Consider the following 144,179-nt stretch of genomic DNA (forward strand, 5'->3'; position numbering starts at 1 on the left):
AGATTTTCTTGTCGACGAGCAATTTTCTGAGCGCCGTCGCCAAGTATGCATGTCTCATCGATGAGGGTTTATCGAGAGAGGTTCTCATATATCTGAATTTTGTCGATAAGCTCTTGGTTTCGTTCACGAGCGGTGTTCTTAGGCTCGTCGATGAGTCCAGATGTCTCATCAATGAGGCCACGTGGCAAGTTGCCTATAAATAGGCAATAATCAGATTTTCAGCAAAGAAATTCATTTTTCCTTATGTTCATCTCTCTAAGAATGGTTCCTCTGCCTTCTCTCTTTGAATTCGGCCCGAATTTAGTCTGATTTGACGATCAGAAGCTACTACGAAACTCCTGGGAAGATTCTTTACAACATAGGCGGAGCAGAATTTTGATTTGAGAGGTTTGGGAAACATCCCAAAACCAGGGTAAGTGAGATAATTTAAGGTTTTATTATTATTTTGAGATATTTGGAACATAGGAAGTATTATATGGGTATTTTTCTGAGATTTGAGAAAGTTGGGATTTTTGGAATACAGGGTCTCGTTTTGTTTGGTTTAGGCAGAAAACTCGTGGAGCATGTAAGGGGAAATATTTTATAACAACAATTTTATTAATTTTTAACTGACTAATTTTGGGTATAAATCCTACATTTTTAGGTATAATTTTCTGAACTATGCTGGTATTAAAAAAACTATTTAAATATATATATATATATATATATATATATATTGGGAAAAACTGTGTGGCATGAAAATAACTTTGACAATCAAATGGTTGTGAATACTGCAGAATAATGTTTTATTGTGTGACTGTGAATGTTGTTTGGGCTGCGAATTCTATTTGATTGAAAATATTGGTTGGTTGTGGATACTGTTTGATTGTATATACTATGACAAATGTGTGGATGTGTTGAGTGGTTGGATTTACTTTTGATTTGTGTTGTGATTCATGTAAATTGCGATATAGCGTTCACAGTGGTATAAGGAGGTTGTTATATCATACCTGATATTACCGTCATATAACGTTGGCAGTGGTATGAGAGGTTGTTGGAATTGGTGTGATCCCAAAAGGGGCTGAATTGGGTTTTAAAACATTTTTCATTAATTTAAAACATTTCTTTGATTCACCACAGTTCATATCTTATTCAACATATATACGTGTATGTAAATCGAGTTTAACAATAAAAGCAAACATACACGTGTGCAGTATCTTATTTAAATTAAATGTGTGCATGAGAATAATTTTGACATTAAATAAACATTCATACACATGTTTAAATTAAAGTATAGGAATTTAAATAAGATAGAGAGAACGACACCATATTTGTTATCGAGATTCAGCCAAACCAGCCTACATCGCCGCCTTGGGCATACCCCCCCAAGGATTCCACTATACCTACTCACCTAACCGGGCAGAGCAAAAGCCTTTTACATCCTCTCCTTATAGGGCGAGGAAAACCCCAGCTCAATTATTAGGCTAAGCCGAGCTAGTCTTACTTACAGGGCTGAGACTCCTCAGTTCAATTCCAGGCTGAACCGAACCGGTCTCATTTACGGGGCTGAGACTCCCCAGTTCAATTAAAGGGCTGAACCTAACCGTTACAATGAAACCATTTTTGTACATGAAAATGCTTCTGAAAAATACGAGCAGATATGTGCACAATAAGCTCAATAAAATATGCACTCTCTTATGATGTGATTTATGCTCAGTAGAGTAAGGGTGCTTTACTAAATTTGAACCCTAATAAAAAAAATTTCTCCAAAAAGATATTTCAATAATAATATAGGAGAACCTAGGGTTTTGCTCTTTCAATGATTTTTGCACAGATAGAATGTATATGAAAAATGAGTATTATGTTCTCCAATCAAAGATTTATGCAAGTTAGAAATACATGGAGAATCTAGGAGTTAAGCTCAATAAAATATTTGTACAATAAATAACTTCTTCCAAAATATATTTATCAAGGAAATAATCTGGGAGAAAACCAAAGTTACACTCTCAAAACAATTTTCAAAGAATAAAGAATAAGTGAGAGTAGGCAAATAAATACCCAAATATAAATATGCTCTCTTCAAGAGTAATTTTGAAATGAAAGAGTGGAAGAGAGTTAGAGAGCTTTTTATAAATATTTTGGCCCCAAAAGAAGAAATTTTCACAATAGAAATGATTTGGGGAACTTTGATTAACCAAAGATTAGAGAGAAATTTAGAGTTAATCAAAGTTACTAATTTGGAGTAATGAGGGGGTATTTATAGAGTTCGTGAAAAATATGACTGTTGGAGACATGTTCGGTATTTTGGAAAAGTTTAATTAAGTTTTAATGACGTTTTAAACACTTAAAAAATATTCCAACCCAAGAGCATCGGTCAACCAGAACAAGTTTGGTCCACCGAAGTTCTTGATGTTCAGTCGATCGGGCAAGAAATGAACTGAGGTCTCGGTCGATCGGGCAAGGGTCTCAAAGGCAATTTTTCTGAATTAGCGCAGTTCGGTCGATCGGGAATATTTGAACTACTAACTTTGGTCAACCAGGTAGTTGGGATATCTCCCCAGGACCCTTGGTCGACTAGAGCATTGGAATACATTTTGGGCTCGGTCGACTAGGTGGTCAAAAGTTGAATTGGATGGAGTTCAGTCAACTGGGAGATATATACTTAGTTGGGCTTGGTCGACCAGACTGTGGTCAAACTATTGACCTTGTCTGGGTTGAATCGACCAAGGCATTTTTTACTTAAAAGTTCGGTCAACCGAATGTGCACATTTTGTGCATTTCGGTCCTGTTAAAGCCACCAATCACCCTATTCAAATGACCAACATATATATGTGCATTAGTGAGTGTCCTAGAGTCATTTCTAGATTCTTTTGAGGACACCAAAAAAATCCGGTGTCGGTGGAACGAAGTTTTTGTAAACTTCGTTTGGCCTCGCTTTTAACCCTAAAGCTATTCCAAAAACTTTGTATGATTTTAGTCTTTTCAGAAAAAGGTTTTTTGGTGAGATGTGCTAATCCCTAGGGTCTATCTACGGTCGTTCTGAGCATTCAAACACATCATGCAAATGCATGCATTATTACAAACCAAAGATATAAAATTAAATGCAAATACAAATTAAAATTAACGTCTTCATCCTTTACTCTTCCGTCTTCATGGAATACGCCAAAAAAATATGATTTTGTGTTCCTTCAGGCTTCCATGTCCTTTACCTCATGTGTGTGCTGAATCATGAACCTGTTCAAAAACACTAAATGCACACATGAGATACTTGTACTTTGTCAGCATCAAAATAAGGATCAGGCTCAAAAAGTCAACAAAGGCTGTTATGTAGGCATTTATATTGGGGGTAAACATTGGCAGTGGTATGAGGAGTTTGTTTACATATTTACCATGAACAAAGTGTTTGTGTTGTAATCTGGGTGGTTGATTAGTCCTGTGTGAACCAGTCCAGTGTGGACATGTTTGTTGTATGTATGATAGTCCTACGTTAACCAGTCCTATGTGTAAATGTGTTTTCCATATGGATGGAAGTCCCGTGTGGGCATCGTATTATGTGTGTGTTTATGGAACATGTGTGGGTGTGATTGAAGACTGTTCGGATTATCCTATGTGGATAAATTGTGGTAGCCATATATGCATGGAACTTTTTGAAATAATTGCCATTGGTCGAGTGTAACTTTAATTACTTAAGTATTTATGGTAAAGTTAAATTTTCCATTTAAGGGCTTGCTGAGGAAGGCGAGTACTCTAGTAATTATTTATGGATACCAGAGTAGAGGGATGCCACTTGTATGGGTGGGTGACCTTCCTTATTCTCAGAGATTTTACCTGGATACATAACCCGAGGGCTTACAGAGAAAGGTGAGTGCCTTGGTGTTAGCACAAGAGTAGAGGGAATCTACTTGTATGGGCGGGTAGACTTCCCTATTCTCAAGAATTATCAGTAAGAATAATTTTGTATGTGGGCATGTGATTGGGTGACAGAGAAATTGACAATGGTGTGATTATGAAACCGTTATCTTGGCTGCTATTGGTGGTGAAATGCAATTGTATGGATATTTTAATTATATATTAAACACTTCATGTCACACCCCAAACCCAGAAATAGGACCCGGGGTGAAAATGTAATCTAACATGTCCCTGTATCCGATAAAACATCCAAAGATACAGTACAAATGATGAGGGTCCGACCCCGTGGGGTTCCCAAGCACCCTAAACACATCCAAACACAATCATATACGCAGCAGAAAAAGATCATTCTATATATACATATGCAGTACCATACCAGAGTCTATACAAGATCAGAATACGGCTATATCACGAATGTACAAACAGGTGCCCAAATAAATCTCAAAATGGCAACCCACCAAATATACTATCCTAGCACTTATCCAAGCACTAACCGCAGTATACCGGCCACTACGCTCCCTACACCAGGATGCTAGTTCCGATTACTCGAAGGATCTGTAAAAATGTACGTACAGCAGGGGTGAGACACCTCTCAGTAAGGAAGAACACAGGTTATATCGATGTGTGGCATTTGAGTGTTATCATGATGCAACACACACGCAGTTAAATGCAATCTAGTACTAGTCTACACAGTGCATACACACACACATTCACATACACATGATCAGCAAACCCGGTGTCGTCACACCCATCAGCCTGAAGCCAGCCCGTGACATACGGCGTTGGCCCGTAGCCAACCTGTGAACATGGCGCCACCAGCACATGGCTAGTCCCTGACTCCCATGACATCGTACCAACGCAAACTGGTGGATCCACACCCTTCGACCTGATCTGCCGGTATAGGCTCATGCCCTCAGATATAGAGCCAAACACTCTTGCCTACATGACAGGCGATAAACACACGCCCTCGGATATAGAGCCGGACACTCTCAGTACCTGGAACAATTTCGGAACCGCATTCCTACTAGAATTTCAACATATCACACACACATGCATGCTCATATAACTAAACAAACCACACCCATTTGGTAATCTAAATCATGGTTTTCCAAAAAAATACAATTTAAACAAGTCAAGGCACAGCCATTCCATTAACACAGTATAAATCACCATATACACTCTTGGTTTTCAACAAAACCAGGGATGCAGCCCGTCACCCCCTTTTTCCCAAAAATGTAATAATGAAAAACTCATAGTTTTCCCCATTAGATCCCCCCAAATGAGTAGCCAAAACACACACAGGACCGTGAACCACAGTTCCACTGAGTCCAATTTCAAAAATAACCAATATAAACATAGTTCCCCTTACCTTTTCCCCGAATAGCTAATCCCGAACTCTAAGGTCCCTAAACAGCGAACCGAGTTCTAAAACCTACAAATCACAGTACAGAATATGCTCATAAGACAGTTTCCTAAAAAACTACTAGAACAGAAATGAAATCTGAGCCTTACCTCGATTTTACGCCGAACCCAAAAATCTCCGAAATGGGATTCCAATCCGTAGAACTTGTAGAGAATCCTTCCACGATCCTCATGGTAACTTCAGATTCACGATTCCAGCGACGATCGGCAAAGAAATCTAGAGAGAGAGAGAAAGTAGGGAGAGTTCTAGAGAGAGAGAGAGAGAGATATTTGAAGTTTCTTAGTCAGTGAGTAAAGGAAATTTCTATTTATAGCCCTTTGACCCGGGCGAATTCGTTGACGAAATGGTGCCTTCGTTGATGAGGCCCTATAGTCTTCTCATTGACGAGACGAGGGATTCGTCGATGAACCTTGATATTCCTGGTTTTTCGAAACTCCTCGGCTTCCCCTCGTTGACGAGTCTCTGAATTTCGTCGACGTGATGGACAAAGACTTCGTTGACGAAATCTGGCTTCATCGACGAGGCCTGATCTTTTACCAAAATGCCCCTCTCTTTAAATATTTAAAAACCATTATCAAGAGTCGGGTTCTTAGAATCTCCCCTCCTTATAAAAATTTTGTCCTCGAAATTGTACTCTCTCATACACGAATCATTTATACAATCGAACACATATATACCAATCTAAAGAAAAACTGGTGACCACATACACATACATATCTTCACTTATGGAGGAGAAATACTGTGGTTACATATACAACTGTCTCAGGAGTTCACAATAGACACACTCCCGATGACTAACCACTTATCCCAACCCATAGTAGGATCATGTACAAGTGCTCAAAACAATTGTGGATACTTCTGGTGTATTTCCGTTTCCAGTTCCCAAGAAGCTTCCTCAACCTCGTGGTTCCGCCACAATACCTTCACTAACGGCATCTCTTTGGTACGAAGCTTCTGAACTTTACGGTACAGAACCTGAACAAGTATCTCCTCATACGCTATAGTATCCCCAATTTCCAACTCATCATAACTGATAACATGTGATGGATCCATTATGTACCTTCTCAACATGGATACTTGAAACACATCGTGGACCCTCGAGAGTACTAGAGGTAATGCAGTCCTATAGGCTACCAGACCCATTCGAACAAGTACCTCGAATGGTCCAATATACCTCGAACTCAACTTGCCCTTCCTTCTGAATCTCATCACCCCTTTCATCGGAGCAATACACAAGAATACCTTACCTCCCACTTCAAACTCTAAATCACGGCGGCGAACATCTGCATAACTCTTCTGCCAACTCTGAGCTGATCTAATCCTCTCCCGAATCAAACCCACCTTCTCAGACACCTGCTACACGAGTTCAATTCCTAACACCTGACGTTCACCAACCTCTTGCCAACACAAAGGAGATCGACACCTCCGACCATACAAAGCCTCGAACGGTACCATCCCAATACTAGATTGGAAGCTGTTATTATAAGCAAACTCTACAAGTGGCATAAACTGTATCCAGCTCCCATCGAAGTCTAACACACACGCTCGCAACATATCCTCCAATATCTATATCGTCCTCTCCGACTGTCCATCAGTCTGAGGGTGGAATGCTATACTGAAAGTAAGTTTCATCCCCAATGCCTCCTGCAAGCTCATTTAGAATCGAGAAATAAACGTCAAATCCCGATCTGATACTATGGACACCGATATCCCATGCATTCTCACAATCTCGTGCACGTACAACTCCGCCGGCCTACTTAAAGGATAGCTAACTTCCATCGGTATGAAATGAACAGATTTCGTCAATTTATCCACGATCACCCAAATAGCATTCTGCCCGTGAAGTACTGGCAGCAATCCAGTCACAAAATCTATAGAAATATGCTCCCATTTCCACACCGGAATAGGCAAAGGCTGCAATGGCCCTGCCGGCCTCTAATGTTCAGCTTTCACCTGCTAACACGTCAGACACTACTCCACGAACTGAGCAATCTGCCTCTTCATACCAGACCACCAAAAGGTCTCGCGCAGGTACTGATACATCTTTGTACTACCAGGATGTACCGTATACAAAGAACGATTTGCCTCCTCTAGAATCGTCTTTCTGATCTCAGCATAATTCGGAACACACAACCTGGTCCCAAACCTTAGCACACCTCCCTCAAAGATGTTAAACTCTGTAACCAGTCCCTGCTGTACCTTTTCCATAACCTCTGCCAACTCTGCATCACTAGCCTGCGCGGCTTTTATACGCTCAAATAGGGTCCGTTGGACCACCAAACCAGCAAGATAATCCTGATGATCACCAACCACCAACTCTATACCTGAGCTCTCCAAATCTCGTCTAATATGACACTGAGTTACAACTACAGATACAACCGTAGGCCCTAACTTCCAACTCAACGCATCAGCTACCACATTAGCCTTCCCCGGGTGATAACTGATTGTGCAGTCGTAGTCCTTGATCAACTCTAGCCACCGCCTCTGTCTAATATTCAACTCTTTCTGCATGAAGAAATACCTGAGGCTCTTATGGTCTATGAAGATCTCACACTGCACACCATATAGATAGTGTCGTCAAATCTTTAGTGCATATACAACAGCAGTCAACTCCAAATCATGCGTAGGGTAGTTCTTCTCATATTCCTTCAGTTGCCGAGAAGCATAAGCTACTACCTTACCCTACTGCATAAGCACACATCCCAGGCCTTTCAAAGACACGTCGCTATAAATCACAAACTCACCATCCCCTAAAGGAATGGTCAACACTAGAGCAGTAACCAGCCGGTGCTTCAATTCTTGAAAGCACTGCTCGCAATCACTGGTCCACTCAAACTGTACTCCCTTCCTGGTCAATCGTGTCAAAGGTCCAAACAGTTTAGAGAAACCCTCTACGAACCAACGATAGTAATCTGCCAATCCTAGAAAAATCCGAACCTCCTGCACATTCTTCGGCCTTACCCAGTCAACCACAACTTCAATCTTACTAGGATCAACTGATATACCATCCCTAGTAACCACATGGCCTAAGAATGCAATCTGACTCAACCATAATTCACACTTCTTTAGTTTAGCATACAGCTTCTTCCCTCGCAAAATCTGTAACACTAACCTCAAATGTTCCACGTGTTCTTCTGTACTCCTCGAGTATACCATAATGTCGTTAATGAATACCTCTACAAATCGATCTAGGTACTCATGGAAAACCCTGTTCATTAGATCCATGAACATCGTCAGAGTATTCGTCAACCCAAAAGGCATGACCAAAAACTCGTAGTGGCCATATCTGGTTCTGAAAGCCATCTTGGCTACATCCTCCACTCTAACCCTTACCTAATGATGCCCTAACCACAAGTCAATCCCCAAAAACTGGTCAAAGAGATCATCTATACGAGGTAAAGGATAGCGATTCTTCACAGTCACCTTGTTAATCTCATGGTAATCAATGCACATCCGCATTGACCCGTCCTTCTTCTTCACAAACAATACTAGAGCTCCCCAGGGCGAAACACTAGGTCGAATGAATCCCCTGCCCAGTAATTCCCATAACTGCTCCTTCCACTCCCGAAGTTCTGCTGGAGCCATCTGGTATGGAGCTTTAAAGATCGGTGCCTTACCAGGTAGCAGCTCCATCGCAAACTCCACCTCACAATCCGGAGGTAAACCGGGTAAATGATTTGGAAACACATCCGAAAACTCACTGACTACCCAAATATCCTTGAGTCTCAACCCATCCCGCGACGGTTACTTCATACAAGCTAGGTACTCCTGACATTCGTCCAAAAGTAGCCTCCTCGCCTGTAGTACTGACAGAATCTGTGGCGCTGAATGCACACACGATCCCACGAATTCGTACTCCTATTCCTCAAGAGATCTGAAAACTACCACCTTCCTACGACAGTCAATCATAGCATAATTGGAGAACAACCAATTCATCCCCAGAATGACATCAAACCCCAACATGTCATATACAACAAGATTTACCGGTAGCAGGTTTCTTTGAATTTCCACTAGGCAATCTACCAACATCTTCCTATAGAAAGATACACTCCCAAATGGCGTAGTAACAAATAACACCTCATTCATCTCTCGAGTCTCAACCCCACACCGTCCCACAAAACTCACAGATACAAAAGAATGGGTTGCACCCGAATCAAATAAAATAGAAGCCTTATTTGAAAGCAATAATAAGGTACCTGTCACCACATTCCCTGCATGCTCAGCGTCCACTGGAGTAAGAGAGTATACTCTGGCTGGAGATGTATTCGTCTGAGTGGTTCCCCAAGGTATCTGATTACTCCCCTAGTTCCCACTGAATGTAGGCACATCTAGCTTCGATGCACGACAATCACGAAACATATGACCTAGCTGGCCATAGTTGTAGCAGTTACCCCCAAATGACCGGCACTCACCCTCGTGCCATCTGTGGCATCTGGTACAATGTCCACTAGTCTGGCTCCCCCAAGAATCTTGGCGCTCAGCATTCTAACGATAACCCAAGCCCTTGCTCCTCTTCTTCCACTATCCCTGATAAGATTCTATCTGAGAACCAGAAGGTAACGTCCTCTTCCTCGATTCCTGATCCACCTCGTCCTCTCGAATACCGGTCTCAATCACCCTGGATTTATCCACCAACACCGAGAACTCGCGGATCTGAAGCATACCCACCAGTCTGTGGATATCCTTCCTCAGGAACTTCTCGAACCTCCGAGTCTTCTCATACTCGCTCAAGATCAAACATGGTGCAAAGAGGGACAACTCCATGTAACGAGTCGCATACCCATGCACTTTCAAACTCCCCTGAGTCAGAGCAGAAAACTTATCTGCCTTCGCATCACGTACAGAAGTCGAAAAGTATCTGTCAAAGAACACCTCCTTAAAAAGGCTCCACGTCATTTCCTCTGAACCAGCTCTCTGCTTCTCCAGTAGAATCACCGCAGTCCACCATCAACCCGCTTCCCCAGACAACTGGAAAGTAGCATAGAGGACTCGCTGCCTATCCATGCAGTGTAGGACTTCCAGAACCCTCTCAGTCTTCTCCATCCAGTCCTCTCCTGTCGTTGGGTCAGGTCCTCCAAAGAACGTCGAAGGATGCATGTGCGTGAACCTATCAATGGTGCACCCTGTTACAGTAGGAAAGCACTCGCGTCTCTTCACACTCCGCTCGATCTCCCGTAATACCTGCCTCGTAAAATCTCGAGGCACAGAAGGAGACTCATCACTCGTAGTCTCCTCGGAGCCACTTCCTAAGTCATTATCCTTGGGCTCCATTCTACAGCACAATAGGAATCTATCAGTATCCCTATGACAAATACAGTTGACACCATGATCTACACTAATCGTGTCAACTACTCCCTGCCAGGTCTAGGCCTGTCCTATTACACCAACACGAAAGTCATCAATGATCTACCCTACTTTTACTAGAATCGTCATCCTAGGAAAAACATAGAATACTGTTAACAAATCCCGATCTAACAACTGAACAACCTTCAACCAACTCTGCCCATATCCAATATCCTATACTCCGGTATATACTCACAGCTAAGCCTAACCAAGTCTAGAAGATCTAGTAACCTGGTTAGCTCGGATACCAAGCTGTCACGCCCTGAACCCGGAAATAGGACCCGGGGTGAAAATGTAATCTAACCTATCTCTGTATCTGATAAAACATCCAAAGATACAGTACAAAGGATGAGGGTCCGACCCCGTGGGGTTCCTAGACACCCTAAACACATCCAAACACAATCATATACGTAGCGAAAAAAGGTCATTCTATATATACATATGCAGTACCATACCAGAGTCTATATAAGAGCAGAACACAGCTCTATCACGAACGTACAAACAGGTGCCCAAATACATCTCAAAATGGCAACCCACAAAAAATACAGTCCTAGTACTTACCCAAGCGCTAACCGCAGTACACCGGCCACTATGCTCCCTACACCAGGACGCTAATTCTGGTTACTCGAAGGACCAGTAAAAATGTACGTACAGTAGGGGTAAGACACCTCTCAGTAAGGAAGAACACATGTTATATTGGTGTGTGGCATTTGAGTGTTATCATGATGCAACATACACGCAGTTAAATGCAATCCAGTACTAGTAGACACAGTGCATACACGCACACATTCACATACACATAAGCAGCAATCCCGGTGTCATCACACCCATCGGGCAGAAGCAGACCCGCGACATACTGCGTTGGCCCGTAGCTTACCCACGAACATAGCGCCACCGGCACATGGCTAGTCCCCAACTCCCATGGCATCATACCGGCGCTAACTAGTGGATCCACATCCTTCAGCCTGATCTACCGGTATAGGCTCACGCCCTCAGATATAGAGTCGGACACTCTCAGTACCTGGAACAATTTCGGAACCACTTTCCTCCTAGCATTTCAACATATCTCACACACATGCATGCTCATATAACCAAACAAACCACACCCATTTGGTAATCTAAATCATGGTTTTCGAAACAAATACAGTTTAAACAAGTCAAGGCACGACCATCCCATTAACACAGTATAAATCACCATATACGCTCGATTTTCAACAAAACCAGGGATGCAGCTCGTCACCCCCTTTTTCCCAAAACTATAATAATGAAAAACCCATAGTTTTTCCAGTTAGAGCCCCCCAAATGAGTAGCCAAAACACACACGGGACCATGAACCACAGTTCCACTGAGTCCGATTTCAAAAATGACCAATATAAACATAGTTCCCCTTACCTTTTCCTCGAATAGCCAATACCAAACTCTAAAGTCCCTAAACAGCGAACCGAGTTCTAAAACCTACAAATCACAGTACAGAATATGCTCACAAGACAGTTTCCTAAAAAACTACTGGAACGAAAATGAAATCCGAGCCTTACCTCGATTTTATGCCGAACCCGAAAATCTCTGAAACGGGATTCCAATCCATATAATTTGTAGAGAATCCTTCCACAATCCTCATGGTAACTTCAGATTCACGATTCTAGCGACGATCGGTGAAGAAATCTAGAGAGAGAGAGAGAGTAGGGAGAGATCTAAAGAGAGAGAGATATTTGAAGTTTCTTAGTGAGGAAGTAAAGGAAATTTCTATTTATAGCCCTTTGACCCGGGCGAATTCATCGACGAAATGGTGCCTTTGTTGATGAGACCCTATAGTCTTCTCATTGACGAGACGAGGGATTTGTTAACGAACCCTGATATTCCCGATTTTTCGAAACTCCTCAGCTTTCCCTTATCGACGAGTCTTTGAATTTCGTTGATGAGATGGACAAAGACTTCGTCGATGAAATCTGACTTCATCGACGAGGCCTGATCTTTTACCAAAATGCCCCTCTCTTTAAATATTTAAAAACCATTATCAAGAGTTGGGTTCTTACACTTTAGCCTCACATTGTTGTAAATTATTTCTTCCTTATTAAGAGGTGTCTCACCCCGTCGATTTATTAATCTTTTTCGGTCTTCCAGGTGATCAAGCTTAGAAAGCTCCAAGGCAGGATAGTTTTGTGAGTAAATAAAACGAACTGATATGTATAGTTTTATTTTTAATTATTCTAGTCATGTAATATGGAGAATTTGGTTGTACTTTTTGGGTTTGCTTATGTGAATTTAGAACTCTAGTATTATGTTTGAGGTTATTTAATTATTTCCACTTCGTGAATGGTATCAGAGACGCGTGTTGATCTTATAACACTTTGGGCCCCACATTGCAGGTTCGAGGCATTACAGTTTTGAAGTCCATAAGAAAATCGTCGACTGTTTTGTCTAGCAGTGTTTAATAAAGGAAATCCCGCAACCTCATTTTTTTTAAATAACTCTCTCTCTCTCTCTCTCTCTCTCTCTAAAGAAACCTACGAAACCCTCTCCCTTTTCTCTTCGATTTCTCTCCAATTTAAGTTCGATTCGAAGATCAAACGCTACCATGGGGTTCTGGGAGCGACCCTAAGCAAGTTAGTGGGAATAGATTTTCGATTTAGACATTCTAAACACCACTCCAAAGTTGAGGTAAGGGGGATGATTTGTTAGTTGTTTTACAGTTTAACTAGTTATTTGAAGTTTATGGGCCTTTAAAATGTGAATGTGAATAATATTCTAGGATTGAGTTTATTGAATTGGGGAAAAATGATTTCAGGGTTTTGAACTTTGAACCCCAGGGGCATCAATTTAGGATCTTCACAGGAACTCTTATAGTAAGCAGGTAAGAGGAATAAATTATAAAAAATATTTTTGGGAAATTAACTAGTTAATTAAAGTATGTAAAATTGAAAATATGGATATTTTCCCTATGATTATCAGACTAAATTTGTGTGGCATGAGGAATATGAAATAGCACTTTTATATTGCGAATGTGATGAAATGAGATATATATATATATATATATATATGTGTGTGTGTGTGTGTGTGTGTGTGTGTAGAAATGATGTTATGAGATATAAGAATATGTTTTTATACGAATGTGCCAATATGAGGCAAATTGATACGTTTTATACAGAAATAAAGATATGAGAAACACAGATAGGTTTTATTGAGAAATGATAATATATGTGATATACAAATATTTTTTTCAAAGAAATGATGAACTATGATATAAATATATGTTTTTACAGAGATATGATAAAATGTGAGATACCGATATTTTTATTGAAATAATGATATACGTGATATGCACAAAGATGTTTTATATAGAAATGTTGAATTGAGATACATACAAATATGAGATGAAATGAATACAGATATGATGGAAATGATATAGAAATGATGAGAATAATATTGATATTATGAGATATACAGATGTAATGAAATGTGAATACAGAAATGTGGAAATGAGAACCCTGATGGACCATAGTATACGGAGCACGGTACTGTTGCAAGTATTTATGATTAGTGCAACCACACATCTGGTACAGAGTGTGGCAAGACAATCGATTGGGCCTGAGAAGGGTTGTGTTACCCCTGGGGTCTAGACCAAGATTGGGTAGGCCAATCGTACTACAGACGCGTTCCTCATTTTGATCTAACTGCGTAGGCCAACCGCGGTTAGGTTCAGCCTTTGAGCCGCACAACCCAGTCATGTGGGGTGAATACATGATGATGTGATGTGAATATCCTCAGGATGGTTACTCATTACAGACATGATAATTATATGACAGATATGATGAACAACAATAAGCTACAGATGCGGCGTGTATTATATACTAGTGGATGCTCATGAGGTAGAAAACGTTTATGAAAAGTGAAAAGTGAAATGAACAGCTATGGGTTACAGACGCATTGTACTATATGTTGGTGGATACCCATGGGCTAGAATATGATTATGAATATAAGAAATGAATGAGTATGTATATGATATGAAAAATGAAAGAGTATAAATATGGTATGAGATATGAAAGCTTATGTATATGATTATGAAAATGATATGAAAGTTAACGAAACTATGTTTATATATGTATCATTATGAGTACAAATATGTATGTTTTTTCCAGTGGATATAATTATTTAAATGAATGTGTTATGATATAACCCAACTCTTGTTGCCACACATGAAAAATTTATTTCATCTTACTGAGAAGTGTCTCACCCAGAATTTAAACATTTAAGGAAATGAGGACAAATGAGGAGAGAAAGCTCCGACGTAGAGCAGGTTTTGTTACCCTAGTAGTCAGGGTAAGTGTTTTTGAGTTAGGGATGTCTTTGGTATGAGTTTCAGAGTATTTTGTTGATTTTTGGGGATGTATATGTATGTGTGTAGAGATTATAGCACTTTGGTATTGTATTTTGAGATCTAGACAGTTTATGTATTCTGTTGCATGGTTTGTGTGTATTGATGGTCAGATACCCGGTATTCCATTTCGGGTCAGCTATATTGATATATGGTATCAGGGATATGTGATAAATGATGGAATGTTATTGAAAAGCAAGGTGTAGTCCCAAGAGGAGAGTGAATTGAATTTTAAAATTTTCTTTTAATTCTTTTTAAGAATCCCTAAACTTCTTTTATTTCTTTTAACCAATTCTTAATTTGTTTGTTTAATTTCTCAATCACACAAGAACTTAGCTTCTTTTATACAATCAAAATAACACAACTATGTAAACATCCAAGTAACCAAACCAATCATCCACAAACAACCAAACCAAGATAAAAATATGCAGTAGTTTGAGTAATGTAAGAACTTTAAGAATAGAGCATTATGGAGTAGGTCATTTTGGACGAAACCTAAATTTGTTGATTTGGTCTTTGGAGTCAGCACTGCTGTAACTCTCTTAAAAGTCTTTGATCAAGAAATTCTAACGGTCAACGGTAAAGAAAAAAAATTGTGTAGAAGCAAGGAGTTTTCCTTGGGTTCATCGCTCACCAAGGTTGAACTGGGTTTTCACGTTTACCCTCAGACATGCAGGCTATGTTTGATTGGAAGGAAAATTAGGTGGAAAGAAAATAGTGCAAGGCACGAAAAGGAAAGTGAAGCCTGCCTTTACTTTCTTCTTGTCTAGATGACATACACCACGTTATGTAAACAAAAGAGAAATACTAAGAGTAATAAAATATTTTATTAAATGTAATTCTTGAAAAGTAAATAATTACTTGTACAGCTGAGGATATTTTAGTACTACTGAGGGAATATTTTGTTTGTGAAAAGGAAAGAAAGGAAAAAAAAAAAAAAATACCTCATTTTCTTTTATGTTTTCTTTCTCTATGAAAATCTATCAAAACTAAGAATTTATTTTAGTATGATTAAAAAATTTTAAAATCAAATATTAATGATGTATAAAATAAAAATTTTATTCATAAATTTAATATGTTTTTTATTTCTATCTTACTTTTCTTGATAACTAAATTTGGAAATATTGATTTCTTGATATTTTTCTTTTTCTAATATTTTCTGAGTTCTAAATGAAACCTAAATGTTAACTAAACACTACATTTTCCTCCTTCAATTAATTTCTTCCCTAAGAGTCAATTTGGATTAAGAATTTTGCTTGAAGAAATGAAAAGAGAGTAAAATAAGAAGGAAATTTATTTTCCACTATATTTTCTTTCTATATCAAATATCATTAAAAATTAAATTTTTTTTATTATGATTAAAAAAATTTTAAAAATAAAATCTTAAGAATGTGTAAAATTAAATTTTTTTTTCCATTAATTTGTTAAACATTTTATTTTCTTTCTCATTTTCCTTAATAACCAAACATGAATAATCAAAATCCTTCTTCTTTTCCTTCCCTTTTCTTAATATTTTTCAAATTCCAAATACACCATGTTTAAAACTTTGAAAATATTAGGTAAAATATATATATATATATATATATATTAAGGAATTCACATTTTCATGATTGGTTATCAAGAAAGTAAAAAATAAAATAAAATATATATACTAAATGCATGAACAAAATTTTGATTTTACACGTCATTAATATTTGATTTTTCTTAATTTTTGTCCATACTAAAAAAAAAAAAAAAACTATCATTTTATGTAGTATTTAATATAAAAAACAAATACAATGAAAAATGAGTTTCCTCCTTATTTTCTTTTCCTTTCTTTTCCTAAGCAAAATTCTTCATTCAAACACACCATACTTCAGTAGTAGAAATTAGTTAAATGAATGAAATGAAAGCAAAATGTAACAAAAGGAGGACAGAGTCATCATTATTGTAATTAAACTAATGGCAATTTTTTGTTCCTGCATTTCTTCCAGGTTTAATAATGTTTTTAAACAATGTATGCAGTCTACAACATTTTAGGGTAAAAGAAATAAAACAATATATTCCTGACAATACGAAGTGCAGATGAAGGAATGTCCTCAGCAATACACAACATAGAGGGTTTTGCACACTGGCAGTAGAAAAGCGACTGCGATGACTGGTTCATGTTGCTTTCAAAGGATCGTAGAATGATAAAGGCCTCTTCTTGCACTTTGCAGTTACTTCCTGAAAATGTGAAAGTAGATTTTTCATGTTAAAAAATACACTTCCGCTGTATTTGGGAGTATGGACTTCAGACCTTGAATGTGAATTTGAATGGATTTGCATAAATTTCAATACAATTTTATATTATATCTTATCCAAATCCAAAATTTATCTAAATATTGTGTTCAATAATTTTCAGAACATGGTTAGGTGTGGCAATTGAAGATCTCATCAATCCAATGTCAAGTTCCTTTCTTAAAATTTCATTCAATTCAAAGTACTATAATATGTATGTACTCCACAATTCCAAGATGTACCTCCCTGTGGGCATCTTTTCACATCCCCCATAATTTTATTCCACGTTATTGTTGGAAATTAAAAAATTAATTAATTAATTGATTAAACTTGATGTCTACTCATTGTGTTTGGTTAAGAATATGAAAGGCCTTTTGAATTGGGAGATGTATGGGGATGCATGTAACTATAAATAGGCTACAATAAATGTGTTAAGTTAGCAATTATGATGGATACATGTACTAGGCTCTAAGTGAAGTCTACAAATAGCCATGTACTCAACTCATTTACATCAAGTGGAATCAAAAATCAAAATATTACATCCTTTATTACATGAAATTGGTACCAATTTTAGTGGGATCACACCAAATGCATGGAGATCGTATATGGATCTTGAAATCATGATTTTATGTAGATAATTAGCGGAGGACCCAACGGTTAACTTGGACACATAGTGGAAGGAGCTATGGTAAACTTGGATTCAATTACGAAGACGTGGACTTACATTGAATGTCATTGTGATGTTGTGATGGATTTGAACAAGTACCATGCTTGGGCTGCTAATGTATCTTCAACCTATGGATGGTTACTCATGCATAAGAATGAGTGGCAAAAAGATTATATCTCTAGAGAACACTAGGTGAGTGTCCTACCATCCCTAACGTCCTTTTGAGCAACAAGCGACCACTTGAGGAGTGCTCAAGGGAAGAGTCTTGACATCCTCAAGGGCTGTTTTAGGCTTTCGTGTGGTACTGGAAGTCTTATGGACACAGAATTAGATTGCGCATCACTCATGACCTAGAGGTTAAGACATGCACCTTGTCATTTATACAGATTATCGAGGGATGCTAATTCTTTGTATGTCTGTCTTGAGCAATATTGGGTGCCACTACCCCTAGCTCCAGCTTATGGGTGGGTAGTGGTAGGTGTACTTACACAAGGATTCGAGAATAAAAGTAACTAGTGGTGCTTGTGGATTGAGAGTTATAAGACCTTTATGTTCAAGTCATGGTTCCTTAATGAAAATTTTAGTTGCAACTAGGGTCGTTATGCCAACAAACTATCAAGAGTGTTTCTATATATTTGAACGAGCATGACTGGACAAGACTTGATAGTCTTTTCAAGCATGAGAAAGGGTTGGAGTTTCTTTTGTGTTTGTTGCGCAGATAACTTCAAGTGTAACTTGGCCAAAGGCAGATATTTTAGAGTTGCCAAGAAAGCCTAAGCGCAAAATTTGGAAAGTCGGAGGGCAATGTAATCACAGTCAGCCACAAAAAATTGGACTTAGGGTTGGAATGTCAGAGGAAAATCGATGTATGATCAGGGGGCTAACTCTTACTTATAAGGATTAGGTATGCATTAAGAAATTTTGAGATGTGAATTTTGCTTTGGGGTTGAACAATGGAACAAGTCTTGATGTCATACCTAGTGCAAAAGCCGTATTTACCAAAGAGAAAAGCATGTTAAGAAAATAGATGAAACCTTCGACATAAAAGTCCTTTGGGAGAGAGGGGAATTCAGAATGTACTTTTGTGCAAATGAAGAGAATTGGTAGCAAACTTCCAAGTTACAGTATCCAGTAATCACGACTGGAATGGAATTTTGTAAATGAAGTTTTCTTTGGTCTTGGTTGACTTCAGCATTTCTGGTTTACATAAGGAAGGTGTTGGTGTTGATGGACCAAAGGGTTGGTCTCCTACTCAATTTGCAAGGGCATTTTGAGGTACTGAGGGAGGATGAAATATGGATGCATATTAAGGATTGGTGAGCCAGAGTGGGTGGGAAGAGTGCTTTCTTTCGCCGCAACTTGTTGTATTAAGGATTGTCAGTAGAAAATGAGTTGAATCAATGCTCTTGGATGTTGCAGCTTCACTGGAGAAATGGAGACCAATATATTGGTATCAGAAAGAAGCAGAATGTCAGCTCAGGTCTTGGTTTGAAGATTACTTTGTGTTCAGGAATGTCTTCAATGATAGTCTTCTAATGAGAATTGAGTTCAGGTCTACATCAAAAACAGTGATGGTACTATGAAGAGATGGTTTAGCAAGCCCTGTTGTTTTAAGGCTTTTGCTTTGTACTTGGGGTTTAATCAACAAGGATGATGATAAAATGGAGAAGGTGAACATGTCACAATCCTAAGTTGTTGTATCCATGACACATGCTTGATGGCTCATTGGGCAGCCTCGGAAGGGCACGACGATCATGTCAGACAGGTTGTGGAAGGAACTATGGCAAACTTGGATTTGATTATGAAGATGTTAAATGTACCTTTAATGTCATCATGATGTCATGGTGGATTTAAACAACAATCAAGGTGACAATTTCAGGCTAATAATGTAAAATTCTTCAACCCATATATGGTCACTCATGCGTAAGCGAACGAAAAGATTACATCTCTAGGGGGAGCACAAGGTGACTTTCCTATCACCCTCAATGTCCTTTTGGGCACTAAGTGAGCACCCCAAGGAGCGCTCACAGGTGGGCTCTTTGACATCCTCAAGAGGTGTCTTGAGCTTCCATGTGGGATTGGAAGCTCCATGCAGAAGCCATTGGAGAATGAGGTTGTACTTCACCCTTGACCTATAGGTAGAGACATGAACCCATATCTGCCCTTGGGTATACTCTTGGGCAGTGTTGTCTTACACCTATACTATTGATTGATTTTGATCCGTTATGTCTATCTTGAGTAGTATATGGTGTCACTTTCCTTCACAACTTATGGGTGATTAGTGGTAGCTGCACTTTAAGGATGGTGCTATTAGGATGGGAGTAACCCTCAATGCTTTTGGATCATGAGTTTGAACACCCTCTTTGAGTCATGGTTCCTTGGTGCCAATCTTAGTTAAGACAAGAATTGTCATGAGACTTGACCATTGGATTGAATCTAGGAGTGTTTCCATGCATTTGGATAAGTACGATTGAATGAGACTTGGAGTAGTCTTGTCGCTACATGAGTGTGACTCCACCATATGTTGGGTAGATCAAGGCAAAGGTGATTCTTGTGGCCTATGGAGGCTGCTGGCCCGTCACACCATGCTACTTCCATTTAGGAACCATGTTATCCTAGGATGGAATATTGGGACCTTATATGATTAAACATAAAGAAATTGTGTCCATGATGAGGCTATCCAACAAGGAACAAAACTTGGCGAGAAAAGTATTGTGCTGTTGTGCTAGCTTTAAAACAAAGAAAGCAATTGGACATTAATTTTAATATAAAACAAAGCAAAGCAAAAAAGGAATATAGGAGAAATTGGAATATGAAACTCATAAGGTTAATCAACACATGTAAAATAAGTTGATGCTTTTAATTTGCATATCATCCTCCTAAAACCTTTTTTTAAAAACCTATTTTCTAGTGTTCAGGGGGTTAGACCCAAGGTCTTAAATTTCGATTTCGACTCACATTTTGAAGCTCCAAAAGTACAGAAATTTTGATGGAAATTTCGATTTCAATGTCAATTTCGATTTCAATAATAAAGCATGGAATTCTTTGTGAAACTTTAGAAATGGTTAACAAACATAATAATATAAGTTTTAGAACTAATATATTACAAATTAAATACATCTATGTTTTGTATGAGGTGGAAAAGTTGTAAAATAGTATGTGTATCAAATATATTTGTAAGATGATGTACATTAAACATATTCAATTAATACAAATGAAATTCATAAATCATTTAAATATTATTTATTATACAAATAATGATAATTTAGACATGAATGGTTAAATAAAATGTTACAGTAAGTTTATTTTTTCATATAATTTCAAAAGCATTTGTAATAATCTTTTGTTTTGATAAAATAAATAAAATAAATTAAGATAGAAATTTCACTTCACTCTTAAATTTTTCATTTGAATTCTGACGAAATTTCATCGTATAGTTAAAATTTTGACAAGTTTCGCTAAAATTTTGAGATTTCAATAAATTTCGGATGATTCGTTGAGTTTTCGATGGAAATTATGCAAGATGGAAATCGACTGCCATTTCGATTTCGAGGGTGATAGAAATTTCAACAATTTCGTGGAAATTTAAGACCATGGTTAGACCTGAGTAATACCTCTATTGCAAAAGCCATGCGCAATATTGAAGCTTCACTCCACGGGCGGCCAATTAGTTGCAAACCTATTGGAAGTCCTTGTTTATCATATCCAACCTAAACAAGGAACATGTTAATAAAAAGGGCCAATTAAAAAAAATAATAATAATAATAATAAAACACGGGGATGGTCAATAAGTAGAATAATTTTTTAAAAAATATTAGAATGGCCATTAAGTATTCAACCCATCTCTATCTCTTATCTTTATTTATAGAGAAATTAAAGGGCAAAAGGAATAATAAGCAATTAAGATTTGTATGGGATAGTAAATAACAAGCTAGGTAATAAGAATTGTTTACTAAAAAAATTCATGATTTATCACACTGTGGGGATATAGAATTTAACTTCCAGGTCACCGCTAGTGGAGTTTTCACGATAGAATCATATCTTGTAGACAATAAAGATAAACTATAAATTACAGTCTTTCTTGTACTAGGATTTGTATGATCTAATGAGCATAAGCTGGTTGCCTCCAGTCATAGATATTTGGTACAAGTTTAGATACTCTTCCAACTATCAAGTTGGGATTATAAATCACAAAGAAAAAACTGTTTTTTGAGTATATTTTACTGGAAGGAAATTTATAACGTCCAGTCCCTAGCATTAATTATAACAATAATAATAGTAGTAATAATAACAATAATGTATTAGTTATATTAATAACTAATAATCATAATCAGTTGATCACCGGAGCACTAAAACAAAAAATAATATCATAGCTAGTTTATCTTTTAATCTTAAACTATTTCAATAATATTGTCAAGAACACACTGAGGGGATTTGCGACAACAAATCATATATAGAAAATGAAGTGAACAAGTGGGACTTTTTAGAAAAAATGGGAAATTCTTTGGGCTTAGGTTATCTGCAATACCACGCAGCACTAAACAGATTCAAACATCAGCAACCAGATATAATCATGTGAAATCTTATGTAGTTCACTTAAGAAAAAAGATAGAAATTACCCACAGGGACAGTCATGGCAGGGAGTCCAAGAAGATTTGCTGCTCGTATGAATTTCATGAGATAGCCTGAGACAAAATAATGTTAGCATAAATAGTCTGGAGACAAAAAAGGTATATATAAAGCTAATAAGCTTCACCAAGTACAGCTATAGGGGACTAATCTTGCTTGACAAATAGAATGGACAAAGTTCTACAGCTAAATATACAACTAAAATCAACCCTTTAATTCCAGATGAAGTTAACCCCATGTAAGGGATGAGTTACATAGGATCATCTACAAGTAGGCACCATAAGTCTTTTAACTTTATGCTCCCTTTACACTTGATGGCATGCAGAATTGCATAATGGGTTGACGATCTCCTGGAATCCATGCACTGAGCACTTTCTATAACACTCGCTCATCAACCAAAATGTGAACATCAAGTAGAAGCTCTGTTGCTTTTGACAATGAATGAGTTTACATATAGAAATGACAATTGGACATTAGGAAGTTGGGGGTGGCGATGAGGTACAAACTTGTTGCAGTAAGCCAAATGCTCCCTTAGTTTATGATGCAATTCCTTGCCTGAGTTTAGAAGAACAAGGTTTAGAAGCAATGAGTTTTTTGAACAATTCAAATGCTCTTACTTCAAAGAAGGTGCAAGAATCCTGGCATATAAAATGTTTTATTCACAATAATAGTCAGCAATCAGAAAAATTATATCTTAACCAACGAACTTCAGAAATACTAAACTATCGGATAAAAACTTTCATGTATTCTAAAAACAAACGTTAGTCTAACTTTGTTAAAATATCCATGATATTAATTAAGATTGAGGATTGCAAAATTTAGGTTTGGTAAAATCTTAAGAGCATCTTTGGCTGTTCTATTTTACTTCTAAGAAAAATTTTTAAAGCTCCCAAAGCCTTATATTGACTCTGGTGGTGGCTTGAGCGAGAATGTATCAATCATTTGGGGTATTAAAAGATATGCGAGATCAAACCACTGCATTTTTCTATATCTAGATTGATAATTGTTTTCATATTTTTTGAATGTATAAAATGAAAAAATTGTAGAGAAAATTAATCGCTTATTTATGAGAAAAAAAAAAAGCCATAGCCTTTTCTTCCAGATATCTTTGGTTGCAAAATTTGTAGCTTTATAAAGGGTAAATGTAAGGCTCAAACCAATCATTGGACATTTTGGAAAGCCTGTGTGCATATCATAGTTGTATAATCGAGATTTGAATCATGAATCAAAGTTCCAATTTTGGGAAGTAAGGATTGAGAATCGAACCGAATCATAAGATTTAGGACAATTTTCCAAATCAACTCTAAATGGCATGCATATACAGATATAGAAACAAGAAGCAAAATAGTGAAGAACTTCTAAATTTTGACAATAGAAAATAACATTTTGTAAGCAGAAGCTATGAATCTCTTCTACATTAATTTGTTCATATGTACATCCCAATATATAATACGATTACCTATTCTAAATAAGGAAACAATCCCCTTACTGAATAATATCAAATCCCCCATATTTACCCACTTTCCTAATTTGTGTATTATTTACAATGATACTTGGGATTGGGATTTTAACACTCCCCCTCAAGTTGGATCATAAATATTAATCTTCTCCAACTTGCTAATAAGATCATCAAAGCTTTGTCGTCCCAACCCTTTAGTGAAAATATCTGCAGTTTGTTCCTTGGTAGGTACATAAGTCATACAGATAATTTCTTCTTCAATTTTCTCTTTGATGAAGTGTTTGTCTACTTCCACATGTTTAGTCCTGTCGTATTGAACTGGATTAAGAGAGATGCTGATAGCTGCCTTATTGTCACTATAGAGTTTGATAGGAAAGTTTACCGGGACCTGTAATTCTTCCAAGAGTTTTCGTAACCACAATCCTTCACATATCCCTTGAACGACTACCCTGAATTAAGCTTCAGTACTACTTCGAGCCACCACATTCTGTTTTTTGCTTCTCCAAGTTACCAGATTTCCCCAGACGAATGTACAATAACCTGTGGTGGACCTTCTATCTTCCACTGATCCTGCCCAATCTGCATTTGTAAAGATCTCTACTTCCTTACTTTCACATTTCTTAAAGAAGAGTCCTCTTCCCGAGGATCCCTTGAGATATCTAAGGATCTTGTACACGACATCTAAGTGGGCTTCTTTTGGTGAATGCATGTGTTGACTTACTACACTGACTGCAAATGCAATATCTGGTCTAGTATGTGATAGGTAGATTAGCTTGCCAACCAATCTCTAATACCTCTCCTTTTCTACTGGTTTTCCACAGTCTTCAACCCTCTTTATTGCTTCCATCGGGGTTTCGCTGGGTTTGCATCCCAGCATGCCAGTTTCAATTAGGAGGTCAGTAACATATTTTCGCTGAGAAACACTAATTCCTTTTTTCGTTCTCACCACTTCCATGCCCAAAAAATACCGCATCTGTCCCAAGTCTTTAACTTCAAATTCAGCAGCTAGAACTTTCTTCAATCTCTACATCTCTACAGTATCATCACCAGTAAGGATTATATCATCAACATACACTATTAGAATTGTTCTCTTACCTCTTTCAGACTGTTGGAAGAACAATGTATGGTCTGACTGCCCTTGTCAATAACCTTGATTCTTAAGTACTTTTGTGAATCTGTTGAACCATGCTCTAGGAGATTGTTTGAGGCCATACAAGGATTTCTTGAGTTTACACACTCTATTTTCTTCACCTGTTTCACTGAATCCTAGTGGTATAGTCATGTATACTTCCTCTTCTAATTCTCCATTTAAAAAAGCATTTTAAATATCAAGTTGTTGTAGTGGCCAATCTAAATTGGTTGCCAAGGGCAAGAGAACCCAAACTGTATTTAAGTTTACTACTGGTGCAAATGTTTCCGTATAGTCAATGTCGTAAGTCTATTTAAAACCTTTTCCACCAAGTCTGGCTTTATATCTTTCAACTGTTCCATCAAATTTATATTTCACTGTGAAGACCCATTTACAACCCACTGGCTTCTTCCCTTTCAGTAGATTTGTCAACTCCCAAGTTCCATTTTTTTCTAGTGCTTGCATTTCTTCTATGACTGCCTCTCTCCATTTAAGTATTTCTAGAGCTTCCTGAATGTTCTTTGACATTTTCATCCTGTCAAGGTTAGAGACAAACGCACGATATCCTGTGGACAAGCTTTTATAAGACATGTATTTAGACCAAGGGTATTAAGTACAAGACCTAGTTTGTTTTCTGATTGCAATAGGTAAATTGATATCATCAGGTACAGGATTATCAGAAGAAGACTCAATTACCAGATCGGGATTAGGCATGGGCTTATGGTTATTCGGAGCCATCACCGGTTCCAACGCTCTTGGTGCCTCAAGTATGAGATTCTCCCTATCCTTTATTTTCGGCTTTCTTGAGTAAACAAGTATGTCTGCATTGTTTTGCTCTCCTGTATCTCCCCCTGAGGTTAAGTGTTCTGTTGTGTTCGGCAGGTCAGAAAGTAATACAATGGAAGACTCGATAGATGGGTCAAGGAATGAAGCAACAGGAGGGAATGATGGGATAGGAGGCTAAATAGGTGGTCTAGATGACGCAGATTCAGTAGTAAAGAGGTCAAAGAACCAATCTTCACTCCATTTCTCCCCCTGAAGAGAGGGTTGTGGAAAATAAGGAGTGGTTTCAAAGAAAGTGACCTCAAGACTAACAAACAGTCATTTTGAGACTGGATCATAGCATTTGTAGCCTTTCTGGGTAGGCGAATAACCAAGGAAGACACATTTAATGGCACGCAGATCCAATTTATCGCGATGGTATGCATGAACATGAACAAAAGCAGTACAACCAAAGATTTTCAGCGGGAGACTGGAGGGGAGTCGAGAAGTAGGAAAGTGTTCATGGAATTTCTGAAGAGGGGTGACGAAGGAAAGTGCTCGACTCGGCATTCGATTAATGAGGCATCGCCCCAAAAATAATGTTTCATATTGGTAGTAAACATTAATGCCCGAGCTACTTCAAGTATATGCCTATTTTTTCGTTCAGCAACCCCATTTTGTGGAGGGGTATCCACACAAGAACTCTGATGAACAATCCCATTTTCCTGAAGATAAGATCCCATAATAGTATTAAAATATTCCATACCATTATCAGTACATAAAATTTGAATATGAGTTTGGAACTGCGTATGAACCATGGAATGAAAACTAATAAAAATGGAGCGGACTTCAGTTTTTTTTTTCAGTAAGTAGACCCAACAAAGACGAGTATGGTCATCAATAAAGGTAACGGACCATTTTGTATTGGTGCGATTAAGGGAACGTAAGGGACCCCATACATCACTGTGAAACATAGTAAACGGGTGAGATGGTTCATATATGGATGGTAGGAAAGAAGTACGATGATGTTTTGCAAGCTCACACACTTCACATTGAAACTCAGAAGACATTTTATTTGAACAAATAGAAAGAAACAAACGTTTTAAATATTGGAAATTGGGATGACCCATCCTTGAATGTCATAACAAAAGTTCACTATTTTTAGAAGTAGATGCAGAATCGCAAATTGCAGTATTACATAGTTCACTCAAGCTTACCTCCTCAAAGTAGTAGAGTCCCTCATACGCTTTAGCAGTGCCAATCGTCTTCCCCTATGATAGGTCCTGAAAAACACAATGAGAGGAAACAAATTTAGCAGAACAATTTGAGTCTTTTGTTAATTGACTGATGGATAACAAGTTGCAAGATAACTTGGGAACATATAGGACAGATTGTAAAGTTATAAAATCAGATATGCGAATACTTCCTTTTCCAACAACTGGTGAGAGAGAGCCATTTGCAATTTTTACCCTCAAATTCAACATATGGTGAGTAGAATGAAAAACATTGTTAAGACCCAGTTATATGATCAAATGCACCCGAATCAATTATCCATGGAGATTTGTAACAAGATGTAGTATTTAAAGCTAACATATAATTACCTCGGTGAGCCAAGGAACCAGAGGAAGACTAACCCGATGTTTGAATTGCCGAAATCATTTTATACAGCTGATCCAACTGTTCAGGACTGAATGCACTACTTGAAGAGGTATTGGTGTTTTCTCCTTGTAATCTTTCAGTTGACCTGTCAGTATTGGCCTGGTACCCACGATTTTTTTGGTATTGTCTCGGCTTCCAATCTATCGGTTTTCCATGAATCTCCTAGCAGGAATTTTTTAAATGACCTATTTTTCGGCAATGTTCGCACCATAATTTACCTTTTTGTGGTCGTTGACTAGGTCCCCCTGGGCTTTTTGATACAAGGGCCGAAATATTCGACCCAGCGTGCCTATCTAATTTTTGGGCAAATACGGGTACGGGGAGGTCCAGCCCAACACGATCATTTTGGGGGCTCAACATCACACGCCTCCTGTTCTCCTCCCTCCTAACCTCTGCGAAGACCTCTCGGGTTGAAGGAAGAGGTCGCCAGCCAAGGATCCGTCCCCTCACGTCGTCAAGCTCTCGGTTCAGGCCGGCAAGGAACTCGAAGACCCTTTCGTTTTCGAGCCTCCTTCGGTATCGTGTACTGTCGCTGGAGCACTCCCACTCCTCGTCGATGCTCGGGTCGAGCTCCTTCCAGAGATGGGTCATCTCCATGAAATACTCAGTAACGCCTCTCTCACCTTGCCTCATCTGCCACAATCGGGTCTTGATTTCAAAGATTTGCGAGTAACTCTCAACATCAGAGTATGTCTCACGTACAACTTCCCAGACATCCTTCGCCATTGGCAAGAACAAGTAGACTTTTCTGATTGACGGTTGCATCGAGTTGACGAGCCAAGCTGTGACCATGGAGTTTTCGGACCTCCATTTTTGCAAGGCTACAACGTCAGTAAGGTCTAGTTTTCTCCATTCACCGTTAAGATAACCTAGCTTCCCTTTTCCCTCAATCACCAATTTTAATGATTGAGCCCACTCACGGAAATTTTTTCCGTTTAATTTTTCCAATGAGAGTGGAAAGGCTATGTTATCTAGCCCATTCGAACCCCCAACAGATGTGGCCTCTGAGTCACCGTTGATATTTGCAAAAGAGGTAGACCCTCTGCTATTGATGGTGCTGCTGGCCATAGGTTAGCTAAGGTTGAGAAACCCTAACTCTGATACCATGTAAGCAGAAGAAGTTATGAATCTCTTCTACATTAATTTGTTCATATGTACATCCCAATATATAATGCGATTACCTATTCTAAACAAGGAAACAATTCCCTTACTGAATAATATCAAATCCCCCACATTTACCCACTTTCCTAATTTGTGTATTATTTACAATGATACTTGAAATTGGGATTTTAACACATTTCATGAGTATGCTTCCCCTAAACAATGTAAAGTGACGAAATAAGTCAAGAAATATTAATTTTAAAAAATGAATTGTATGCTGCTTAAGAGAAGGCATCAAGATAAAAATAATAAAAACCTAAACTTTTGGCATCTATCAACAATTAAAAAATGATAATATTTCATGCATATCTTTCGTTCAATTAAAAAAATAAAAACAATAAAAAAAAAGTCAATACATAAGAACTTTCCAATCCAAAGTCCGAGCTGTCTTTTCAATCAGGGACACCAAATCATAGAAAACACTGCTCAACCACAAAGTTTTCACCTCCTTATCTCTCCAAAAATCCTAAATGAAGTAATGTTATGTTTGAGAACATGGATTTTGGACCTTGGATTTGAATAGATTTGAACAAACTTCAATACAATTTTACATTACATCTTATCCAAATCCAACACAAATTCAAATCCAAGGCTTATCCAAACATAGGGTAAAAAACAATCTAAAGAATCTGAATACAGCCACTGCCTTCCAAACAAACTGAAACATCAATTCCACATAGTCCAAGCAGTAGAGCATTCCAGAAAAAACAAAAAGAGAATGAGTTCGACCCTTTTATGGCCTTCCAACTTGCAACAGATTGTTGGTCTTAGCTCTTTTAGTGACTGCCAAATAGAAAAAGGCCTTCGCCCCTAAAAGGAACCTTAGCTTTCCAAATCTAATTCACTAGCACTTTGTTTGGATCAGATGATTTAGAGAAAAAAGAAAAAAAAATTTAACTCTCCCCCAAAATGACTCGTTTGGGTGGCAATTTATAAAAGAAATGAATAGAAATGGAGGGAACCTCTCATAACCCCTTCTGAATCTCCCCAAAAGTGGAAGATTTGGAAAGAAACAGACCCCCCAAGTATAAAATCAAAAGGTAAAAACAACAAAATGAAAGGTGAGACAAAGCACTCTCCTTTCTCTTCATCTCTCTCACTAACCAAACAAAAAAGAGAGAGAGAGCTCTAATATTTCTTTTATTTTCTCATCATTAGAAGAAACCATTATCATTTCTTTTCTTTTCTCTTTTTTCTTTCCTGGCTATCCAAACATGGTGTAAGGGAAAACAAGCACAATATTGTGTAATATGAGAAATGAAAGATTTGCAGGAATTCCAAAACTCTCCAAAGTCCAAATCCAGCAAACAGTGATGTGTTTTCATTGGTGCATACTGTTAGCCATGCTAATAGTGAAAATTTGATAATGACACACTGATACTGTGAAAAATCAAAATTATGATGTGCAAGCAAAGTCTTGGAATACAGTTCCGATCAGCAAGAGAAGAATACACTTTTTTTTTCTGTGTATAAAACAAAGAATGCTATTAGAGAACGAAAGAAGATGCAACAAAAGAGGAAAGCAAAACAAAGAGAATAAGATGTCCTCCCTTTACAAAATAGAGACAGCTACAGGATCAAAGAAAAACAAAAGCAAGACATCTCAATGAAGCAAAGAAAACAAATCCCACCGTACGTCTTCCGGAGAAACAAGATGAACGAAACCATTTGTGGAAACACATAGCAATGCAAGAAACACCACTCTACTTCAAAAAGCAAGTTAGTAGAAATAGCAACACCTTTAAAAAATGTTGACATTCCTTTCCAACCAAACACACCAAATAACCACCATAACAGTCCATAACAGTGCACCACCACAATGCTTTCCTATCCTTTCCCTCACCAAAACACCTAATAAGAATAGTAGAAAAAGCCTTCAACACAGAGGGGCAGATCAGTTTTCACCAAAAATACAGATAACTTATTCCAAATAGCCAAAGTGAATAGACAGTGTAGGAACAAATGTGAACAAGTCTTCCCACTCCTTAAATGAAGGATGCAAACATCAGACGACAGGACCTTATTAGGTCTTCTCTTCTGAAGCAAGTAATTGGTACTGATTTTCTCAAGGATTGCAGTCCAGATAAAAGCTTTTACTTTCAAGGAAACTTTAGCTATCCAAATCAAAGGGTGCAGGGCAAAAGGAGCAGCAGTAAGATTATGAATAAAATAAGAAAAAAGAATTTGAAAGAGAATTCTCTAGAAGAATCTAAAGTCCACACCCTTTTTTCACTCCCCAAATGGACATGAAAGAATCAAGGAAAGTGGTCAAGAGTGCCAACTCATTAATTGCTCTCATTATTCTAACTTCCAGTTCCACCATGGACCAGTTTTGTCCACAGAATAATTCTCATGCAACCAATATAATTGTCATTCTTCTCTATTTCTGTCCCAAAGCTCTCACAGTGCATCCAATGCCAGCTAACAATAGAGTGTCAAAACAAACATTTTTAATTATCAACTATGAACAAGAAAAAATTTTCAAAGAGTGCCAGAGACATGTTGCAGCACTGGTATAGGGAACACATGTTCCAAAAAGGGCATAGGTCCTGCCAGAAATTCTTATGCTGTAAATGCTAAAACTTGTCATATTTAAACTCCAAACAGAAACAAGGTAACATACAATTGTTGAGTTGTATTAAATCCTATTATGGTGATAATCAACAAGTTTTATACGACAAGTAAGTTATATAATTTTGATAAAATGAAATAAATAATATTTCCAACTTGAAAAAGTGTGTCCATTTTTTTAAACTTGTGCATAGTAGAATTTAACTTATTGTAACAGCCTCCGTTCACAAATCTACTTTGAAACCAACAATAGAAAATTTTGATGTCACGTGACAAGTTCGCACTCTGAGGAATTATAATTTAGAGAAAATAATTTAGAGTCTGTGCCTTGGTGCGATGGCAAGTGCCTCCGCCTCGGTACGGGTGGTCTTCAAGTTCGAGACTTGGGAACGGCCTCTCCAAAAATGGGGGTAAGGCTTGCCAACATCCACCTCTCCCAGACCCCACTCAAAGTGGGAGCCATGTGCACTGGGCACGGCCCTTTTTTTTAAGAAAATGATAGATACTATTACAAATGAAAAATATTTCTTTGGAAGGTAGGCAGAAGATGATAGAATTGGCTGCTCCCAAATGAGTTAAATCAGCAATTAGTAATAAAATTGGCAAACTTATGACTATAGAAATGGTAAAGCTTAAAGTTTCCTAGCAATATAATCAATTAGAAGCAACAGAGAAAATAACACAGGAAAAAGAAGTGTGGCTAAGACTGTTGCCCATCTCTCTCTTAATATAACACAGGAAAAATATAAGGTATAAAGTCATGTGAGAATCTTATCTTCAAAAATGTTCTCAAGTGGTAATGCAGGATTACATATATACTATGTTTGGCAGTACATGTATTTTCGTCATCAACAAATGATTTTAGGAGTTCAGTTCTTATTATGAATTCGATGTGCAATGATAATTTTTAGAAGAGTTCACATGTACCAACTGACCTGCCACCCACATATCTGTCTCCCCAAACTTTAGAGCATTACGAGATATTACAGGCGCCGTCAAGCTGTTATGGACAGAAATAAATAAATTAATAAAAGAGCACATCAATATTTGCTCCAACAAAATATTAATTATTAAGCAGCATCAAAATTAGGCATCTCCCTTAAAGCCAAATTCTGAACCTGAGAAGCTCCATAATGGAGATAAAAAGTATGGCAAAATACTTTAAAAAACCAGGGACGAAAATTGTAAGGCGGATTTATTGCTTTGCTTGTAACTCTAGCAGCAATGAAGCAAATCATACCCGGTTGTTGGAGTCACAATTATATCAACCTTCTTAAAAATCTCCATGTGGAAGTTCATCATCCTTCGCCTACAACAAATCAAATCAGATCATATTACACATGCTTATTTAATGCGTTATGTCACCAGTTTATCTAAAATCTTAAGATGTTATGTGGTGGGTCAACAATCTATCCAATCACATGAGGCTGAATCTCACACATAGGAGGAAAGCAGATCAAACTTGAATGGGTGCAAAGAATGGAACAATGCATGCTATATAATGGACATAACATGGGAAACCAAGGCCGGAACCCAGGACCTTGTGGAACCAGTGCTCTGATACCAAGCCACATCACCATTTGACCTAAAAGCTTAAGCTGTTAGGTGGTGAGCCAAAAAAGTATATGAAGCTATCTATCAAGTGTAGGATATCATGTGTTTCCATAAAAAAGATCTCGACATTGGATATATACACCGCTAGGCTCTTTTAACAAAAGTTATCAACAAGATAGAAAATATTAATACAAATTGAATATGTTATCGATTGACTGTACTGCCTCAACCAAGAAGCAATATTCTGGTCAAGAATGGGCAAGAGCAAGAATCATAGCTGTCATGTTCTATAGGTTTAGAATTAAAGAATAGATTTTTTCTGAAGCCAATACCATGTGTTAAGGAACATAGACATTGATCCACAAGGTAAAATGACTAAAATATTAGGTCATCACTCCTAATAATTGCATGTTTCATGTTTCATGTTTCCTGCTTACTTTTGCGGACAAGGTGATGTAGGAGCAAGTGTTCTCACATAAGAGGGATAAGAAACCCAATCAAATTTATTTCAAGTTTCCAACAATGATTGTTCAATCAAACTAGGGCTGCTTGCTTAAGAACAAAGAATCCTACTTCTGCTAGGAAACAATTTTCCATCTTACGATACTTTCCTATGATAAAAAATAAAAGCAAAATTTTAATAAAGATTAAAGTAAAAATAAACTACTTTAATATTTGTCTCGTTAAAAGAAGCATAACCAATGTGGGATGCCTCTCCCTCTACGTTGGGCTGAGTTACACCTATGGATGGGATGTAGGGCCACATGTCATTCTCCCACACTTCAAAAGTGTTCAACCTTGAACAAGAAGAATATCCAGGTATTGAAGATCCATTCCAAAGAACAACTGGAACCATCATTGAGACTGCAAAACATGCCTCACAGAAACAGCCGTAACACTCAATGAATTCTTCCAGGGACCATAAATCAGGTGGTTTCAGAACTACAAAGGTTGTGCAAGGATAATATGACATATATCCAAATCACAAATATAACAATGACGAGGAAGTTCAACATGCCAAACCATAAGTCAACCAACACACTGCAAGAAGTAACAGCTGCAAAATTAGACTGGTTACCAATGAACAACTGATCAAGAGATGAGATTCATGGAAGCTTCTGTATCAACAATAGTGTGAACCTGCTGTTGTTCCCATTATGCACAACAATACCATTGAACAACACAATCAATTTAGAAAACGATCAAGCACCTTTCTCTGATACACACTGAAATGCAGAACTAATATTTCTCTCTTCATCTTCACAACTGGAATACTCAACTGCATTATAAACCTTATTTCCCCACAGTATCCTCACTAGTGTCACCCTTCTCTTGATCATCCATGTCTTCTTTCGCCTCTATGACCTTCAGAAAATTATTTTTAGGACTATGATGAAAACTATATCCATTTCCCCACAATTGTTAACATTTCACAAGGTTCTACCAGACTTCCTATTATTTAAGGGCTTTGTAGAAACAGGAACAGAACATACTGCAAGATTTCAAGATACTTCCCTTTGAAATTTAAATACTCTCTTAGCATATTTAGCAAAAGAAGCAGCCTGGTTAACAATTTTGAAAGTATCTCCATATAGTTCAGATCGGATACTTAAGTCCTTCAATATATCTAATAATATGTTGCTGCTTAGTCCCAAAAACCCAACACCTAGGACTAAGATTTTGAAACTCCGGTGTGTAAGGATCAGCAACTTAGTCACCCCAATGCATGCATTCTAGCATATACATCCTGCACTTCTATACCATCACCTCTTTCATTTGGTTCCAACTTCCAAGTTGGTATAGGGCCTGCGAATCCACACTGGAACTCTTTAAATACCAACCATGTACGAGTAGAGCCCTTCAGTTAACATTTTCCTCAGGCCTACCTTCAGGAGATTGAAATCAGAGAATGCAGTTTTGATATGTGAGAAGGCTACAACTGGATCTCAGTGGGTTGCAGCGGCTGAAGTAAGACTGGACATTAGAGGTGGTGATGACACACGCAGCAGGCCAAGTAGTGATGAACTAATAGTCCTCACACAAAAGGGATAAAATCCTAATCAAAATCAACTCCATTCTCCAAAGCTGATCATTCAGTTACAACCATGAATATTACAGTAGACCACTTACTTGGGAATAAAGAATCCTACCACTAGAAAATAAACTTCAATCCTAGGATGTTTTCCCAAAATAAAATAAAAGGAAATTTCTAATAAATTATAAAAATTAAAATCAATAACTTAAATTTTCTTCTTCCTAAATGACGTGTAAATGTGGGCACATCCCTGTCTTGAAATTACGCCTGAGTGTCGCAAGCAGAGTATTTCACACCTTTGTGAAGGTCCGTGTGGCGCTAGCTAAAGCACACTTGTTTAACTAGGCAGCCAAAAATTTACCATGATTTACAAACATAACACATTCATACCAATTGAATGAAATGTAAGTAGAAGCAGTAAGCAATTCAAGAAAGTAACAGGAAGCAAGTGGTAAACATCAAAGCAACGTAATTCATTAAACATCTACAGAGCTTTATATGCAAATCTAGTTGTGGCACTAGGAAACATCAAACTGTCCAAGAGTCATACTTCCATTTTTACACTAGGACAGAAATACCCTTAAGAAATAAACCAACACTAGTATATATATGATGGTAACCTATCCCACATACACAAGACAAGCAGTCAAAGGCAAGCATGATGCCCTAAACAAGCTTGGCTCATGACGCTCCCCACTTATGCAGTCGACGTCCTCATAAACTTTGATTTTAGGAACTTTTCAACTTTGTCCACTAATGTTGCATACCTTGCACAGAAATCAAGCTGATTTCTTTGTCTCCAAGGCCTTTCCACTTCACTAAGAACTCGGGCCACTTCTTCCTTGATGATGTGAATTCTCTATCTACAAAAATGACTTCCACTTCTTTTCTGTCAGGTTGCGTTGTCTTCACTCATGCTCTGGCTAACTGACTTTCACTTGGATCGTCAATGTCGGCATTGAATGGCTTGAGGCAGTTGATATAAAACACAAAATGCACTTTCATCCAAGCCGAAGGATCAACCTTGTAAGAGACCTTTCTAACTTTGGCCAAGATGTGGACTGATCCTTAATACTTATGAAGCAGTCTCATATCTCGACATAGTAATGACCTGATCTATTCAAAATTGAGCTTAACAAGCAGCAAGTACCCAAGTTAACGTGCAACGGTCTTCTCCCCACTTCTTCATCCGCTTTGAAGCTTCTCCAAGTAGGCTCGAGTGATCTCTGCATTTTATCTCTATTCTTTGGTGATGATGTATGCTCTGGGACTCTTTCCTTCGTACGGCTCATCCACTATGTAAGGAAATGATGGTTGCTAGTCTGTAACAAGCTCAAAAGGACTCTTATTGGTTGTCGAGCTCTTTTAGGCTTTGAAAAATAACTCAGCCACATAAAGCAATTGCACCCAATTCTTCTAACTGGCATTGACTAAACGGCGCAAGTACTCTTAAAGTAGCCCGTTGAATCTCTTTGTCTCTTTGTCTGTCTATGAATGCCAACTCAAAGAGATGTCAAGTTGTGAATCAAGGATTCTAAAAAATTTTGTCCAAAAGTTGCCAGGGACTTAAGTCATGGCCACTGATTATATCTTAGGGAACACCCCCAAAAAAATTGTGTTGTCTATTCTACTAAATAGTATTTCAGTGCAAGTATGAAGATACCGTGCATCGAAATTTTGTCTATCACAATAAGTATAGACTCTGCATCTCCCACTCTGAGCAATTTGGTGATGAAGTCCCGTAAGACACTTTCCCACGGTCTTTTAGTACTGATAGGGGCTCTAGTGACACTACAATATTCTTTTGCTCCACCTTTTCTTGTTGGCAAGTGATACAAGTTTGGGTATAATTGACCACATCATCATGCATCTGCAGCATATAATACCTTTGCTTTAGTAATGCCAAAGTGCAATGTCATCTTGGATGTCCGGCCAAAATGGTATCATGACACCCTCCCAGTAGTGCCTTCCTCAAATCTCCAACTTGTGGCACAATGAACCGATTACCATGGGTCATCAGCAATTCGCCTTCTATCCAAAACTGGCATGTTTTGCCCTTTTCATCAGTTTTTGAGGTTTTGGGTTTGAATCCCGCATCGTCGTGGTAATAGTACTTAGCGTCAAGTGAGTTACCATTTGTAAGGCCACCAACACAGCCTTCCAACTCAATGCATCTACAACTTGGTTCATCCACCCCGCCATATGCTCAAACAAGAAATCAAATTTTGCCAAGAATTCCTAGCATTGTCCATACTTGGGTGATAACTTTAGTTGCAGCCGAGCTATCTATTTTCACCACAAATCTCAATCCAAGTAGGTAATGTCACCACCTGCATGGACAATGGATCACCACTAGCATCTCCTTCCCTAAAGTTGTGCAACTCCATTCAACTTCACTAAGCTTACAGCTCTCATATGCAATAAGATGTCCTTCCTATAACAAGGCTCCTCCAAGGGCGTAGTCTGATGCATCTATATATACCTCAAAGGTTTTCATGATGTCTGGAAGAGCAAATACTGCTCCCTAGAACTTCTTCGTCTAGTTCCACCCCTAACCCTTCTTCCGCAATTCAATTAAAGCAACAATTCTCCTCGAGTACCCCTCCAAAAACTTTTTTGTAGCAATTAGCAAGAACAAGAAAGGAAAGCAACTCCTTCACTGTTGTTGGGATCTTCCAATCTTGAATGGTTCTTACCTTCTTTAGATCCATTCTAATATGACCTTATTTGATTACATGACCAAGAAATTTTATGCTTTGCTAAGCGAAAGAGCACTTCTCTTATTTCACATTCAAACTATCCACCTCTTGCCTATAGAACACATTCCGTAGATGCTCTTTATGTTCCTCTTGAGTAGAACTATAGACCACTATGTCGTTGAGGCATAATATGACAAACTTGTCAAGGTACTCTTGAAATACCTAGTTCATCAAGGTACAGAATGTCATCGGCACATTTGCCATCCCAAATGACATCACCAACTCATGTGCCCCACACTATGTTAGAGAGGTTGTCTTCGGTACATCCCCATCTGCTATCCTCACCTAATAGTAGCTTGACCTCAAGTCAAGTTTGGTGAAGTACTTTGCATGACTCAATTGATCAAAAAAATCAGCGATCAATGGAATAGGGTACTTTTTGTGCACTATTACCTTGTTGAGCGCACGGTAGTCCACACATCCGCATACTCCAATCACGTTTCTTTTGAAATAATACTAGTGCTCCAAACAGTGCTTTGGAAGGATGAATATATCCCACTTCCAACAATTCTTCAAGTTGTTTTCTCAACTCTACTAGCTCTAGAGACGCCATCCGATATAGCCCCTTAACAGGTGGCTTCGCTCCTGGGAACAATTTGATATCATCCTCCACACCCAACTGTAGCTTCTTGGGCATTGCAACTTTGTACTCCTCTAACACAGCTTGGATGGTCATAGGCACCAGCTTTTAGCCTACTTTTTCATCAAACACGAGTGTGACTAGATACATATGTTCACCCCTCAATCCCTTCTTGAGTTTCATGACAAAAAGGAACTTCCCGTCGTCACCTTTCCTTGCAACAGCTTGCACCATGCAAGCATAGTCTCCCATCAAACAAAGGGAACTAGAAAAATACATCGACACTACCTTAGTCTCCCTTAAGAATTCCATTCTAAGAATGACTTGAAAATCATCCAATGGCACTGCTGTAAAATTCTCAATTTCCTACCCACTGCCCAAGCTTTATAGTAACTTGCTTGGCTACTCCTAGAGTAGGCTGAGCTACAAAGTTAGCCACTTTTACGCATCCTGAATCCTTCTCAAAGGGTAAGCCTTTTTGCTTTTTCCTATGAAACAAATTTATAGATAGCGTCGATATCAACCATAGCACGAGTGCTCTCCCCATTGATCCTCAAGTCAACAAACATCAACCCTTTTGCCTGTGTAACTTTCAGTTCTTTCATCTGCCTCTCCAATGTGTTCACTAGCCACGTTACACCCATCCTTGGGTTATCTTCCTCATCCTCATCACCCTCCACTGCCCCCTCTACGATGGAAGCTTGTAAGGCATTGAGTAATGGCTTGTGAGGGCACTCAAAAACTTTATGAGGGCCTCAACATAAGAAGCATGTCATCTAACCCTTACCATTGGGAGTGTTGAATGATCGAGACGACGAACCTTCCTTTGAAGTTGAAGTCTTACTATTGGCTCCCCCACTTTTGGGTTTGCCCTTCTTAAAAGACTTTCTGCCATTTCCACCCACACATCTCTCTTTGGATGTTGCAGATTTGTCTCTAACGTAGTTAGTCAAGCGTTCGGTAGCAACTCGTGCAATAGACAAATCTTGAACTCTTTGTATATGAAGTTTTGTTCTTACCCACAGTTTCAACCCCTCTAGAAAATAGAACTCATCCTTCTCCAACATGTCTCGGATATCCAACATCAAAGCAAAAAATTGTTTCACATATACCCTAATTAACCTATTAAGCTTGAGGTCTCTCAACTTCTATCTAGCATTATACTCAACATTCTCAAGAAAGAATTGGGCCTTAAATTATCTCTTCGATGTCTGCCCAATAATCAATAACATAGCATCCATTGTTAATCTCATCATACTTGGTAAGCCACCACAATTTAGCATCACCAGCCAAGTACATGATTATAGTGTTTACTTTCACCTGTTCTAGTTCGTCCTTATCATGCGAAACTATTGCTCTATATCAAGCAAGAAGTTTTCCAACTCCTTAGCATCACGGGCACCCCCAAACGTTCTAGGTTCTGGAACCTTGGTCCTACTAAACTTCGAAATGTAAGAGTTTCTTATAGCAAGAACCATAAGTTCACCTTTGCAGTCAGGCCAGCTCTATGGCCACATTGTCCGTTGTCTCTTCTTTTGATATTGGTCGGCATGGTCTCTTACCAAAGCTTCACAATCTCACAATGAAGGCAACTGAAATAACATAGTAATTAACCGAGCTCTAATACCAATTGTCATAAGCCGAGTATTTCACATTTTGATAAGGGTCATGCAATACTAGCTAAAGCATTCTTATTTAACTAGCTAGCCAAAAATTTTACCACAATTTACTAACAGAACACATTCCTAGCAATGGAATGAGAAGCAGCAAGCAATTCATGAAAGTAATGGCAAGCAAGCAGCAAACATCAAAGCAACATAATTAATTAAAGCAACACCTCCGTTAACAATACGTGTTTAGAAAGGTAGGCAAGTAGGCTAAACACAATGAGAATTGACTAGTGAGTTTTACAGATTGATGAACACTCACCCTACCCTAAAGAGCTTTATATGCAAATCTAGCTCTAGCACTAGGAAACATCAAACTGTCCAAGGATTCATACTTCCATTTTCACACTAGGATAGTAATACCCTTAAGAAATAAACCTACACTAGTATATACACAATGGTAACCCATCTTATGCACATGAGACAAGCAATCACAGGCAAGCATAATTCCTGAACATGCTCGGCTCATAATGCCTAAGCAACGCCCATGCTAGACATAGGATCCTATTGTGTCAGAAAGAAAATCAAGTTAGGGTATTATCCACAGCCTGAGGAGTTACAAAGCCTAACGAACATAAAATCAACCACCAAATGAGCCATCAACACCTCATTAGCAAAGGAAAAGATCTTGCACCAAAGGTGCCTAGCCACCTGAAAATGAACGAATAAGTACTTGTTTGTCTAATGAGAATCTAAGCACATCACACAAATATCTAGGTCAATTGCTTTATTAGGTCTCTCACCTACAACAAGTCATTAGTATTAATTCTATCAATAACCAGGTTTCAAGTAAATGCCTTAAGCTTGGAGTCAACCTAACCTTCTAAATTATGTTCTCCAAAGGACTCTTTGGCTTGAGAGGAACACGAGAACTGTTAAGGAGTGCTTAATTTGTCCATGTTTATTATGGGATAGAGCGCTGTTCTTGGCCTCTCTTTTTGGTTCCACTCTTTTTGGTTCCATTCTTTTACCTAGCTTTCTAAATTACATTCTCCAAAGGACTCTTTGGCTTGAAAGGAACACGAGAACTAGCAAGAAGTGCTCAACTTGTCCTTGTTTATTATGGGATAGAGCACTGTTCTTGGCCTCTTTTTTTGGTCCCATTCTTTTCTTTTTGTTTTTTCTTTGGGGTGGGTGGGGGTTTGGGGTGGAGGGATTATTGTTGTTCAACCTTCTAAGGGATTGGAGGCAGCTCTTTTGCTATATTTTTAGTTGTTGATCACTGCTCTTTGTGGACACCTTGTCCTCGTCCCATTTATATCTAGCTTTGTTCCTTAATAAAAATTTTTATTATCTAAAAAAATATCTCATTCTCCAAATAGAAGGTAACCATCACAACCATTTGAGGATGATATTATTATGAAACAAATTATTTATATACATATACACACATACATACATATATATATATATATATATATATGGATATATCTTTGTGTGTGTGGGCATGTATGTATGCATGTATGTATTGTTGTAAAGTTAGAGATGGACGAGACAAGAAGAGATGAAGAGAAGAGAAGAGAAGAGAAAGAAGAGGAAAAACTAGGAAGTAGTTTCGTGGAGTCTACGTACAGCTCTAGGTTTGCCCTCTTATATATTATTAATAATAATAAAGTGTTAAGGACAAAATATCAGAATTAACACAACCTATTTACTAAAATAACATTTTCTCTTCTAATACTCCCCTTTAAGCTGGAGGTGTATAAATATCCCCTAACCCCAATTTATAACAACCATTAGACAAGGCAAGCCTAAACAAAGGCTTCGTAAAAACATCACATAACCGATCCATAGATTTCAAAAAGGGAGACCTCATGATCTTCTTCAACAAAGCATCTATCACAAAATGACAGTTAATTTTTATGTGCTTTGTCCTCTCATGGAACATTGGATTGCTAGCAATATAAATAGTAGCTTGATTATCACAAAACATATCTATTAGCTTCGTTATCAAGAATGCCATCTTTGACATTAAAGACTTCACCCACATAAGCTCACTTACACTATGAGCCATAGTACAATATTCTGCTTCAACATTAGATCTTGCTACAATAGTTTGTTTCTTTCTTTGCCAAGTAACAAGATTACCTCCCACAAGTGTACAGTATCTAGTAGTAGGCCTTCAATCATCAACAGAGCCAGCTAGATCTGCATAAAAATATCTCATGATCCTACAATTTTTATTGCATTTATACATCAAACCTTTGCTAGGATACCCTTTGAGATAGAACAAAATCCTACAAACATCATCCCAATGTGGTTGTTTGGAATTTTCTATAAAAAGACTCACGACCCCCTCTGCAAAAGATATGTCAGGTCTAGTGACAATCAAGTAGATCAACTTACAAACCAACTGCCTATCTCAACATTTGTCTTCAAACTTCGGTCCAACATCCCTGGACAACTTCTTATTAGGATAAATGGGAGTATCAATTGGTTAGCTCCTAACAAACCAATCTCACTAAGCAAGTCCAACATATATTGTCGTTGAGATAGATCCAAACCTTTCCTACACTACACAATCTCAATATCAAGAAAGTAACGCAGGACACCCAAATCCTTGATTTGAAATTTTGCTTGAAATCATTGCTTAACATCTGCAAACCTGCTCAGGTCACTACCAGTGATGATGATGTCATCAATATAAAGTACTAGAAGTACCACACCTATCTTCTTTTTGCAAAAAAAAAAAAAAAAAAACCAAATGATTAAAGTAGCCTAGAAAAAGCCTAGTGCAAAGACTACAACACTAAATTTGTCAAACCAAGCTCGAGGAGACTACCTAAGAACATAAATAGCCTTATGCAACCTACACACTTTCCATCCTCCAACTACGTTGCATACCCAAAGGATATTCCATGTATGCCTCTTCCTGCAAATCCCTATACAAAAAAGGGATTCTTCACATCCAACTGTTATAAGGGCTAATCAAAATTAACTGCCAATAAGATCAATACATGAATAGAATTTAGTCAAGAAACAAAAGAGAATGTCTCAAGATAATCAGTACCATATATTTGGGTGTATCCCATGGCAACCATAAGCCTCGAACTATTAAATAGAGCGTAGGAAGATATTTGATGGTGTAGATCCAATGACACCTAACCAACTCCTTACCGAGAGGAAGATCCACCAAGTACCATGTCTCTTGAAAGGTTAAGGCATCCATTTCTACATTCATTACATGCTTCCATCCCAAGGTAGCAAGCGCTTCAACATACTAAGAAGGGATAAAAATCGAGGAATGAACAAGGCAAAAGAATGCATAGGGCTAGGAAGGTAAAGAACTAAAACATAAAAAGCGGTACGATACGCAACAAATGATTTTTGAGTACCTTTTCAGTTCTTAAATTTCCACAAAATTGTCAAAATTTCTATCAAAATTTCCGATTTTCATCACCCTTGAAATCAAAATGGAAGTCGATTTTTGTCTTGCATAATTTCCATCGAAATCTCAACAAATCATCTAAAATTTATCAAAATCTCAAAATTTTGGCAAAACTTGTCGAAATTTTAATTAAGCTATTAATTCCCTCGAAATTCAAATGAGGGATTTAGGAGTGAAATGAAATTTCTATTTTAATTTATTTTATTTATTTAAAAAAAAAATGATTATTACAATTGCTTTTGAAATTATATGAAAAAATAAACTTACAACAACATTTTATTTAACCATTCATTTCTAAATTATCATTATTTGTACAATAAATAATATTTAAATAATTTCTGAATTTAATTTTATTAATTGATTCACTAAATATGTTTAATGTACATTATCTTACACATATGTTTGACGCACATATTATATTACAACTTCTCCACCTTATACACAGCAGGGATGTATTTACTTGTAATATATGAGTCCTAAGACATACATTATTATGTCTATTAATCATTTCTAAAGCTTCATAAAACAATTCCATGTTTTACTAATGATTTCCACTATTTTTTTCAAATCAAAATCAAAAAATTACCGTCGAAATTTCCGTACTTTTGGAGCTTCGAAATTTGAGTCGAAATTGAAATTTATGACCTTGGGTAGATGAGGTGCCTGCATGGTGGTAGTGATGTTTGTGCTTTGTTTTCCGTCATTTATAAACCCTCAATTGTTTCATTGGATCAGTAATTGATTGATTTGGAAGAGGAGCAAAAGATTTCTCACTAGGGATAAGGGTAGGAATAGGAGGATCAACAAAGGGGGGACCATAAATAGTTGATGGAATCTGAACAAATTCATTCAAAGAGGCCCCAGCACTATAGATATAAGGTGTCCCCTTAAAAAAGGTGACATTGTCACTAACATATTTCTTATATGAGTGTACAGATCATAATATCTACCTTTATGAGTTCTTGAGTACCCAAAAAAGACACATTTAATAGCACAAAAAGAGAAATTATCTTAACCAATATGTGGAACATGAACAAAACATGTGCACCAAAAGACATAAGGCACAACAGAAAACATGGAGGTTTCCCAATACACAATGGAGAAAGGAATTTGTCCCCCGAAAACACTTGATCCATCCTATTGAACAAAAATTGGGTTGTAAGAAGAGCATCAGTCAAAAAGGTTTTTGGATCATGCATATGAAGGACAAAAGACAATGTTATGTCAAGTAAATGTCAACTTTTATTTTTATTTTTTTTGTTTAGCTACTCCATTCTGCTAAGAGGTATGTGTTCAAGATGTTTGATGAATAATCCCTTTGGCCAAGAAAAGAAGACTAAAGCACATTCTGAACAAATTCAAGTGCATTATCAGATCAAAAAATTGGAATATCAATGTCAAACAAAGTTTTTATTTTCTAGTAGAATTGAGTAAATGCATTTTAAAATTAGACCTATCTTTTAACAAATAGATCTAGGTCATATAAGAAAAATCATCCATAAAGGACACAATATTGACGACCAATCAAATTTTTGACTCCACACAAACACCAAATATCTAAATGAATAAGAGAAAGGAATGATTTACTACGAAGTTTGACTCTAGACAGAAAAAGAGGCCCTAATATGCTTTCCCAGCTGACATGTGGAACATTCAAAACGAGAAACAAACTTGAACACTGGAAAAACTTCTTGTAGTTTTTGAAGGGATAGATGACCCAGATAAGTGTTCCATTGATCAAAAGAAACACTACCTATGACAAGAATTGGATCCACCATGAACACCATCAAAAGAGTATAAGCCATCCTTCTAAAGCCCTCCACCAATCCTCTTCTTCATTCAAAGATCCTAAATAACACAATGAGAAGAAAAGGAGGTCACAAAACAACTATGAAACTTAGTTAATCGCCTAATTGATAGCAGGTTCAATGGAAATATAGGCACATATAACACACAGGAAAAAGGAATAGAAGGAATTGAATTAAAATTTCCAATACCAAAAACTATCAACAGGAGTAACCTTAGGGTGTAAAAAAGTGGGGTCAAAGGACTCGAATAAATTAGGACTACCTATCATAGGACACCTACGGTGATGAAGATGAGGAGGCAAGAACCCCAATTGTACCTAAATGAACCACAATAACACTAGATATAAAAGACTGAGTTTGGAGTATTTGAACCATATAAAAAATATTGTTAAACTCCTCTCTAGATATGGTAGATGATGTATTCAAACTTCCTAGTGGAGTGGCTAGGTGCATTTGAAGTGTCAATAGTAGATTTTCCCTTCAAAAGCAACTTATTGGCCTAAGTTGGTCTACTAAGGAGATCCCAACAACAATAAACAGTATGATTTTCCTCGCCACAATGTGTGCAATTGCAAGAATCTCCACAACAAGTTCCTTGTCCTAACACACATTCACTGCCACAACCATAGTCCAAACCTCACCCTAATCCACCAAAGCTTCCCCTGCTACAGTTAGCAATATCGATGGCTAAATTATCGTGGGAAGAAATCAGGCAGCATACACTAGCACCAAACAACACTTTCAGGACCTCCAAAGTAAAAAAATGAAGCAGAACTTACAACACTTCAGACCTTCCAAAATCCAGAACTTCAAGAGGCAGCTATGACCATAGAACTGAGCTTCCAATACCTTAGGAGGAATTACTTAACCACAAAGAACAGGGCAGGCCCCAGCAAAGTACTGCAGGCATTTAGTATACAACCCGGCAGCAGGCAACAACTGTAAACGAATGCGAGGAAGAACAAAAAATAATTGTTTGAACGCCAATCAAAACCAGCCAGCAATAGATACAAGATTGCAAATAATCAATCACGAGCACATGGCAGAAAAACAGCATCTTCAGCAAGCCACAACCAGAGTACAACTGATAGCAGCCCATGGAACAGAGGAACAGCAACAGCAGCATAATCGAAACAGATTATAGCTTCACATCAGCAAATCACCTTGAAAACACACAGCTTAGAATGCTGCACAACCTAACCGAGAAACCAACCAGAATATCAGTTTTCTCGACTGATTAGGGTAGGATAAGGGGGGGAAGAGTATGAAACTCAATTCAGATAAATCAGATTTGAAGGAAATCAATGCTCAAATATCATGTTGTAAAGTCAGAGAAGGTAGAGACAAAAATGGAAGAAGAGAAGTAAGAGAAGGAGAAGAGAAAGAAGAGGAAAAACTGGGCAGCAGTTTCCTGGAATCTACGTCCAGTTCCAGTCCTGCCCTCTTATATATTATTAATAATAATGAAGTCTTAAGGACAAAAGTACCCACATTAGCACAACCTAATTGCTAAGATAGCATATTCTCTTCTAACATAGACACATACAGACACACACACACACCTATAGATAGATAAATAGAACATACTTCGCAGATAGATGAAAACAATTATATGCAAACATAGACATGGATAATAATTGAAGTATTGAACCATTAACTAATTTATCCTCAAGTAAATTTGTTATTGAATCTAATATTTCTTCTCACTAGCATTAATATTTGTATAGCTGCTAATAATAATGATGATATAAAAAAAAATCCCCTGCAAGTTGCCTCATTGGCAAATACATGGACAATGTCTATTGCCAGGAGGGTGGAAATTAAAGCAAGGCCCCACTGCCCCATTGATCAATCAGGCCCAAAGAGATCTGGATACCATTGGTAACAAAATAATAATAATAATAGGAAGAAAAATAAATTCCATAGAAATAATAGGAAAATTGTTTAAAAAAAATTATCCTAGATGTCACTATTAATCATTTTTGGCTTTAACAGACTAACAGGTACACCCGCATGCAGACAAATATATAAAGTAATCATGCTATTTTAACCGATGGGTCTGACCAATCCATTTCCTTCACCAGGTCGGTCATGGGTCTGGGTTTTAAAACCATACTCCAAATGTAGAAACAAAAAAGCGCTGTTTAACCAATATTACATCATGTAACAAGAAAAAAACAAGTGATCTATTTGATAGACAACTTTGAGGACTTGAAGGAGTGGCATAAACACTTTCCCTGCATTCCATCCATTGCGATAAAGGCCACCCCAACTCTTAATAACCTTGTTCTAAAGGAAGCGTCTTTGTAAAAGAAGCACCCACAACCATTTTCCCTATAGAGAAATGTTGCCAGACACCAAATTCTCAAGTCCCGACACCCCCCCTCCCCCTCTGACAGAGACTTCCTACTCACATCCCAATTAATTAAATCACGTGCGAAGCCATAAGAAATATCTTGTCACCCTATCTAGCTTCTGAACTACACTAACAAGAAATTTAAAAGAGAAAAAATAAATGCAAACACTAGAAAGGCAGGAACTAACAAGCGTGATATAACCCCAAGGGAAAAGTTAGCTCTCTTCCAACCCTCTAACCTCCTACCCTCTCTTGACCACCAGATCCCAAAGGAAGACATTCAAAGGAAGATCCAGTAAGTCAATGACCAAGACAGAAAGCACAATCAGCTGAACAAACAAACTCCACCGCTCATCCTGACCATATTAAAAATAAAAATAAAATTAAAAATCCATAAACTATTAAATGCATCAGATCTAAGAGTTATAGAAGCTTCAGCTATAGACATAAAGATTGCAAGAAATGTGAACAATATATACATTATCTCAAAGCAAGATTGTACCTCAATCTATAATATTGCCTCACCTAACACATTGTGCAGTCACATAGTCTGATCCAGTGAATGACCGGAAAAGTGCCAGATTAGTGCGAACATCATATGTCCATTTTGAATTTCCCCTGTAGAAAAATCAGCAAACAGAAACACCTCAAAATTATATTATGATCATTAAAGAAGTCTTCGAGTTTCCAACTTTTACTGGTTAATTTGGGCATCTAGCATTAGGGGTGAACAAAATTTACCAAAACATCCAAAAACTGAACCAACAGAAATAAGTTCCAGTTCCGTTTTTCATTTTTTGGTTTCGGTTTTGGTTTCAAACCTAAAATTGAACCGAAAAACCAAAACACCAAAACATATTGTATTAAATTAATATTTATGAGATATGAAATATACATGTTAGCAGCAGCAAATTTATATTATTATATTCTTTAGTAATTTTTTAACCTACAATTCTAATTTTATACTAAATTATTACATTTATCTCTTTCAACTTCTATTGAGTATTTTAATTCAAGTGAAAGAACAATTAATAGATGGGGACGTTGAGGTTTTAAAGAGATAGGAAGGCACCTCCCCGTTGTGAAATTTCTATGAGGGAGAAGGGAAGTTACAAAGGACTCAACCACTCAAAGCTTCCTTGCAATTGCTGCACATCCCAATTTTAGTCCCACATGGGAAATGCTTGGACTGTTGAGGCTCCCTTCTCCTTATAAATAAACATAGCCCCCAACCCCAACGAATGCTTTACATCTTGGCTGGGCCTCCATTAATCTGTTCGCATCCGAATGAAGGCCTTTCTATGATAGTTTAAATAGATCATTTTTACCCCAATCAATTTAACACCCAAACCAAACCAGGAAACCGTTATCTAGCTCAATAATAAAAATGTCAGTTTGGTTCAGTATTAGGTCAATAGTTTAAAAAACCAAGTCCTGCGGCTCAGCTTTCAGTATTGATCAAAACCGAACCTCGCCGAACTAAATACACCCTCATCTAGTATTACTTATGTGCTCTTGTTATGTTAGTGTTATGTTAATATGCGAAAGTTAGTAAAGGTGTAGTTGTTAGAATCTTACAATTCACCATTCGATTCATATGATTCGTATCAACCCCACACCAAATCATTTCGAATCTTATTAGCGAATCTAAAAAAACTAAATCATTTCTGAATATATCGATTCACCTTGTGAATCTAATAAATTGATCTAAATCTAGCAATTCACATGGCTTTGGATCTATCATATCCTAACACACCCGACTAGTTTAAAATCCCAAAACAACTTTTATTTTTACACAATTACCTTCCATTCCTTGTCTATGTAAGGTTTGTGCTTAAAAAGAGCAAAGAATAGATCTTAAGTCTTATACTGCCTCCTTCACCAACAATTCTTCACTCTAGAAGTATGGTGTTCTACCATTGAGAGGAAGGGGCATGACACTCACTTATTAATGCCATAATGTTTCCTAGTTTTGTTAAGATTCAAAAGCTAGTTTTTTTAGTAGTTTGTTCAATTATTATCATTTTTTTAGGTAATTTATTTTTTTCTTTTGAATCTGAGAAAATTATGCATGAAATTTTTTTTTTTAAGTTGTTGATAAAGACCAAAAGTGCAATATTTTTATTATTGTTCCTTGATTCCTTCCCTTAAAACAGCATAAAGTTCATAATTTTATCAATATTTCCCAACTCATTCTCTTACTTCTCATTTGCTTATGGAAAGCATACACATAAAATATGAATTTTTTTTTACAATCAAAATTTAAATGTATTTTATTATTTTTCTTGTTGTTTGTAAATCAATATATGCATGTCATTTGGAATTGATTTTGGGAATTTGTACCGAACCTTATGATTCAATTCAATTCAATTCAATTCAATTCTTGATTCCAAAAATTGGAATTTTGGCCCATGATTAAAATCTTGATTTGGCAACTATAAGTAAGGTTATTACATCATTGGTACGTACTCGACATATGTTATAGAGGTAGAGCCTATCATTGTGATTAGGTCTTCCATTTTACCCAATTATTCAACATGGTACTAGAGCATGATTTTGAAACCTAAACTGTAATTGCCACAGCCTCCATCAAACAGAAGCCTAAAACCCTAAATCTGCTGCATGTCTGTCATCATATTGAAGAATTTTCAGCAACAACATAGCCCTGAAAAACAGCCAGCAGTAGGGAAGCTAGAGCAGTTTCCGTAAATCTCCTAGGCAACACCGCCAGTTCAGGAACACAAAAACCCCCATAGATTTTGCAAAACCAATACCATAGCCACCCACAGACATTGCCGATCTTCCCCCACTAAAATCCCATCTCCAGAACTCCTCCCACAAACCCTCACGTGCCAGTTGAAGGCAGGTAGGGCCAACCCACCATGCATGGGCGCGCGAAGCTACTTTCAGACATGTTTCTGGCCTGAATTCATCCTGCAGCGCTCGAATCCCTCTATAAATATATTATTGAAATTTTTTGTGATGTTTTTTGTCCAAGTAAATTTCATCTTTTTTAGTTGCTCATGTGCAGCACCCAAGGAATGGTTGTTTGATGCTTCCCAAAGTTGTTTGTCAATGTTTATAGAGTTTATTTAGGCCTGAAACAGTGGTATTTACTGTGTTTTTTGTTCGTTCGTCATATGCTTGTGGTTTGCATTGGTTGTCGAAGGTTGTTTGCATTGGGATGGAGTCCCCAAGTCCCAAACATAGTGTTTCCCTTGTTAGTTACTTGTTTAGATGAACAACATATTATAACTGTCTCAAAGGAGGATTAATCAAGGTTCCTATTGTGCAAGCATCCCAACATCTCATCACATTGCATCGTTTGCTCGAAAAGGTAATCCTACTGTCTATATGTCATCTCGTATCTCTCCCACTAGTCTTTAGGTTATCAACTCTACTACTACTGACCACATGACATGTGTCACTAACTTCTTTTCTGCCCCCCTATATTCTAAAAGTATACCTCAAGTTAACCTTGTTGAAGGGTCCACTACTGCAGTTAAGGGGATAGGAATAATAAATCCTACTCCTAGATCCTCCCTTCAATCTCTCTTTCTTCTGTTTTATACATTCCTGAATCCCGCTTCAATCTCATTCCTGTTGGTAAAATTATAAAGTCACTAAATTACTTTATGGTTCTTTCCTAATTCTGTTGTCATGAGGATCTAAAGATGAGGAAGATGACTAGCATAGGACGTGGAGCTAGTGGACTTTACTACTTTGAGTTGCTCTCTCCTCCTATTGTCTGTAGTGCTGCTGCCACATCACATCAAATCAAATCTATTGTTGCCTTGGTCATCCATCATTGGACAAATTAAAACAGCTAGTTCCTACTTTGAGTTCTATGCCTAACCTTGAATGTGATTCTTGTCAATTAGGAAAGCATCATTGTGTTCCCTTTGCTTCTCGAGCCAATAAAAGAGTTGTTAACCCTTTCATGTTAGTCCATTCTGATGTTTGGGGTCCTAGTTGTGTCATGTCAGTGTTAGGGTTTCAGCATTTTGTTACATTTGTTAATGATTACTCCATAATGACTTGGTTGTGTTTAATAAAAATAGTTCTAAGTTGTTTATTATCTTGTGTGCTTTCTATTTTGAAATAAGGACTCAATTTGATATGTCATTCAATGCTAAGGAGTACTTCAGTACTCAATTCATTAGTTATATGACTAATTCTAGCATGATCCATCGGTCATCTTGTGCTCACATTTCACAACAAAATGGAGTTGCAGAGTGGAAAGGACATATTTTTTAAGCCACTTGAACCCTATTATATCAAATGAATGTTCTCAAAGCTTTTTTGAGTGATGTTGTGCTCACCATTCCTCTCTCATCAACAAAATGCCATCTTCTGTAATTGGTTATAAAATCCCATATTCAAAAATCTTCCCTACGACTCCTTTGTTCTCCTTTCCTCCTCGTATATTTGGCTATGCATCGTTCATCCATTAGTTAAATCCAGAAACGGATAAGTTGGATCCTAGTGTTATCAAATGTATTTTTCTAGGTTATCCCTATACTCAAAAGGAATATCGATGTTATAGCCCTACTTTACATCGATTCTTGTCTCTATTAATGCCACCCCTTTAATTTGCAAGTGTACACATGGCAACTCAAGGGAGGAGAGCCTCCTCCAGCTTTGAATTATGTGCCTCTAGTTCCCTTGTCAGATAATTCTATTTCCCAAATGGTTGATACTCCTATTGCTGTTTGAAAAAGTAAATGCACTTGTACCCAACATCCTATTTCTAATTTTGTTTGTTATGATTTCTTGTCACCCTTATACTACTGTTTTGTTCGTACTCAATCTTTCATTGCTCTTCCAAAGTTTGCTTTTGAAGCCTTGTCCCATTTTGGATGGAGGAATGCAATGATTAAAGAGATGCAAGCGGCGCTATAGGATGATGATACTTAGGAGTTGTTATCTCTTCCTCCGGATAATCCAGTGGTTGGTTGTCACTAGGTGTACACCATGAAGGTCAATCTAGATGATTTCGTGGCTTGATTAAAGGCCCACCTTGTTGTTAAGGGATACAGTCAAGTGTATGGTTCGGATTTTTCACACATTCTCCTTTTGCTGCCAAGCTTGTCACAAGGTGTAAAGAATGCTTTCTATCACTAGCCACTGTATTAATTAGATGTGAATAATGCCTTCCTACATGGTGATCTTTCGCAGGAGTTCTCGATGGAGCAACCACCCAAGTTTATTGCTTAGGGAGAGTCAAGCCTATTGTGTCAGCTCAAGAAGTCATTATATGGTCTAAAACAGTCTCCTAGGGAATGGTTTGGTCGATTCAGCGTTGTAGTACTAGAATTTGGCTTTTGACGGTGTGCAATAGATCATTTTGTATTTTACCATCATACTCCATCTGCCATAATTCTGCTTATTGCATACATGGATGATATTGTGATTACTGGTGATGATAATCAAGGTATCCAAGGCATAAAGCATTTCCTACAAACTAAGTTTCAAACCAATTCCACTCAATAGTTGCTAGAAGGCCACTGTGACAGAGTTTAAGCCAGATGGGAAGTAATTGCTCTGTTCCCTCGCTACTTATGGGAGATTTCAACAGTGTGTTACAACCTGATGAGAAGAGGAATGGTAATCCTGTGACAGCTTATGAAACAAAAGACATGGTGGAGTGTTTCGCAGAGTGGGCTGACTGATTTAAGGTCTTCCAGATGCTTCCTAACATGGACCAAAAACAAAATCTGGTGTAATCTAGATCGAGCTGTGGCAAACATTAAATGGTTCCAGGCTGGGTCGGGAGCACATCCTAATTTTCAATTACCAGGGATATTATCTGACCATGCTTCTTGTATTGTCTCCTTGCTTGAGGAGGATGATATGAAAAGGAGGCCTTTTAAATTCTTCAATATGTGGGTGAAGCATGACAGGTTCCTTGATGTGGTGAAATCTGCTTGGAGTAGCAGATTTAAGGGTTGCAAACTCTTCAGGCTTGAGAGGAAATTACAGGCACTTAAGGGGCCCTTGAGAGACTTCAATACCCTTCATTTCTCTCATATATCAGCTAGAGCAGCGAAGGCTTGCGAGGAGTTAAAGGATGCTCAACAGAGGCTGTATGATTCCCCTGAAAATGAAGAGATTCAGAATCTGGTAAAAGCTAAAAGGGGGCTGACAGGTAGGTTAGATGATTCCTGAAGAGCAGTGATAGATGCACTGCTTTTTTCCATTATATGATGAAAAGGCATATGGCCAGGAAACACATTTCAGTCATGACCAAAGAAAATGGTGAAAATACTAAGTCCCAAAAGCAGGTGGCAGAGGAATTTCTTGTTTTTTATAAAGGGCTGCTAGGAACTGAAGAAGACTGCTCCTCTGTTGATCCTAGGGTGATTGCCAATGGAACTATCTTGAACAATGATCAGGCTAAGAAGATGGTGGAAGCTGTCACAGAAGATGAAATAAAGAATGCCCTGTTTAGCATTGGTGAAGAGAGATCCCCAGGGCCAGATGGGTACACTTCTTGTTTCTTTAAAAAGGCTTGGGGCATCATCGGGGTAGAGTTTATACTTGCAGTTCAGGAATTTTTCAGAAATGGGAGGCTCCTGAAACAGCTTAACCGTACTGCAATTGTGTTGATTGCAAAGTCACAGCATGCAAATTCAGTTCAAGATTATAGGCCCATATCATGTTGTAATGTGATCTATAAAGTTACAGCCAAGATCATTGCCAGTAGGATCAAACCTGGGTTGGAGGTTTTGTTGAGTAAGGCTCAGTCTGCTTTCATAAGTCAGAGATACATGGTAGAAAATATTTACCTCGTACAGGAGCTTGTTAGAAAATATGCTAGGAAGAGGATCACTCCAAGATGTATGCTAAAGATTGACCTTAAAAAGGCTTATGACTCAATCTCTTGGAAGTTTGTGAGAGAGATGTTGGAGCACCTAAACTTTCCAGCAACAATGGTGGGCTGGATAATGCAATGTGTCTCCACCACTTCCTTCTCCTTAGCTTTGAGTGGAGGGATGGTTTTCTTTGAAGGGAAGAAGGGTCTCAGACAAGGGGATGCCCTTTCCCCCTTGCTTTTTGTTATTTGTTTGGATTATCTGTCAAGATTACTGAAGTCTTTGGAGGGCAACCCAGAATTTTGCTTTCATCCAAAATGTGGTGATCCTAAAATCACCCATCTCGCGTTTGTAGATGACTTGATTTTTTTTGCTCAGGGAGATTACTCATCAGTTAAACAGATCATGGATTGCCTCAAATTTTTCTGTAAATGCTCAGGGTTGAAGGCTAATATCCTCAAATTCAATATTTATGGTGCTGGTTTGTGCAACAAAACGATGCAGGCTATTCAAGATCTTACTGGTTTTTCTCAAGGGGAATTTCCCTTCAGGTACTTGGGTATTCCTTTGGCTTCCACTAGGCTGAACACAATGCATTTTGCCCCTATGATTAACAAGAGGCCAGGGAACACCCTTTCATATGCAGGAAAACTGGAGCTTATTAAATCTGTGGTGCAAGGTATTGACTGCTTTTGGCTTGCTATTTTTCCTATCCCTTACTCTGTGCTGGCCCATGTGATCAAAATGTGAAGGTCCTTTCTGTGGGGGGCTAGAAGGAGGCCCATGGTGGCTTGGAGGGATGTATGCCTCCCAAAGAATGAAGGAGGGCTGGACCTAAAAACCTGGAGCAAGGCCCCGCTAACTAAGGCATTATGGAACATTCATAGTAAGAAGGACTCACTCTGGGCTAAGTGGGTTAGCCATGTTTACCTGAGGGGTGGAAGTATTTAGGAAGCTTCAAAGAAACATGAAGACTCCCCATTGTTCAAGTAGATAGTAGAGATTAAAAACCTGATCCTTCAGCAATGCAGTGACATAGACACTGCAGCTCATCAGCTTGAACAGTGGAATGTGGGAGGGAATTTTGTCTGGTCAAAAGCTTATCAGTTTTGGAGAAATAGGGGATGCAATGTTCATTGGAAGAATCTGGTGTGGAAAAATGGATGCATACCAAAACACTCTCTTGTTTTGTGGCTTGCTGCTAAGGGTAAACTGCATACTTGTGACAGGATCGGTGTGGAAGGGCTCAACCAAATCTTTGTTCTCTGTAACTCAGAAATGGAGACACTTGACCATCTTTTCTTTCAATGCAGGGTGTCTGCTGCTGTGTGGAGTAATTTGAGGGGCTGGCTTGTCATAACAAGATCCATGCCCACTATTAAAGCAGCCCTCAAATGGCTTCAAAAAGAGGTCAAGGGAACAGGTGTGCAGGCTGTATCTAAGAGGGCCTGCCTAGCCATCACGGTATATAGCATCTGGCATTTTAGAAACAAAAGGAGATTGAAGGCACGGTTACCATCAGGATGCTATAATCAAAGTTGTTCAGACTCACTTATATAGAATTGTTTAAGAGAAGCTTCCTTTCCTTTGTATTTGAGTTGTAGTTTACGGCCTGTGGCACCCGGGAATGTCCAGGATTTGATGTAATTGCGTTGCAGTTGATATGGCTCTGGCCCTGGGGAATGCCCAGGTTCTTGATGTATTTGAGTTCAGTTTGCTGCTTGCAGTCTTGGCCTTTGTTTGGCTCTTGATTGTACTGCTTTGCAGTTGCTTGTTGGGGAGTTCTGCTCTCCCTCTCCTGGGTATGCCCAGTGATACTGTACATATCCCTTTGGTCTTATAATTATAATTTTTTGATCAACAAAAAGTATGTTCTTGATCTTTTAGATGAGACTAGGATGTTAGGATCCAAACCTTTTGATACACCTATGGATCCTAAGAGTAAGCCAGTGCCAAATACTGGTGATTTGTTGCCTGACCCAAGATAGTACAAAAAACTTGTTGGAAAACTAAATTATCTCACAATCAATCAATCAATCAATCGGATATATCTTTTGCAACATGTGTGGAGTTAAGTCTCACCAAGAACAAATCCTTTTTTTTTTTTTTTTGGATTTGGGATGCAGTAATTCACATCTTGAGATATCTTAAAGGTGCACTTGAGAGAAGCATATTATATCAGAACCAAGGTCACACTAATATTCAGAGTTATACTAATGTTGATTGGACTGGTCACCTTCCAACAGAAGATTCAGAGTCGGGTACTATATCTTTGTTGGTGAAAATTTAGAGTCTTGAAAGAGTAAAAAACAAACTGCGTTGACTAAATCAAGTGCTGAGTCAGAGTATAGTGTCATCGCTCACGCTAAATGTGAACTTATTTGGTTGAAGAACATATTGGAAGAACTGTGTTTTCCACATCCTCAATCTATGGAGTCAATGTGTGATACTTTTATATAGAAAAAGAATTCATTAAATAAAGAAAAAATGTACAATCAAGACAGAAGACATCTCCTTAATGAAATTGAGAATCCCCCAAGAACAAAAAACAAAAACGGAAAACACAGAAAATACAGCAAACTCAAATCAGCACGCCCTTAGAAGAGATTTCCAATCCCACTAAACATCTATCAAACACATGCCCTTAAAATTTCCATTACCCACACACCACAAAGAAGCCATAAAAAGCACTTTCTCCAATATGGAATCTTCTTCCCTAAAAAAAATACGTAGATTACATTCATTCCACAAGCACCATAGAAATTACAAAATAAAGCACAATTCCACAAAGCAATACCTTCCTTCCTCCTTCCAAACGCCACAAAAGATATTTCCAAAAACTCCTCCACTATTCTCGAACAAACCCAACTTTCTCCAAAATAATTAAATAACTTATTCCAAACCTTCCATGCAAAATTGCAATGCAAGAAAAGATGAGAAACAGATAATGAACAATCAAAACAAAGCATACATATATCAAGGGATAGATCTTTACTTTAAAGGTCTCCTAATCTACAGCAAGTCATTAGCATTCATTCTATTAAGCACAACCAACCAAAGAAATGCTTTGATTTTATGGGGGATTTTGACTTTCGCAATTACTTTGTAGAGTGGAAAGGAATGATTGGTACCAACCAAGAAATTAAAGAAATATTTACACGGAAGACACCCAAGGAATCCAACAACTAGGATCGACTATCATCCTATCATCCTTAGAAGACATCCTACAATTGTTCAACATTCCCAACAAAGAAGATAATTCAATAGTTTCCCTATCATTCAAGGCTCTCGTAAAACAAAAATACCAAGAAGGTAGAGGTCCACTCAAATCTACAATAAAAGAAGAAACAAGATCATTTTTCTCTAAACTCGGGCAAAATAAGTGAGGAATAGAGGTGGTCAAAACAACATTCCCCAACCATGTATCTTTCCAAAAACAAATGTTGCAACCCTTAACCATCACAAATTTAGTATGGAGAATAAAGAGAGGATAAATCTAGGAAATAGCTTTCCACAGGCTTTTTGAAGAACATATAGAGCCTAAATTAGTATCCCACCCATTCCCATCAAGTCCAAATTTACTTTTGATAACTTTATGCCACAAGGAGGAAATCTCTAATAGGAACCGCCGCAACCATTTAGCTAAAAGAGTCGTGTTCTTCCAAATTTCCAAGACCCAAACCACCTGCTCTTTTAGTCCTACACATCACATCCCAATTCACTAAGTGATCCTTAAAACCCCTGACCACAAAAACTTTCTCATAATTCTCTCAATTTTACCAGCGAATCCAATTGGGATTTAAAAAATAGACAGAAAATACAATAGAATACTAGAAAGACAAGTCCGAACTAGAGTAACCCTCCCTCCTAGAGAAAAAAGGGCTCCATTCCACCCATCTAACCACTTTGACACTCTCTCCACCACCAGATCCCAAAAACTAGCTACTCTAGGATTGCCCCACAAAGGAACATCTAAATAGGACATCAACCACCTAACTTTGCACACCCAATTTCCAAGACTAATTCCCTAACACTCTCTATAAGCACGCTAATAGCCGCAATTCCACCCTTTGCTGTATTAATCTTCAACTCCAACACCCTTTCAAAAATTCAAAGAAGCCCCATTATATTTAGAACAAAAGACTTATGGTCCTCATCCGCAAACTGAAGATGAGAAACCATAATCTCCTTTCTGCTCACTTTAAGACCATTCACTAAACCTCTATCCACCGCCCTATCAACCAACCTACTCAAAACATTAGCAACTAACACACACAAAAACAGAGAAAGAGGATCCCCTTGTCTAATTCCCCTTGTGACCTTAAACCAAGATTTAGGACTATCACCACAAAATTCACATTAGACATACACCCGTTCATCCATTTACACCATCTTTCTCCAAATCTCTTATTAAAATCTCATCCAAAAAATTCCAACTCACTTTATCATAAAATTTTTCAAAATTCAACTTAAAATCAAGTCCCTCCTACTTCCTTCTCCTAATATCCTCAACGGTTTCATTCGCAATCAAAATTGCATCCACAATTTGTCTTCCCCCATAAATGCACTCTAGGCCTTAGAAATAGTCCTATCAAGCACCACACATAACCTATTATGAAGACTAGAAACTAAGCTAATCTATTTATAATCAAAAATCTTGATGGACCTATTTTTCTTAGGCACCAAAGTGATAAAAATAGAATTAAAACTCTTGTTAAGAACCCCATTTCAATAAAATTCATTAAAAATCTTCCTAAGATCATTCTTCACCACCATCCAACAATCTTGATAAAAAGATAAATTAAAACCATCCAACCCAAGAGCTTTATCTCTTTCAAATTTCGATCCCAAAAATTGTGGCCCTAACTTCCTCTTACTCAAAAGGTCTCTCTAACCAGGCTATCTAATCATCAGACAAAGGATCCCACTCCAATACTTCCACCATCGGTCTACTCTCACCCTCCTCAAAATATAGATTACATAAAAAATTGTGATCTCTAAAGCAATTTTGTTAGAGTCCATGATTATAACCCTCCTTTCCACCTCCACCTCCACCTCCTTAATTAAATTCTCTCATTTTTTCATTAGCCGTCCTATGAAAATATTTAGAATTACAATCTCTATCTCTAATCCACTTAAACTTCGTATTTTGCCTCCGAATTCTCATTTCCTTAAAGATCAGCTCTTCCAATTCATTTTTTAGAGATATCCTTTTAGCCTTTTCTTCCCTCGAAAGGGTCACTCCTTCCTTTCTGTCTAACTCTTCCAAATTTCCTAAAATAGTAGACTTTTTAACCCCAATATCCCCAAACACCTCTCTATTCCATAATTTCAGTTTATCTTTCAACCTCTATAACTTCTTCAAAAATCTAAACCCCTCCCAACCCCTTTCCACATCCTCACTCCATGAATCCCTTACCAAGGATTGAAAAGAGCCATGATCTAACCACATATTCTTGAACCTAAATAGGGTGGGGCCCTAAGGAACTTTCCTAGATTCCAATAGTATAGGAAAATGATCAGACGTGGGTCTAACTAATACTACTTAAGCCTTCTTCTAGTCATTAAAAAACAAGAACCTATCAATTCTACTAGCCATCTCCCAAGCCCCACCCACTAACCACATAAATTTGGCGTTACCCGAAGGAAGATCCCTCAACCCGCACTCCCTAATAACCAAATCAAACTTTTGCATAGATGCATTAACCCCAAGGTCTTAAATTTCGATTTTGACTCAAATTTCAAAGCTCCAAAAGAACAGAAATTTTGATTTCGATGTCAATTTCAATTTCAATTTGAAAAAATAACGGAAACTAGTAGTAAAGCATGGAATTCTTTGTGAAACTTTAGGAATGGTTAACAAATATAATAATTTAAGTTTTAAGGCTAATATATTACAAATTAAATACATCTATGTTTTGTATAGGGTGGAAAAGTTGTAAAATAGTATGTGTATCAAACATGTTTGTAAGTTAAAGTACATTAAACAGATTCAGTTAATGCAAATGAAATTCATAATTCATTTAAATATTATTTATTATACAAATATTGATAATTTAGACATGAATGGTTAAATAAAATATTACTATAAGTTTATTTTTTCATATTATTTCAAAAGCACTTGTGGTAACCTTTAGTTTCAATAAAATAAATTAAAAGTGAAATTTCATTTCACTCTTGAATCTCTCGTTTGAATTTCGACAAAATTTCATTGTGTAGTTAAAATTTCAACAAATTTCGCCAATATTTCGAGGTTTTGATAAATTTCGGATGATTCGTTGAGATTTTGACGGAAATTATGCAAGACGGAAATCAACTGCCATTTCAATTTCGAGGGTGACGGAAATCGAAAATTTCAACGGAAATTTTGACAATTTCGTGGAAATTTAAGACCATGATTAACCCTACCTTCCCCCTTCTTTTCTAAAGGGAACCTTACAGCATTAAAATCCCCACCCACAATCCACCTTGGCGGGCAAAAACTAGAAACAAAATCATGCTCATCCCAAAAAGAATCCCTAAGAGCAGGCCTAGAAGGACTGTATACAAAGGAAATCCACCACTAATCTCTATCTCTAATTTTTCAAAGGATCGAAAGGGAGAAAAAAACCACTAAACTATCCACTTTAGTGATAGACCGAGTGTACTATAACACTAGAATGTTGCCCGCCACACCTTGAGAGAGTACAAAAAATCAATCCTAATACCATCCTTCCCAAATCCCTCTAACAACCTCCCCATCTACTAACTCAAGCTCAGTCTCCTAAATCAAAAAAGAAAAATCAAAAGAGTTCCTAAGTAAAACCTCCCTAATCAAACACCTTTTCCTAGCATCCCCTAAACCCTTAACTTTCCAACTAATATTCTTAATAATCTAGCACACTTACCCCCTTTCACTGTCCCATTCCTTCCCCCCTTCCCAAATTGATCTTTCCTTCCTTGAGCGGAAAAAACACATTGAAGTTGATTGCCACATTGTTTGAGAAAAAATTGTGCAAGCTTATTACCATCACTCATGTGAAGTGAGATTCGCAGCTTCCTGATTTATTTACTAAAGCCTTACGGGTGGTGCTCATGTTAAGTTCATTAGTAACAAGCTAAGAGCACATGATATATATGCTCCAACTTGGGAGGGAGGGTTAATGGTTATTTTAGTCATTTAGCATAATTATTGTGTTAGTGTAATGTAAATAAGTCAGAGTTAGTAAGGGTATTGTGGTCATCAGCATGTTCTCGACATATATATTATAAAGAGAGGTAGAGACCTATCCTTGTGATTAGGCCTTCCATATTGCCCAATTATTCAACAAGTATTATGGTCACCATTATATACTTGATATATATTATAAATATAGGCAGAGACCCATTGTGATTAGGTCTTCCCATTAACCCAATACTTCAACATGGTATCAGAGCAAAATCCAACCTAAACCTCAAGTGCATAGCCACCAACAAACCGAACCCTAAACCTAATAGTCCTATGCAAAACTGCTACTATAAGAGGATCATCCACACCATTAGAGATCATAAACAAGTCCATGAGTCACTAAAAACACAACAGTTGCTAAAAAAATTCATGGACCTGATTGCCTGTTCAAAATCGTAAAACCCCTTAAAATTTTGCAAAACCAACCCTATACGTGGCAGCAAAACCTTCTGATCTATAAAGCTGTGAAATTTTTCATCCCCATAAGAAGCCCCACGTGCCAGTGGACAACCAGCAACTCCAACCCCAAACTCCGGCAAGTGAGAGCTTGTTCAAGGTCTCACCATAATATCAAGTTTCAAAGACCCAACCTTTTCAATCGTTCACGGAGTGTTTAGTTCCTATATTCTAGTAACATTACACATGTATGATCAATCCTGGTGTACTTTGCATTGTGTTTTACAAGGAAACAAGTGCCACAAAATATTTTGCACATCCATAACGAATTAAACATCATGCAACCCATGTCCGCAAATGTTCGCAAGATGCAAAAGCAGAAGGAGCACACAACAATTCTATCCTAGATCCTTGGAAGTGCAAAGTTCCATCCTTTGGCAAACATTCCTCAACCTTGCTTATGGTGTTTCAGGCCAATACTTTAACACTACCTCTAAATTATGGTCTTAAATTTCCATAAAATTGACAAATTTCCATGCAAATTTTTGCTCACCGCCATCCTCAAATCAAAATGTCGGTCAATTTTTGTCTTATGAATTTCAACGAATCACACAAAAAATTTATCAAAATCTCGAAATTTTAGTTAAAATTGTCAAAATTTTAATTATAAAATAAGTTTTTCTTGGGATTCAATACGCAAATTCAAAGCTTGCTCTTAATTAGTGTTTTTATTTAAAAAAAAAAACTAAAGATTATTACAAGAATACAAGTAACAACCTTCATACGTTTGAAATTTCATAAAAAATTAAACTTAGATATTAGCAGTAGTATTTTATTTGACCATCTATGTCTAAGTTATATGTGTTTGTAAGATAAATAATATCCAATTAATTTATGCATTTCATTTATATTAGTTGACTATGTTTAATATGACTACTTTTTGCAATTATTGCACATTATATACCACACACATATCACTGTTATAATATTTTAGTTCTAAATCTTACATTATTAAGTTTTTTAACAAGTTCTAAAGTTGCAAAAGGAATCCCATGCTTTACTACTAATTTCCATCACTTCTCAAAATTGAAGTTGCCATCGAAATCAAAATTTCCAAACTTTCATCTGCTCAAAATTTTAGTTGAAATCAAAATTTAAGACCTTGCTAGTAACAAAGACAATGTTTAAACTTTGCAACTGTAAAATATATTTGCTAATGCACCCTCTGAAAAGCATACCTGTCTTGACAATCAGGATTTAATACATGCAGTGCTTCAGATCCAATTAAAACAAGAAGAGCAGTGAGCATCTCATGCAGCTCTGGTATAACAATCTCTATCACCTTTAATCATAACAAAGAAGAAGACTTAAGTTCAGAATGTAAAATGAATATTAATCATGGAATCAGTGCAAACATCTTCCTTAAATAACATGAAAAAGAGAATCACCATAATTCATATAAATACATAAAACAAAAGCAGACTTACTTCACATCCATGAGTATTTGATAGAAGATTAAGGACATCATCGCACTTATTAGAGATATCAGTTGAATATACATCATTAAACCACTGCAGGAGAAAAACCATATATCCGGTAGATAATCTCTTATGCAGGGTAGTAAAAACATTGAGTGAAGCTTAGTCAAAGAACAGGAAAATCACCTGTGTGTACTTTCCGAGTCGCACTGAGCCCAGAGTATTCAAGCTGTCATTTGATGATAAATTTGGCAGAGCAGGTGGGGACTACAATAAGATGGAAGATGATGACTAATAGTTCAATGTGTGGCAAGAAGGCTACATTGTTAGAATTTAAATAACCAGGAAAAAGTTGGAATGCAGCTACCAAATATTGCCTTAAGGCACAAACATACACTGCATACCTTTCTCTGTAGATGCTTAAAAGAAGGAATTTAAGCATGCTTGACAACATTATCAAAATTTTACAAGGCCTATCAAGAGGGTTAAAAGGATTCAGAACCAGTCTCCCTCATAGAAATGATAGTAATACTTCTAGAAGAACATTAATAAACAGTAGCCATGCATGACCAGATTCAAAGTAAATGATTATAAAAAAGTTGATAAAATCCACGGTATAGGTAGCTCTGTTGGAAATGAAAACAAGGGGAAAAAAAGAATGTTTCATTTATAAATGGTGTACATATCATTAGGATGGTTTATTCATGCTTATGCTTGATATGACATGGATGGACATGAAGTCCAACCTATTTCTCAGAATGGACATCAATTATAAACCTATTTCTCAGAATGCACCAACATAGATTAGTATACAGAAAGTCCAAAACCCTAATCAAAATTTAAGGACTGTTAAATCCTTACTATCTTATTCCAAGTGTAGGTCTATCCCTACCCCTTCTACTACCACTAACAATAATTAGCTTACTCCTCACTAGTGCACTATTTGGCCTATGTTGCAATAGCCCAAACCATCTCAGTCGCCCCTGCTTTATCTTATCTTCTACAAGTGCTATGCATAACTTACCATGAATATGTTCATTCCTTAATTTATCTTTTAAAGTCATGTCACTCATTCACTTTAGCATTCTCATTTTGACAATTGCTACTTTAACATCCATGTATAGTTGATCTTACAGCCATCCTATAAAACTTTTTGTTTTAATTCTAAGTGTATTTAACAATCACATAACATGCCTGAAGCACTTCTCTATTTTACTCAACATGTTTTAACTCTATGTATTACAAAACACTAATCCATTTTACCCAACTTTCTTTAACTCTATATATCACATCTTCTTCGATTTCTTCTTCTACTTGCATGATAGATCCAAGATATCGAAATCTATTAGTGCTATTAATTTATTGACATCAAATTTAAACTTTACTAGAGTATTCTGCCTATCACAATTCAATTACATTCATATATATTTGTCTTATTTCTACATATTCTAAAACTCAAGACTCTAAAGCTTCTCTTCATAATTCTAACTTAGGTTCTACTCCAGTCCTGCTTTCATCAATCAAGACAATATCTGTCACGTCTCTGTTTTTGGCACATGACCAGCCGTGACTCCATCAAAAAATTCAATGGAAACACTAGGTATAGGCAAGAATTTATTTTGCTAAACCCTCATTTGAAAACAAGTTAGAAGCCAATTAAGAGTGAATAATTGTTGAAAACACAAGATACATTCATTTACATATATATGTCATAAAGCAACTAAAACTTCTTACATTCAGTGACAAGATCTTTACATTGGTTTTACTTCGCAAAAAACATGTCTCACATTTCCTAGCCTACAAACATAACCGCCAACCGACACATGCTTAGCATCCCTATTGCCTTCCCACCAACCTGTAATACATGTCAAAACGGTAGTCTCTTGGAGAACTTAACAAGTGGAGCTCTCCTTCATTTTGAACTTGAAATTATTAAGGAATAGGTGAGCAACCACAAGCTCAATAGAAATTCTTAACTCCCCCTTATTCTAATAACAATTTCAATACTTTAACATATGATTTCTTACATGCATGCATAATCATAAGGTGCATGAACGCTGCTTCGAATGCATGAGCGCACTCTTTATTCTAAGCAATCTGTTCATCTAAAGTTACCATCGCAAAACATCCAAATGGCATGCATTTACACACTTTTCCCAACATAGCAGCACTGTCCCAACTAAGTGCACATTTATATCAAACAAGTGCCAAATTCCAGCTTGGCCAACCACTGCTTAACGCGAAAATACCCTCCGGAGGTTTAGGGCCTTTCACCCAAGGGACATACGATCCCTACTTGCTCAAATTCCACAACATCACAGCAGCAACACATGGTGCCAATTATTTCACACAACAGAAATTCAACATACGTGTACACATGCTTTTCCATAGCAAGTAAAACAATCATCCTCACAAAATGAATATCTACCACATGAAAATTTCCAACTAAACAAGGTATGCGACTAGGATAGCCAAATAAAACATATACGAATCTATATTAAGTAATTAGAAAAAACAAGCTTAAATCTCCCTTATTAGGATTCAACTCTATGCACGTTCTTATTTCCTTTGAATACCCAAAATACCTAGGTGAATAAATGAAAATTAAGAACACCTACCTTGATTTTCAGCTTCTTCAAACTTGGTTCAAGTTTCCCTCTGAATTTCCTGTATTTTCTCTTGATTTTCTTTGAATTTCCTTGATTTTCTGCAAAGTTATATATCTCTCTCCCTCTAGAGCTAGGGTTTACAGCAAGAGTTTGTGGTATTATTTTAGGTGCTGAGGGTGCTCTGCAGGGCTGGAAAGGTCAAGACAACAACTACTTGCTGGCAGCTGCCTGCCAAATGTCTCCTTCTGGGCTGGCAGCATGACAGAGCTGCAGCATCCAGTGGCAACAAGGGTCTTGCAACGCTCCCATCTGTGCGCTAGGTGTCGGCTACTGGTTTTCAGAGCTTCCAGGTGGCTGCTGCTACTTTATAGTGTTGCCAGGTGTCACACTTGGTTTCATCATACCCCATCCTGTTTTTTTTTTTCTCTCTTTGCCCCAACTCCTATGCTATTTATGTTTTAGCATAACCCTCATAATTTGCTTTCATCTAAGCCCCTCCTACTATCAATAAGTCAAATGAATTTTCAAATATCAGTTAACACAACTCAATTAATGAATAACATGGCTAGTATGAACTTGTTTAATGCAAAACAAAGCAAGTTATGCTAATTTATCGAAGTAGTTTAAATTTACCATGGTCTAAAGGGTATGGTTATTACAATACATATTTTCTTCTACAATAGTTCTCCTACCACGATTGAATTACATTTCATATATTTTATCTTATTTCTACTTATCCTAAAACCTCTAGATTCTAAAGCTTCTCCCCATAATTCTAACTGAGATTCTGCTCCACCCCTAGTTTCATAAATCAAGACTATCAATATTTTTTTATAGCAAAAGAAGAGATTTCATTAATAAGGGAAGAATTGAAAAAAAAAAATGGAGAATAAGACATCTCCCATAAAAATTCTAGGAAAAACCAGAAAAAAGAAACTAAAAAAATAAATAAATAATATGAAATATCAAAGCAAAAGATCCCTCCATCCTCGTGAACTTCCAAAAATCTAACTCCCTTAAAGAATCTAAAGCCAATTCACCATAACGACGCCAAGTATTGAATCTTCTCCCAAACCAGTTGCCAATTCAACTTTTTCCCTGAAAAATCCATGCACTATGCTCCAAACATAATCCCCACAGCACTGCAAATACACCACATTACCAAATAGCAGCCCTATCCTTCCTTCTTCCAAAACCCTCAAGAAATAGACAACATTCCTTCCACCGACGCTAGACAAACCCAAGTTTCTCCCAACACGTCAAATAATTTATTCTAGATGCTTCAAGCAAAATCGCAGTGTAAGAACAAATGAGATGCTGTTTAAGAATTCAAATAACAAAGCACAAAAAATATCTTGAGATAAGGCCTTCAAAGGTCTCCTGATTTGCAACAGATTATTAGTATAGATTCTCTTAAGCAGGCAACCAAATGAAAGCCTTAATCGTTGGGGGATCTTTGTCCTTCCATATTGATGAATATAGAGGAAAACAACAGTTGGAATGGTCAAAAACTTTTTTTAAAAAAAAGGATTTACAAGAATACAATCCCAAATGATCCAAACCCCAAGACCGAGTATCCCAAGCTCAAGAAAGATGACAATTGTTCAAAAACAACAAGAAGGAGGAAAGTCCGATCAACTCTCTATCATTTAGAGATCTTTTGAAATGAGAGTTCCAAGAAACCATAGGGCTAACCGAATCAACCACAAAGAAAGGAGTCATACAATACCACCCTGAGCTCAATCAAAAGAGACAGGAAAAATGTGGATAGAACATCAATCCCCAACCACGAGTAATGAATCCAAACCCCTCCCCACCACAAAATTAATGTGAGTAAATAAGGGATAAATCTGAGAAATAGATCTCCATGGACTCTTACATGAACAACACAAACTAGTATTGGTATCCACCCATCCACATCCAAGTGTCCAATCCATGCTTACTTCTAATCCCTCTATATCAAAGGGAATGATCTTCTAATGGGAAAACACCATAAAAATTTAGCTAAGAGAAAAATGTTTTTAGACACCAAATTTCTGAGACCCAACCATCCCTCCAATTTAGACCTCTAAACCTCTTCCCACCTTAGTAAATGATCCCGGAAACCCCCAACTCTAAACCATAAGAAATCTCTCATTATTTTTTGTCAATATTATTTGCAATCCAACATTGGAATTATAAAGATAGACAAGTAATAAAACGGATACTAGATAAACAGGCCAAAATAAGTGTGACTATACGCCAAAGGGAAAAGAGTACCTCCTTCCAACCATCCAGATGTTGGCCACTCTTTCCACTACCAGCTTCCAAAACTCAGTGAATCTAGTATTGCCCCCCAAAGGGACCCCTAAATAAGTCAAAGGCCAATCTAACAAGCCACAGCCCACATTAAAAGACCGCTCCCAAACTCACTCAAGAGGCATATTAATATTTTCTAAACAACTTTTCCTTAAGTTTAAATATGTCTCTTTCCCCTTCTTTTCTATCTAGTCTAGTATATAAATTATTAAATGATCTATGCGTAGCTACACTAAACAACCTTTTTTGCATCTTCTCTTGCCTATTTATGCTTTTCAACATTTTCTATGTTTCCATATTCCATGTTTCATACTAAATTCTTTTGCCTTCATGGCTTTTTGATCATCTTAATCCCATCACCAACTCTATACTAAAGATCCACCTAAAATATATTTTGCTATTTTTTAGTAGGGCTAGCTATCCTACTTCAAAATTGTTTGCATATACCCTATCCCCTACTATCCAATCACCATCTTTGATTATTTTATCTTTAAATTTTATTATATTTTCTCTCTTTATGCTCCACCACCTAGTTCTCATGCATTGATTTGTGTTGCCTTTTCTCTTCTTTTTTTAATACATATATAGATTATTTCCAAAAAAAAATAGTATTCAGAGATCCAAATGGAGTTATAGTTTGCTTCCATGAAGACCAAACAAAGAAGCTCTTATGTTTGATATCTAGGTTGCTTGTGAAAGGATGAAATTTTGGCAAATGTTTGGAGTTTGGGGCAACAATGAAAGAAAGTACACAAGTTAATGAAACCCAAACTTCTTTAGCCATAGTTGAATTTCAAGATATTTTTCCGGATGATTTTCCAGGACTACCTCAAAAATGAGAGATTGATTTTACCACTGATTTGGTGTTGGAGATGGAACCTATATTGACTACCCTATATAGAATGGCTTTGACTAAGGAAACTTAAGGTGCAACTACAAGATCTCCTCAACAAGGGATTTATTCAACCTAGTGTATCACCATGGGCTGCCCTTGTATTATTTGCCAAGAAAGATGATAGGTCCTTGAGATTGTGCATTGATTATAGGAAGTTGAATCAAGTTACTATCAAGAATTGGTATCCACTTCCAAGAATTGATGAACTATTTGATCAATTGGTAGGATCCTAATATTTTTCCAAGATTGACTTGAGATTACGTTTTCATTAACTAGGAATTCAGAAATCAGACATCCCAAAAATGGCATTCCGTACACAATGTGGTCATAAATGAGTTTCTTGTGTTACCATTTAGGGTTACCAATGCACCTACCATCTTCATGGATATGATGAATCGAGTTTTTCAATCATACCTAGATCAATTTATTATAGTTTTTATCAATGATATTTGATATGTTCGAAGACTCAAGGAGAACATGAATAGCACTTGCAATTGGATTTGCAACATTACAAGAGCATCAGTTATACGCTAAACGGGAGAAGTGTGAATTCTATACAACTAGTGTGAAATTTTTGGGCCATGTCATAACCAAAGATGGGTTATCTGTTTATCCCTCTAAGTTGAGGCTGTATTGAGATGGCAAACCCCTAGAAATGTGGCCAAAATTTGTACTTTCCTAGGTTTGGAAGGTTATTATCATAGGTTTGTGCAGAATTTTTCTAGAATAGCTACGCCATTAACTGAGTTGACAAGGAAAGGAAAAGGAAATTTGTGTAGAATGAAGAATGTAAAGGATCATATCAAGAATTAAAAGATCGATTGGCAACAACACCAATACTAACTCTTTCAAATAATGAGGATTGCTATGTAGTATATACAGATTTTTCCTTGAATGGAGTGGAATGTCTTGATGCAAAAGGAAAAGGTGGTTGTGTATGGATCACAACAATTAAAGCAACATGAGTGCAAAATTATCCAACGCATGACTAGGAATAAGCTGTTTTGTTTACGTTAAAATTATGGCGTTCATACTTGCATGGAAACAAATTTGAAGTGCATTCAAACCATAAAAGCCCTAAATACCTCTTTACTTAGAGGGAATTGAACTTAAGGCAAAGGTGATGGGTGGAGCATTTGGAAGATTATGACTTAGAACTCCATTATAATCTAGGTAAGGAAAATATCATCACAAATGCACTAAGCAGGAAGTCTCAACATACATTGGCAAACTTGAAAATTTGAAGGTGGAAAATGTTGGAGATAATAGATTCTTTTAACTCGCAAACGACCCTTCAAGGAGATAAGGTTTGTATATGTAAATTTGGGGGCCCAACCAACATTATTGGAACAAATTATCAAAGGATAAGAGCAGGACTCTCCATTTCAGAAAATATTGGGACATATAAAAGAGGGTACACACTCTGAAGGATGGACAAAATCTTCTAATGGAGGACTTCATTATTTGCGTAGGCTTTGTGTTCCGCATGATTTGAAAAAGGAAGTTTTGCAGGAAGCGCATTGTTTTAAACACATTATCCATCCCAGCAGCAATAAGACATATAGAGATCTGAAAAGCCAGCTTTGGTGGACAGGTATGAAGAAGGACGTGACAGTATTTGTGACGAAATGTCTAACTTGTCAACAAGTGAAAGCTGGACATCAAAAGCCTCCTGGTTTATTACAGCCACTACCAGTAACACAATGGAAATGGGATGAGGTAAAAAAGGATTTTGTTTCAGGGTTGCCAAGGACTACACTTGGTCATGATACTATGTGGGTTATTGGGGATAAATTGACAAAATCAGCTCACTTTTTACCCATCAAGATTTCAGATTCACTTGGAAGGCTAAGTCATTTGTACATAAAAGAAATTGTACCGCTACATGGGATTACGTTATCTATCATCTTAAATAGAGATCCAAGATATACCATTCGAATTTGGCAAAGTTTCCAAAAGGCTATGGGCACACAATTAAAATTCAGCACTTCCTATCATCCTAAAACCAATGGCCAATGCGAAAGGGTAATTCAAATCTTAGAGGATATGTTCAAGGCTTGCATTCTAGACTTCAAAGGAAGTTGGAGTGAGCATCTACCAACGGTTTCCAATCAAGTATAAATATGGCACCTTATGAAGCTCTGTACGTGCGACCTCATAGATCACCGGTGTGTTGGGCAGAGATAGGAGAAAACCAAATGCTTGGTGCAGATTTATTTCAAGAAACTACTAAGATTAAGCAAGCATGAAATCAACTCTTCGTAGCCCAAAGCCACCAAAAGAGTTATGCTAATAAACAAAGAAGGCCACTAGAATTTGAAGTTGGAGATTTTGTATCCCTACCTTGAAAAGGGATTTTTGATTCGGGAAAAAAGGTAAATTACCACCTCGTTATATTGGGTCGTTTGACTTTGTCAAACAAGTTACAAAAGTAGCATATAAATTGATGTTGTTGTCTGAATTAACTCATATTTATGATATTTTCCTTGTCTCAAAGCTTCGAAAGTATGAACCAGATCTGAGTAATGTTCTTGAATGGTCCAATATTCTGTCGAGGGAGGATGTCAATTATGAAATCATATTCAGATTCTTGAAAAGAAGGAAAGGGTCTTGATGAAAAAAGTTATTCCTTTGGTCAAGGAATTATGGCAACACCATGGCATCGAAGATAACCATACCCTCATTTGTTTGCAGCCTAAGGTTGGTTAAAATTCAAGGATGAAATTTCTTGAAGGGGAGAGAGTTGTGATAACCATACCCTTTAGGCCACGGTAACTTTGAACTACTTTTATAAAATAGCATGACTTACTTTGTTTTGCATCAAACAAGTTCATACTAGCTATGTTATTCATTTATTGAGTTGTGTTAACTGATATTGGAAACTCCATTTGATTTATTAGTGGTAGGAGGAGCTTAGACGAAAGCAAATTATGAGGGATATGCTAAAACACAAACAGCATAGGAGTTAGGGAATTGGGGCAGAGAGAAAATAAATAAATAAATAAATAGGATGGACCATGCTGAAACTAGGTGTGACACCTGGCAGCACTACAAACCAGCAGCAGCCACCTGACAGCTCTAAAAACCAGCATCCAAAAACTAGCACACAGACAGCATCACTACAGGAACCTTGTGGCCACCAGCTGCTGCAGTCCTTCCATGTTTCTAGCCTAGAAGGGGACATTTGGCAAGCAGCTGATAACAATTAGCTGCTGTCTTAACCCTTCCAGCATTGCCAAGTAGCCTGAACACAAAAAAGAATACCACAAAGTCTTGCTGTAAAACCTAGCAGAGACTAGAGAGAGAGAGAGATAACTCTGCAAAAAATCAAGGAAATTCAAAGAAAATCAAGATAAAATACAGGAATTTCAGAGGGAAACTTAAACTAATTTTGAAGAAGCCGAAAATCAAGGTAGGTGTTCTTAATTTTCATTTATTCACCTAGTGATTTTAGGTATTCAAAGGAAATAAGGATAGAAACTTGCATAGAGTTGAATCCTAATAAGGGAGATTTAAGCTTGTTATTGATAATTACTTAATATGCCTGCATATATGTTTTCTTTGGCCACCCTAGCTGCATATCTTGTTTAGTTGGAAATTATCATTTGGTAGATATTCATCTTGCGAGGATGATTGTTTTACTTGCTATGGAAAAGCTTGTGTATGCATATGTTGAACTGCTGTTGTGTGAAACAGCTGGCATCATGTGTTGTTGTGGCTGTAATATTGTGGGATTTGAGCAAGTAGGGATTCCCTTCGGTGAAAGGCCCTAAACCTCTAGAGGGTATTTCCGCATTAAACAATGGTTGGCCAAGCTGGAATTTGGCACATGTTGGTATTTCTACACTCGGTTGTGGTCGGCCAAGCTGGAATTTGGACCTTGTTTGAGATAAACTGTGCACTTAGTTGGGACAGCACTGCTATGTTGAAAAAAATGTGTAAATGCATGCTATTTGGATGTTTTGCAATGGTAACTTTAAATGAACAAATTGCTGAGAACAAAGTGTGTGTTCATGCATATTGTTTTGAATAAAGAGTGTGTTTCATGCACCTTATGATTATGCATGCATGTAAGAAATCATGTATTAAAGTATTGAAATCCTTATTTGAATAAAGGGAAATTAAGAATCTCTACCAAACTTGTGGTTGCTCACCCTATTCCTTAATAATTTTAGGTTCAAACTGAAGGAGAGCTCCACTTGTTAGGTTCTCAAAGAGGCTCCCATTTGCACATGAATTACAGGTTGGCAAGAAGACAATAGAACTAAGCATGCACTCAGTTGGCAGTTATGTATTTAGACTAGGAAGTGTGAAAAATGTTGTATGTAAAGTACAGCCCGATGTAAATAGCTCGTCACTACGTTTTTAGGTGCTTTAAAATATATATATATATATATATATATGTATGTATCTTGTGCTTTCAACAAATATTCAGTCTTAATTGGTATTTAACTTGTTTTCAAATGACGGACTTATAAAACAAATTCTTGACTCCATAAGATTTTAGATGGAATCACAGCCGTTCACATGCCAAAAAACAGGGGCAAGACATTTATGGCTTCTTTGTGGTGTGTGGGCAACGGAAATTTCAAGGGGATGTGTTTTTCAAATGTTCAGCGTGATTGGCAGTCCCTCTAAGGGTGTGCTGATTTTAATTTGCTGTCCTTTACTTTACATGTTTTCTTTTATTTTTATTTTTAAAAATTTTTTCTAGGCATTCCCAGATTTCGTTAAGGAGATGTCTTCTCTCCTAATTGCACTTCTTTCTATTTCTAACAAATTTCTCTTTCTATAAAAAAAAAACAAAACAAAAACCTGAGCTTTGTAGAAGCTTATGAAGTACAGATGTAGAAACAGGATATCAGACCGAACACGAAGATACTGGCATACAATACTTTCCTCAAAAGCTAGGCATGAGCATAGAATGTATCTTGTTAAACATTGCATTACATAAGGCAAACATTAATTCCAGATTAATTCACCTAGAACAATAAAAATACATTACAATCGAGATTCAAAAAATAAGACAAGAAGCTTAAATTTTCAGATACTACAGAAAATGAAACATGCATTAATTAGCTTTAAAAAAATAACAATAAATTCAGACATATCTCAAAGTTTCTGTGTCCAATGTGTCTTGGTCAAATATATGAAATTACAGCCGCTTATTTTATTTTCTATTCCTTACACGAAATAGCTATTGTATAAATATGGAATAACGGAAACCTGCTTACAATTTTTGTGTTGAATTATTTTATGAAGCAAAACTAAGAAACATAAGAAAATTTCACCAGCAATTATAATAATATTAGAAAAAAGTACCATTCTTTGATGATGTGAAAAGTCAATAACCATATTTCAAGAGTTAAAGAGAAATTAAAGCATGGTAACCTTTTTAAATAGAAAAGGTAAAATTTCAAGATGCTGTTAGAAATTCTATTTCATTTATCGCCTTCAAGATTTTTTTCTGATTATAATTCTGGATCCTTCTTCACAACATTTAATCAATTAACATAGATCAGTTAACACTTGAGGTATTGGCACTCAAGGTAACAATACAGGGGCATTTAGTTAGAATTAACAAGCCTGTCAAAACCATACATTTGAGAAACATTCTAATCATTCCTCAATATTGGAACCTAATGAATTTTTGGATAGAAGAAGTTAATCTTTTCATATTTACATCTGTAAACATCAACTTACAGAGCTTAAAAATATAAACAACAGAAACCATTTTCAACTTAACAGTATAGGTAAACATGCCGAAATTATATGGTTAGAAAGAGTTTACTGGTTTCAAACTAATTCTATCAGCTGGTGAGGTACCCAACATTGCTGCATACCTGAGGAATAAATAGTTGGTGTCAAGACAAACAAAGAAAATACCCAATCAATATTTCATACCAAGAAACACTCACAAGTTTAACAAGAACATTATCATTGCCATCACAACATTATATTGCTCAAGTAACGGAGATTAAAATGACAAACAGCAAACTTCGTGAGGTCAAGACCCATCACCCATGTAATTTGCAACAACAGCCAAGGCATATAGCAACCAATGTTAGAAAGTTGCAGATCATGAGTGGTGCGTTTCTGGAGAACTGCTGCCTATCTAGGACCCAAAATAGCAAGTTTCTAGGAAGGCACTAGAGCTGCAACAACAAATCCTGAGCATCACCATAGATTCTACCAGGGTTTTTTCGGTCAATATTCATGTTAATGATGAATAACTAATAAAGTTACAATGGCACTATTAGCAATGCATCATTGCTTGCAAAAAATAAATCAATAAAAGTCAAAAACTGGAATGACGAAACAAAATAGTATCATAATTCAGAACAACGAACTGGATGGCAAACTATGCGAGCGACTTTGGTAGGGACTATTTGCTTATTTGTACTGATATGTTTTGGAGGAAACTTTAGCACTGATATGAATAAGCTACTTGTATAAGGATAGGAGTGGAATTGCATACCAGCTTTGATAATATGAATACATTTGCTAGAGGGAAATTTTGGAATTCTCTCTCTATCTGTGCAGGTGATGACATCATCTGTCACTGTGCTAATAGCAGCCCCTTACAGTTGGGAGAGAGAGATGGTTTCCGCAGACTGCAATAGATATCATTCTATGCAGTGTGATTATGAATTTGGTTTTAAAATTTTGAAGCCCAAAGAGCAGGCCATAGTTTCTCTTGTATGCTTGGAACAAGACTGGCCCTTCTATTCTGTAGTATTTACTGCTACTCCATTGTTGCTTCAAGTTCTCAAGGCAATTCAATGCAAGGCAATTCGAGATTCTGTTGGTTCTTGTACTGTAACTTGTTGCTCCAACTTGCTGCATTCTTTATGATCGAGAGGAGTCTCGCTTTGGTGTTCTTGTTATAGATAGAGCAGAGAAGAGAAAAAGTAAACAAAAGAAGAAAGCAACAAACAACAAAAAAACAAAAACAAAAGAAGAAAGAAAAAAAAAAAAAGCAACGGTTCCTGGAGTCTTACGTACAGCATCAGATCTGCCCTCTTATAGATTAATAATAATAAGAAAGACTTAAGGACAAAAATACCCCCACCCCCACAGAGCCACAAACTTACTGGAATAACATATTTTCTTCAATCACTCCCCCTCAACTTGGAGGTGTATAAATATTACCCAACCCCAGCTTGTTACAACCACCAGACAAGGCAAGTTTAAATAAATGCTTAAAGTGAAAATATTGCCTAACTGATCCACAGATTTCACACACACACACGCACACAAAAAAAGTCCTCACAGCCTTCTTCAACATTGCATCCCTCACAAAATAACAGTCAACTCCAATGTGCCTTGCCCTCTATTGGCTTCGTTACCAAAAATCCCATCTCTAACATAAGAGACTTCAGCCACCTAAGCTTGCTCACAGTATGAGACATAGCTCAGTATTCTACTTGAGCACTAGATCTTGATACAGTAGCTTGTTTCTTGCTACATTAGGTAATAAGATTACGCCCCCTCCCCCCCCAAAAAAAAAAAAACAAATGTACAGTATCTAACAGTAAAACCTTAGATCATCAATAAAGCCATCCCAATATGCATTAGAGTATCCCATGATCCATTGTTTTTATTACAGCTATAACTCAAACCTTTGTCAGGAAAGCCTTTGAGATAGTGCAAAATCCAGCAAAGCGTCCCAATGTGGTTGTTTGGATTTTCCATAAAATGACTCACCATTGCTACTGCAAAAGATATGTTAGGTCTAATAAAAATCAAGCAGATCAACTTGCCAACTCACTGCCTATATCAACGTTTGTCTTCAAAGTTCATTCGGACATCCCTAGACAACTCCATGTCAGGATCCATAGGAGTAGCAGTTAGTTTAGCTCCCAACAAACAAGTCTCACTAAGCAAGTTCAAGGTACATTTTGACTGACATAAAATCAACCCATTTATACACCGTACAATCTCAATATCAAGAAAGTAACGCAGAGTACCCAAGTCCTTGATTTCAAATTTAGCTTGAAGCCACTGCTTAACATCTGCAAATCCACTCTAGTCACTGCCAATATAATGATATCATCAACAAAAACGATTAGACGTACCACACATTTCTCCTTTTTGCAGTCAAAGGCAGTCAAAGGCGAAATATTCAGAATAGCATTGCATAAAGCCAAATGTAGAGACCACCAAACTAAAGTTGTCGAACCAAGCCCAATGAGACTACTTAAGATCATAATGACCATATGCAACCTACATACTTTACCATCCTCCCCCAAGAAACATACCCAAGAGGTTGTTTCGTGTATACCTCTTCCTACAAATTTTTACACAAAAAGGCATTCTTCACATCCAACTAGTATTTAGGGCCAACCAAAATTAATTACCAATGGGATTAATACACCAACAGAATTAGTTGAGCAACAAGAGAGAAGTCCCAAAATAATCAATACCATATGTTTGGGCATATGCCTTGGGAACCAAATAAGCTCAATACATTCAATAAAGTCATCAAGAAGATATTTGATGGTGTAGACCCAATGACACCTAACCAACTACCTAGCAGAAGGAAGATACACCAAGTCCCATGTTCCTCAAGTGGTCAAGGCATCCATTTCTACATTCATTGCATGCTTCCACTCAGGGTTAGTAGGCGCTTTAATATGTGAGGAAGGGATGAAAATGGAGGAAATAGACAAGGCAAAAGAACGCGTTGGACTAGGAAGGTGAGGATTTGAAACATAATAAGCAAAAGGATAAGCAACTAAGGACCATTAAGTACATGTTCGAGTACCTTTCCGCTTAGTACTCAACCTTGTGTTGCTCTTGCTAAATCTGTTTCTAAAGCCCTGGCCCTGGATGGACCATTGCAATGATTGAATAGAAGCATGCATTATGCAAAAATAATACTTTGGATTTGGTACCTCATCCTCCTAATAAATCTCTAGTTGGTTGTCGCTAAGCATACATTGTGAAAATCAATCCTAATGGTCTTGTGGCTCGTTTGAAGGCTCATATTGTTGCTAAGGAATATACTCAAGTGCACGATTTGGATTATTCAAACACATTCTTCCCGGTTGTCGAACTTGCCACTATATGTTTGTTCATCTCCCTCGCCACCCCTTTTCATCAGCCTCTACATCAGTTAGGTGTGAAGAATGTCTTCCTGCATTGTGACTTTCAAGAGGATGTCTATACATATTAACCACTTGGGTTTGTTGCTCAAAAGGAGTCAAGCTTAACATGTTGGCTCAAGAAATCATTATATAGTTCAAAACAATCTCCCAAAGAATGGTTTGGTCGATTTAGTGTTGTAGTAATTGATATTGTGCATGTGGATGATATTGTGATCACCAATGATGATGACCAAGGAATCTCGAGCCTAACGATTTTTCTAAGTTTTAGACCAAATATTTGGGACCATTGAAGTACTTCTTCAGCATAGAAGTACTTGGATCTTGCGTAGGAACCATTTTGTCACAGAGGAAGTATGTTTTTGATCTTTTAGATGAAACTAGGCTATTGGGATCAAACATGTTAATACACCCATGGATTAGTGCTAGAAATGGGTGATTGTTGCCAAACCAAGACAGTACCAAAGATTTGTTGGCAAGTTGAATAATCTCAGAGTCACTCGAACACATATATGTATCACAACAACTTTTGTGAGCCAATTTCATGATTCTCCAAGAACAAGTCACTAGGATGCTATAATTCGCATCTTAAGATATCTCAAATGTGCACCTAGGAGAGATCTTTATATTAGGATTTGGGTCACACTTATATTTAGGGGTAAACAGATGTATAACCAAGTATTGTATCTTTGTTAGTGGTAATTTGGTTTCCTGGAAGAGTAAGAAACAAATTGTGATGGTCAAGTCAAGTGTTGAGTCAGAGCATAGGGCCATGCCCATGGCTCAAAAATCACCCCCTAACAAACGCACGATCAGCATCAGTCACTCTCACGCACTGCCCCATTTCTCTCATTTCCACAGATTTATTCATTTTCTTACAAGTTAAAACAAACTCCCACGCCTTCCTTCACATTTGAATCAGTCTCCTAAGCAACCAATGTTTCTACAATATATAATCACCCCCTAAATACTTTGATGTCATCGTGTGAGAACTGGTTTGTTTCTCTTCAAAAAAATTTCCTCATTTCAGGCCCTGCTTACCCCGCAGTCCAATAGGAATATACCTTGCTGACCCTAGCCTTAACTAGCCTCTTCCTATTACTAACAAATATCACTAGTGTTGATTTAAGTGTAATCCCAAGAGGGGGGGTGAATTGGGTATTTTAAAAAAATTTTGAAACTTATTTACCACTTAATTCCTATTGATATATTCAACAAATCAATTTCAAGGATTTAAGACTGAATTAAATTTATTTTATCAATGAGTTCCTTTTACCCAATTAAACCGTGAGAAATTATTCAACATACACAAGCAAGATGAAAATTTAAATACGATGCGGAAAATAAAAAGGATAAGGGAAGATAGAATGCAAACGCGATTTTACGAGGTTCAGCCAACCCGGCCTACGTCCTCTCGCCTTGAGCAACCCACTCAAGGATTCCACTATAATCTCTGCTCCTTAAATTGGGACAGAACTTCCCGTACAATCCACTGCTTACAAGAGGTGCAGCTCCCTCCTACTCCACTGCTTACACGAGATACAGCTCTCTCCTCAAACCCGGTTCACAACCCCAACTGTGAATACAATGAAATCTGTAAAACACTCAAAGTTGCTTCCAACAAAGCTAGTGAGTACAATTCAAATTCCTAATACATAATCATATGATGAAATTTGAAGCTCAGAATTTATGAAACGATACAATCGTTTATGAATTATATGTTTCAACACACAAATCCCTTTTTATCAAAAACTCCCAAGTAAAGATATATTTAAACGCTTTGGAGAATATTAGGGTTATAGTTCACTTTGCAAAAATGCACAAATAAATCTAATGTTAACTTATTCAAAAGCTTTGTCTTTAGTATTAGATCAATCAAAACAACTTTCTTTCAAAGATTCAATCACACAATGATCTTTGTAATAAGCCAATGCACATATATATATATATATATATAATATGATTTCCAAAGACAACAAACTGAATATATTGTTTTCCAGAAAATATCCTTCAATAAAAAGTATATTTATGAACACCAAGAATGTTTAATCAAGTGTTTTAATATATCTAAAATATATATCCTTTAACCAAACACACACTTGATTCAAATCTATTTGACTAATGATGAAACCCTTTTATCAAGTAGTGAGATTATCTAAATAATCTAAATGAAAGTATACTCACTATCAATTACTCAGCCTAGTTCAACAATAGATATTGAAATGAGAAGTTCTTTGAAAATATATGTCAATTGCAAAAGAAAAACTTTTTCAAGTAATGAACTAGTTAAACAAAAATCTCTATATGGATATTAACACTCAAGGTCAATCTCTCTAATGATTTTCAATAACAGATGATGATATGAGAATCTCTTGAAAACACTAAATGGATTAACCAAACCTCAATAACAAGTTGAAATCAAGATGTGTAAATGAATCCCCTTTGATTTTTTGAGTTGATTTGCCCAAGCTTGATGAGTATGTGCAAGAGTGCAAGCAATCGTATAGCTATATGCTCAAGTTTCTCAATTCTCTTTCAAAAGCAATGTTCTCTTCTCTTCTCTTTGATCTTAGCTTCCAGTAGGGTTTAGATATTCAGTATATATAGTTATCTTGCCCTTAGAATAGATCTTGACCGTTGGATCAAAAGATAGCTCGCGTGTTCGCACATTAAAAAATTAGATTTTTAAGTTTTCCCGCAAGTTCAGGCGACTAAAGTGGTTCAAGCTCCTGAAGTGGCGAGTTCAGGCGCCTGAAGTGCCAAGTTCAAGCGACCTAAGTGCCTCGGCCAGATTCTGTTTTTCACCTTAATTCTTCAGGCGACTGAGCTTAATCTTCAAGCTTCTGAATAAATTCTTCAGGCGATTGAGGTTGAGTTCAGGCTACCAAAGTTCCCATTTTCTGAATTTTTCTTTTCTAATTTAAAAATCTACTTTGCTCTCTTTCTTGACTCTTTTATAAAAGTATTTTCTAGGGTTTAAAAAATATTTCTAAATTCATGAATGTCCCCTAATGATGTTCATGAGATGCATGAGTCCTAAAGTCATTCTAAATTATATGTTGAGCCTCAAATTAAATCATATGAAAATGTAAATACATGAGTTCTAAGTACCTATTCTCATGACGTTCTTGAACTTTACCGCTTGCATCTTGATTCTTGTACTCTTTTAGTTCCATGGATCTGCCAAGCTATGTATGCTTTGTTCTTTATGGCCTCCATGACTTGTTATCCTTCTGTGCATGCTTAATATAATTCTTGTTCACAATCTCAATGCACAGATCAAATACCAAGTGATTTGTCATTATCAAAACAAGATTGAACTCGTAGAGTCAACAACTAGCCTCATCAATATTCGTCTAATTATCTTTTTTGCAAACATCTTGATTTTACCTAGGACCTTGTTAAAAGTCCCATGATCACTACTCAGCAAAGACCATTTCATTATTATCTTGCCATCTTGGGACACTCTAAATGACTCATGGAGGAAAATCCCTAAATTTCAACCATGAGGACAGGATAGATTTCCAAGAAAAGTGGAATGATATAGTACTACATGAAATTTTTCTATATAGCAACATTCTCCGATTTAGCCATGATTTACTCATAATTATTGGAAGTTTCTTTAGTTTAAGCTAAAGTTACTCTATTTTATGAAGTTTTCTTTCATTTACTACACGGGACTTCATCAAGGGATGTAGATTTCATATGGCAATTCATCAAGAAATAAAAACAAGTCATTTTTGCTCGTTTATTAGATATGATAGTGCCATATTAGATTCCTTTGCACATGGAAATAAGGTATTTCATGGAAACCTCATAAAAAGCAACATGGGCGCTGTCAACTTATAGGGACACTCTAAATGACTCATGGAGGAAATTCCCTAACTTTCAACCATGAGGACAAGATAGATTTCCAAGAAAAGTGGAGTGATATAGTACTACATGAATTTTTTCTATATAGCAACATTCTCCAATTTAGCCTTAATTTACTCATAATTATTGAAAGTTTCTTTAGTTCAAGCTTAAGTTACTCTATTTTATGAAGTTTCCTTTCATTTACTATATGGGACTTCATCAAGGGATGTAGATTTCATATGGCATTTCATCAAGAAATAAAAAACAAGTCATTTTTGCTCATTTATTAGATATGATAGTGCCATATTAGATTCCTTTGCACATGGAAATAAGGTATTTCATGGAAACCTCATAAAAAGCAACATGGGTGCTGACAACTTATACTTGTATGCCAAGACATCAAAAGAAAAAAGGGGGGCTACATTCACAATGCCGCATGAAACAAATAGTAAGATGAGCTAAACAATTTACAAAAATAAGTAAATGAGGTTTAGAAAAAGATAAAGAAATAGACAAGGACAAAACCGTAACAAAATTATGAAAGGCCAGACTTAAAACTCTCTTGTGCCAATAAGAAAGGAAAGGCTAGAAACTGTCCTTACACTAAGAAAAACTTATTGTGGTGACTAGTTAAACATACTTCTTTCTAATAACGACTTTTGAGGAGGGCACCTATTGGCAAAACTGAATAAACCAATTTTTTTTAGTGGTCAAGCTTTCCATATGAATTAGAGTAATCCACAACTAAACCAAAGAAAAAATATTGAACTTAAAAATATATAACACATGTAAGAGTTATGTTCAAGAACTCACTAATACATAATTTGTCTTTCACAGGGTATTTTACTAATATCAACACTTACACCAGGTAAGGGAGAAAAATTAAAAGGAAACACAATTAAACACAATGGAACACAACTGGGATCACTTACACAAGCATAACATCTTCAACTGATGATGCAATGGGACCAATTACTGCCACAGTGGCTGCATCAATCAAGGTTCTACACAATAGAAATCACATGTATTGTGAATCAACTCAAAACTATCTATGGCTCTTCAATCCATCAACATATCTTTGACATATAAAAGAGTACGTAAGTAAGAAGTATAATCTTCTATATTACAAATCAAGTACTAAGCTTCCATTATTCCTTTTTTCTTTTTTTCTTTTTTTTGTGAAAACTGAATACTTCATTAGAGAACTAGAAAGAAAGAAAATGTAACATATTAGCATTAAACCAATTGCACCAAATTGCAAACAAGGCTATCCTGAAATTTGAATTTGCTTCTTATAAGTTTAATGAAACTCCCCATTATTAAATCAATTCAATGCACTTTCTCCACAAAAATTTATTCATTTATTTTCTTCCATAAATTCATGAAAACTCTCTGTCATCAAACCAATTCAATTCCTTTTAATAGCCAATCTAAACTCTTCTTGGGGAGATCACACGTAACAAATTTAATTCATATCATTTGAAATTTATAAGCATAGCAATTATCCTACGCTTCTTGAACATTTTGATACAATTCACCCAATAACTTTTGCTAAATTATGAGACTTTGAGACCAATTGATGATTGAAAAGAAGGTCTCATAGATTTATTAGTTATAGTATACATCGTACAAACACAGCCATAAATTGTATAAATTAATCATCCACTTCATGTACAATTACTTACATGAGCGCTCTAATTTTTTTACTTCGTGAGCTGTGTGTGTGTGCATGTTTTTTTTTTTTTTTTTTTGTTTCGTGGAGGGGAGCAGGAGGAGGGAAGGGGGGTGTTTAAATTCTTGTGCTGATTTTGAGCACAGGCTTTTAGCACTTTGGTTTTATTGTCTTACGTCATATTGGTTAGTTAATTTTTTTGTAAAAAAAAAAAAAATTAGTTGGGTGAAAACACTGAACTATCTGAGTTATTCATCAAAGTTCTAGTTTAAATTTGATTCCTACTTTATTATAGTCAACTAGTATGATATTATTACCAAATCACTGGCACAATTGCTTTAATATGAAATACATCTTTTAAATTCATGCATAACTCATGTGAAAAATAATAAGAACATAATGCTGAACCTTGATTCAAAGCTACCATGAAAAATATACTTCTCTCCTTCTGTCATTCTCACACCTATTATTGCTCTACCATATGTGCCTTTAGTGATGTCTAAACTCTTTTCTGGTATGATTTGAAGCCTGGATCTCCCTTATCCAACCCAAACCTTTACCAACTCAACCAAATCTCAAGGACCTTCATTGACATTTATATAAATTGCTCTGATCATTATAAGCCATAAAATAGTAGAGGACAAATGTCAATTCCAATTTTCAAAATCATTTAATTTCTAGAAATATAGAATTTTTAAAATTTTTTAATTACAATGATTGTTCTAACCAAAAAAAATAAGCTGGTATCAGTTTCTTAGACAGTAATACTGTATATTTCACGGGCTAAAAGATTATTTAATTTGGAATCTGGATTAAATAAAGATGGATCTACAACATCATTTTTGGAACTTCCCAACACTGCTATGTAAAAGTACTATCATGTTCGCCTCTGTGTGTGTGTGTGTGTGTGTGTGTGTGTGTGTGTGTGTGCACGTGTGTGTGAGAGCGAGAGAGAGAAGCTTTTAACTTTTGTCACTTCTACATCTTCCCTGCTTCCTGCACCCAATCCTGCTCCATATTTTTATCTCTTCTGTCTCCCTGTTTCCCAACCCAAATTCTGCTTCATGGAAGTATCGTAGACTGCAATAATGCAACCTCCTCTATATATATGCACCATAATTTTTTCAAGAGCCCATAAAATTGACTGTGTTGAGATTCTTTTTTGTTACAATATTACTACATTGAAGAAGACAGATTTAAAAGGACAAATAGTTTTTTAAAAGGATATTGTAATTTAGCAATGGAAACCATGGTTCAAGTGCTTACCCCTTCATGTCAACCCGTCCATATGTTGGCTTTAAGCCAACTACACCACAGAGGGAAGCAGGAATGCGGACTGAACCTGCATTTGACAGTGAACATATAGTAGTAAGAGTGATGTACTGAAAAACAGAAATTTCAACTAAAATCCTAGATATTTATATTTTCACAACCTCCACCATCAGTTCCAAGTGCAGCTGAACAAAGTCCACAAGCTACAATTGCTGCTGAGCCTGAGGAAGATCCCCCAGTATACCTTTCTGGAGCATGTGGGTTTCTCACTGTACTGTATCAAGAAAAGGATTTATAGAAATTTATTCATCTAATTAAATCAATTTAATGTATAGTTAAAAGACATATTGAAGAGTGTTAAGGCTTCATATACATTAAGAGATAAAACAACAATAAATGTCTTTGCTTTTATCTTTGATTTTCTTTTCAATCGTCAATAAAAAAAGAAAACTAGAATCCCACCTCTAAAAATGCCTTCGCTTTTTTGCCCCCTTTTTGAGGATGGAGAAGTCACCTCAGAAACACTTAAGAGCAGCAACCCTTCACCATGGTTGTCCAAATAAAGATAGGTTTGAACCCACAAGGAATCAAATCCAAGATGTCTGAATTGACGGCTCACTCCAGAGCTCGCCCTTACAGATGGGCTACCTTATGAGGGTTTTAAAGAAAAACATTTACTAACAAGTGCTTTTCTATTGAAATTCATTCGGACGACAAGTGCTCTTACTAGAGTAGCTTCTTTTTGTTCAGGAAGCCTCATGGGAAAGGTTTCAATGCTTGATAACTTGCAGAAGAGAGAAATTGTGGTGATGAATGTATGCTTGCTTTGATGGGGATCAGCATACGTTACCCGTTTTTTTTGTCGATGTGACAACACGTGAACGACCTTAAGATGTCCACATTGCCTTCACCGACATGCTAACACATGGTCAACCTTCGGATATTCTATTGTTCATAACTACTTCACAGGAACTCATGGAGTATCCAAAAGATGTTCCAGTGTGAGAAAGCCCCAACAGAGATGCCGAAGCAAATCCGACATCAAGACCCATATGGGCCCGACACGGCTTCTCTAGGCCCCACACGGCTTGGGCCTCCCCTTTGACTTATATTTTTATTATTGCAAGATAACTTAGCTTGCAAGTGTGTGCTTAGTTACTTGTATGAGTCTTTAATGTGTCTTGTAAGTAGAAGAATCTATTATGTTTGTAAGTTGTGTAGGATTTATTTTACTAGTAAGTTGTGAGAGTTAATTAGTTTGTCTCCCCTGCTTGTACGAGAAGTGCAAGAGAGTTTAGTGTGTCTAGTCTATGTCCCCCATGCTAGCTTAGCTAGTTATGGTTGTGTCTTCCCCTTCCCCATGCTAGGTCTTTATATATCCCATTGTAAGAGCCAAAAAGCAGCTAAGTATTTTTATTGAATTTAAAGGGTATTTCCTTTGTCAAGCTTGTATAACTTTGTTCCGATCCTTGTGATTGAGTGGCAAGAGGCTACAATCGTTCTCCCCAGAGATCAGGTGGTGCGAAACTACTAAACTATCCAGCGACTCCATCCATATCCCACTCTCACGACCTTCCATCCATCACCCACACGGCCATCATCGAATTTCCCTCCCCCCCCCCCCCCCCCGGGGCAACAATCCATCATTTCATTTGCTGCATACATATCCATATTTGAAAGTGTGCACAAAGGACTACAGACGAGTTCTATCTTGTGAAGAATACCGTCAAGATGTCTATCATTGTGATTGTGAAAATCAGCATTCCATTGGAATATTACACACCTACACCAGCTTATTATTTTCGTGGTGCTACAGCTTGTTCCAAGAATTCTATGGTGTGTTCTGATTTGTGGTGAATCAAACTGAGTTATCCAACGATTTACCTTGGTAAGAAGGTTCTTTTCTTAACCCTTAAACTAATTGTGAGTTCCTTCTTTAAGCCCATAAGCCTTGGATAAGAAATTGCTTTGAATCCTGGCCTTTTATTTCAAACCCGTAGGAGAACAGGCGACTGACCTTGATAGATAAGTCGACTTCCCTTACACTGCTCTGGGTTTTTTTGTCTAAGTCTCAGACAGTTGACTGACCTTGTTGGCATAGTCGACTGACCCTCTACTGCCCACCCAGAATTCAATGTTATAATTCATCAGGCGACTGAGGACCCTGGTTCAGTCGACTGACTAGCTACTATCCCTCTGGAAATCTGTTCCTAAATTCTTTAGGCGACTGACCCTTGAGGCCAGTCGACTAAAGTCATCCTGACCCTTTAGCTTTCAATATTATTTCACATTTACTTAACCTTGTGTAACCCTATGCTTGAAACTCTGAACTTCTATGTTTTAAAGAGCACGTCTGAGCTATTAGATTTCATTATTGATACTTGCTAGCTTTAAATCAATTCTGGGAATATTGCTTGCTAAGCATACAATTTTATTCTTGAAATATTGAAATAGTATCTTTTCTGCATTTAATTTGATTTCTTTCTGAAAGAATCAATTGGGACTTATTTCTGAACAGCATCATACACCTTTTCAAAATTCCATAACACGTGATATTTGGCATGCTTTATTGTGTTTATGTTGATTAATTGAATTCTTAATTTAAAGGGTCTTGAGTATGTATGCTTGCTTGTGAGGGTTGAACAAGTAGGACTCAGTCACTGTACCCCATCCTACATCATGCTTAGCCACAAAAAAAAAGGGGGGGGGGGGGGGCTAAGACAGCATTAGATGCGATTGATCCAGAAATCTTTAGAAATTGATTTGTGAATGATGGATGTTTATTGGGTGGCAGCAGGTTCTGCTTTGGGAGAACTGTGAGCTAGGAGGGGCAATCAGAAACAAAAAGAGAAGAAAAAAAAAATATTTAGACTTCATCCCTCTGACTACTTTTTGGATGGTTTGGAGAGAGAAATCATAGATCTTTTGAAGTGATAGAAAATTATCATGATATTGTTAAGGATAAATGGATTACAAAATTGAGTTTTTGGTTTAACGGGCAGAAATTTGTTAGTCCAGGTTGCCATTGGATTTCTTGATATTATTTTCTTTTAAATTCTGCTTTTTGTACTTGGATAGTACGATCTTTCTCATGATTTTGTGCCCTTAATGATTGTTTTCCTTTTACATATCAAAGGAGGCAGAGGGCATTGGGCTTTCATCAGATAGAAAAAATATATGCTAGCCATGTCAATTGTGACATATAAAAAGATTATCTAAGAATTTCAAGTGAAAATTCTTCATAGGCCATTCATAAAACACCAAAGCAAAAAATCAATGATTCATAAATACCATTGTTAGAAGAGAATATGTTATTTTTGATAACTAGGTTGTGTTAGTGGGGGTATATTTGTCCTTAAGACTTATTATTATTAATAAAATATAAGAGGGCAGACCTGGAACTGTACGTAAAATCCAGGAAACTGTCGCTTAGTTTTTTCCACTCTTTTTCTCTTCTACTCCTCTTTCTCTTCTCTCCTTCTCTTCTTCACTCCTCCATCTCCAACTTTACAACATGGCATCAGAGCATTGACCTCCTTCAAATCTGATTTATCTGAATTGGTTCTGATACTCTGTTTTTCCGTTTTTTTTCCTTGTCCTCCCCTAATCAGTCCTCAAATCTGATTTTCTGGTTGGCAGGAAGCTGTCTGTTTTCAAGGTGGTTTGCTGATGTGAACTCAGTCATACTCTGTTTCTAGTATGCTGCTGCTGCTGCTGTTCCTCTGTCACCCTGTTTGTCGTTTGCAGATGACACTATTTTGATGACGTGTGTTCATGATAGATTGCTTGCAACCTTTTATCAATTGCTGGTTGGTTTTGATTGGTGCTCAAAATATTTATTTCCTGTTCTTCTCTGCATTCATTTCCAGTTGCTGTCAGCCCTAATGCCTGGAGCTGCTGCCAGGTTGTTTTATTAAATGCCTGCAGTACTTTGCAGTGGTCTACCCTGTTCTCGGCAATAAAGTAATTCCTCCTAGGATATTGTAAGCCCAGTTCTGTAGTCATAGCTACCTCTTGAAGTTCTGGATTTTGGAGAGTTTGAAGTGTTGTAAGTTCTGGTTTTTTTGAAGTCCTGAAAGTGCTGTTTGTGTTTGTGGTGCTACCTGACTACTCAAGCTACTTCCCATGATAAGTCAGCCATGCTAACTGTAGTAGGGGAAGTTTAGGAGGACAAGGACGAGCTTGGATTGTGATCGTGACAGTGGTTGTGTAATATGACAAGGAGTTCGTCATGCCAATTCTCGCATTTGCACACATTGTGGCAAGGAAAATCATACCACTAATCACTGTTGGGATCTCCTTGGGGAACCAGCTTGGGCCAATAGGTCTCTTGCGAAAGGCGATTCTACAATTGACACTTTAAACACGCCTAGCTACCCCATTGGGAAGTTGAGTACATCACCCACCGTGTCTAGAGAGAAGTTTAACAATCTCATTTGCATGGTTCAACAACTCCAAACTCAGTCTTTTACATCTAGTGCTACTGTGACCCATTCAGGTACAACCAGACTTCTTGCCTCATCATCCTCCTCACATTGGATTATAGATTCTGGTGCCTCCTCTCATATAACTAGTCCTAATTTTTTTGAGTCCTTGAACACCACTACTTTACACTAGGTTACTTTTGTTAATGGTTCGGTTACACCGGTTTCTAATTCTGGCAATATGCTCCCAATTCCTTTTATTGCTCTTTTGTCTGTGTTATCTATGCCTAAATTTCCCTTGAACCTGCTATTTAACTAACTCTCATAATTTTTCTATGACCTTCTTCCCTTCTCATTGTGTTATTCAAGATCTCTGGATGAAGAAGAGGATTGGTGGAGGGCTTGAGAAGGGTGGCTTGTTCTTTTTCGATTGTGGTCATGGTGGGTCCAATTCTTGTCCTACGGCTTCCTCAATTTCTATTCATGGTGTTTCTCTAGATCAATGGCTTGCTCATTTGGGTCATCCATCCCTTCAAAATCTACAAGAAATTTTTCGTATATTTAAGTCCATTTCTTATTTTGAGTGTTATGCATGTCAATTAGGAAAGAATATTAGGTAATCTTTTCTATCTAGAATCGAGTCTCGTAGTAAATCATTGTTTTCTCTTATTCTTTCAGATATGTAGGGTTCACAGAGAGTCAAGAATTTGACTGGTCATCAATATTTTGTGTCCTTTGTATATGACTTTTCATGTATGACCTAGATCTATTTGTTAAAAAATGGGTCTAAATTTTTCAATGTATTTACTCAATTATACTAGGAAATAAAAACTGAGTTTGGCATCGTATTCAAATTTTTCGATCTGATAATGCACTTAAATTTGTTCAAAATGAAAATTAATCTTTTTACTTGGCCAAAGGAATTATTCATCAAACATCATGTATGCATACCCCTCAACAAAATGGAGTAGCTGATTGAAAAAATAGACATTTACTTGATATAGCTCGGTCTCTACTCCTTCATTTGCATGTTCCTAAAACCCTTTGGACTGATGCTCTTCTTACAACATATTTTCTGCTCAATAAGATGCCCTCGAGTGTTCTAGGGAACAAATTCCTTTCTCCAACGTGTACCCAGAAACATCCACGTTCTCTATTGTGCCTCGTTTCTTTGGGTGCACATATTTTGTTCATGCTCCACATACTGTTCAGGACAAGCTCTCTCCTCATGTTGTTAAATGTGCCTTTGTTGGGTACTCGAGAACTCAAGAAAGGATATAAATGTTATGACACCCACACTCATAGGAAATATGTTAACATTGAAGTCACCTTTTTTTAGGGGACACCCTATTTCTCTAGTGTTGGGTCCTCTTTGGATAAATCTATTTTGATTCCATCAACGATTTATGGTCCCCCTTCTTGTCTTGATCCTCCTGTTCGGTTGTTCCTACCCTAATCCCTCTCTAGAAATCTTCTAGCTCTCTTCCAAATCCATTAGTTACAGATCCAGATAAACAATTGAAGATTTACAAACAACAAAAAGCAAACACAGACATCACTACCACCATGCAAGCACCTCCTCCTCTATCCATCCCTATTTCAACTTTTGGTTCTAGAGATCCATCCCAATGTGACTCATCTAAAAGGTACTCGAACATATGCTCAACAATCCTTAGTAGCTTATCCTATGTCAAATTATGTTTCAGTTCTTCACCTTCCGAGTCCTATGCGTTCTTTTGCCTCGTCTATTTCCTCAATTTCTATCACTTCCTTGCATGTTGAAGCACTTGCTAACCCTAGGTAGAAGAATGCAACGGATGTAGCAATGGATGCTGTCAGATTTCTAGGGAATAAATTAGGAAATTCTATTTTTTGAATAAAATTTGAAATTACTATTTCAGATTCTAGTAGTTTCAGTTTCCAATTTTCTAGCCTAGAGATCTGCTGATTTGATTTGCTGATTTTGTGGTGATTTGATTTTCTGATTTTGTGGTGATTTGATTTGCAGATTTTGTGGTCTTCCTAATTTGGTGGTCTTCTTCTATCATTTATCTTGTAATTGTCTCTTGAAATTCAATAAAAATGGTTATTCTTCTTCTTAAAAATCCTTCATGGTATTAGAGCCTCGTGCTCTTTTTCTATTTTGTTCATTGTTCTGATGACTTCGCGTAAGTCAGCGATGACCCGCGCCCAAAGAAATCCTACCAGCTCTTCTGGTACTTCTGAAACCATTCCACCCAATCCCACTATTCCTCCCAAGTTTGTGTCTGTTGATTACTATTCCCAGAATTCAGCCCTTTATCTCACGGTTACAAAACTCAATGGGCGTAAGAAACCATGGAGTGAGCATTGCAAAAAACCATGGCATACAAAGGAAACATGTTGAAAGCTTCATGGTAAACCAGAAAATTGGAAGCCAAAATCCAAACGTGACAGTCACACCTACCAAGCTACTGCTGAAGAGACTCAGGAGCCTTCTACCAACTCGGACGCAGTCCCTTTTACCAAGGAGCAATTAGAGCACCTATACAAATTGTTTCAATCTCCAAAACTGTCCTTGACTCCATCTTGTTTTTTGGTACAGAAGGATAACTCTCTTGCTACTGAATTTTTAGGGGTTATTCCTAATTTTGTTCATTCTTGGATAATTGATTATGGCGCAACTGATCATATGACTGGTTGCTCCAAATTGTTCTCATCCTATAGTCTGTGTGCAAGTCAAAATTGCAAATGGTTCACTCTCGGTAATTTCCAGGATAGGAACTATCAAACTCACTCCATTGTTAACTCTCCATGATGTGCTCCACATTCCAAATTTGGCTTGCAATTTGAAGTCCATCAGTAAAATTACCTCTGCTAATCAATGTCAAGCTAATTTCTACTCATATTGTGAGTTTCAGGAGTTGACCATGGGAGGATGATTGGCAGTGCTAAGGAAAAAAATGGACTCTATTATTTTGATGATGGACCTAACTTGAGTAGACAATGTCAAAGTACTAGCTTAAATTCTGTTTCTATTTTCAAAGATAATGATATCATGTTATGGCATTATAGGTTAGGCCATCCTAGTTTTCAATATTTAAAATACTTGTTTCCCAATTTATTTTGGAATAGAAGTCCATCTTCTTTTCAATGTGAAGTTTGTCAGCTTGCTAAACATCATCGTGCATCCTTTTCCACCCAACCCTACAAACCAACTACACCATTTGCTGTGATTCATAGTGATATCTGGGGCCCATGTAGAACATCTACGTATTCTGGCAAAAAATGGTTTGTGACCTTTATTGATGATCACACGAGATTAAGTTGGGTTTATTTGATAAAGGAAAAATCTTGAGTGGAAACAATTTTCAAAAAATTTTACACCATGGTACAAACACAATTTCAAAAAAAATATTCAAATATTGTGGAGTGATAATGGTCGAGAATATTTCAAAAACATTTTGGGCCAATTTTTTCTTGAAAAAGGAATTGTTCATCAAAGCTCTTGTGTCGACACTCCGCAAGAAAAATCAAACACTTATTGGAAGTAGCTTGGGCATTGCTTTTTACCAATCAAGTACCTAAATGTCTTTAGGGTGAAGCCATTCTTACTGCTACATATCTCATAAATAGAACGCCTAATAAGGTTTTAAGCTTTGAAAAACCTCTTGATGTTTTTCATAAGTTTTATCCAACGAATCGGTTGTCTTCTTCTTTACCACTAAAGATATTTGGTTGTACTGCTTTTGTTCATATTCCTAGTCATAATCAAGGAAAACTTGAACCCGAGCCACAAAATGTGTGTTTGTTGGTTATGCTCCCACTAAAAAAGGGTATAAATGTTTTGAACCCATTTCCAAAAAAATGTTTGTTACCATGGATGTTACATTCTTTGAATTACATCCCCTATTTTACGCCTCATCTTCAGGGGGGAACCAAAACAAAGATTTGGCTGTGTTTCATGATTTTTTCCAAAATGAAGACCAGCAAAATGATCCTTCTCCAACTTTGATTATTCAACCTGAAAACCCAAGCTTTATTATACCAAGAGAAAGTGAGTCGAGTTTTTTAGATACTGAAAAGGCAGGTCTTCCTACAGTGCCATCTCATTATGTTCATGATCCCATAATGACTAACAAAGGAGAAACAAAAAAAAAAAACCACTGCGTTGGTACCATTTGACGTTGTCTACTCGCGACAGAGGACAACTCGAAAGTAAGAGTCTTCCAATCCTTTACACTGTCCAAAATCTGTAAACCCTCCAGGTAATGTCCTCACCGAGCCTTTACCTCATTTTCATTTCCATTTCATCTTCAAGTTCTGAGTCCTCTAGTTCTGAACCCGAGTCTGGTTCCAATCCTGAGTTTGATGATTTTGAACTTCCCATTGCTGTCCGAAAGAGTGTGAGGTATGAAAATCTCTCACCTATTTTTCATGCTTTTATCTCACAATTGTCTTGTATGGAGATTCCTAATACTGTGCAAGATGCTCTGAAAGTTCCTAAGTGGAAGGAGGCTGTCTTCAAGGAGATGAAAGCTCTTGAAAAAAATGGCACGTGGGAGTTCGTTGAGGTACCAAGAGGAAAGACAATTGTAGGGTGCAAATGGGTGTTTATAGTCAAGTATAAATCTAATGGTTCTCTAGAATAGTATAAAGCTCGATTGGTTGCCAAGGGATTCACGCAGACCTATGACATTGATTACTTGGAGACATTCGCCCTAGTCACAAAGTTAAACTCTATAAGGGTTCTTTTGTCACTTGCAGCTAATCGTGACTGGCCTCTGCAACAATTGGACGTAAAAAATGCATTTCTTAATGGAGACCTAGAGGAAGAAGTGTACATGGATGCACCTCCAGGATTTGGTGAAAAGTTTGACACAAAGGCGTGTAAATTGAAAATGACCTTATATGGGTTAAAATAGTCACCAAGAGCCTGGTTTGAGAAATTCACTCAATTTGTTAAAAGTCAGGGGTATACTCAAGGGGAAGGTGATCATATGATGTTTATAAGACATTCACAAGATGGGAAGATAGCGACACTAATTGTGTGTGTAGACGATATAATTTTCACCGGAGATCACGTACTTGAGATGAACCGATTGAAGACTTCACTCTCATCAACATTTGAGATTAAGGACTTAGGATCTTTTAGGTATCTCCTTGGAATGGAGGTTGCTCGGTCGAAGAAAGGGATTGTTGTCTCCCAACGGAAGTATGTCCTTGACCTCCTTAAGGAGACGAGGATGAGCGGTTGTAGGCCAGCAGACACTCCAATAGATCCCAAGCAGAAACTTGGAGATTACAAGGAAGGTGACCCAATGAATACAACTTGGTATCAAAGTTGGTGGGAAAGTTAATTTACTTATCACATACACATCCCGATATTGCTTTTGTTGTGAGTTTGGTAAGCCAATTTATGCATTCACCCTACGAGAAACATCTTGAAGCAATTTATCAGATTCTCAGATACTTGAAAAGTACACCAGGCAAGGGTTTACTCTTTCAGAAGACGACACAGTAGAACATAGAGGCATAAACTGATGCAGATTGGGCAAGCTCAGTTATTGACAAGAGATCCACGTCCAGATACTGTAGTTATGTCATAGGGAAATATGGTCACATGGCGAAGCAAGAAACAAAATGTGGTTGCAAGGAGCAGTGCTGAGACAGAATATAGGGCTATGGCTAATGGAGTTTGTGAGATGCTATGGCTGAAGAGAATTCTTGAAGAGCTGCGGATGCCAATGAACATGCCAATGAAGTTGTATTGTGACAACAAAGCAGCCATAAGTATTGCTCAAAATCTAGTACAACATGATCGCACGAAGCATGTAGAGATTGACAGACACTTCATAAAAGAGAAGATTGATAGTGGAGCTGTTTGCATGCCTTTTGTTCCTACTACTCAACAAATAGCCGATATCTTCACCAAAAGGACTTTTCAGACCTAGTTTTGAGCTCTTTGCAAGCAAGTTGGGCATCATAGATATCTACGCTCCAACTTGAGGGGGGGTGTTGGATTTCTAGGGAATAAATTAGGAAATTCTATTTTTTGAATAAAATCTAAAATTACTATTTCAGATTCTAGTAGTTTCAGTTTCCTATTTTCTAGCCTAAAGATCTGCTGATTTGATTTGCTGATTTTTGTGGTGATTTGATTTGCTGATTTTGTGGCCTTCCTAATTTGGTGGTCTTCCTCTACTATTTATCTTGTAATCATGTCTCTTGAAATTCAATAAGAATGGTTATTCTTCTTCTAAAAAATCCTTCAGATGCCTTGACCATTTGAGGGACATGGGACTTGGTGGATCTTTCTCCTTGTAAAAAAGTTGGTCAAATGTTGTTAGGTCTACAACATCAAATATCTTCTTGAATCCCAAAGAACTCTATTGAATGACTTAAGGCTTAGTTGGATGCCAAGGGGTACGCACAAATGTACGATATTAATAATTTTGAGACCTTCTCTCTAGCTGCTTGATTAAATTTTGATCGTGCATTAATCTCATTGGCAGTTAATTTTGATTAACCCTTATGTCAATTGGATGTGAAGAATGTCTTCTTACACGAAGATTTGTAGGAGGTATAGATGGAGCAACCCCTTGGGTATGTTACTTAGGGGAGGATGGTAAAGTATGCAGGCTGCGTAAAGCCATTTATGGTATTAAAAAGTCTCCTCAATCCTGGTTTGACAAATTAGTGTTATAGTTACTACATTTGACTTTATCCAGTGCTACTATAATCATTAGGTTTTTGTCTACAAAACGAAGACAAGTGTGGTACTTCTAGTAGTTTATGTTGATGATATTGTTAGAGGTTATGTCTTCTAGTATTATTATTATTGAGTGTGTTAGTATGTTAATTAGTGAGAGTTAGTACGGGTATTATTGTCATTAGAATGTATTTAACGTGTCTTATAAATAGAGGGAGATACCTATCTTCAAGTTACGTCATTCACTTTAGTCAAATCTTAACATGGTATCAGAACATGATCCAACCTAAACCCAATTCCCCTTAGTTGTTGCCGGAAAACACCTTTCCCACAGCTGTCCTTCCCAAATCCACCTCCATCTCATATTATTTCACAAAACCAATCATACACCCATAAACAGACCCCCACCCACCCCCCCCCCCCAATCCCGGACGACCCACCCCACAAAACCCCATCACTGGAGGACACCCCATGGCCCATGCACCCCCACGTGCCAGCCCATGAGTGAAGTTTCAGCCACTTTTTTCTTTTTCTTTTTTTCCTCTGCCATGCTCTAATTCTTTTCATACACCCATAAACAGACCTCCCCCCCCCCCCCAAAATCCCGAACGACCCACCCCACAAAACCCCATCACTGGAGGACACCCCATGGCCCATGCACCCCCACGTGCCAGCCCATGAGTGAAGTTTCAGCCACTTTTTTCTTTTTCTTTTTTTCCTCTGCCATGCTCTAATTCCTTCTCTAGACTATATTATCAAGCTGTTAGGCCAGTTTTTTGCTCAAAAATTCAACCTTTTTTGACCATGCACTCACAAATATTCCATTAATTTCTGTTCAGGGTTTGTGAAGGCTTCTTTGTGAATTCTTTGGAGCCATGGCAGCGTTCGTATGTTCAGCTGTGAGGCTGTGGCAGTGCTATATCCGTTGGTGAGTTGTTCTCCTTGTCCGTGGTTGTGTCAGTGCTTCACATAATTTGTGATTGTCCCAATTATTGACTGTTCTTCTTGTTTTTGGCGTGGTTTCTGGTTTGTGAGTGTTGCTGCAGCGTTATATCCATTGGTGAGTTGTTCACCTCGTCCATCATTTTATTGGTGCTTTACATAGTTTGTGATTGTGACAATTAGTTTTGACTATTCTTCTTGTTTTTGGTGTGGCTGCTAATTTGTGAGTGTTTGGATGGAGTCTATGAATCCCAAAAATTTGTTTCCTACATCGCTACCACAAATAACAACTCAAAAGTTGGATGGAAAGAACTATGTTCAATGGTCTAAAGCTGCTTGGATTTATTTAGCAAGATTAGAGAAATCTAACCACTTGCTCCAATTTGATCTTTCTAATGAGAAGAGAAAAGATGGGCGGGTTCAAGAAGATGCCTTGATTGTTTCCCTTTTATGGAATTCGATGGAGCCCCAGACTGCAAGGATGTGTATACATCTAGATACATGCAAGGAGTTTTGGGATTATGTCAAACTTCTATACTCCAGTAATATTACAAGTATGTATGATTTATCCCAAGAATACTTTCAGTTACAACAAGGTGATAGCAGTATTGCAGACTATTTTGGAGAGATGAAGCGTCTTCACGAGGAGCTTAACATCATGCAACCTATAATTGTCGAGTGTCGACATTTATGAGATGCAGAAGCAAAGGGAGCAGATGACAACTCCTCGTGTTCTAGCAGGCTTGAGACCTAAGTTTGAAGCAATTCAGTCCCAGATACTCAGTAGTGCCGAACTGCCATCATTTGCCGATGTTTATTCTCATATCCTTCATGCTTCCTTTAGCACACATTCTCCTGCACTTGCATCTAGCTCTAAGCGGACAACTTTTACTACATGGGATGATTCTAGTTCTCTAACAAACAATCACAAAAGTTATCGTGTTGGTTCGAGTGCTCGTAGTGGTAGAGACGGACAAGGTAGGGGTACTCCTTGCAAGTACACTCATTGTGGACAGAATAATCATACTATTGAGCAAAGTTGGGATCTTCACAGCACACCTTCACATGTTGCCAATGCAGCCACCACTAACTTCACACCTTTTGGGGCAGCTAATGCAGCCACCACCAACTCCTCACATTTGGGGTCGAGTGGGGGGCCACGAACTATATCTATGTCAAGGGAAGAGTATTCCAAGTTCCAACAGTATCAAGTGTCACAACAAACTTCTCTTCCCATTGCATCTCTTGCCCAAACAAGTAATCACACAGTATGCCTGCCATCAAGTACTTCTCGGCCCTAGTCCTTGGGTCATGGACTCTGCTGCCACTAATCATATCGTAGGTATACCTAGCTTTTTCTCCACTCTTCAATATCCTGCAAATTTACCTTGTGTTACTCTTGCTAATGGATCCACTACTACAGTTAAGGGAATTGGGACTGTATATCCCACTTCTTCTATTTCTCTTCATTCGGTTTTATATATTCTCAAATTTCCCTTCAATCTTATGTCCATTAGCAAAATTACTAAATCCATGAATTGTTCAGTGGCATTCTTCCTTGATTTTGTGGTTATTCAGGACTTGAAGATGAGGAAGACGATTGGCGGAGGGCGTGAAGCAGGTGGACTTTATCACTTTGAGCCTCTATGAGCTATCACCTTCTACCACTTGCACTACAGCTACCACACCTATCTGAATTCATTATCTCTTGGGTCATCCTTCATTGGAAAAGTTAAAATGTCTTGTTCCTAGTTTGAGTTTTGTGTCTAGTCTCAATTGTAAGCCTTGTCAGTAGTGAAAGCACCATCGTGTTTCTTTTCCTTCCCGAGTCAATAAATAGGCTACAAGCCCTTTTATGTTAGTTCATTCATACGTCTGGGTCCTAGTATAGTTGTATCCAAGTTGGGTTTCTAGTACTTTGTAACCTTTGTGGATGATTATTCAAGAATGACTTGGTTATATTTAGTAAAAAATCATTCTGAATGATTTCATATATTTTGTGCCTTTCGTTCTAAAATAATGACCCAGTTTGGTTTGCCGCTTCGAATACTTCGAAGTGATAATGCTAAAGAGTTTTTCAATGCACAATCCACTACTTATATGACTCGGTTTGGTATTGTTCAACAATTATCCTGTGCCCACACTCCTCAACAAAATGGGGTTGCAAAGCGGAAAAATAGACATCTTTTTGAAATCACTTGCACCTTACATTATTAAATGCATGTACCTTCAGTGTTTTGGAGTGATGTTGTACTTACTGCTTGTTATCTGATCAACAGAATGTCATCCTCTACTTTTAGTGGTAAAATTCCCTACTCCATTATCATTCCTAATTCAACTTTATTCTCTCTTCCTCTTCATATATTTGGGTGTGTGTCCTTTGTTCATCAACTAACTCCTTGGATGGATAAGTTGGATCCTCGTGCTATAAAATGTGTCTTTCCGGGCTACTCATATACTCAAAAAGGATATCATTGTTATAGTCTTGTACTACATCGCTTCTTTGTTTCTACCAATGTTACTTTCTTTAAGTCTACACCTTCCTAAACCCAGTCACTGAGCACTTCTGAGCTCAATGAGTCTCTTTCTTTGCCTAATCTTCCAAATTCTATATTGCTTTCCTTGCCCAACCAACCATCTAAGTCTCCATGTAGTTCGAGTCCTTATCATCGTCTTGAGCATCCTAATTTGCAAGTGTGCTCACGATGGCGGCTCCAAGGAAGAGAATCCCCTTTAGCTTCTACTACCACGCCTTTGTTTTCCTTGTCTAATGATCATACTTCCCATTATGTTGATCCTCCAATTATTGTTTGGAAAGGTACACGCACATATACTCAACACCCCATTTCCAACTATGTTTCTTATGACTCCTTATCACCCTCCTATTATTGTTTTGTTACTGCTTTATCATCTACTACCCTTCGTAAATTTGTTTTAGAAGTCTTAGCTCATTCTAGGTAGAGGGATGCAATGGTTGAAGAGATGAACACTTTACATGAAAATGGTACTTGGGACTTGGTACCTCTTCCTGACAAATATGTGGTCGGTTGTTGCTGGGTTTACACTATGAAAGTCAACCTTGATGGTTATGTGGCTTGACTAAAGGCTCATCTTGTTGTTAAGGGATACATTCAAGTGTATAGTCTGGATTATTCTGATACTTTTTCTCTGGTTGCCAAACTTACATCAGCACGTTCATCTTCTTGGCTACTACTTATCACTAGCTTTTGCATCAACTCTAGGTGTGAAAAATGTCTTCTTGCATGGTGACCATGAGGAGGAGGTTTATATGGAGGAACCATTTGGGTTTGCTGCTCAGGAGGAGTCAGGCTTAGTGTGTCAACTCAAGAAGGCTTTATATGGTTTAACACAATCTCCCAAAGCATGGTTTGGTCATTTCAGTGATGTAGTACTTAAGTTTGGTCTTCAGTGGTGTGTTGTGGATCATTCCATGTTTTATCATCACACTTAATCAGGTAGGATCCTCCTTGTTGTTTATGTGGATGATATTGTTAATACAGGTGATGATGATAAAGGTATTCAAAGTCTCAAACTTTTTCTACATACTAAGTTCCAAACCAAAGATTTGGGACCATTGAAATACTTCTTGGGTATAGAAGTATCTAGATCTTGTATCGAAACTGTTGTGTCACAAGGGAAGTATGTTTTTTATCTATAAGATGAAACTAGCTTGTTGGATCTCAACCGGTTGATACACCCATGGATCCTAACAGCAAGTTAATGTCGGATATGGGTGATTTGCTACTTAATCCTAGACAATACCAGAGACTTGTTGGAAAGTTAAATTATCTCACTATTTCTCGACCAGATATATCTTTCGCAACAAGCATTGTGAGTCAATTTCTAGATTCTACGAGGACATGTCATTGGGACTCAGTAATCCGCATCTTGAGATATCTCAAAGGTGCACTTAGGAGAGGTCTTTTATATTGTGATCAGGGTCACAATTATATCCATGGATATACAAATGCAGATCGGGTTGGGCCGCCTTTTGATCGAAGATCCACCACTGGGTACAATATCTTGGTAGGTGATTATTTGGTTTCTTGTAAGAGTAAGAAACAAACTATGATGGCAAGATCAACTACTGAATCAGAATATAGAGTTATGGCGCACACTGCTTGTGAACTTATCTGGTTGAAGAACATGTTGGAAGAATTGAGTTTTACGAATTCTCAACCTATGAAGTTGATGTGTGACAATCAAGCTACTCTTCAAATTGCCTCCAACCCGGTCTTTCATGAGCAAACGAAGCACATTGAAGTTGACTGCCACTTTGTTCGGGAGAAACTTATGCAGAAGCTCATTACAACCGCTTCTATGAAGTCTGACATGCAGCTTGCTGATTTGTTTACCAAAACGTTGGGGTTGCTCGTATTAAATCATTTGTAACAAGCTAGGAGCATATGACATTTATGCTCCAGCTTGAGAGGGAGTGTTTGAGGTTATTTATGTCTTTTAGTATAACTATTATTGAGTGTGTTAGTATATTAATTAGTGAGAGTTAGTAAAGGTATTATTGTCATTAGAATGTATTTAACTTGTATTATAAATAGAGGGAGAGACCTATCTTCATGTTAGGTCATTCATTTTAATCAAATCTTAACAGATATCATCATCATGGCAGCAACCATAGTGGGATTGCAGATTTTAGGTAGTGGCTTCAAGCGAAATTTCAAATTAAGGACTTGGGTATTCTGCATTACTTCTTGGTATTGAGATTGTATGATGTAGGAAAGGGTTGAATCTATCTCGACGAAAATATACATTGGACTGACTAAGTGAGACTGGTTTGTTGGGAGCTAAACCAGTTGATGATCCTATGGATCCCAATGTGAAGTTGTTAGGGGATGTTGGACCATACTTTGAAGCCAAACGCCGATATACACAATTGGTTGGCAACTTGATCTATTTGACTGTTACTAGACCTAACATATCTTTTGTAAAGAGGGTGATGAGTCTGTTTATGGAAAATCCCAAACAACCACATTAAGACGTTGTTTGTAGGATTTTACGATATCTCAAAGGCTTTCCCGACAAAGGTTTGATACATAAATGTAGAAATTGTGAGATTGTGAGATACTGTAATGTAGATTGGCTGGATCTGTTGATGATTGAAGGTCTACTACTAGATATTGTACATTTGTGGGAGGTAATGTTGTTACTAGGTGTAGCAATAAACAAACTACCATAACAAGATGTAGTGACGAAGTAGAATATCAAGCCATGGCTCATACTGTGAGCGAGTTGATTTGGCTGAAGTCTGTTATGTCAGAGATAGGATTCTTGGTAACAAAGTCAATAGATGTGTTTTGTGATAATCAAGCTGCCATTTAGGCAAGGGATGCTGACCTAGAAGTTGACTGTCATTTTGTGAGGGATGCTGTGTTGAAGAAGGTTGTGAGGACTCCCTGGGTGAAATCTGTTGATCAGTTAGGCAATGTTTTAAGGTAGCCTTTATTTAAGCCTGCCTTGTCTAATGTTTGTTACAAGCTGGGTTTGGTGATATCCATACACCTCTAGCTTGAGGGGGAACGTTAGAAGAGAATATGTTATTTTAACAATCAAGCATGTTAATGGGGGTTATTTTTGTCCTTAAGACTTTATTATTAATAATAAATTAATAATATATAAGATGGCAGATCTGCAGCTGTATGTAGACCCCAGGAAAACTGCTACTCAGTTCTTTCCTCTCTTTTTCCCTTCTTCTCCTCTTCTCTTCTCTCCTTCTCTTCTTCTCTCCTCCATCTCTAACTTTATAACAATCATTAATAGATCATCCTATTATATTTGAGAAGTACAAGGAATTAAGGGATAAAGTAGCAACCCCAACATCAACACTAAATAAGCCATTTAACCAATCAATTTCCCTAAAAAAAATAATCTAACTAATCAATTAGGTCCCATTTTAACCTTTGATATGCATGCAAATGCACATCAACCCATAATTTCCATCATTTAACAGGCAATTGCCAGCAATGTTTCTGAATTTTAGCGAGAGGAATGGTAGGAGTGGTTGCTCCTTGCAGTCTACCCATACACACTACCTATGAGAGGACCATTTGGATTTTTTTTCTTTTTTTGATAGAACCATTTTGAATTATTTTAAAAGACAAAAATAGGCTACCAGTTTAATCTTTAGCCATTATTTATTAAAAATAAAGAAGAAAATAGGTAGAACTGAGAACCTAAAGTTTGAAGTGATTACCTCCTGTTCTGTTTGAAGAGAATGGCCAAACAGCCCAATCATAAGGAAAGTGTATCACAACTCAAAAGACTGCATGGAGCAAGTGTTCCTAGCATTCCCCATTTTAGCAATTCTAAGGTTGCTGTAATTTTAAATTCACAATAATGTTCATTACAAACAGAAAGCAATGTTTTGGTCGTTGTAGAGCAGGTCATAAGCAAAAACCCACCCATAGTTGGGATTATTTCCAGTTGTTCCCATGCCAAATTCATGCATATTTGCCTTCCCAACAAAAATCACGCCACAGCTACGCAATCTAGAAACACATACTGCATCTTTTTCAACAGCACGAATCTCATGATACCATGTTGTCCCACCTGCCAGCATAGAGATCTCTGAGCTAAACCTGCTAACACATCATGGAAAAGTTTATGGGAAGGAAATAAGCAGAGGAATTTTACCCTTTGAGGGATATGGGAAACAATCTATATCATCCTTAATTGCCATAAATATCCCATCCAAAATTGATAACGGGTTTCCTGCACAATCAATGCCCACAGGTTCCTTTTAGGTGATTATGATGGTTTAGCTTGGCCATTGTCAACGAACTTCTACATTAAGCAGCTTATCAGGGGAAAAGCATTTCTCTTTTGGTACTATAACTAATATAACTGCTTAAAAAATAAAACAGCAAGCAATACCTTGCTCAAACCTTTGTGTAGAAGCTGCTGCTTGCTTCCTGACTTCCTCGGCATTGAAAGAAATCAATAATGGTGCTGGAGGCTTCTTACAGCTGAACTCCTCCAAAACTGAGATGATATGCTCTGCAACCTATACACCGAAAGTGGAACTCCTCATCTGCAATTAAATTAAAATGTAACAGAAACCAAGTATTGACGAATAATTTACCAGGGACGGAGTAGCAAGCCTAGACCGATACGCATGTGCATAATCACGGATCTTCCAGTACTGGAATGATGCAGTTGAATCACTGCAGCCAGAGGGACCATAATGTGGAAGACACGTCAAGGCTGATTCAACACGATCTGCAACCTTTCCATCCTCTTCCACAAGTATAACAACAGGTTCCAGTTCTGAAACCATATCCCAAACAAATTAGGTCGATTCAATGAAAAGAGGAACACATTTTTACAACCACAATTTACTACACCAACATTGTGTTTGAAACCTAATTCCTGATCTCTTTCACACCAAGATTGGCAAAGCAACAGAACTACCAGTCCTACAACCTTACACTCCATTTCCTAATCTTGGTACATAGGGCATAGTTGTCAAATCAAGATTCAAATTGTGAATCGAAATTCCGATTTTGGGAGAATCAAGAATCAAATTGAATCGTAAGAGTCGGTATAAATTTCCAAAATCAATTTTAAATGACATGCATATATTGATACGTGAACAAGAAGCAACATAGTAAAATATATTTAAATTTTGACAATGAAAAACATCATATTTCATGTGTAAGCTTTCCCTAAACAAATGAAAAGTAAGGGAATGAATCAAGAAATATTAATAAAAAAGTGAACTTTATGATGTTTTTAAGGGAAGGAAGCAAGAAAAAAATAATTAAAAACTGAACTTTTTGCATTTATCAACAATGAAAAATAATAATATTCATGCTTATTCTTTCTCAGATTAAAATATATATATATATATATATATAATGATAATAACTAAAAAAAATGCTAAAAACCGAACTTTTGAATCTTAACAATACAATAAAACATGAGTAGCACATTAGCCGATGATTGTTTTGCTCCATCTCAATAGCAGAACATTATACTCCTCCAAGAGTAATATATGGTTTTTTGAGGGCAACATAAGACCTAAAGTTCTTATTTCTCTTTTTCTTTTTCGGGCAGAAAACTAGCATACACAAGGAGTGGAAGTTAATCGTGTAAAAATAAAAGCAATAATAATAATAAGAAAAGAATTAAACTAGATTCAGATTGATTCAATAGATTCGGCAATGATTCAGTCAATTTTATATTTGCTAGTAATATTTGAATCTATTTGATATGGAATTGATACGAATCACATGAATCGAATCGTGAATCATAAGACTTTAATAACTATGACATAGAGTAGCAGCTCTGTTAAAGAATCAAAAGACAAGAGGTTGAGCATCTTTCCTTCACATTTCATCACCAACTAGAGGATGCAGATCATAAATTGAAGTACAGATGAAAACAACCATCAGAAAATAAAAGGAAGAAAAGAAAAACTACTATATCAATCCCCATAAAACATTTTTCCTGTTCTCTTAATTTGGCAACATGAATCTGCTTGTGTGCTTGCATGAACTGAAAGATAGAACATAAGAACAAACCTTGAAAAGGAAATTCAGGTCTGAACATAGGTGGCTCTGGTATTGCAGAATTTTGCAACAGCTGACAATTATAAACATAAAACACAATTATTCTATAGCAGTTATCATCACCACACTGAATAACTCAATAAAATAAAGAACGAAAACAAATGATAATGATGAATTGCACATAGCCAGACCTCAGGTAGTTTATTCTGTTTCTTGAAGAAGGATATGATCAGAGAACCTATCACTGGAGTTTCTACTATCTTTACAAATAACTTCAACATAAAGCCAGACAAACGAGGAGCTACAAGCCAGAGCAATAACCCGACAGAGTAAGAACCAATACAATCTCGTAAAATCCAATGAAACACTTCAAAGTAAACATCACATATTAAATCTACGAGGTGAAGCCTTTAAACATGTCAACCACATGGACCTTGGATTTTTTCGTGCTCATATTTAACAGTTGTTAAGTCTACGTGCTCAGCCGGCAACATTACACGCTTCTTCGCCATCTTCATTGCAAACAGAGGAGGGAAAAAAAAAGCATCAGATGAGAAAAAAAGGGCACATGGTGGAACACTAAATTACACAGCTCCAAAATTCATAAAAATTGAGGAATTGAAGTTTAATGAACTGTATTAGATTATCAAAATTTTCTGGACAAACCTCTCAAGATGAAGGCTTTACTAAGTTGAAATTGGTTTGTGAGTGTGAAGACAGAGTTGGGGAATGAAGGGGACATATAATGCAAAAAGAGAGACAAAGAACCAATTCAATGTTGTAACATGAGGAAGAATTCAATGTGATAACACATCCACGCAACTGCCACCACTATGATCTTCACTTTGTAGGGTCCATGAGGAATTTGCACATAGGTGGAATACATCAAGAATGATCATCATACAGATGGGACAGCACCTAAAATTGTAACTTCTGCAAACTCAGTAGAGCTATAGGAAACTCAAGTTTCCCGTGTGCATCAAACTTGGGGTTGATGAAGATAAGGTGGAAGTAGTTGGGAGAGCCTTGTAGCTTTCACGGGGCAACGTCTGGTGAAACTAAACAATGGGGGGCTATTTATGTACCTATACACCTTCATAAATGGTTACTTAATGGCCAATGCTATTTTGGCAAGTCATAGCTTGAAATTTGCCGCAGTTAGTTGGTAGATAAAATGGCCCAGGTAGTTCTATTTTCTTCAATGCATTTGCCCACTGTAACATGTGACAGAAACTATATTTTAGTTCTAAATAAATGCTTCAGAATCCACGTCACAATATCAGGAAGACACCCAAAGAAAAAATGTATGCCCAATTAAGTGAACAAAAAAAAAATCAAATGACATATATGTCTCCTTAAGAAAGAATCTCAAAACCCTTTCTTTTACAGCACTTCACTGTCAAAATCAACACCTGTCATCATGAAATTCACTCAAATTTTTCATATTTTTGTGCAAAATGAAAATTAATAGAACCCAAGACAATTTTTTTTTTTTTTCTCTAAAAACTGACGGTTCAAAATGCAATAAATCTATTCCAGGCTGCTCAACAGCCTGACAACTACTGCTAAGTTCTTGGCCATTGGAATAATATGTAAATGTTCAATGTAATGATATTGGCAATAAAATGCCAAACCTATTTTGTGGATCTATGAGCAGGAGGAAATCTGCCATTGTTGGAAGGATGCGCCGACAACCCCAAACTAATCAAACACTTGCTTAGCGTCGGCCCATAGTGCTAAATGTTTACCTCAAGGAGTTGGGTTTTGAACTAGAGGAACGTGACATGGTGGATGCCCGGAAAATATTAGAGTACCAGCAAATCTCCATTTGATGGCAATTAAGAGCGAGGAATCTGGTCCATTAGAACCGATCGTGGTTTGTGTTTATACATTTGATGAAGATAGAGAGAATGGTGTCGCCGGCGGTGAGCTATCATAAGTTGCAGCGGCTGTCGCCGCCCGTAGGGAGCGGGCAAGAGTCGCGCCAAGCCGACATTAACCTTCTATTGCTTTTTTTTTTTTTTATTTAGTTTGGTTACAAAGTGAAAAACTAATTGAATTAAATTTTAAAATGATTTAATTAATAAAATGTTTAATTTTATTGTTACTAACTTTTAAAAGATTAAGTGAGTTAAAATTGAATCAACAATACAACTATTAATTGATTGAAGTTTCTAAATACTAACATTTAGATAGAAAATTTTGCTTGTATTTAAATTTTAGCTTAATCTAAATTTACCTAACTTAATTTAATTTTTTTATTTCTTCATGTTTGCACATTTTAGAATTGTGTTTAATATTTTTATTTGAAATAATTATGACTCAAATCACTAATAATTTAGTTAACATCTTAATTTATATTTTTGATATCATGTGCTTGCTCTTTCAAATTTAAATACTATTCTTTAAATAGAGTTCGAGATATAGTTTCGCTAGATTACACACTAATGCATTTTTCAAGTATGAGCAATTAGAAAACTTGAATTTGTTTCAAAACACTTGAGTGATTTTGATTTTGAGTTTTTCTAATTTTGATTTAGTTAGAACAAAATATATCTAATTATAATTGTTGGAAATCACACTTCATACTAGGGTTTTGATTTATACCTTACAATTTTATAATCAAAGCTAATTTGATTTAAGCAAAAAACCTCTAACTTCTTATGAGATTTGGTAAAAAGATGGAAACCTTACTTGAGATTTCAAAAGGTTCCACACATGTCCCTAAAATTTGGCAAAGCATAGAAACCTTTCATAATGTAATAACCCAGAAATTTAAAATAATTAGAACATATAATAAATGAAATGGATTAATGGATAATAGGGGAAAAGGAAGGATTTTAGAAGGAACGGCAAGCATCGTCGACGAATGTCTTGTCCTCGTCGACGAGTGTTCTTCTAAAGCTCGTCAACGAATTTTGTTCCTCGTCGATGAAGGAATCCCAAGAGAATAATTTGGAAACTCTGAATTTTGTCAACGAAATCTTTACAGTGCCTCGTCAACGAATCCACGTGTCTCATCGACGAAACTCTGTCTATAAATAGGTTGTTCTTCATTTTTCAATGTGAACTCGCAAACTCTCCTCTCTCTCTCTCTCTCTCTCTCTCTCTCTCTCTCTCTCTAAAACAGTCTCCCGGCCTTCTCTCTTCGATTTCGGGCTGGATTTGTGACGCCCCGAAACCCGCCAAGTGGGGCTCGGGAGCCACGTGTTCCAATCACCTGCATCTGATACCATAATTATCATGCACATAGCAAAACATAAATAAATAACCTTAAGTAAACACCAGAGTACTATATAGCAACCCAAAAACAACACTACAACAACCAGATATCTATATCCACGACCAATATTTAAAACATAATCTCGTACAAATATATTACATATATCAGTATCTCACAATACCCCAAAAAGAAACCAGCAAAAATAGTCACAGCCTAGGCCTTCAAACTTGGTCTCCAGAAGAACCTAAAAAATTATTAATCCATTAGGGTGAGACACTTCTCAGTAAAGGTAGAATAAATTATAACAGTGTGTGACAAATAAGTTTTAATATTTATATATCAAAATAAACTGCTTCTCACATAATATCAATAACAACTGAAAAAAAAATGTACCATTAATAACATTCCCGACATCTAATATCATACACACATCTAATATGCACAAGTACATAATTTTTATGCAGGCAAAAGTCCCCGAGAATAGGGAAGATTACCCGCCCATGCAAGTAGTTTCCCTTTACTCTGGTACTAAAAACTACCTACCAGAGCACTCAACTTACTCAGTAAGCCCTCAGGTGAAGTATTACCTTACCGTTTGACTCACTCGAAAAATGAGCAGCTTAGAAGCTATCCTAAGTATAGGAGTTCTGTCGTGTAATATTAAGCCCAAGGGTTAGATCGTCTCCTCAGGGAATGCATTTAATCTCAAATTTTACGTTCTTTCCAATCGAAATTAAAAATGCACTGAACTTGGTTCAGATTCGGGGTTTTTCAAAATTGTTCAATTTCACTTTTGATGAATTAAATGACACGTAATTTAAAACTCTAAACTAACATGCATTAAATAAAAGAAAATAAGAATAGAAACCCTACATCTACTTAAAGAAACATTGGGACACGCGTTAATAAAAACTAGAAACATAGAACATGGAACTAAAACATGCAAGAATGGAAACTCTAATCTACCTAAGGAAACATTGGGACACGCGTTAATTAAAAATGGCAACCTAGAACATGGAATTAAAAGCACACAATGGAAACTAAACTAGACACACACTAAAAAAAAATCAAACCTACTAAAAATCGAACCTTTAGCACAATTAAGAGATCAAATCAAGACTCACAATTTAAATGTAAACATGAACTCAACGGAAATTTAAAAGACATAAACAAAAACGAAACACAATAAAAACACAACCTTTACTAATCATAGACCCTAACTAAATCGAATTTCTACAAAAAAATATCTGAATTTAATTAAGAATGCTAAATTAAAATAACTATCAATTAGATAAACAAAGAGATTAATTCAATGATAATGAAATACCCAATATTACTCAACTTAAACAAAAAGAAAGAAAACTCCAATAACATTAAAAAAACTAAACTTTCTTCAATATTCCAAGATTCAAAGAAAAGTAAATAAAAGAAAGAAAGAAAGGAAAAGAGAGAGAGAAACAAATCCACGGAGCCGTGAAGTTGCTACTGTGTTGGAGAAGTTGCTACTGCGCTTTGGTGGTCCTGCTATGGAGTCGGCTAGTGTTCTGCTGTGCTTGGGGACTGCTGAAGATGGTGAAGGAGGCTGGCCGTACTGCAAGAGGGCAGAGGAGGCCAAGAGAAACAGAGGAAAGGGGGAGAGTGAGGGAGGAAAGACAAAGGGAAAGGAGAGAGATAAGGGGAGAGAAGCAGAATTGAAAAGAACAAAAAAAACAAACTAAAGAAGAAGAAGAAGAAGAAGAAGGAGAAGGAGAAGAGGAGAATGGGGAGCCATGGGGGCTGCCTATGCAGGAAGAGAAAGAGAAGGGTTAAATAGGATAGGGGGGAAAGCCCTAGACCCGAATAGGAAACCCGAATTGCTATATTTTTTCATTTTTTTCATTCTCTGTTTATTGCAAATTCTACTCTTCTGGAGGCCGTATCTCACAAAACACAAAACACAAAAGTTGTAGATAATCCTTTCCTCTTTCTCTAGAAATTTGAATTGTCGCAATCGGAGCTCGGATGGAAAAGTTTGTACAAAATACGAACAGGTGTTGGTTTTGATTCCTAGGAATTTTCCTGCGACAAAAAATTACCAAATTCTCATAAATAGTGCAATAAAATTCAAGAATGATGATTTTGACACTTTATTAAAATATTGAATAAATTTGGACATTTAATTAAAAATATAAACGGTAAATCCCGGGTTAAGATGCCCAATTACGCAGTTTCGGTGCGTAATCACCGTCAATACACACATCTTAATTATTTTAAAGGCAAAGGTTTCTGAGGATCGGGATGTCTACCCGCCCATACAAGTAGCATCTCTTTGCACTGATACTAAGAAACTACCTAGCAGAACACTCACCTTTCTCAGCAAGCCCTCGGTGGTAAGTTTACCTCGCCGCATGCACACACATGCATTCACAATATGCTATACCATTATTTTTATGTTATAATTAAATTCACATGCGCACAACACATCCACATAGGAATCATGCATCTCAAACTTCATCTTCCAATGTCCTCAGTACGTGACCCACACAGAGCAACTACGTACATGTCAATACGTGGCCTACATAGGCACCTACGTACTTCTTATCTACACGTGGCCCACACAGGCACCACTACCCATATAGGATACATAACATGACCCACACAGGCGTCATTATCCACACATAATATAACGTGGCCCACACAGACACCACTACCCATACAGGGTACATAACATGGCCCACACAGGTGTCATTATCCACATAGGATATAACGTGGCCCACACAGGCACCACTCCAGCTTTCGCAACACGTGACCCACACAGGCACCACTATTCACCAGTATCCAATCCCCATGACCTACCTGTCGTACATCAATAAAACAAGCTCCTCGACCTGCCAATGTCCTACCACAGATAAATGACAATATGACAAGCTCCTCGACCTGCCAGTGTTATATCATGATTTATATCTGGGCAATATAACAACCTCTTCATTCCAACGTTATATTGAGGTGCATACGAATAACCACACCAATTAGTTCACACAGACGCATCAATGCGTTACCACACAGGTATCCAACATATCCACATTCCCACACAATAATCCAACAGATCAATACATTTCCACACATGAGTCAAACATAGCAATTCATTCATCATGTTATAATCATTCCAAACAACCCCTCATGCAAGCCCAAATACCACAAAAATTCATATTCAATTTATTAGAAAGTAATTGTTCTCATGCCACACTATTTTAATATCATAAGCAATTATCCCCAAATATAACCTTAAACCAAAATCATCATGTTTCCAATAATTGGGCTATTTCGAAAATCATATAGATAAATAATAAATTTCATATGCTCGTAAATAACCAGTTTACCTTAAAAAAAATACTGATATAATTTTATTCCCCCTTATCTGATTCCCTGAATTACGTATGCACAACTCCCAAACTTATACCTGCCGCGCTCACTTGAACCCTGATTCAATCAAATCAACTCCAATAAAATATTATTTTAACATTTCATAATTTACAATAATTAAATACCAATTAATTTCTAAATAACCCATTTATCCTAATCTTGGGGCTATTTGCACAACGACCCCATGAGAAATTCGCTCTGCTCGATTTATAAAGAATCATCCCTAGATTCTCGTGGTGGTGTCCGATGGCCCATTTGGCTTAAAATTTAGGAAAAATTGAAGCAAGAATGAGAATTTGGTTTACCCTAGAAGATATGCCCACGTTACTCCTACGACAAATCCACTTCGGTAGATATGTCGGTGGCGGAGAATGGAGTCTAGTGGTATTTTTGGATTTTCAATTGGGCGAAAATCCACCACGAATTTGTAGAAAGAAGAGGAGTGGAAAACGTGAGTTGAGAGATTTTTTTTTTTTCTTTTTTCCTTTCTTTCCCTGCTGTTCTGCATGAATCCCCCTTTTTTTTTCTTTCTTCTCCTCTTCCTGCTTGCTACAGGAAACTTAAGAATTAAGTCTTCCTTCTTTTTTTTCTTTCTTTCCTTTATCCTTTAAACTTTATTATATATACTTATATATATAAACTTTTATATACTTATATATATCCAAAATCCTCAAATTTCTTAATTTAATTAATTTTCTTAATAGTAATTAATTAATTAATAATTTATATGTATATATATATTTTGGGTTGTTACAGGATTTTACCCGGTTTAACGATCCGGAACCACCACGAGGTTCGTAGGATTATTCTCTGCAAGGCTATAGGAGCTTATTGTTGGGTTATGAGGTTTGGGAAACATCCCAAAATCAGGGTAAGTAAGTTATTTTAAAATTTCCCTAATGAATAATGTTATTTGAAGTCTGGGAAGTAGTAAATAGGGGTTTTTCTTAAGATCTGAGTTAATTGAAATTTATTTAATTAAATTAGGATTTTTGTATACAGAGTCCAAGTGAACAGTGTGGGTATCAGTTCGGGGATCCTACAAGCATAGTTCGAAAGTCAAGTAAGGGGGAAATTTATGTATTAAATCAAGTTTTCATGAATTAAAATGAATTATGTGTTATATATATATATATATATATATATATATATATATATATATGTTTTTATGTGGGTTTGAAATGTCAACCATGAAAACTATGTTTTCTGAGCCTAGGAATGCTTTTATACCTATGTATATGTGAAAGTTAACGGATGAAAATGAAAAGTAATTTCTGAGGAATTATATAAGAAATGAAATGTATTTTCAGCATATAAATATTAAATGTGGGTTGGCTTATTTTACAGGAATAAGTATGAATTTTAATGTTAAATTGTGTGGCATGAGATTATGTGCAAATATATGTTAAATGTATGAGATGCGGGCTAAGTAAGTAAAATATTGAGGATAAAATATGTTATAGACAATGTTGCCTGTGTATGTTAAATGTAACCATCTAAATGTAAGACAGCTGAAAGATATCTATGTTAGCAGATTTTAGCACACTTCTGGGTAGACTAACTGATGACAGGTAAAAGGAGCCGTAGACTAACTGATGATGGCTAAAGACCAGTTGCAGTACGAATGAAAGAAATGAAAATGCTATGAAATGACAAATGTGAACGATATAATGATGAAGATTACGTAAAGTGAAATGTAATGTAATGTTTATGCTATAAACATGAATAGATGTGTATGATTGAATAACGACAGGAAGAATAATGTATTATGATATTAGAAGTACCTATGCATGTAGAACATGTTATGATTGAGCGGGGCGTACTCTTCGCCTGAGGGCTTGCTGAGAAGGCAGGTGCACTGGTAGTTTTAGATGTAGTAGTAGCTGTATAACGTGCTAGAGCAGAGGGAACCTACTAGTATGTGTGGGTAGATTTCTCTATCCTTAGGGCCTTGCCGGTAAACTATTGTTGAATGTGTGAATATGAGATCAATCTAACACTTGAGGGCTTACTGAGTAAGGTAAGTGCCCTGATATGCTTCAGTAGTGACCTTCAGGTTGCTTAAGTATCAGAGCAGAGGGGTGCTAATTGTATGGGCGGGTAATCACCCATATCCTTAGGTAATCTCGTGGGTTGAATGTTTACTTGTGAATGTTTAGGCTCAGAGAATGGTTTGGGTATTTATGATAATGTTTTGCAAATGTATTTAAAATGATATCTATATACCTCATGTTAATCACACGCTATTTTAATATGTATATTTCTTCCCTTACTGAGATGTGTCTTACCCGAATATGATTATTTCTTTTTCAGGACATCCTCGAGGTTGGGCTTAGGGAGCTCGAGGATATTTAGTTTTTTTTAGGAATATAAAGAAACATGGTATATATTGATGACATTTTGGATGTAATATATATGTTTTACGTTTTATGTCAATTTATGTCTAAGGATGTTGAGGGATGAATGATTGTGAAAATATTGAAATGATCTTGGAGATATATGTATTTGTGGAAATGCAGGTGTTGGATGAATAATATGGAATTTTGATAGAGATAGTAAACTTTGGTATTACGGTATTGTGGTATTACTATACAATGGATTATGGAGATTATGTTTATGTTTTCTGTTGCTTATATTATGAATTATAAATTATCAGGATTATATTAGGTATAACGCGCTGGACCCGAGTTTAGGGGTTCGGGACGTTACACATAAGGTCTCAAAAATTTCATGATCCTCCATATTTGATTTTTGAGATCTTATGTGATTTATGTCCTTATTTGTTTTTCAATGTGCTTCAATTTCTTCTAATCATTCTTTTCTTTCTCTTTGTTTCTTTTTCCCTTTCTTCTATTCTCTTTTTTGTTCTATTTTTATTTCCCATTGTATAATTAATTTCTATCCTAGATTGTTGCATCCTATCTTCTTTCTTCTTTCATTCTCTCCATTCATCACTTTTCCTCTTTATCAATCCATAATCTTGTCGGTAGATATTCCATTTCAAGTCCCAAATTTTGAGAAAAAAAAAATTAAAATTATAACCCTTAAACTTCAAACACGACTTTCTAAATGTCATTTCACAACAACACTACATACCATTTCAAAAAAGGAGCCTTCGAAAAGCCTCTCCCCAAAATTTCTCTTATGTCTGACGAGTCGTGTGGTCCCATCACCAAAAAAGAAAGTTCTTAACGCCACCCCTTCGGGATCTATAAGTTCTTGGGGATTATTTTTACAAACTCCCATCTTTGCAACTAGGTTTCCTTTTATCTATCTTTGCTCCAAAATTCACTGTGATAAGGTTGGAAAGATAGCAATGCATGCACCCTATGTATCAAATATGTGCACACAAAAATTTCCCCACGAAACTCTTAACTTTTGGACTCAAGAGAAATTGATTCCAACCATGAGAATTTTTGTTTTTCCATGATTTTTTGATTTGCAGTGTGGTATTTTGATTTTTAACATGATATTTTGCAAGCAATTGCAATAATTTGATGTGAAAGGCTAGAAATTGCCACTTTTACAATAAAAAATTAAATTCCAACATTCATTTTGTGAGTTTTCTATGTGAAATTATTATTAATTTTTGCATGATACTCGATATTTAAGGAGAAATAAAGAAATTTCCTAAGAAGTTGGGAATAAGGTTATTGTTTAGCATAAATAGACTGAGAATGCTTGGTGCCTGAGTTAAAAGTTCTTGGAGACAAATAATTATGCCCGTGCACCCATGCACACATCTAGAATAAGAGCGATAATAGTGGCTAATGTTGATTTGCTCGCAAAAATGTTTTAGAATTATTATTTGGTATGGTACAAAATATGGAGGATGCCTTGGAAAATATTACAGTTGGTTTGCCAAGTGTCTATTCCTAAGAATAGATTAAGTATGATTAATTATAGTCAGTTACATTAAAAATGTCAGTACTAGAAAGGAAATAATGATGTGAAATTTAATTATTACAAGAAATAAATAAGGAATAACTAGTCCTAAATTTCATCATAGAATGTCTATTCCTTCCTGATTAAATATTGATGAAACATTAAGAAATATACAAAGAAGTAGATATTACATTTATTTTTAAAGTTTTACTATATTCCATTTTATTCTATTTAATAGTTGTCCGCAAACCAAGTGTAACATAACGCTTTGAATAGGATATATATAACAATTGAAACAACAACCTTACAAATTTATTTTTATTTATTCTTCATTATAATTTATTATGCTCGGTTATATTTACTTTGAGATAAACATCCAATAATATTGAGAATAAGTTGATTATGGAAGGATTTTAGGACATTAAAACTTGGTGAGTGTGATTAGATAGGTAATTGTTAGGTTAGGTTATCAAACCACATATTACCTCTTTATAAACCTACATATGAATGAATACATACATATATATACATGTATCATGCATGTCATGTATTCATACATTCATGCATATGTATATCCATCATGCATACCTACATACATATGCATCCACATGCATCCAACATGCATACATGCACACTCATACTAACATCAACATGCATATACACATGCATTCACATGTATTCCTTCATTGATGCGCATATCCATATATACACATGCAATTTATGCACCCATGCATAATCATGCACTTGCATCCCCATACCATCACCATGCATACATGCATGCACCTACATCATGTCATTCATATGCGTACATATATGCCTATCATCATGCATACATGCACATGCATCATCATGCATACAGATATACACATACATACATTATCATCATCATATTATTTATGCATGCTTGTGCATATGCATCATCATACTCATATACATGCATGCCTATAAGCATACATCATGTCATGCACATGCACACACATGCACCCACATGCATCATTATCACTCACGCATGCATATACATTCATTCAACCACACATGCACACCCAAGCACACACTCATATACACTCACGCATGCATGCCTCCACATACATTCCTACATGCTCACACACCACACCATCATGCACATACACGCATGACCATACACTCACCCATTTCACACACTCATGCACACACTCACGTGCGCACGCACACATACACATACATACATTTTAGTAGAAGTAGAAGGAAGAAAGAGAGAGAGAGAGAGAGAGAGAGAGAGAGAGAGAGAGAGAGAGAGAGAGAGAGAGAGAGAGTGTAACGACCTAAAATTTTATTACCATTTTTTTCTTTTATATAAAATAGACTGTAAATTATCTTACTCTGATACCCCTGATAATATTTGCTACAACATCTTATGCCCTAGGTGGGCATTGAGGAACTTCCTATTCACAGAATAACATACCTATGTAGCGGAAAACATAAAGTTATACATCCATATTTACAATATCAGAATCAAGTATTTTCCCAAAATATAAATACATAATTACACATCATCCCAACATCTTCTACCCAAAACTTTTGAATGCTACACAAAAATACAATCTCCTGATAACACTTACCCTACAGGTAGTGCAGACGCCCTCTCTTCATGCGAGCACGATCTACTCGTCTAGCTGGATCACCTGAAAAATGTTAAGTCTCTTGGATGAGATGACGCTCAATAAGACGAAATATGTTATTACTAGTATGTGACAACTGAGTTTACATAAATAATTTATTGATAAATAACTAAACTAAGATACCATGTAAAATATAATATTGTGTAACTCACACCCACGTGGCTTAAAATACAACTGTATTATTTGATCTTTCTATTTAATCATACTGCTAGTATTATAATATATCTACTGATATTCTGAAAATTTATATATATATATATATATATATATATATATATATAATAAATGTGAAAACTACCATGGAAATCTGCATGCATGATTTAACCCCTCATGTTAGGGTTGTGCGGTCCATAGGTGGGACTTAACTCTAGTTGGCCTATTAGGATAAGTCAATTGATACTCTGTCAATCCTCAGTCCGGCCTTACTGCAATCCCTCCAAAGGCTCGGTACTGGCATTTACCTTGTCAGACCGGCCACCTCTACCCAGAATACTAGGGAACCTGCAATCCCTCCAACGGCTGAGTTGACGGAATCTACACACTATCTAAGATATGTGGTTGCACTCTGATTTGAAATAGCTATGGTATCGTGTGCTATTGACTGAATTTGATTGAAATATTTCATCAGGGTCTCATACTATAAAATACTAATATATAATTATCTTGCTAATTCATCATGATTCTAAAATAACCATAACACTGTAAATCTGATATGAAAATACTAGAATATCTAACTAAAATAACTGAAATATCTGACTGAATAAACTAAAATATCAGTTTGGAATAAACTGAAATATCTGACTGAATAAACTAAAATATCTGAGTGTTATGATTTTGAAATTCTAGAAATCATGGTAATATGCAAATACTGTAAAATATATGTTTGTAAAATATCTGTCTTGTGAAATATCTGTCTACAAAATATCTGTGTGTAAATATATTGTAATTCATAATTTTGTAAAATCTGGTAAAGCATATTCTTGTGCAAAATTATTGTAAATCATAATATTCTAAAAGACTGTTATAAATTTTGAATTGTTCTAATATTAACTCATGCCACACAACTAAATAAATAAAAACTCTTGTATTGAAATATGTATTCTCTGATAATGAAGATAATTTATACTTTGTAAAATTTGTTCCGAAATACACACACACACACACACACACACACACACACACACACACACATATATATATATATATATATATATAAATGATAAAATTTCTAAAATTTTTAGCATAGTATATTTCCCTTACTTGACTAACTAAACTCGCCTACTTATTCTAACTCATGCCCACAACGTTCATAACTCCATAATCCTAAAATTACACACACACACACACACACACACACACACACACACACACACACACACACACACACACATATATATATATATATATATATATATCCCTGTCAATTAACTGAATTCCCAGAATAATTTTAATACTCATATTTCCTAAATTATAAGCTATTCATCATCTTACTTGGATTCCTGAGAACACCCACTAGGTTCCCTAACCTGCCTGTAGTAAAAGCCCCAACACCCTAAATTCATAATACCTACATAAATCATCCCAAACACCAGTATAACAACATCAACTACTAAATCTGGGTTCAAAAAAACTTGCAAACCAAATAATCCTTAAATAATCTACTTATCCTAATTTTGGAATGGTTCCCAAAGTTTCTCTATCAACTTTGCCAATTTTGTGTCATTCTTCTAGGTAGCTTTAATTTTCTTCTGCAAGGTAGGTTGTACCACCAGGTTGGCAATGAATGCGTGGTAATCACTCTCTATCAACTCTACGCCTAACCTCTCCAAATCCATCTCGATGGGGTGTTGAATCCCCATTGCTAACATCGCTGCTCCTACTGCTTTCCCGCTCAATGTATTAGCCACCACGTTTGCTTTCCCTGGGTGGTAGCTAATGGTACAATCATAATCCCTATTGAGCTCTAGCCATCTTCTCTGCCTCAAATTCAAATCTTTCTTGGTGAAGAAATACTTTAAACTTTTATGATCAGTAAAGATCTCGCATTTTCCACCATAAAGATAATGCTTCCAGATTTTCAGAGCATACACCACTGCTTCTACTTTACTCAGATCAACTAATATACCGTTCCTGATGATCACATGCCCGAGGAAAGTGACCTGTCTCGGTCAGAATTCACATTTCTTGAATTTAACATATAAATGCTCTCCTTAAACACCTGTAAAATCAGCCTCAGATGATCCTCATGTTCCTTAAAACTCTTCGAATATAATAGTATATCATCAATAAATACTACAACAAACTAGTCCAAATAATAATGGAACACTTGATTCATTTAATCCATAAATACTATTGGTGCATTAATCAACTTGAATAGCATCACCAAAAACTCGTAATGCCCGTACCTAGTTTGGAAAGATGTCTTCGAAATGTCCTCTTCTCTAACTTTTACCTAGTGGTATCCTGACCGTAGGTCTATCTTGGAGTAGATTTGGGCCCCTGGAGCTGATCAAATAGATCATTAATTATGGGAAGAAGATATTTATTCTTGATTGTTAATTTATTTATTTCCCTATAATCTATGGACATCCTCATGGTCCCATCTTTCTTTTTCACAAACAGGACTGGTGCTTCCCAAGGCGACACGCTAGGCTTGATAAATCCTTTATCCAACAACTCCTGCAACTGATTTTTCAATTCTTTTAATTTAGATGGAGTCATTCTATACGGCATTTTAGATATTGGTGCTGACCTTGGTAGTAGATCCACAGTAAATTCAATTTCTCGATCTGGTGGAAAGCGAGGTAATTCCTCTGGAAATTCTTTAACTACCAGAATGTTAGTATGTTTCAGTTCTTCCCTCAACAACTCCTTTATGTAGGCAACATATCCTTAGAAACCACCCTGAACCAGCTTCCTCGCCTGAATTGCTGACACTAACTATGGCGAGGCGTGCACGCGTGAACCTATAAATCTGAATTCTTCCTCACCTAGGGGTTTGAAAATCACTTCTTTTCAATGACAATCAATGCTGGCGTGATTAGCTGTCAGCTAGTTCATACCCAATATCACATCAAACCCCAACTTGTCTAGTACTATAAGATTGGCGGGTAATACTTTCTTCTGAATGTCCATTGGAAAATCTTTAAGCACTCTCCTACACCTCATTACTAATAAAGTCAGTGTAACCACTAACAACCCAACATCTAGTAGCTATATCTTAATCCCACATAATTAAACATATCCCAATGATACAATCGAATGAGTGGTACCTAAGTCAAATTAAAACAACAACTTTATATGGTAAAACAATAATAGTAATACCTGTCACAACGTCTCCAACAACCTCAGTGCCTCCTGGTGTCGATGTGCGCGCTTGTGCGGTATTTCTCTGCTGGCCTCCATGGGGTGGCTAAGTATTACCTTGAATTATCTGGGAGCGGAAGCTATACTATACTGCATACGACAATTTCGTGCTACATGACCCAGTCTACCACATCTTTAGCAAACATTGTTTTCCAACCGGCATGCTCATATATGTCTCGTACCGTATATGGGGCAAATAGGGTACATCTGCTTGCCCTAAACCTCACGGCTCCCAATCTCCAACCTCTACTCATTGCTATGTCCACCTCTCCCCCTTGGGCCCCAACTAGAGTCCGCTTGAAATTCAGGAGGTGTAGGCCTTTTCCTCTGGTTCAAGTTCATAAACTCCTCCACTTGAGCGTCTCTGGTGGAAAAGTGGATGTATCGATCATAGAAAATTTCTTTAAAATGGTTCCGTGTCAGGGCTGTTGAATCTGGCTTTTGTTCTTTGAGTAGCTTCACCGACATCCACCAACGCTTAGCCTCCCTAGTTATTTTGAAGACAGCATACAAAATCTTCTACTCATCTGCACAGTGAAGATTGATCAATATACCTTCCATCTCTTGGATCCACTCATTGGCAGTAAAAGCATCGGCTCCTCTCGTAAAAGTCGGGGGATTCATACTAGTAAACTGCTCAATAGAGAAGTCCGAATCAGCTGGTGACCAGTACTGTCCCTTTCGGTTCTGCACAATTCTAGCCATAACTTGTTGGCCTGCACCACGCAGCATTTACTTACAGTCACTGCCACCCATACTGATTGCCCCTACGTTGCCACTTCTTTCAGCAATCCTGTAGCTATTTTTAGGGTCCATTCTGAAAAGAAAATAAACATGATCTGAGAATCCCTATCTTCATAATACAACTAATACTTTTATCTACCTGAAATCTCATATCATCAATTAACCTATCGTCCTTATTCTTAATTTTAGGTTCAGTCCAACGATTGAAAAACACATCCCATCAATAGTTTGCGAGGACTTTCCTGAAATCGTCACCTCAAGAATGATATAGAAACCACTACGGAAATCCTGCTTCCCTATCATGGAACAAAACCCTAAATATTCAACATAATGTTTTTTTCCTAATATTAACTCACTTATATTCTGTTCTATCCTTCTCAAAATTTCATTCCTATATTTTGGTATTGTTTTCTAATGTACTCTAGAGCTTGCAGAACCTAACAACCTAGGCTCTGATACCAAAATGTAGCGACCTGAAATTTTTCTTACCATTTTTTTTTCTTTTATATAAAATAAACTGTAAATTACCTTACTCTAATACCCCTGATAATATTTGCTATAACATCTTAGGCCCTAGGTGGGCACTGAGGAAATTCCTGTTCATATAATAATGTACCTATGCAGCGGAAAACATGAAGTCATACATCCATACTTACAATACCAGAATCTAGTATTTTCCAAAAATATACATACATAATTACACATCATCCTAGCATCTTCTACTCAAAACTCCTGAATGCTACACAAAAATACAATCCCCTGATAATACTTACCCTACAGGCAGGGTAGTGTAGACGACCTTTTTACGTGTGAGCCTGATCTGCTCATCTAGTTGGTTCACCTAAAAAATGTTAAGTCACTTGGATGAGATGACGCTCAGTAAGACGAAATATGCTATTACTAATGTGTGACAATTGGGTTTACATAAATAATTTACTGATAAATAACTAAACTGAGATACCATGTAAAATATAATACTGTGTAACTCACACCCACGTGGTTTAAAATACAACTATATTATTTGAGCTTTCTATTTAATCATACTGCTAGTATTATAATTTATCTGCTGATATTTTGAAAAGTTGTATATATATATATATATATATAATAAATGTGAAAACTACCCTGGAAATCTGCATGTCATGATTTAACTCCTCGTGTCACTATTGTGCGGCCCATTGGCGGGACTTAACTCTAATTGGCCTACCAGGATAAGTCAACTGATACTCTGTCAATCCTCAATCCGACCTTACTGCAATCCCTCCAAAGGCTTGGTACTGGCATCTACCTTATCAAACCGACCACCTCTACCTAGAATACTAGGGAGCTTGCAATCCCTCCAAAGGCTCGGTTGATGGAATCCACACACTATCTGAGATATGTGGTTACACTCTGATCTGAAATAGCTACGGTACCGTGCTCTGCTGACTGAATCTGACTGAAATATTTCATCAGGGTTTGATACTATATAATACTAATATATAATTATCTGTCTATTTCATCATGATTCCAAAATAACCATAACACTGTAAATCTGATATGAAAATACTGGAATATCTTACTAAAATAATTGAAATATCTGACTGAATAAACTAAAATATATGTCTGAATAAACTGAAATATCTGACTGAATAAACTAAAATATCTAAGTGTTATGGTTTTGAAATTTTGGAAATCATGGTGATCTGCAAATAATGTAAAATATATGTTTGTAAAATATCTGTCTTGTGAAATATCTGTCTGCAAAATATCTATGTGTAAATATATTGTAATTCATAATTCTGTAAAATATGGTAAAGCATATTCCTGTGTAAAAATATTGCAAATCATAATATTCTAAAAGACTGTTATAAATTTTGAACTATTCTATTATTAACTCATGCCGCACAACTAAATAAATAAAAACTCTTGTATTGAAATTTGTATTCTCTCATAATGAAGATAATTTATACTTTGTAAAATTTGCTTCGAAACACACACACACACACACACACACACACACACACATATATATATATATATAATTGATAAAATTTCTGAAATTGCTAGCATAGTATATTTCCCTTACCTGGCTAATTGAATTCGCCTACTGATTCTAACTCACGCTCACAGCATTCGTAGCTCCATAATCCTGAAATTACACACACACACACACACACACACACACACACACACACATATATATATATATATATATATATCCCTATCAATTAATTGAATTCCTAGAATAATTTTAATGCTCATATCTCCTAAATTATAAACTATTCATCATTTTACGTGGATTCCTAGGAACACCCACTAGGTTCATTAACCTATCTGCAGTAAAAGCCCCAACACCTTGAATTCACAAAACCTACATAAATCATCCCAAACACCAGTATAACAACATCTACTACTAAATCTGGGTTTAGAAAAACCTATAAACCAAATAACCCTTAAATAATCTACTTACCCTGATTTTGGGATGGTTCTCAAACTTCTTGGTTCTCGAAATTCTGCTCCGGCTAAGTTGTAGAGAATTTCTCTAGGATCATCATGATAGCTTCTAATCATCGAACCGAGGAGAAATGGAGCTGAAAATCTAGAGAGAAGTGAGAGAAATCGAAACCTAGAGAGAGAGAGAGAGAGAGAGAGAGAGAGAGAGAGAGAGAATGAGCTGAATTTTTCGTCAAAAATTTGATTTTTATGCTTATATAGAAGGCTGGCCACGTGGCCTCATTGACAAACATAAGAAGAGAGTTCATTGACAAAAGTAATGAGCTCGTCGACGAACCAAAAAGGGTCTAACTTACCCCTCTCGGTATCTCTTTGTCGACGAGGCTCTATAACTTGTCGACGAACCACATATGGGAGTTCGTCGATGAAGCCAAGGCATTCGTCAATGAACCCTGCTTTACCTCCTTAACTTTTTTTCCTTGTTTCCTCTTTCTTTAATTACTATTATTTTTTGGGTCTTTATGGAGAGAAGGAGAGAAAGAGGGGAGGAGAGAGAAAATGAGAGAAACATAAGAAAAAGAAGAAGAAGGGAGGAAGTTGACCTGATGGAGAGAGGCCTTTGGACTAAGGCAAGGAAAAGAAAAAAAAGGAAAAAGAATGAGAGAGAGAGAGAGAGAGAGAGAGGAAGGCCAAGAAGGAGGAGGAGTAGAAAAGAGATAGAAATAGAGAACGCGAGAGAGGGAGACCAGCCCCCATCCCTTGAGCCCCTTTAGGCTTTAAATAGAGGAAGAAGGAAAAAAGGAAGATAGAGTATGTGGAGAGAGAGAGAGAGGGAGAGAGAAAGAGAAGAAAACAAAGGGATGGGGAAGCCAGTGTATTCATCGAAGCAAGGCTGGCTATGATAGGGAGTGGGTGAGATTTTGGGTGAGTTAGAGGTGAGGGTGACGCATGAGGAGAAAGTGATGGGGGAGTGACAGGAGATAGTGATAGTGAGAAAAAAAAACAAAGGGAAAGAAAGGGGTCTTAGCTGCTTTCGCCTTTAACAATGGCGGCTTCAGTTGACACCACCCTGATGAAGATTCGCAGGGAAGAAGGAAGGGGGTGTCAAATAGTTTCATTTTGGGAGTTTTTTCCTAGTTTATTATTATTTTATAATAATATACTAAATAATACTCTGTTCGAGAAAATTATTCCTAGAATGATGCTCATGTAATCTCACTGCTTGGTCTAACGAGATTTGTTTGGGAAAGTGATGCAGCATTGGACGCATGGCAAATCTTGCTAGTCCATTTAGCGAGATTTGCTTCGAAAATGGGTTTCGTTGGTCCATCCGTCGCTCGACACATAGAAAAATTTACTAAACCATCAAGCGAGTTTTTCTTGAATATTGTCTTTCCTCATTTCTTTGCTCACGAACGAATTGTAGAGACACCAAAGAGGGCTTTGTAGAGTAGAGGCATAGAAGAGGGTTTGAGCTAGCTGGACGATTAGACGGGAGAGCAAGTGACCGTTGGAGAGGACTCATCGACTATTGCTCGTCAAACATTGGAGAGAAGGTATAAAAGGGGGAGATGAGGTGTCTTCCTCAACTCTTGCTCAAATTATTGATTTGGTGTACAACTTATTAGTTTGATTCAAGTATTTAATAAATTCATGGTTGATTGCAACCATTTGCTGGAAACCCCCAAGATTGAGGTTAGGGTTATTATGGTTTTGTGGTTGATTTACTTGAATTTGATGTTGTATTTCCTGCCATTAATTTCATATGTATTTCTTGCCATGTATTTCATATGTATTTCCTATCATTTATTTCATGTGTATTTCCTGCCATTTATTTCATGCATATGTAGACTGCCTGTGTAATTGGTATTGAAAAAAAAAAATCATTTTCTACTGTATTTTGTATGTGTAATTGGTATTGAAAGAAAACATTTATACAAGGAAATTACCATGTGTTTTAATAAAAGAAAGTTAATTGTAAACTGCCAATATCGTTCAAATGAATAATAATCAAACTTTTAAAAGATAGATAATAAAAATTAAATAATAATCTAATGAATACTTTTCAAATAATTAATATTATGTTTCTTTAAAAGAACAAACATACTATGTTATAGTTAAATACACACAAAAAAAATAGTTATAAAGAATTTAGTTAAAGAATTACAATTTGTACACTCCTTTAACTTTTGGTACAATTAGGAATTAAAATTATAAAATTTTGCACATAATTCAAGTAAATTAAATATTATTTCGAGAAAGTAAGCTCATGACTTATAGACACGAGAAACAAAAACAAAAATTATTCTAATAAAGGTTAACTTTTTAACAAAAAGTTAAATTTTATCCTCCTTATAGAGAAAATAGTTGTAAATTAATTATTAAATATTCTAACTTTCATATTCATACATCTTCCCATCTTTCTTATGGCATGGGTCGGGGATCTCAAATTTAACCATTAAAATGTTTCTTAATAGGAAAAAAAAAAAAAAAAAAAAAACATAAACACAATTTAAAATGAGCGGATCACTTATCATTAAATATAAATTATGCATCCAAGACTTTAGCTAATGTATTTATGATTAATTTTATATTAATTTTAATACATATAATAAAAATTATCTTAGGTGATGATAGATGTTCAAATGCATTATACATGAATAATCATTGAGTTCAAATAATATTTTGATTTGTATCTTCAAATAAAAATGAATTTACCATATGTTTTAATCATTGATGTAATAACCCCAAATATGGTTGTACAAAGATTAGTGGGGTGATTTCAAAAAAGCAAAAATTAAAAAATTAAAAAAATTAAAAATAAAAATTAATTAATTAACTAATTAAATTAAATTAATAAAAATAATAATAATTAAAATTTATTTTTATTTTATTTTTGTTAATAAATTATATTATTATTATTATTATTATTATTATTAATTAAATATTATACATATGTTAACTTCCTGAAAGATCAAGATCCTTCAGGGAGACTAAGCGCCCCCCCACCTTTTCTTTTTTGTTTCCTTCTGTGCAAGCCTCCTGCGTACGCTCTCTCTCACTCCTCGTTTTCTCTCTCCCTCTCTTCTCATTTTTCTCCACGGATATTCGTCTGATCGAAAATAAGAAGATACTGCTGGACTCCATTTTTTGCTGCCATCATTTCTACCGGAGCGGATTGATGGTAGGAGCGACGTAAGTATATCTCCTGCGGTAAGCTAAATTTCCTCTTTTACCTCAATTTTTTTTTTTGGTAAATTTTAAGCCCAATTGATGATCGGATACCACTACGAGAATCTATGGATAATTCTTTACAAGTCTACCGGAGCGGATTTCTCATGGGGTCGTCGTAGGCATAACCCCAAATTTGGGATAAGGAGGTTATTAAGGAACTAATTGTTATTTAATTATTGTTGATTTAAAAATGCTAGAATATTGGGCATTCTGAGGTTAAAGTAGGGTTTTTGAAATTTAGAGTCCGAGTTAGCGCCGCAGGTATAATTTTAGGATCCTGCATGCGCAGTTCATAAAATCAAGTGAGGGTGTTAAATATTAATTTAAATGTTAATTTGGGGTATATGGAGCCTAAGGAAGGTTATATGGGTATTATGTTGAAAAATGAGTTAATTAATTTAGGAAAAATGTAAATTACAGGATTTGAATTTCGGGCGCCAAGGGCGTAGGATTTGAGTTTTAACGAGACTCTTAATAAGTCAAGTAAGGGGAATAAATTATAACAACATCTTTAGAGCTACTGTTTGAATTGATATGTGAAAATGAGCATATATTATTTTGTTTGGAAATTATTATGATATAAATATCAGATAAATTGCGTGGCATTTGAGTAATATTAAATTGTGATATTTTGGAATATGAAATATGATTATAGAAATATTGTCTATAATAAATTGGGAAATATGAGAATTTGATTTGTATTATTGAAAAGTGTGGAAATTCATGAAATGGGTTATATATATTATAATGATAATGAAATGTGTATATTGAGATGGGGAAATTCTAAAATTATTAATATTGGAAATATGAAAATTTTATTGAGAATTTTGCAAGGTAAATACGGAAATGTGAAAATGGGAAATATGAATATCGTAATGTAAATGCTGCAATATGAATAGTTGAAACATGAATATTGAAATGAGTATACTAAAATGTAAATATGACATTGTGAATATTGAGTTGAGAATGAGAAAACAAGATTATTGCAATGTGAATACTGCAATATGGAAATTGAAATGTGATTGATGAAATGCCAATATCGCATAATGATTGGGGGTATGTGGTAATGATAATCTTGATGGATGGTTATGGAAACCCTAATGATGGGTTGTGATATTGAGCACAATACTATTATTAGTGGTGTAATGTAACCACACAGACTCTTGGAGCATGTGGTGTGACAGTCGATTGAGCTATTTAATAGAGTTGTTGTGTCCCCTAAGTTCGGATCAGGGCTATAGGCTGGCCAGTCGTACTACAGACGCGAGATATGTGATATGATATTTTGATCTAAGTAGGTCGGCCAACCGCGGTTAGATCCAGCCTTCAGGCTGCACAACCTTGACCATGGAGGGAAGCATGGTGTGGAAAGAAAGATCCTTAGGGTAACCATGAGTTACAGACGCGATGTTGGTACTAGATACCAAGGATACTCATGATCCGGATAGTAAAATGGAAACGGAAAATGAAAGAATGATAAAATGGGCTTAAGTGAGAAATAAAAGAAATAATGGAAATTGAGAAATATATAATAATAAAATTGAGAAATGGAATTGTGTGAGTTAATAATATAAATAATTGAGGTGAAGTGAAACTCTCCATTTGAGGGCTTACTGAGTAAGGTGAGTGCCCTGATAGGTATTAGATGTGGCCAAACCTAACATGTTAGGGCAGAGGGAAGCTACCTGTATGGGCAAGTAGTCTTCCCTATTCTCAGGAACTTCACAGGAAAATATGTGCTGGAAATGATTTTAAAGTTTATAAAAGCTTGTGTTGTATATGTATATAATTATGAGAATATGTTTATCAGTGTATTTTTCTCAGATGAAATGTTGATTTGAAAAGTAAAGTGTGTTATAACTAAACTCATATGGTCACACACTGTAAATAATTTATTCCTTCTTACTGAGATGTGTGTCACCCAAATTATCTAAATTTTTCAGGAAATAGAGATAGGCCAGGTGATAGAGCTCTGAGACCATAGGGAGCTGAGACCCTGACACACAGGGTGAGTTTTTGGACTAGGGGTGGTGTAATTCCCCTAGAGTTGAGTTGTTTTTTTGAGTACGAGATGGTAATGTAAACATATGTTGATACTCTGGGTATTGTATTCTGGTTGTTAAGTATATACTATCTTTCGCTATTAGATTGTATAAATGAAATGACTTTTTACCCGGTACCCAATGCAGGCCGGGTCATATAAGTGGCAATAGGGTTGTTGACGTGGCCGATTGACGAATATTGTTGGTTACGAGTGAATATTTATTATTGTTTATAAAAAAATTGTACGAAAATTGGGGCGTCACAATTGAGTTCAAGTCATAAATATAGGCATGCGATAATAATCCTCTTCCCTTCTTTAAAATTTTTAATTCTTCTCTTGTCTTACAAAGAAATAACTTACTATCAAACTATTTGAGATGACAATTATGACTTATTGTAGTCATAGCATTTTTACTTCTTAACTATTTGATGTTCATGCGCATAGTAGTTTTACTTCTTAATTGTTATTGAATATACTATTTTTTCATGATTAATCTGGAATGCCAACTGCATGGTTGATGCAGTATTGTGAAATGCATGTTGGTAGTTGATTAGGAGTGCATGTTGAATGAACCGAATGCCACCTGCATGACTATTGTAGTGACTTTGGAATTGCATGTTGTAGAAACTCCTAGGATATCTTGTTCATGGTTTGTGATATGTAGGATGGGAAAATGTTCTGTTTATGATGGCATGCTGTCGAATTTTTTTATAAGATTTTTCCCACCCAAAATAATCAAAGTGTATTAACCATGTGCCGAATGATTAACAAATGTTGCATGCTGGACTTTATTTTAAAAGATTACTGCATAATTATGGAGTCATGATTATAGTTGATTAGATTACCATGATGAAAAGAGTTGTTATGCCATGTGCTTATATATATACAATTTTATTTTTCATAGGTCTTTTCTATTTCCTGAGTGTCGATCTAAATGGCAGGAAGCTCAAGCAATGTTTCGGTGACCGTGTTGTTGTGTATAGGGGGGAAATTATCACCGGACTAGAAGGTGTTAGTTATAGTGCTAAGCCGATTTGGCCATAGGAGTAAATTAAATAAATTGTATTCGAAAATATACAAATATCTGCATATTGATCTAGATTTGTAATGCCCCGAACCTGGCAAGTCGGGCTCGAAGGTTACGTGTTTCATTCACCTGTTTTTAATACTATAAACTACAATCATGCAGCGGAAATAAATAAACAATCTCAATTTAAATACCAGAGTCTATATATAACCCCACCCCCCCCCCCCAAAAAAACAACTGCATCCATTTGCTTATATTACATCCTAGTATTTAAAAACATATGCTACTCTTACAGTCACCCCAAAGTTTACCAAAAATACTACCTTGCCCGGAGCTTTAAGCCCAATCACACGATGGACCTAAAATATATAATAATTCATTAGGGTGAGACACATCTCAGTAAGGAAGAATAAATCATAACAGTGAGTGGTAAAGAGTTCAATAAATAAAAAATATAATCATTTTCTATTCAACATTAGTAGAGGAAACACATACAGATTACCCCTATAGTCATGGATTGAGGACCCCAGCAGGTATCTATTCGGGAACCCAAGTTAATTATAGTTTAAGAAATTTATGAATAGGCAATTTCAGGAATTATGGGTGTATTGATTTATTGGAGAATATGTATATGTAAACGTAGGTTTTTGAGATTGGTACATTGAGGGTGCGAGAGTGGAGTGGAGTGGAGGCCAACCTCCCAGTCAAATAGATAAGGGAAATATGCTATGCTAGGAATTTTAGAAATTTTACAAGAAAATTATGTATGTATCAGTATTTGAAATTGGAATAACTTTCCCAAGAGGGGGGTGAATTGGGATTTTTAAAATTTTATTTCCCTTTTTAATACTTTTGTGTTATAAATATAATCAATACTCAACCACAATCACAAAATTGAATCAGAGTAATCGCAACCAAAACAAAATAATCAACCACTTAATAATAGCCCCATAGTAATGTGTAAAGCTTGCTGAATTTATATAAGCCTTGTTGTTAAATTTCACAAACAACCTTCTTCCTAATGTTCAGCTTTTAAATAAACTTTCAGTTTAGTAAGTTAAGGATGATCAACCAACGTAGTCCCTTTCGGTTTTCGCAATCAATGCTGATCAAACCAAAACAAATTAACTTCCGGTCTATTTAATAACCAACACTCATAATTCAGAAATTTATAAAGCATCCACGTAGTTTGTAAATTTTTCTGAAAAGTAAAGAGTATAGAAGAAAGAAGAACACAAGATTTTACGAAGTTCGACTTCAACACAACCTACGTCCATGCCCTTGGCAAAACCACCAAAGGATTCACTATCACCGTTCCTTTACCAGGCGGAACAATACTGATTACAACACTCCTTGGTTAAGGCTAGAACTCGCCTTCTCCAAACAATATCCCCTTGTTTGGTCCAACAATTCAACACTTGAACCATTTGATTACGCTTCAAAGTTGCGTAATTAAGTATTTAAATGCTTTAATTAAATGTTATAATTTTAATTAAATACTTAATTATGTCCAATATTATAATGTTGAGCTTAATTTACAATACTTGAATTTTTATTCTCTCCTTGCTATAAATTTATGAGGTTTTGTACTTAATTATTGCAGGGCTTTCATGGACAAATAAAGGAGAATCAAAAAGAAAAAATACATATATATATATTGTGTGAAGCCTTACAAATCCAATGAAGCCCATGCATGTGAAATGAGGCCTTGTACGTGACAAAGTGAGCCGTATGTGCTTGTGTGTGAGAAGACCACCGTGCCAGCACGTGAAGAAGGGCAGCTTGCAATTGAAAACAAGAAAAGAAACTGGGCCATGTACAAGCTTCTTGCATGGTCCATGCAAGTAAAGCCTATGCAAGAACGTGGGCTGGCCATGCGCTGGAGACCACGTTAAGAAAAGGGGGCAGCTGGGGATGTGCGTTGGGTCCAAAAAGAAAAGGAAGCTGGCCTGGGTTTTTTTTTTTTTAAAGAGCAGGGCATTTATTAAAAAGGGGTTTTGTCTTTTAGGTTTTAAAGGGGGCAGCCATAGGCTTTTGGAGAGGAGGGGGTCTTGTAGGTTTTTGGAAAAAAGGCCAGCAGCTGGGGTCTTCTCTCCTGGGGTCTCGCGCCGCACAAAGGGCAGCAGCAAGCTACTGCGTGGGAGACTTGAGCACCAGTGGGAAGGGGCTCACCTCACGGCCATCTCTTTCTCATCTTTCTCTTTCCCTCGTTACTATTTACTTGTATTTTTTGCTTTAATTTCAGTTTAAATACCTTGCTGTTATTTAGTTATATTATTTTACTTTAATGTCATTTTAAATACCCTGTTGAAACTTTTTTGCTTATTAATCTTCTTTAATGTCATCTTGGTCATCTTGTTCGAATTCTTCATTAGTTTAAGCTTAGTAATTTTTTTTAAGACTTTGTTTGTGTTTATTTATTGTTAAGATTAGTATATTTATTTAATTGAGTCATTGTTAAGTTCAGTTTATTTATAGATATTGTGGATCAATTTATTTTACTCAAGTTATTTTTGTGTTGAGTCGACTTATTACTCTTATGTCATAGTTGAGGTTTAGGTTTTGTTTGTCTTTATTTAAATTTGATTAGGGAGGTTCTTGCTTTTGGTTTACTATTTGAGTGTTTAATTAGTGAGTTGTTGATCGGTTTATGTATGTTAGATTCATATTTTAGGTTTTGCGTCATTTAATTTCATTAGAAAATCTCAAAAACTTCAAGATTTTGAATCTGAACCATGTTCAGTAAAATTTGTTCTCTTATTTTCTTTTTTTGTTTTGCGTTAGTTTAGAACTAATCTACATTCCCCGTGGAGACAATCTGGCCTATTTGGGCTAATTATTACATGACGTAACTCCTATACTTGGGATAGCCTTAGTGCTACTCATTTTTAGAAGTGAGTCACCGTTAATCAATATGCTGCAAATATTTAAAACAAGGCGTACAAGAATTGCTCCTCAAGAGCTAATTAGTACAGATAAAAACTATATACTTCAGTAAATTCACAATACGAAATTCAGATTGAAGCTCTAGAGTTTTATCACTGTAGGAATCTTTTAATAGATGAAAGAATTAGTATTTGAAGCACAATCTCAATGAGACAATCAGTAGAACTTTTGAGAATTTCATGGATGTTGAGAGCAATTAAGAACTTTCAGAATTTCAGAGTGCTTGAGAGAGAGTTGGATTGTTGATTTGAAATCTTGGTGTATAAATCAATGTATCTTGAGGGTATTTATAGATGTAGAATGGTTTCTTACTTGTTCCCCAAGTTTACTTGGAGTAGGGTCCATGTTTTAAAATAATTTGGGCTTCAAGTAATTGAAAATTTAAAAATATGTCCGTTGAGAAATTTGAATTTTTCCGTGAGCTAGACGACTATAGGATCTCTGGCAGTCGGCTGTCCAAGTATTTCATACACAATTTTCACAAATAGAAAGGTGGCAGTCGGCTATCCTTAGGGTGGTAGTTGTCTGTCATTGAACAACTCAATTTTAAAAAATCATTTAGAATGGTGGCAGTCGGCTGAGAAAACACACGCATATGTCTCATTTGTCCCTGGTAGACGTCTGTCAAGAACTTGACAATTGTCTGTTATGCCACTATCACTTGTTTAAGAACCTTTAAAAAAATGCCAGTCGTATGTCCATTAGACAGATAGTTGTCTGTCCAGCAGGCTTTCTCATTTTAAGAACAACTTTATCTCTCTTATCTTTGCTTAATTAATCTTGGAATATTAACTTGTTTAACTTTGAAAAACAAGTTCCAAGACTTTAAAACTTCAAGTTTCTAAGTGTGTCTTTGCCTAATGAGCTTCAAAATGAATATTCATACATGAATCAGCTTGAAGTACTTACAAAGCTTTGTTCTAAAAACAAATTTGTCACTTTCTTTGCTTTGAGACACTTCTTTACTTTGAGTTCTGTTTGTCACTGATCTTGGATCTTTTAGACTTCTCTAAGCTTTCATTATTGATCATTCCTTGTTCCTTGATCCTTGTTATCTTTTAGGATAGGGTATTGAAATTGGAATAGCTTCCCCAATTCACCCCCCTCTTGGGAAAGCTATTCCAATTTCAATTGTTATTAGAGCCAAGTTATAGTAATTCCTAACAAGAAACTATAAAAAGATCAAATGGCAAATATAGGAATAGTACCTTTCGGTGAGGGCCAATCCTCAACCTGTCCACCAATCTTTTGTGGACACAACTATACCTTTTGGAAAAATAGAATGCAAATATATCTCCAACACATGGATTGGAAATCTTAGGAAGTAGTTATGGATGGAGACCTAATTCGTACTAAGATAGTAGATGGAAAACAAATTCCCAAAGAGAAAAAAGATATGACCGATATAGACTATAAGATGCTCCAAATAAATTCAAGTGCTATAAATGCCCTATACTGTGCTTTAGATGCTAATGAATTCAATAGGGTCATGGCCTGCAAGACGACTAAAGAAATATGGGACAAATTAAAAGTAAAATATGAAGGAACAATAGATGTTAGGGACAACATGAAAGATATGTTAACGAGTGAGTATGAAGCATTTAAAATGAATTCAGATGAAACAATCTCAAGTATGTATACCATATTTACCCACATAATCAACTCCTTAAGTGCCTTAGAAAAGACTTATACTACCTACGAAAAAATTAGAAAAATTCTAAGAGACCTTCCCTCCATATGGGAACCAAAGGCTACTGCTATCATGGAAAGTAGAAACCTTAAGACCACCTCTCTAGATGAACTCATAGGTTCACTACTTACTTATGAAATGACTTTAAAGGAAAGAAATCCTGAACCCAAGCATAAAAGATCAAGTGCATTAAAAGCTTCTAGTCATAGCTCAAGTGAAGAGGAAACTGAATCAAGCAAATTAGATCAGGATGAATTAGCATTCATCTCTAAGAGAGTAGGTAAGTTCTATAGGAGGAATAAAAGGTTTCCTAGAAAGTTTAATAAAAAGAAACCTGAAAAAGGAGAGACAAATAGAAAAGAAAATAAAAGTAAAAATGAATCTCCTATATGCTATCATTACAAGAAATCAGGGCATATCAAGCTAGACTGCTCGTTACTCAAGAAAGATAAGAAGAAAAGGAAGGAAGCTATGAAAGCCACTTGGGATGATTCAAGCTCCAGCGAGACGGAAAACAAGTCAAGTTGACATGAGATGGCAAATATATGCTTCATGACTAATGATGAAGCGGTAAATTCCTACTACTCCTCAACAAAATCTTACAGTGAGTCTTGTGACGAGTCTAGCGATAGCATGCCCTCCTATAAGGAATTACAAGCTGAGTTGTTTTCTTTACATAAACGATTCATAAAAATTTCCAAGAGAAACATAACTTTGAAATATCAAAATAAAGAATTAATGAAGCAACTTGAAACATCTAAAATTAGTGAAAAGGAGAAAGATTCTTGTATTGAAAAGTTAAAAGAAGAAATAAAAGAAACTACTCAAGAGACTGGAAAAGTTAATGAAGATGATTTAAATAAAAAAGAGTTAGAGAGAATCGAACTTAAAAAATCAGTAAAGGATAAAGAGAAAATTATATATAACTTTACCAAAGGAAAAAAAAATTTTGAAAACATGATTGGACAACAAAGACTAAATGGAAACAAAGAAGGGATAGGTTATAATGGAAAAACAAACAAAAGGAGTAAAAAAATTAAACATGGGATATTTTGTCAAAGAAGCCAAGCACTATGCTAGTACTTTTTCAAACTTGCAACATGTGCAACACTAAGGGTCATGTAATGTTCAATTGCCCACTAAAAAGAAGATATGTTAAAGTTCAAGGAGAATGGAAAGTAAATAATGGAACTAAAAACAATTCAAAGAAAGTTAAGAGAATTTGGGTTCCAAAGACTAACACAATTAATCCCTCATTGTAGGTGTGCTTTAGGACAACACCATCAACGAATAAATGGTACTTGGATAGCGGGTGTTCAAGGCACATGACCGATGATAGGACCAAGGCCACCACATTAAAACAAAAGGATGGGGAATACGTCACCTTCGACAACAATGCCAAAGGTAAAATTATTGGCATTGGAAAAATAGATAAAGAATCTTCTCTTACTATTGATAATGTGCTATTGGTAGAAGGATTAAAATACAATCTTTTAAGCATAAGCCAATTAAGTGACAAAGGGTTCGAAATAACTTTTAAGAAAGAAAAATGTGTTATTCAAAACCCCAAGAATAATAAAACCTTATTTATAGCTCATAGGATAAATAATGTATATTGCATAAACCTTGAGAACTTAGAAAATCAAAATGTAACTTGTATAGCTGCAATGAATGAAATGAGTTGGCTTTGACATAGGAAACTAGGATATGCTAGTATGGATCTTTTATCCAAATTATCTAAGAAAAATCATGTAAAAGGATTACCAAATACTAAATTCATAAAAGACAAAGTGTGCGATGCATGCCAAAAGGGAAAGCAAGTCAAAACAAGCTTCAAAAAGAAAAAAATACATATCTACTAAAAGACCCCTAAAACTTTTGCATCTAGACTTATTTGGTCCAACTAGAATCTTAAGCTTAGGAGGAAAACAATATGCTTTTGTAATTGTAGATGACTATTCAAGATTTACTTGGGTATTATTCTTAGCAAACAAAGACGAAGCTTGTGACATGCTAATCACCTTATGCAAGAAATTATAAAATGAAAAAGCCTATAATATATCTAATTTTAGAAGTGATCAAGGTAGGGAATTTAAAAACAAAGATGTTGATAAATTCTATAATGAACATGGAATAAACCATAATTTTTCACACCTAGGACTCCACAACAAAATGGAGTTGTAGAAAGAAAAAATAGAACCCTCCAAGAGATGGCTAGAACCATGATAAACAAAAATAATCTACCTAAATACTTTTGAGCAAAAACTGTAAGTACAACTTGCTATATTATAAATAGGGTATCCATAAGATCAAGTATAGACAAAACACCGTATGAACTATGGAAAGGTAGAAAACCCAATATTTTCTACTTTCATGTAATTGGGTGCAAATGCTTTATTCTTAATACTAAAGATGATTTAGCAAAGTTCGATGCAAAATCTGATGAAGGTATCTTCTTAGGTTATTTAACAAATAGTAAAGCTTATAGGGTTTATAATAAAAGGACTCTGACTATTATTGAATCAATACACATAACGTTTGATGAATCAAATAATTATGGCAATAAAGTTAAGAATGATGAAAAAGAAGATATCTCACAAAAAGTAGAAGATCATGAAATAGAAGACGAAAATAATAATGAAGCTTCAAATGAAAACACCATAGAAAATTTATAACTACCTAAAGAATGGAGATATGCTAAAAGTCACCCAAAAGATTAAATTCTTGGTGAATCATCAAAAGGAATAACCACTAGAGTCTCATTAAAAAATATTTGTAACCATTATGCCTTTTTGTCTTGAGATGAACCCAAGAATATAGAAGAAGCATTAAAAGATTATTCTTCGATTATAGCCATGCAGGAGGAACTAAATCAATTTGAAAGGAGTCAAGTGTGGGAACTTATACCTAAACCAAAAGATAAATCAATCATAGGAACCAAATGGGTGTTTAGAAATAAAAAGGATGAAAGTGGGGTAGTTCTAAGAAATAAAGTTTGGCTAGTAGCACAAGGCTATAATCAAAGAAGAAGGTATCGATTATGAAGAAACCTTTGCTCCTGTAGTAAGAATGGAAGCTATAAGGATGCTTCTTGTCTATGCAGCCCATAAAGACTTTAAATTATACCAAATGGATGTAAAAAGTGCATTCCCAAATGGTTATATAAATGAAGAAGTTTACGTTAAACAACCTCTGGGATTTGAAGACTCTAAAAATCCAAATCATGTATTCAAGTTAACTAAAGCCTTATATGGATTGAAACAAGCTCCTAGAGCTTGGTATGAAAGACCAAGCAAGTTCCTACTCCAAAATAATTTTTCAAGAGGAAAGATAGATAACACTTTATTTATAAAAACCAAAAATAATGATATGCTTATAGTACAAATTTATATTGACGATATCATATTTGGAGCAACTCATGAAGATTTATTTAACGAATTTGCTATAACTATGCAAAGAGAGTTTGAAATGAGTATGATGGGAGAATTAAATTACTTCCTAGAGTTAGAAATTAAACAAGCTAAAAATGGAACATTCATAAATCAAACTAAATACATCAAAGACATGTTAAAAAATTTTGATATGGAAGAAAGCAAACCCATAGGAACTCCCATGAGCACCTCAACGAGTCTTGACAAGGATGAAAAAGGAAAACAAGTAGATACCAAACATTACCGAGGAATGACAGGAAGCTTACTATATTTAATGGCAAGTAGACCGGATATCATATTTAGTGTATGTATGTGTGCTAGGTTTCAATCGGCACCTAAGGAATCATATCAAATCGCAGTAAAACGAATCCTTAGATATTTACTAGGTACACTTGATCTAGGTTTATGGTATCCAAAGTGAACTGATAAGTTATTTAGATGCGGATTATACAGGATGCAAAATAGATAGAAAGAGCACTAGTGGGACTTGTTACTTTCTAGGACACTCACTAGTTTCTTGGTTTTTAAAAAACAAAATTCCGTAGCATTATCTACAGCTGAAGCCAAATACATAGCAGCTGGGAGCTGTTGTGCTCAAACTTTAAATATGAAAAACCAATTAAGGGACTTCAAAATTCAATATCAAACAATCCCTATAAAGTGTGATAATACAAGTGCTATAAATATTTCAAAGAATCCAGTATCACATTCAAGAACCAGACATATTGATATACGTCATCATTTCTTAAGAGATAATGTAGATAAGAAAGAAATAGTTCTTGAATTTGTTAACACTCACGATCAATTAGCTGATATTTTTACAAAACCACTAGCTGAAGATCAATTTGTATTTATCCGACGGGAAATGGGAATGTTGCATATATGAGAGGTTAACTAAGAGAGAAGAATTTTTTTTCAAGGCAAATGACTGCCAGACACCAGGCAGATGCCTGATAGGCTACTGTCTATATGGAAAGATAGCTAACAGACGACTGTCACCTTGATGACAGATGACTGCCTCGCGGCGGTTCACGTTCATTTAACATAAAAACACTCTTTTTAAAGCTCTAGACGCTTGTCTATTCGTCTACCCTTCACTAAAACAACCTCTCTTCATCTATCCTCTAAGTTTCTCCTCTCAAAACCTCTTCCCAATGTCACTCCATCAAAACTCTAAATCCTTCACATCTAAGGTTTCTTGAATTACTGCTTCATCATCATGCCAAGAACCAAATCAGTTGGGAAAAAGGAAAAAGCTTCTTCTTCAAGGCCTGTTAGCAACAAAAAATTGAAAAATGGTTAGTTTCATCTTACGCAAAAGCTTTGTACCAAAATAACATATCTACAATCGATCCAATGTTTTGTAAGGTGCTAGATATCTCTTTCTTTGAAGAAAATTTTCCTGAGAGTCTTGAGTTGTTCAAAAATATAGGATGGGATAAGTTTGTTCTTCGCCAAGTTAATGGATATTACCCTGATCAGATTAAGCTTTTCTACTCAAACTTGGTAAAGAAAGATGTTCGATTTGACACCAAAGTATTTGGCCAAAATATCACACTTACTCCACACTCACTAAGGAAAATACTTTGTATTAAGCATGGTGATTTTGAGTGCAATCCAATAGAAAAACAATGGACAATAGAGCAGAGTTTTTCCCCATAAGAATTTCTGCCTCTTGCGATGAACGATCAACCCGTCTATTTCGGAAACCCTCCACAATACAAACACTCAATCTACAAGAAAAAAAATTCTTCACAAGATCATTGCTTATAATGTAATTCCTAGATTAGGCTCCTTTGATCATATTTCCTTCTTTGATTGCTTTGTCATGTGGTGTATACTAAAAGGAAAGAAATTGGATCTAGCTAGCCTTGTACTCAAATGGATGATCATGAAGCTTGAATCTCCTAGAATTGGGCTTCCATATGGTGGCATTCTTTCCTTAGTTTTTGCCCACTTTCAAGTCCTCATTCCATCTTCCAAACTAGTGAAGTGAACCCATTACAACATATTCTCCTCCACTACTTTAAAGAGGATGGGTTACAAGAAGTACACCGAGGTATGGATGTTTAGGGGGAAGCAAAGAAATATTGATATTCTGTTCTGGTAAATGTTGTTTTCAGGATGTTGAGTGGAGAACCCCGCGGGTGTAGGACCCGTTACAGTATGGAGATTTTAGCAGAAATCAGGTAAGAGAAATATGCTATGCTAGGCAAATTTAGTATGATTTTTAGTATAGTATATATATTTATACCAGATTATTATTCACAGCAGGAATTAATACAACTTTATAGTTTATCCATTATGTATAATATGTTTTAGATTACTGTGTGGCTTGAGAATATAAATATAGTACAGAGACATGCTTTATAGTATTTTTAGAGCTATGTTTTACATAAAATATAGACAGAGGAAGTATTTATAGTAATTATAGAATACCATGATTATATAATTGATTTAGATACAGTTTACAGTACCATGACATACAGTTTTACAATTCATTTCAAAAATACAGTTGATACAGATGTAGTTTATCACAGCGTCATGGTTTATACAGTTATTACAGAATCATGGTAAAACAGATAGTTGTATATAAAGATGTATTATATAGCATCAGACCCTATTGGACCATTACAGATTACAGAGCACGGTACCGTAACTACAGACAGTATATAGAGTGCAACCACCTATTCAGATAATACGTGGTATAACATTCGATCGTATAGAGCCCACCAGTGGACAGGCTCCCTATTAGATATGGGTTGAGGAGGGCTGATCAGACTGATGGAGTATAGTGATTTAGTCCTGGTTGGCCAACTAGGGTAGATCTTGCCTTCGAGTCGCATAATCCTGTAATGAGGGGTTAAATCATGACACACAATTATCCACAGGGAAATTTTCAGTTATTACTATATTTATATAGATTTACAGAGACATAAAATATATATATAAATATATATTAGAAGTATTTTGAGTAGAAACCTAAAGTACTGAAATGTTAAGCAACAGGAAAAATGTGATGGCTTATAATACTGGTGTTGTATTTACAGATTCAGTGATACATGATTATATAGTAGTAGATTTTCATAGTATTGTAACTCAATTGCAACACACTAGCAATAGCATATTTCGCTTTACTGAGCGTTGGCTCATCCCATTACTTTAACATTTTTCAGGTGATCCAGGTAGGCGAGCAGACCAGGCTCACAGATAGGGGGGCCTCAGTATTGCCCTGATAATTGAGTGAGTATTTTTGGGAGTATTTTTGTATAGCCATAGCCCAGTTAAGGGTATTTTTGGGAAGCAGTCATATATGTATATTTTGGGAAACCTTTTAGCACTTTGGTATTGTATATAATTACATATGGTTATGTTTATTTGATTTCTGCTTCTCGCTGCTTAGGTTGATGGTTGGATTTAATCCAGTTTGGTATCAAAGCATTATAAATGTTATAGAATATATATATAAACCTAATTGAATAGTAGGTCGTTACATGTTTTGTGGTTTGGGTACAGGATTTTGGTTGTGGTTTCTGTGTCTTTCCTAAGATGACGATTTCAGGAAAGCCATAGTAAACTAATGACGAGTCGTGTGTCTAGGTTGCAGGATTGGATTTTGAGTTAGGAAAAGAAAGGGATAGTTAATAGTGAATCTGAAGTTTTAGTTGAATGAAATAAATTAGATCTATACGGAAGTTAGGATCCCTAAATAGTGTTCTTTGTCTTTTGTTGAAGGAGCTGGCCCAGTTGTGGCTGAAAATTGGGTTTAGGACATTAAGAAGATTTTGGCGGTGCTTTCATGTACAGAAAAACAAAATGTGTCATTTGCGTCATTTAAATTGACAAGGGAGGCAAAATGATGGTGGAGATCAGCAAAGCTGATTGAGGAGCAGAGGCCTAACCCTGTGCCAGTGACATGAAGTCGGTTTAAGGAGCTGTTTTTTGAGTGATATTTCCCTACTATCGTTCAGAATGCAAAGATAGTAGAATTCCTACATTTAACTCAAGAGCAAATGATAGTATTACAGTATGCAACACAATTTATTGAGTTGTCTCGATTTGCCCCACACTTGGCACCTGACGAGGAGAAGAAAGTAGGGAAATTTGAGGAAGGTCTGAGGCAGAATTTGTTTGAGCAGGTCATCAATTTTCGGGCTCAGACATTCGCGGAGGTGGTGGATAGAGTTTCTATTATCGAGTGTGGCATGCAGGGGGGTGCCGCAACTCAGAGTTAGAGGAAGAGGCCCACGCCTCAGGATTTTTAGGCGGGTTCCAGCCGGGGGCCATGGAGGGGAGACCGATATAGAGGTAGTTAGGGACGGATGATGGGGCGCAGTGGTCCTCAGGGTGGACGGACTATTCCTATAGATGTGGCTGAAGGCATCCAGGTGAATGTAGGATAGGAGAGGACATCTGCTATCATTGTGGGAGACCTAGGCACATGTCTTGGTCATGTCAAGGATTGTCGGCCTAGGCACTAGCTCTCTAACCATTTTGAGGCAGTCATTAGGTGCCCCGTGGAGGCCAGCAGAGGAACACTACACCGGCGAGGGTCTATGCGTTGATGCCGGGTGACGCCGAGGTAGTTGGATACGTAGTTACAGGTACCTTTACCAATTTTTTTTTTTTTTGTATAAAACTATTGTTTTATTTGACATAGGTGCCACCCATTCTTTTATTTCATCGAGGTATGCTAAATTAACTGGTATAAGGCACGATTGTTAGATGTCGAGTTGGCTGTAGCTATGTCGACTGGAACAGTGGTGAGATGTAGGAAGGTACTTAGGGATTTTTCAGTGGCCATTCAGGGGAAAAGTACTTCCAGCTGATATTATGATATTAGATATGCAGGGGTTTGATGTAATTTGGGGTATAGATTGGTTGTCAATTAATCATGCCAGTATTGATTGTCATTTCAAATAAGTAATTTTCAGACCTCCCGGTGAGTAAGAATACAAATTTATTGGTTTACGTGTGTGTGCTTTGCCACAACTTGTGTCAACTATTCAGGTGAGGAAACTGATTCAAGATGGTTGCTAGGGATTTTTTGCCTACATAAAAGAATTGCCAAAAGAAGAACTGAAACAAGTAGATAATCTTGTGGTCAGAGAATTTTCAAACATTTTTTAAGAAGAATTACCTGGTTTACCACCAGACTGTGAAGTTGAATTTACTGTGGATCTTCTACCAGGGTCAGCACTGGTATCTAAAGCACCTTACCGAATGACTCCAGTCGAGTTAAAGGAACTGAAAGATCATTTGCAAGAATTGATGGATAAAGGATTTATCAGGCCCAATGTGTCACCTTGGGGAGCACTAGTTTTATTCGTGAAGAAGAAAGATGAGACCATAAGGATGTGCATAGATTATAGAGAAATAAATAAACTAACAGTCAAGAATAAATATCCTCTTCCCAA

The 144,179-nt window shown here is 36.5% G+C and overlaps 1 protein-coding gene across 10 annotated transcripts; it reads right to left on the reverse strand.

Annotated features, from left to right (window-relative positions):
- Positions 1–16,925: 16,925 nt before the first annotated feature.
- LOC131152254 (fatty acid amide hydrolase-like) lies at positions 16,926–107,679 on the reverse strand. Of its 10 annotated transcripts, none has more exons than XM_058104015.1 (22): positions 107,425–107,679; positions 106,343–106,890; positions 106,110–106,188; positions 105,868–105,977; positions 105,689–105,749; positions 104,248–104,432; positions 104,040–104,169; positions 103,800–103,877; positions 103,568–103,715; positions 85,235–85,347; positions 85,068–85,143; positions 83,062–83,133; positions 74,959–75,010; positions 63,552–63,632; positions 63,375–63,458; positions 63,126–63,229; positions 47,995–48,087; positions 32,563–32,631; positions 32,258–32,322; positions 22,576–22,637; positions 21,567–21,662; positions 16,926–17,231 (listed from the first exon to the last, which is right to left on the reverse strand). In XM_058104015.1, the coding sequence occupies exons 3-22, from the start codon at positions 106,186–106,188 to the stop codon at positions 17,169–17,171; spliced, it is 1,821 nt and encodes a 606-aa protein (XP_057959998.1). In that variant the 5' UTR covers positions 106,343–106,890; positions 107,425–107,679; the 3' UTR covers positions 16,926–17,168. The 10 variants fall into 10 exon arrangements, 7 of the variants coding, with proteins under 7 accessions (XP_057959998.1, XP_057960001.1, XP_057959999.1 ...); XM_058104018.1 differs by having other exon boundaries at positions 107,311–107,679; XM_058104020.1 differs by lacking the exon at positions 16,926–17,231 and adding an exon at positions 23,088–23,136 and having other exon boundaries at positions 21,566–21,662.
- Between the last annotated feature and the right edge of the window lie 36,500 nt (positions 107,680–144,179).

This window comes from Malania oleifera, chromosome 3 (genome assembly GCF_029873635.1).
Source record: "Malania oleifera isolate guangnan ecotype guangnan chromosome 3, ASM2987363v1, whole genome shotgun sequence".
Lineage (NCBI taxonomy): Eukaryota > Viridiplantae > Streptophyta > Magnoliopsida > Santalales > Ximeniaceae > Malania > Malania oleifera.

What these genes read in the sequence shown, in the direction of transcription:
- LOC131152254 (XM_058104016.1), bottom strand. Translation starts at nt 106,188, where the DNA reads ATGGCGAAGAAGCGTGTAATGTTGCCGGCTGAGCACGTAGACTTAACA. An exon ending in AACAGAATAAACTACCTGAG is followed by an intron (nt 105,750 to 105,867) that starts GTCTGGCTATGT and finishes TATAATTGTCAG; the next exon opens with CTGTTGCAAAATTCTGCAAT. An exon ending in ACCTGAATTTCCTTTTCAAG is followed by an intron (nt 104,433 to 105,688) that starts GTTTGTTCTTAT and finishes ATATGGTTTCAG; the next exon opens with AACTGGAACCTGTTGTTATA.